Source organism: Trachurus trachurus (genome assembly GCF_905171665.1).
Source record: "Trachurus trachurus genome assembly, chromosome: 22".
NCBI classification, from domain to species: Eukaryota; Metazoa; Chordata; class Actinopteri; order Carangiformes; family Carangidae; genus Trachurus; species Trachurus trachurus.
The window spans coordinates 9,669,050-9,782,897 of record NC_139907.1 but is presented as its reverse complement, the minus strand read 5'-3'; the positions used below and the strand labels follow the sequence as shown (position 1 = coordinate 9,782,897).

General features: G+C 41.6%; 8 protein-coding genes across 9 annotated transcripts; 4 read left to right on the top strand and 4 right to left on the bottom strand.

Moving 5' to 3' along the window:
* Window positions 1-4,083: 4,083 nt before the first annotated feature.
* stxbp5b (syntaxin binding protein 5b (tomosyn)) lies at window positions 4,084-30,659 on the bottom strand. 2 transcript variants are annotated; one of them, XM_083998859.1, is made up of 29 exons: window positions 30,019-30,659; window positions 27,230-27,327; window positions 22,843-22,924; window positions 22,423-22,523; window positions 20,740-20,874; window positions 19,000-19,063; window positions 18,013-18,096; window positions 16,847-16,970; window positions 16,543-16,621; window positions 15,813-15,967; window positions 15,623-15,695; window positions 14,738-14,885; window positions 14,493-14,560; window positions 14,347-14,387; window positions 13,744-13,964; window positions 13,020-13,204; window positions 12,537-12,662; window positions 11,366-11,517; window positions 9,953-10,015; window positions 9,806-9,862; window positions 9,661-9,708; window positions 8,067-8,117; window positions 7,694-7,825; window positions 6,573-6,812; window positions 5,407-5,764; window positions 4,949-5,114; window positions 4,703-4,814; window positions 4,373-4,593; window positions 4,084-4,279 (listed from the first exon to the last, which is right to left on the bottom strand). In XM_083998859.1, the coding sequence occupies exons 1-29, from the start codon at window positions 30,163-30,165 to the stop codon at window positions 4,238-4,240; spliced, it is 3,573 nt and encodes a 1,190-aa protein (XP_083854985.1). In that variant the 5' UTR covers window positions 30,166-30,659; the 3' UTR covers window positions 4,084-4,237. The 2 variants fall into 2 exon arrangements, with proteins under 2 accessions (XP_083854985.1, XP_083854986.1); XM_083998860.1 differs by lacking the exon at window positions 7,694-7,825 and having other exon boundaries at window positions 4,085-4,279.
* A 754-nt stretch (window positions 30,660-31,413) lies between these two features.
* rab32b (RAB32b, member RAS oncogene family) lies at window positions 31,414-37,933 on the bottom strand (the record flags this gene model as incomplete). Its single annotated transcript, XM_083998548.1, has 5 exons — window positions 31,414-31,631; window positions 34,216-34,241; window positions 35,795-35,934; window positions 36,940-37,217; window positions 37,720-37,933. 5 exons carry the CDS (start codon window positions 37,931-37,933, stop codon window positions 31,414-31,416), a joined length of 876 nt encoding a protein of 291 aa, XP_083854674.1.
* A 1,796-nt stretch (window positions 37,934-39,729) lies between these two features.
* Window positions 39,730-58,739, bottom strand: grm1b (glutamate receptor, metabotropic 1b; the record flags this gene model as incomplete). The annotated part of the gene is made up of 9 exons (XM_083998864.1): window positions 39,730-40,585; window positions 41,505-42,432; window positions 43,937-44,063; window positions 44,417-44,585; window positions 45,977-46,223; window positions 49,280-49,294; window positions 49,570-49,805; window positions 55,241-55,490; window positions 58,040-58,739. 9 exons carry the CDS (start codon window positions 58,737-58,739, stop codon window positions 39,730-39,732), a joined length of 3,528 nt encoding a protein of 1,175 aa, XP_083854990.1.
* A 2,479-nt stretch (window positions 58,740-61,218) lies between these two features.
* Window positions 61,219-76,730, top strand: shprh (SNF2 histone linker PHD RING helicase). Its single transcript, XM_083998858.1, has 30 exons — window positions 61,219-61,332; window positions 62,576-63,174; window positions 63,704-63,833; window positions 63,997-64,215; window positions 64,457-64,535; window positions 65,595-65,745; window positions 65,975-66,077; window positions 66,165-66,424; window positions 66,518-67,174; window positions 68,554-68,805; window positions 68,975-69,053; window positions 69,230-69,393; window positions 69,977-70,233; window positions 70,478-70,599; window positions 70,823-70,911; window positions 71,112-71,204; window positions 71,326-71,433; window positions 71,607-71,749; window positions 71,841-72,014; window positions 72,184-72,246; window positions 72,338-72,563; window positions 73,090-73,227; window positions 73,574-73,675; window positions 73,754-73,825; window positions 73,910-74,098; window positions 74,241-74,333; window positions 74,429-74,515; window positions 75,246-75,424; window positions 76,057-76,137; window positions 76,232-76,730. Exons 2-30 carry the CDS (start codon window positions 62,578-62,580, stop codon window positions 76,326-76,328), a joined length of 5,004 nt encoding a protein of 1,667 aa, XP_083854984.1. The 5' UTR covers window positions 61,219-61,332; window positions 62,576-62,577; the 3' UTR covers window positions 76,329-76,730.
* A 4,116-nt stretch (window positions 76,731-80,846) lies between these two features.
* Window positions 80,847-83,207, top strand: LOC311006160 (pancreatic secretory granule membrane major glycoprotein GP2). The gene is made up of 6 exons (XM_083998872.1): window positions 80,847-80,994; window positions 81,081-81,216; window positions 81,628-81,722; window positions 82,312-82,480; window positions 82,715-82,829; window positions 82,956-83,207. Exons 1-6 carry the CDS (start codon window positions 80,855-80,857, stop codon window positions 83,123-83,125), a joined length of 825 nt encoding a protein of 274 aa, XP_083854998.1. The 5' UTR covers window positions 80,847-80,854; the 3' UTR covers window positions 83,126-83,207.
* A 574-nt stretch (window positions 83,208-83,781) lies between these two features.
* On the top strand, window positions 83,782-90,141 carry fbxo30a (F-box protein 30a). Its single transcript, XM_083998865.1, has 3 exons — window positions 83,782-84,019; window positions 84,961-87,021; window positions 87,838-90,141. The coding sequence occupies exons 2-3, from the start codon at window positions 85,006-85,008 to the stop codon at window positions 88,039-88,041; spliced, it is 2,220 nt and encodes a 739-aa protein (XP_083854991.1). The 5' UTR covers window positions 83,782-84,019; window positions 84,961-85,005; the 3' UTR covers window positions 88,042-90,141.
* A 2,509-nt stretch (window positions 90,142-92,650) lies between these two features.
* stx11a (syntaxin 11a) lies at window positions 92,651-97,982 on the bottom strand (the record flags this gene model as incomplete). Its single annotated transcript, XM_083998547.1, has 2 exons — window positions 92,651-94,078; window positions 97,076-97,982. 2 exons carry the CDS (start codon window positions 97,980-97,982, stop codon window positions 93,183-93,185), a joined length of 1,803 nt encoding a protein of 600 aa, XP_083854673.1. The 3' UTR covers window positions 92,651-93,182.
* Window positions 97,983-107,024: 9,042 nt separating this feature from the next.
* On the top strand, window positions 107,025-112,906 carry akap12a (A kinase (PRKA) anchor protein 12a; the record flags this gene model as incomplete). The annotated part of the gene is made up of 4 exons (XM_083998546.1): window positions 107,025-107,132; window positions 108,891-108,990; window positions 109,160-112,626; window positions 112,784-112,906. 4 exons carry the CDS (start codon window positions 107,025-107,027, stop codon window positions 112,904-112,906), a joined length of 3,798 nt encoding a protein of 1,265 aa, XP_083854672.1.
* Between the last annotated feature and the right edge of the window lie 942 nt (window positions 112,907-113,848).

The window sequence follows — 113,848 nt, the reverse complement described above, 5'->3', positions numbered from 1 at the left end:
AAGAAAACAACCTCTTCTTTTGCAGATTTCTGGGATTCACACCCGAGCCTCCCAATCTTAAGTCATTACCATTTCCCACAGAGCTGAACTAAGATCTTTATCAACATTTTAGACCGCCTCTCATTGGCAGTGATTTTCCCACATTGTCCTACATGAAACTGTCTTTGTCCCAGATTTTTAAACTAACTAAACTAACAATGGATTGACATTAATACATTCATTGATACACATAATATTAAAAGTTATAGTAAAAGATTGAATGATGTACATTCAGTGTGTGTAAATCTTAGAGGTGACCATGATACTTTTTTAAGGATGTCTTCCAGAGATTGATGTGTTGCTGTAAAAAAAATAATCGCATGACTGACCATGTCAAATGGGACAAAAAAAAAATCTGCCACTTTGTTAAGATAAATAGCGTCTTCATCTTAATAATTTTGCACAAACTACCATAAATCAAGGAGGCACCAGACTGTCCCTCAGGATGATCAAGGAGGTGTTGAACAATACTCCAGGGTCCTTGAGCAAGACACATTAATCTATAGCTGACGCTGACCTCTGACCTTTGGAGGGGCATGCCCAAAAAGAATTAGCATATTGGAAACGGTGAAGCTTTTAATTTTACATGAGGCCGATGAGTAAACAGGAAAACATGAAACACAAAACACATGTTATGATTGGTTTTACATTTATTTTTCCATTGCACAATAATATCTATATATACTGTATCTACAGTCTAAATTGTTTGTGGCAGCAGATTAAGTCAGACATCCATGTGAAATTTATTTTAATAAAACTGTACAAAAATTGCCTACTATGAGAAAATACTGCAACTCCACAGATATTCATCCCAGGAGACAGATGGATGGAAGTATGGCGACTGACTGTGAAACCCTTGAGCTCTCCTGCACGGTGCTGTGAGCCTATAGCTTCGGTTTCGATGCATTTTTACAGCGCAGGGGAAGCAAGAGTTTTCATGAAGCAACAGAACAGTAACATAAAACAGATGTACCAACAAAATAAATATAATCTCTCACACTTATACAATTGGCATGATCGAACGAAAAAAATGGGACACGCGTCTGATGTGGTTGGTGAGAACTTCAGTTTTGTTCAACATGGTGGTAAATACAAAGCCAGAACAGACAATCTCTAAGAGGGATAATATATGGTTGTTTCAAGTTTGTAAACACTTAATATCATGCATCCTTCAATGTGCAATAAGAGACCATTTAGGACATATATGTTGCAAACTGAAGCACTTTAAAGTCGAGGCCACACTTCGTAGAAAGACTCAGCGGCCCACCGAGAGGAGATCGGCCTCCTCCTGCATTAGCAAAGCTCAAATCTGAAATGAGCATGTTCAATATATAACCAGAAATGTTTATTGTCATGTCTGGACGGTGGATAATTATGCACAACCATTGTTAATGTGAGTTCATCTATCCCAAAATGACATTAAAGGTATTCATTTTTAATAATTCTTGAAATTAAAAGTATATATATATTTGTTTTCAAATATATAAATATATCATAATATCATTAACCTGACATTGAAAACAAATCTGAGAGTGAAGCAATCAGCATAGTTGGCAAATGACATAGATAAGCATAGGTTCTGTCATGTTTTGGTCCTTTCAAAAATAAGAAAAGCGGGACACAAAAGAATAAACACATTAAAAATCATACTAACAAAATTAATTTAAGTACAAAAAATAGTGCAAAACCCATATAACTGCTCTTTCAAATGGGTTTATCTCAGTAGTATATAGCAGATTAAAATCAGCCAGCTAAAAGAGAAGGGTTTTATTCCAAAATGCTGCATATCCATCTTGGAGGAAACTTATTATTTTGGTGTAACCGATAACTCAACGTCTTCTAACTATACATGATTTAATACTTCATTAAAACTAAGAAAACTTCTCACAGTATCTCTTAAGTTTAACTTCACGCCGCCTGCAACTATTTTCCATGAGTCTGTGTTACATCATTTTCTTTGGTGGATATCTCATTTTGGAACCAAACTCTTCATTTGCCTGTCGTCTGAACTCTTGCACAGCAGTTTGGGGACAGTAATAAGGATGTCATGCCCATAAGAAGAAGCTAAAGTCGATCTACCTTCACTCGCTACTCACACACACACACACACAAACACACACACACAACAGACTTCCTGACTCGTGCTGTCTAAAGTATCTGGACTGACTCTTTCGATTTTTGGGAGAAAAAAAAAAGAAAAAATCAAGACAACTCTGTGAACTTAAGCAACTCTTTGGTGTCGGAAAAGAACATGGCCGCAAGCGTACAGTATGTCACGTTGCCTGAACCTGCACTGTCAGATTTGTGTCCAGCTGTCCCGTTATTTACAACATTTGGCAGCAATCAGGACTGACAAAAACCTTGTCTCTCTTTTCAAAATAAAAGACCGACAGATAATGCTCCTACATTGACACAAATAGCAGCATATCCTTGCACCTCATGAAAAAGAAATCTAATTACAATAGAATTCTAGTTAATCACATTGAAAAACACTGTCAAGCAAAAACAAAAACCTCAAAAGACCTATTGTAATACACTGTATCTATGTAGTATTATAAATATTGGCGCCCATACACATATTCCTGAATATATGTATGTTCACAAACACACAGATATACACATAGGTAGAGGTTAGCATATATGCGTCATGAGGCAAAGGCAGAAGAGAAACAGTTTTTAAGTGAATGGTTCTGAGAGACATGACCAGTGGTGCTTGGTCATTTCTACTGGCAGCTACAAATACAAAGACAGCATAACTATTTCCATTGTGCTGTAAGAGACACATGCTTTTTTTTCCTCTACACATTGCGAAACAAGACAAAAAAAGGAAAGAAATCAACTTCAGCTATGACTGAATAAAAAAAAAAAAAATCTGAATAATCATGTATAGATAGAATTTTTTATCACAAAAAATTTAAACTGTAACCAAAATATACATTTTTCTAATTATACTAAGGACAATCTTTGTCATGCCCTTCAACACGTCATCCTCCTCCTCTTCATATGGGACTTAGCTACAGCCCCTTGAAAGCTAGAATATAAAGACCTTCAGGAATTTTCCAGTGTATCAACTCTTCATTTTTCTGATAGATCAATGTAAACTCTTCATTAGGGGTAAACACTTTCAGCATTTTTTTTTTGCTCATTTAATTGACAAAGGAAAGAAAAAATAAAATTCAATGCCATAGATATAAACTCCCTTAATTTCTATCTATTATATTCTTTCAATAAATAATCTAATTTAAAATAAAACCAAAGTGACTCTCAGAAAAAACGCCATTTATCGTTCTCACCTAAAATAATATGGTTGGAAAATGCTCTTTTTAAAAAAAAAGGAAGTGGTTGGTGATGAACTAGTGTACTACCAGCCCTTACTCAGTGAGAGGCAATAGATTCATCAGCTCCCTGTCCATTTTTTTTTTTTTCACGGTTCTAAGTGCTTGGCAGGCCCTTTCTGGACAAAAACGACGTAAAACAGACGAAAAAAAAAACGTTTAAAATAATTTAGACGAGAAGAACAAAAAGACACAAAGTCCTTCACTGATTCAATCATTCCTACACAGACTTATACATCTTCATTGACTTGATTAGACTTGAATTACAAGGGGTCGTCAGACTTTTCTCCTCATTTAAAGTCCACTGTGTTTGGCAGACATCATAAAGGGCAGAGAAAGGAAAAAAAGAACAATTGCAATCAGGCCACCACAAGTACATGTTTTGCAGAATTGTCTTTCCTCTTTCAGAACAAAACAGCAGGGTGTGTGTAGATATATATATATATTTATGAGATATATATATATGTGTATATATATGAGTGCAGGACTGATGGATATGAAAGGTCCTCTCTCTCCTGTTCTGCAGACTGATGCCGTGAACATCAGCGCTCTCTGGTGAAATGGAGAGAGAGAGTCCAGTGAGCTTCTCTTCTTCCATTTCTTTCCGTTCTCATTACGCCGGCTCCTCGACCAGTGTCCACTCCGCAGCAGTCCCCCCGGTGACTGAGGTAATGCAGAGTGTATGATATTGTGCTGAGAATAAAAGCATGAGTCTGTTGAGCAGAAACCCTGCCGCCTGCCCCCCCACCACCACCACTACCGCCCCGTGGAGAGAAATAGAGAAGAGAAGAAGAGGGACCTGCAGGCTCCTCAGAGATACTGATGTGCGTGATTACAGAGTCCGATTGCTCCACACGCTGCCATCAGAGCTGGTACCACTTCTTATCTTTGTACTTCAGCATCATCTGAGGGCAAGAAACGGAAAAATAAAAGGGAGTCAGAGATAAAGAAACAGTAAAGAATGGTTTATATAGTGAAAGAAAATGTACGGTGCATACATCATGAGCGTGTTTGGAGAAGGAATCTGCGCTGGCCATCATGGCTGCCGTTCTTTCCTCCAGCTCTCCCAGTTTCTGCCCCCTCTCGTCCAGGGCTATCCGGGCACGAGCCAGATCTCCCACCACGCCGGACGCTGCGCCCTTCATGCCCTCCATGCCGCCTGGGCCGGGGATGTGTTGGGCCAGGCTACGGGAAGCCTTACCAGCAGTCGTCTCACCAACTATCAAAGATGGAAAACAGAAATACATTGAAGTCCAAATGGGAAGTCTGTGTGTACATTGAAAAAGCAGAGGGATTCATAATGTGATACTGGGCTGCTGTGTACTCACAGAGATCCTCTCTGTCCAGAGACTGAGCTCCTCCACCAAAAAGGCCCTTGAAAAACCCTCTGTTAGGAGCCTCTGGTGTCTCCACAGGGGTAAATAACTCACTGAGCATCTCCTGGAGAAGACACACATCAGTATGATTCATCACAAGCACTCACATGCCTCAGGACTTTTTCATCAAAAACCCAAATGTAGAGTCTGTTCTGCACATATCTGTATTTCATGTGTCACTGATTAAGAGGGTCTGACCTGCAGGTTGTCGCAGGTCTCCTGACTGTAGGTGATCCTCTGGATCTCAGTGGGAGAGGTAAGGTACAGGGCTTGACCCAGGTTAGAGAAGCAGAACGTTCTGGCTATCCGCATGTCGGTCAGCGGCAGGTAGTTCACGTCCAGCAGAGGCCGCAGACTGGGCAAACTGAGACAACATAAAGATACACATTTTTATTTTAAAAAAGCTTCTATTGTGTGATGTCTTTTTGCATTTTTACTTTGATTTGTTTCAATGTTTTCTACTTGACTCATATGAAACTCTTTATTTCTATTGAAAATAGCTGTACTAATAGACTCTTATTATTTATTATTAGAGATTTGACAGTTATTTAAAGCTGCCTCAGTCTTCCCTCAGTCTGAGTTGTATCTCTGCTATGAACTGAGCTGCACAAACTAGACACTAATACCAGTGGAAAGCCCCAGTGAGGATACTGTACCTCAGAGTCATGATGTGCCCATTAGCGCAGAAACAGGCGATGCAGTTCGCTCCGGCCATTTGCACAACATCCGCCCTGAGCACGAAGGACGTCTCTGTGATGTTGTGTTTGTAGACGCGGGTCTGAGAGGGCATCGCCACCACCTTGGCCTGTTTCTCCGAGCACACCACGGCGAACTGGGACTCTTGACCCTCTTGTGATGAGGGAGGGGAGGCTGGTCTGCGCCTCCGGCTCTTCTCCTTCTCCTCATCTGAGGCATTCGGGTCATACCATGGCTCGTAGGAAGGGGGCAGCAGAGCTCCAGAGGAGTCCAGCAGGGCCATTGTCAAAATGCCTCCTTTGAGTCTGACTAAAGTGCCTGGAAAAACAGGAATTATTGAGGAAGTGTTTCAATTTGGATTCATATTACTACAAAATGTTAAGTACATTCTTGTTCTCCAGTCCTCAACTACTGTGACAAAAGCAGAGCGAGGTCAGTGGGATATTTTCACTCATACTTATATATACACTCAAACTTATGTGTATGCTGACTGAAATGCGAAATAATGAATAATAAATAAATAAAACTTCTCCCTAAAGGAATCACATTTTAAATGATCCTAAATCCTGACCTTTTACCTTATGTAATATAGAAATACCAAACTGGTTTCAGCAATGTATGTCTGACATTTAACGACGCAAAGTTGCTGTGAGCATTTTCAGAAGACACAGCGCATGATGAGTACATTAGAAAATCGGATCTGTGTCTGTGGATGTGTATTGTGTCCCCATGTTGTCATTGTGATATTAACTAGCTTTTGAATTGTTTTCTATAAAAATGGAAGTATCACCGAGGTCCGACTTTCAAAACACTACCTGTGGGGCTTTGATAATGAATAAACAGGAAGTTCGCACGGAGATTACAAGTAGCAGAATTTCCCTCTATCCTGCTCCTGCACCACTTCCTCAGGTCTGTTAGAGAAGTGTGATCTTAAGAAGCTTAGAGACTTGCGCAAGGATTTAAAGTCCTGGGTCTGTTGTTTCAGTTTCAAGTGCAAGTCAAGAGAGGTCATCAAGCATTGTGGATGGATGGATGAAAGAATGAATGAACTAACTAATTAATTAATGCACTTTTCTTTGTCGCTATAGGGACACCTGATGAGATTAAGTTCAGTTGAGCTTCTTACCACAGGACGAGATGCCGACCGGCTGCTGCAGCCTCTGGTCTCCGCCGGGCGGCAGGTTGACGGCCACCATCATGACGCAGCCCTGCGTGGTTCCCACCAGCAGACAGGGGCTGATCGCACTGTCCGTCTTCCTGGGGAAACTCTCACAGAAGTGAAAGGAGGAGATGGCCTCTCGAGATTCTCTTTCTATGCTGGTTACACTTGAACTACGCGAGCGGGTGAATATGTTATCCTTGGCATCTGGACATTAGACATGAGCACAAAAGAAAATAAGCCAATGAGAAAATCATTTATGTGAAGTGAAATGAGTAAGAGAAGACTTCTTGATGCAAACAGGAGAAGGAGATGTTAATAACCAAAAAAATCCACCAATTCAAGACCCACTCAAAAGGTTAGAGCTGTGTTCTGCTACCATGTTTATAGTGGAAGATGCCTTTGATCATATTCATGTCTTTCATGGAAAATGACCCAGTGCAGAGAAAATATGAGCAAAACAAACACACCCTTCATCTAGTGAACACCAAAAAGCTTTTTGACATTGAAATGCTCTTACAGTTTACATCCAAGCATGCTGGGTTTTCTTTAAATGGCTCCCAATTTAGTTTTTTTTTGGGCAAGCAAACTTTGACAACAACAAACATTCTCTATGTGAAAAAATGTAAAAGATATGCACGTAGTAGCTACTACAGTGAGTCCCAGGGAAGGGCTGGTATCAAAAGCAGCCAGAATTATTCAGGTCTCATTACTGTGCTCATGGAGGCTGACACACAAGCTTTTTACCCTCTTTAAAAAGCTAATGAGCGATCCCAACAGAAACACAAAAACATCTGTGGCACAGAGGGGAAGGTTAAAACACACCGCCCGTCATGTGTGTCCCTCACAAGGAAAAACTGTAAACAAGAAAAGCAAGATTTTTATCAGCGAGAGCAGGCAAGCCGGTGGAACTTCCTCAAAAAGAAAAAAAAGAAAAGAAAGAAAAAAAAAAAAAGGAGAAAGCGATTATTATGAGAGGATTAGTGTCACACAGGTAAACCAACTCCAAGTAAAAGCCCCAGCAGTGGTGGGGGTTAGTACCAGTTATCCCACTTCAGTCCAAGCTAGACCATCGCTGGTACACTCACGGGCATTGGGGGCGGATATAGTTCTACATACGACCGGCCTCTGGCTCATCCTGGCTGCTCGCTTGCCTTTGTTCATATCATTTAAGCGCCCCTTACATGTGAGAGAGCGCCATCTTGGGTGTCTTTTCTCTGCTCACAGTGCACAGAGACACAATGTTTCGTCTCAGCTTACAGCGATAAAAAGGTTAACAGAGGTCTCACATTCACACACAAAAAAAACAAAAAAACATGCCGTTAGGGAATAAGCAGTTTTCTCACAGAGGTATTTTACAGCTGCGAACTAAGCAGAAGATTCAAATGACAAAATAGACGGAGCGCCTGCAAGAGAATAGAAAGATTCTTGGAAAACTAGAAGTCATTAGTTTTGGCTTACCCATGTCTGCCTTTTGCTCACTAGACGAGCTAATTTTCCGTGACATCCTGGCTGCAACACAAACAAATACCCTGATTTTTATGAGGAGAGAGCAACGTCTTAAAATTGACTGTTCATTTTGAAGAATCAAAGGTTTACTGAAACAAATTACAATCCACTACTAAGTAATCATTAGTTAAGTCATTTGTGAGATAATTTTTACTGTGCAATCAATCATATAAAGTCAGGATTTTAAATCGTGTTTAAGAGTGGTGATGGACAAAAACAGTATGTTGTACATAGGACAGGAAACATTTGAGTTGTTTGTTTATGGCGACTATTGCTGCTTCTAATTTTCCTTGTTTGCTACCAGGAGCCAATTTCTCCAGTTATAAAACCCCCAAAAAGTTGTCTGTTGTAGTCTATTACCACCCTGAGAGAGAGAGAGAGACCCTGAGAATACAAATGAGGCTGAGAAGCATCACAGACAACCAAAGGGCCTGTAATGTCAAACAAAGCAAGAGGCAGTCAAGAAATAAGGTAATTATAATTCAGTGAACATATTTCAAAGGAGGTTAAATCGAAAGCAACTGGACTTAGTTATTTGTCTAGGAAGACGTTTCACCTCTCATCCAAGAGGCTTCATCAGTTCATGTACGCAGCTGACCAGGCTGGGACTGGTCCAACTATCTGGTGTGGAGACTCACTATTTAACCTCTTGTGTGGGCGTTTCACAAGGGTGATGATGTCACTGGTTCCCTTTTGTGCTCCAAATGCCAACGACAAAGCACAAAAGGGAACCAGTGACATCATCACCCTTGTGAAACGCCCACACAAGAGGTTAAATAGTGAGTCTCCACACCAGATAGTTGGACCAGTCCCAGCCTGGTCAGCTGCGTACATGAACTGATGAAGCCTCTTGGATGAGAGGTGAAACGTCTTCCTAGACAAATAACTAAGTCCAGTTGCTTTCGATTTAACCTCCTTTGAAATACTATGACCTGGACAAATGAGAATATTCACCGGCTTATTTCAGTGAACATAGTTATGCAAAGAGAGTGGGAGGAAGAGGGAAGAGAAGAAAAAGAAAAAAATCTGTGAGCAGCCAAACAGTTAACACTGAATTGAAGCCCCTGGAATCAGAAACACGCACACAGCAAGTGTCTACAATCAAAGAGAAATAATCCACTTAACACGTGGTTAGACATTAGTATGATAAAGATGGTGGCATGAAGCAGATTTTCTATGCTTTTTGAATCCATAAAAAAATAGTTAGTATCAAGTAACATCTGCCAATTTGTGTGTTTTGCATCTTCAGTTATTGTGCATAGAAAATCTGAGGCCTGGAGATTTAAAAGATGTCCTGTCATGCATTTGATAAAAAAAAAAAATCTTGATTAATATCACATATCAACAATGCGACCCCCAGAACCATGTGATTAGTAAAAAACAAACAAACAAACACACATTTCACTTGAATGCACTTCTTTCTTTCATTGGCACGAGAAGCACAGATTGATGTTGTAGGATCAAGGCACAGTGTGGTTAGAGCGCCGTCATTCAGAGAGGAAAGAGTGAGTGATCAGAGCAAACACATTTTGGGATGATACAGTACCAAAGTCATTGGCAACCGTCTTGGAAAAGCGTCTGCTTTTGAACTTCACTGGAAATAAGGTTCAAAAAGGGACAAATCAGAAAACTGCGGACGTCTTTTAAGTGCGTGAATTTAAAGGGCAGTGCAGCTTTGGACAGTACAGTACCCTTATCTATGAACTTCTGTTTTCGTTCATCATCTGAATTGCATGGTGAGGTAGATCCTGATGAAAAATAATGGCAGTTGATGGTAGATGTATTTGAAGATAATAAAAGAAAGATACCTTTTTTTTAAAAATTTGAAGCAGGCTTACCTGAAGTAGGTGATTTGCAGCGGTCCTCTGAGGCGTTAGATCCATCGTTGGAATCGCAAAGTGCTGTGGGAGCCACACAGGTTGTAATTAAACATGGTAGAGTTGCTCCTACTCTTACTGAAGCTATATCAACTCCTACAGGACAGTACTTATGGTGGAAATAGTAAAGGGTCACCTAGTTGCACAAAGGCAGGGATAGCTAGCTACCTGTACGGTGTAGTAAATAAGTTCACAAATCCAGCACAAATCTCTTGACTCAACGTGTCATTGTTTGTGTTTGTCTAGTAAATCAGGAGGCAGGGTTGAAACAAACACCGCCTCATTTTGTTACAGAGCCCCTCAGGTCTTAAAACCTCCCGCCAGCTCACCGCTAGTGGTTTAAGAAAATGTCAATAGTGAGGTTTGGGGATTTGGGGGTCGCTGTAGCAAAATCAGGGAGTATATCATTGTGAGCAAAAGGAAAAGGCTTAGAGGGAAGAAAATGATACTGGGAGGGGTAAACAGACACAACAGGACTTACTGAAGTGAGGTGAGCGTAGTTTTTTCACAGACTCAGTATACAAGTTAGAAAGTCTGGACATGCAAGACGTCACATTTGGTTTGTCTTTGTCAAAATCACAGAGAGAGACCAACAGTAAAAAAAAACAAGTGAGACAGAGAAATGACAGGAAGTTATAAGTGCAACAGAGAAGGAAGTCTCAGAGGCTTGTTGTTGGATTTGTCATTGAAAAACAAACGGTTATTGTAGATTCTTTGTATACAGCGTTCTTCTTACAATCCACATCAACAACACTTTGCTTTTTGTAGCGGAGAACCCAAATAAAAGTCTTGAACCCAGCATCAGGCCACTGAGACTGAAAAGAATGAATGCAAAAAGTGATCGACAGGATGATTAGATACCAGAGAAAAACAAGAAACAAGAAATGACATGACAGAAACGACTAGGTTAGTACAAGCAAGTAAACAAGGCTCATGTACTGTTGCATCCTTCATACAAATCGATAGATCATTACATTAACAGCAGAGCAGCCATGATGCAGCATCCGCTCCGGCTGCACAGATCACTAACATACTCGCTCCACTGTTTTTTTTTTTGCACCGTCCAAATGAACAGATGGAGAATCTGTCAGTGGTGCCCCCTGTTGAGGGAGAGGAGCTACTGCAGGAGGCGGCCGTCACGGTGCGACGCAACGGCGGCTGCCAAGTGCCTCCGCAACCCACCCCCTGACAGTCAGACTGAGTCTAGCAACACAATGGAATATAAAAATGAAAGCAGCTAATGAATAAAGCATTAATTTCAGGGAGATTAATGTTAGTGAGGGCAGCCAGCGCAGACGCTGAGCAGTGCTTAGAGAGCGACCACTGGGAGGAAAAAAAACGAGACGGAGGTGTAATTGTCGATGAGCAGCTCACCTCCAGAGGGCTGTCGCGCTTTGCGTGGGGAGCAAGGCTGCCTCTGGTGGGGGTCGGAGGGGCTGTAGAGCTCTGTTGTGCCCATGTTGAGGAGCAGAGTTTTCTGGAGGTAGTCCACCACGGCCAGCCCGTTGCTGTTTCCAAACACCACGCTGAAACACAGGGGGAGGGTGATGAGGAACAGAGGGACATTAGGATTCAGATGCTATTTTCGCTCCTAACTCCAGACCACAGTGCAGGCAGGCTTGCACCGTGTGTTGCATTAAACTGGCTGGTTCAGAATTTTAAGTTCCTTCTTGTAAATTTCCCAGCTGAAGTATTTTCGACCAGGAAAGTCCAAGATGGCTGCTCTACATCCCAACAGAAGTGAAAGTTGATGTATATAGTTCATTATTTGTGTCTCATAACTAGCCTGGCTAACACCAGACCTCATCTCAACGTAGATTGCGATTCGGTCTTGGAACCACCCGTTCATTTTTTCATATTTAAGGCGTGGTTTACGAAAGCCCAGAGCTGTTTATTGGGCGCTACGAATGTCTATCAAATGCGTCTGTACGTAGCTTATAGCCAAACGTATCAATCATACCCGATGACGTATGTAGAGCGACAGAAATCTGATGAGGAAAAAAAATAAACTTGCGGTCTAACTACTTAAAATATTTTCTAACGCTGCATTGAAAGGTAAAGCATCTGCTGCCATGTTGGATCGACAAGCTATCAACAAAGTGGCTTCGGTGTGTCGTCATCGCCTTGCTGTCCCCTCCCCCGTTCTGTGATTGGTCCATGGTTTCCAGGCTGACTTGCAGCGAATAAAATCATGTGCAAAGCAGCATGGGTATACCCAGGCTATCCCATAACATCTTCTATCTGGAAATGTTGCTATGGGTTTTTATATGTGCAATATAAATGCAAAAGCAACAAGAGAAAGAAGCTTCAGACTTGTTTTGCTGCCGTTCAACTCAGCCAGCTCTGAAATCTGACTCCTGAGATAAACGGAGCGCACACAGTTGTTACTTACAGTTGCACTATATAAATGTTTGGTTGCTGCCTCTGGTGTGACAGGATGCAATTAAAATTTCTTGATACACTTCAAATTTTGCAAAAAAAAAGAAAAGAAAAAGTGATGTGATCTCCTGCCAAAATACCAAGTGTGTGGGCCGTAGATACTCACAGGCCGTAGGAGGAGTTGATAGCCAGGCTGGTGATCGGCTGAGGTGGCTCCCCGCTCACCCACACCAGCTGGATCACCAGCTCCACCTGGTAGCCCGGAGACTGCTTCAGTGGGGAGCTCCGCACCCTGCATCAAACATACAGCAGGATGAGACGGCAGGATACACTTGGAATGAATTATCGCCCTTAGGGTAAGCCGCACTGACAACATCATCATTTTTTATTATTGTTATCCCCCCCCTTCCACCATTTTGCTGTCAAAACATTTTCCATTTTTAATATTTTTATAAAGACGAGCATTTTCCCCTGGTGAGCCGATGTGAAAGTTTTGTGAAGTATCGAGCAGATAACTGAAGGCAGTGAATGGATGACTACATCGCTTTAATGACCTTTTTCTTTCAGTTTCTGGTTCTGTTTGATGACTAGCTGCTTCACATCGGCATCGATAAGAGCGAAAAGAACAAGAAAGTGTAATGGTCCGTACTGCAGGCATGCGATATTGTCCCGCGGTCCGTCAGAGGAGTTGCTGCCCGTGGACGGCTGAGCGGGCGGTTCAGTCTCCTGAGGGCTAGAGGAAGCTCCTGGGGTCGACGGGGTCGGCGTCTGCTCCCCGCCCGGGTCAGGGGAGTCCACTTCGCTAAACTCACACTGCATCCGCACCTCCAGAAGCTTAACAAAAAGAGATGATCTGTCAGAAAAAAGGCTTGGCCTCTAAAAACACTTGTACAAGCATCTTTCTATTATGACCTTGGATGAAAACTGTAGGACTGACTAAAGTTGCACCTCAGTAAAGTAGAACAGCATGGAAAAGTTAAATGTCAGTAATTCAATTCAAAAAGTGAAACAAATACATTATATAGATCCATTACGCACAGAATGAAACATTTCATGTCTTTATTCATTTCATTTCTTTTAATTGTAATGATTATGGCTTACATTTAATGAAGACCTAAAATTCAGTATCTCAAAAAAAATTGAATATTACAAAAGACCAATTAAAAAAAGCATTTTTAATATGGAAATGTTGGCTTTCTGAGAAGTTTGTCCATCTATATAATTTGAAATACAGGAAATTGACTTTTCCATGATAATCTAATTTATTGAGATGCACCTGTATTTAAGTGTCCCACAAAAAAAACTGTGGTAATTCTGTTTCTTTCTGAATGTTTCTGATGACACCGCTAGACCAGACAATGGTGTTTACCCACCTGCACGTCTTCAGTGGTGACTTCTTGCTTGCTGAACCTATAGACGATGACGTGGGCAGACACGCCGGCCACACAGAGCATCCTGCTCTCGGGGCACCAGGACAGAGTCTGGATGGCGTACGGGTCCTCGTCTACGATATCTGTACTTGGCTTCTCCTCCTTACCACGAGCCCTCTCAAACACCTTGGCAGTCTTCAGCTTGTACAGCACTTGAAGCATGACTGCGGAGAAAAAAAGAAAGATGCGATGACCATTGACCTACCTCTATAGCAAATATAGTTCCAGTGAAATGCAAAGTGCACTATAGCAGTGCCAACAAGATGACTTGTGTAAATTTGGCTAAGCATTAACAGTCTCCTCGAAATAGCACTGGAGTGTGTACATGTGCTAAAAAAGCCAGCTGAAGAAGAGTGACAAATATTTAGGAAACAGATTAACAGAGATAATGGAAGACGACTTGGTGCCAAAAACATTTGCGTGACATATTTCTTTCTTTTGGAATGAGAAACACTGTCAGTGATGGCTCCTTTAACTAAATCTTTTTTTTTTTGGTGCAATAAATATTAAAGTTCCTGTTTAACACATACACAAAACAAAACTCACATGCAGAAGCGTCCCAAAACTTAATCGTCCCATCAGCATGTCTGTTAACACAGCAGAGATTCAACATTAAAAACATGTAAATGCACTGAGGTGATAAAACATGGTTGATGAACACAGATTAATTAATATATTCATTCATGACTGACCCTGTGATTATGATCTCAGGATAACTCTGTGTGCCTTGGCCCCAGTTTCCCCCACTAATGGGCCATTCCTGTGAAAATAAGAGCAACACTTTAATCATAAAAAGTGATTATATTGCCCCCGTGGGGATTCATTTATTCATTTATATCCAATAAAAACAATGCTTCTCCCTGCAGCAGGGCATGGATCAGGCCAGGGGTGTAAAACCATTTGAGTGTTGCCAGGATTTTAATTCACAGTAATTTACCTTCTTGCTGTAACCTTGTCTCTTTTGCCGACTGCCAATGGAGTAAAGTGCAGGAATAAGTTCGGCAGGACAGTCGGCAAAGTATTCACAGCAGGTGACCGGTGACTCATGGATCGTCAGAGGATATGGATTCTCAAATATTGGGTACCTGAAGGGAAAATGTGACATTGGTTAAGATTTGAAAATCTGATTTCTTAATCATTCAATAACAGCTAATAATCTAAAGTCAATTGGAAACCAACCAAAATACCAACTATAACCTACTGTGTTTGTTGCTTTAATGTTACTTGTCTGGCTTTAAAACAACAACAGTGCACTTGGAGGAAACCTGTGGATGTGGGGGCACAACAAGGTGCTATAACCAAACTAAGGAGCGCAGCTTCAGCCTTTATAATGGCTGAGCCGCCCTCTACAATTACTGTATTTACTGGGCGAAATATTTATATACACCCACGACCAGTACAAGATGTAACAGCATTTCAAATGTTAATGCTTTCCAGGAAGAGAAGAGGCTGAGATTTGAATGTGAAATACCACTTTCAGAATATATTTGCTATAATAAGGTAGAAAGCCGCCTCATGCACCTGAGATGGAAATGTATGAAACATTAAAATCAAAGCAAAAAGAACACAATAAAGATTAATTCAGACATTTTACTGTTCATGGGACCTTTAAAGAACAGAAATAGGTCAAATATAGACATGAGTGACTGTGACAGCTTTATCATAACAACAGAAGAGATGGATTAGTAATTAGTTAAATATTTTGCAGCATTTCTGGCATACTGTTAATATATATGGTATGATGGCTGCCAGACAAAACCAATATTCTTCAATGAATACCCAAAATATTCAACCCAAACTATATTTAGAGTCCAATAATTACCCAATCTGTCCAAGGTCTATTACAACTAAATCCTTCTCGAGCAGGACCACCACAGCATAAGGCTCCTGAAAGTCTGGCAAACAGAAGAGCACAAAATGAGCAGGGATGATGATGTAATCATTACATCAGCTAATACGGATTCTCAGACAAAGGAACGAAAACCTGTCCAGAGCAGACTGCTAAAGCTCACCGTTCGGATACGGAGTTTCACACAGCGTTAAGAAATCTACGATGGGGTAGTCCATCTCCAGGACGGCAGTGCTCTTCCCGTGCATGACAGTCAGACAGGCTCTCCTCCCCACCGTGTCGTAAGACAGACCTCCAGACAGCACCATGAACGGGTCCCTGAGTCCAGCAGCAGACACACACAAAAACATTTTAATAGTTTATTCAATACAGTCCAGTTAGTTTGTCATGAGGGTGAAAAGTCCTAAGTCTTTATCAGTGGTAAATGTGTGAGGAGGAAGAAGGAAATGTGTGAGGAGGGACACCAAAATTTTACGGTTGAACTTCCTCTGGAGATCATTTGGCCCAATTTCAAGAGTATCTATGATGGAAGGAGGCTGCTGTTTAATTATAATGACAACTATATTAATCTCTGTCCTCTAATACCTGAGGAAAAAAAATGTGAGGGATAATTAGATCAGTTTTAGTGAAACTGTAAATTCTTTTGACATGTTCTTAGAGGAAGTTTGCTCTTTTTTACTTCGTGTCCTTGACGGAACAAAACTCTACAAGAACATATAAAAAGTAATTAGACAGGGACTGGCAGGCTCAACAGGACCGGCCTGTAAGATGTACTATATATGCTTCTGTGAGCGAAAAAAACAGGAAAGGCCACTTTCAGAACAGGATATGAATCCAAACCAGAGTCAGTTAAGACACAGGATGGGTGGGGGAGTTGCTACCAACACACTTACCCAGCCCTCGTTGTTTTGTACTCCACCTTCAGGATAGGCTTGCATGGTTCTGGCTTTTTTCCATCTTTTGGCTGCTTTCCTAGTGGAGGTCAAATGGCAAAAATGCGGCGTTGAGTCGTTGTATACACAAACACTGCCACCACCCATTTCTCTTGTCAAGCACTTTCACCTCTAAGAGTATATAGAGGGCCTTCAGGTTGTAATCTGACACATAGGTGGCTTCTGTTCAACATGCCTCAATGTGTTGGTGTGTGTGTATAGATGAACAACACCACTGTGTGTATATATAAACAACAGTGCTTACCATGTGGTGTGATGATCTGTGCAGCCTTGGCTGGAGCTCGTACATTCCATGTGGTCAGAGTGCCATCCGAGTGGCTGCAGAGAAACTGTTTACCCTCGTGGTGCCAGGCCACCGAGTGGATCGCCTGAAACGCACACAGCGGCACATCATTACAGCGTGATACATTAAGCGTACGCAAACTAGACAGCTGATGAATGAGACAATTTGCAGCAGCTCTGTGTGTAACATATGTAAAGGTTAAGACTGGTTTGGTTTTCATATTTCCTTGTCAAAAAGAAAAGCGCTACTCAGCGGCCTGTCCAACTCAAACAGGACTAAACTGTATTATTCTTGGGGACTATTTTCAGATGTGGATTAATACTCATTTATCGCTCTACTGAATACCTATGGCAGTAGATTTTATGGGATATATGAGACCAACTCCAAATTAACTACAGTGCCAAGATTCATGGTAATGAAGACACACGTCACCCAGTTTTAATAGACTTGGATGGAACAAAGAGAATAAAGTATGATAATTTGTTAAAGGGATAGTTCAACATTTTGGCAAATTTGCCCATTGCCATAATCCCTATAGTTTTAGGAGAAGGTTCGTTACCTTTATTTGTTGGTGCAAGCTATTTTTGAACGGCGGAGCAGAGCCGCAAGCTACGGTCAGAGCTACGCTACGGAGGATCATGGGATTTCTTGGTTTCCCTCATCGAACTCATCAAAAACAAAAATGTTGAACTATCCCTTTAATAGGATGAATTGCTCGTTGTTGTCTTTTTATGGGATTTCTTGACAGTAAGGATAATGTCATTATCATCTTCTCCTCTTAGAGCAGAACAAAAATACATCAAATTTTAATTTAACCAAATCTTGTATTGTTTCACTTTATTATGTCATTAACTCACAAATCTACAATATTGTTTTATTTCATTTCATGAGATCCATGTGGTCATGCAATCTCATCTGACAACTGCGGTTATCCAAAACAGAATCTGAATGGGGTTGTGGTTGGAAATACTAATTCTGGTTTCAGGAGAAAGTATACATACAGTACAGTACAGTATAGTGAAGGAAGTGGTAGACAAGACCAAGGATGCTGTTGAGACAACCATGACCAGACTACAGTAACAAGCTTCCCCACATGAACCGAGTGGAGAGAAAAATAAATGTCTTACCTCATCATAATTATAGCGGTAGTCAGCTTTTTTGCACTTCAAGTCCCACAACACAACTATTCCACACTCGAATCCAATCAGAAGCTGCAATAACAAGAGAAGCAAAGCAAAGTTCATGTGACTGCTGTGAAACGACACTCTGCCCATCGCACACCCAAGTCTGGAGTTGACACATGGATTTTTTTCCAATAGTTTTATACTTTTAATTATTGTGTTTTTACTTCTTTCCGTACCAATTTATCCCCGTCTCTTTTTTCCACCTCTTTGCTGATACTTGTAAATTACCCCATGGTGGATGAATAAAGTCTTCCGTCATCTCATCTTATTCTGTCTTATCTTATATGCTTTGTCTTGACCTTATTCTGTAAAGTTCCTTGTAATAATATATCTGATGTTTTTGTTCAGCGCCATACAAATGAAACTGAACTGTGCCCATTTTTAGATCTCCAGAAGTATTTCCTTGAAAGAGCAGCTTCATTGTTCATGACTCTAAGTATGTCACAAATGTTGTACAAAGTTGAGTTGTAGAGTAAGCCTGTCTGTAATGCACAACTTTTTCATCTCCTTTAACCATGGCCACTTCCCTTGCTTTGAAGACCTAACATGTGCAATAAATTGTGGCTTTTATATGTGAAAATAAATAAATAACTGCATCTTCCACCGCTCAGTCGTGATTTCCTCTGTAAGGATCATTGCGGGAGGTCGACTTCTGCAAGGGATTAGTTGAGGCGGAAAAAAAAAACTTCTCCCTTTGATTCTGCCACCAAAATCTGCAGTTTAGCATTGACATTTTAATTAGCTGAAAATGTTCTGCTATCAGTCTCCATTGTAGCTGCACGAGCCATATTGACATTGTGTCGTCTGCATTGAAACAGTTATCCACAGAACAGAGAGAAGATACAGGATAAAAATTGTTTTTGGGGTAGAATTACATCTCTTCTACAGTATACAGACTACAATGTATGCAGTGTTTAATTATGAGTTTACCTTTCCCTCATCCATGGGGTTATCACTGATGTGCACGACAGGCCCTGGGTGTGTCTTGGTGGATCTGTGCAGGTTTAAAAAAGAGGAAACAGAAGTAAAAAAAGAGTGAGTGTGTGATTTAAATACAATAAAAAATACGATGAAGTAAAATGCATCTGATACATGTTGTTGAGCATTTAATTTCAGCTTTTAGAGAGAGAGGAAGGGGGGATTAGGATGAAATTAGGGAAGAGATACGACAACAACAAAAAATCCTTTGGTTATAGGATGAAAATGTGCATCGTCGGACCAGCAAGAGAGCCATGACATATGAGAGAGACGAACAGAGAGGGAGGACAGGGTCACACGAGGGTCTGTGAGAGATTATAGTTTGTGGAGACAGCATCACCGTGGCAACAGAGCAAAAGGGGGCATGGAGGAAGTGAAGGTCTGGCCTAAAGAAAGTGTTGCTGCCTCCGAATGTGGTCTGGCTCCAGTAGCTAATGATCTCATTGCTGCTGATGAGTCGATGCAGTCGCAGATGCAGAAGTGATTAAAACTCAGGGATGGACTAGGACGTGAACTCCAGCCGGTAACCACCATGAGGATCAATATAAATTCATGTGGACAGCTTGTTCTCTTGTCCTAATGTTTGATTTCAATGGATTTTTTTAACAACTAAAAAAAGAAGATAAACCCCTTTGTTTTACTCGAACAATACTGATCATTAAAACCGGCATGTCCACTGCAGGAGACCTCGGATGTGGGTCCATGCAAATTCACAAGTTTGCCGAAACTACAAACTAAGCAGCAGAAAAGACATTTCTATCAAAGAACGGATGACTCTGCTACAAAGAAAAGACAGAATATTATATTTTAAACTCCACACTACAGCCAAGAGCTTTTTTTTTTTCTCCCGCCCCCTTTTACTCATTTTCACAGTCAGACAGGCAAAAATCATTTCCCATCTCCACTGTCTGTTTCTCAGACATTTATCAGAGATGATGGCATACTTTGCTGCTCTGACACTTTCAACTCCCTGACCTAAAACAGCAATTTATCAGATTTCACCAGCAGCCTCACGCACAAACAGCTTTATGCTCCACTTCCAATTTTAGCTGCCAGTCACTCGCTCGAATTATTTTCTATAGTTCACTGGCAGCTGCACTGAAGACATCACTCACAAAGAGCAACTTCTACTGGTTTAAAATGTTTAAAATGTACATCACAATATCTGTACTCTGCTCCATTGGATGTACGGGAACACGTGCTACCGTATGTACAGCTATAACCATGACATCTGGAATATACTTTTACTTGTACTGCACAGTTTTATCCGAACATTGCAGGAAATGCAGTGCAACATTTTCAGATGCAAAAGGTGTGATGTAAAAATTCCTCGTGATCCCTCACAGTGGGCGTTTACGTGCAGGGGAGTGGGTGAGACAGCAGGAGTCACTGGGGTTATGAAGTGGGCACTTCCTATCACAGATGTTCCTGGTTGAATCAGGCAGCAGCAAACACCTCCGGTAAGTTCTGGCAATGCCACAATCGACACTTCCACACCACCACGCTCAGGCTGATCAGAGCTACAGTAGCTCAGCTCAGCTCAGCTCAGCTCGCACGACAAACTGCATCTGCAAACTCCACATTCCTGTGAGTTTCAGAGTTTCCTGGTGTCACAGGGATCGTATTGTATGTAAATGGGCAGTGAGCAGCAGAGAGAGAGAGAGGGACAGTTGTTGTGAAACAGAGACTCACAGTTCGATGGCTTTGTTCCACATGATGACGTAGCCTGAGAGCGTGAAGGACTCCACGTTGACGATGTGGATGTTTCCTCTTTCTGTGCCGATGTAAAGCCATTTGCTCTGGAAGGGCAGGTGGCAGTATGTGATCCTGCAGGAGGAGACCGGGACGCATCACAACACAGGCTTTTCATTATCTCATGACTCAGGCCCATCAAAGAGCCATGCTCGTCCCTAATCACGCCAGTCCAACTGGAAGGAGCAGCGAGTGACTAAGATTTAATTAGAAAGGCCTTGCTCTGTGTCACTCTAATGAAGCCAGACTATATATAGAGCACTGAGGGGGAACAGCAGAGTAAATACTGCTGTCTTTTCTCAAGTGGTGGAGCATGAAACATGAAGTCATTCACAGAGTCAAATGGGCACGGAGGATGTGACCCGTTTTATTACGTTCATTCATCCGTCCGTACACTATACAGTATGTGATCCGTCAGGTGACGTCTCATGTGATCTTGATTGGGTGTGTGGGCATGATGACTAATCTGCCCTTGCCTTTTTTCTTTATCACAAAATACAACTGCATGAGTTGACGTTATTGACCACACAGGGTCAAAGAGACAAACTGAAAATCATAAAATGGGAGATATGACCTCAATTCAATATCATAATTATTTTAATCCTGATAAGATTCCTAGGATAATAATGGAACGTTACGAGATGGAGTTGTTTTCAAGGCAAGTGCAGAGACTGCTTGCCGAAGCAGTTTTGCATGAATTTACCTCTAAAACAACTCTGTCTCGTAACGTTCAGTTATTATCTCATAGCGTGGTGAATGTGCAGGTCACAAGTTGTCCACCAGAGCGTTTTGGAGTTGTTGGATTGTGTATTTGATGAGTTTGATGAGGGAAACCAAGAAATCCCATTAGCCTCCGTAGTGTAGCTCTGAGCAGCTCGCGGCTCTGCTCCGCCGTTCTAAAAATAGCTTGCACCGACAATTAAAGGTAACAAACCTACTGCTATGACTATAGGGATTATGGCAATGGGCCAATTTGCCAAAATGTTGAACTATCCCTTTAACCTCAATTGTGATTAAACAGTAAATGTTATGTCTGTACATATTTATCACAAGTGGAGAATCAAAAAAATGTTAGTGATATTCCTACATGGGGAATATGAGACAATTAATCAAGAGACATAATTTCATTACCCAAAAATCCCACATTGGTCGGTCCAACAATGAGCTAAAAGATGCTAAAAGCTCTGAAGAAGTGCAGTGTTGTGCTGCAGTGTTGTGTGATAATTCTTTGCGGGGGGATCCCTTTCATGTTAGACAGCCATTTTATCCACTGTCAATAACAACAAGATCTAGCAGCTACAGATTAAAAGAAATAGTCATATTAGATCCAGTTAGAAGGCTCTACAGTATATTTCACACTAACCTCAGGAACTCACATTTCCTATTTGGTTTAAGCCAAAAAGAAAAAGGGAAACCCAGGTGTTGCAAGATCACAAGAGAACCCTGGTGCATAATTTCCAGAGCTCTGACGACAACAGAACGGCTAATTATACGGTGCGAAGCATGTGGCCAGCTGTGAGGGGCCGTTTCCAAGTTGGCGACGGCGCTTCAGAGAAACAGATGCAGCATCAGTGCGAAACAGAGACACAGGAAAGAAGAAGAAGAAGAACTGGTTAGCCGTACCTCTCCCTGTTGAACTTGAGTGAATGCAGGATAGCTGGGATTTTTTGCCTTAGGTTCCACAGGTGGATGCTGTCATCAGCTAAGGCACTCACCAGCGCCCCCTGTGGGGAGGGTCAGAGGCAGATGGGTTATTATCAGCATGCACACGACATCTGCTGTCTTTATATGAGCTGTATTCATGGCTGTATAATAAGAACATAACTATGCAGGCATTTCAAAAGGCATGCGGGTCCCAAAGCTAGCATTACTGTTTAATCAATGTGTTCGCTAAGAGCACAGCTTGTGGTGATTGATGACCTATAAACATCGAATAAGCACCGACGTCGTCTGTGCGGGAGACTGACAGGGAGGGAGCGGGTGAGGAGGAGGAAGGAGAGACAACTTCACGAGTAAAAAGTAGTGGTAGTGACAACAACAAACCTCATTGATCAGGAACTGGAGCTGGATGACAGCAGCGCCGCTCTCATGCTGACAGTAGCACTCCACGCCGGCTCGGCCAAAGCTAAAAGGAGACTCAGTCAAGGAAAACTGGGCAGCTGCCAGCGAATGTTGTGCAGAAACACAAAAGGGAAAAACCCATTGAAACATTCTGCAGATTCTCTGATAATGATCTGTTTGATTTCCTTTTTCCACGTCTATTTCCTACTGTTCCTACCTCATTACCCGATCTGCCTACAATCTTTTGCAGGAGGGTAAACTCTAAGGCTCAGGGCATCAGACAGTGTCCTGATCATCCTTGTCCATGCCGAGTTTGGGCTCCTACCCTTTGGCAGGAGATTCAGATTGCCAAAGGTTAAATCAAACAGATTGAAAAACTCATTTATAACATGAGCCATTACTCAACTTAATTTAAATTTTAGAAAATTAACAGTTATGACACACTTCAGTTGCCCTCTGGGGTATTTGTGTACGTACCCATTTCAGTGTTGCATCAAAACTTGTGTGAATCTGCTTCATATGTTTTATGTTTTCACCTGCCTGCAAAGCAAATTTCCCTCTGGGGACAATAAAGTCGAAGTTGAAGTTGAGTTGAGATGTTTTCACTTCAAAAACATACAGATTCTACGTTTGAACTGAATTACGATGAGATGTAGCTCGACATTTTCTAGTTTGTGTCGCTAACTAACCGGGCGCCGGCGAGAATGTGAAACGAATCAAACCAGTGAGTTATAAATAAAACCAGTGGGCCCCGTCTGCCTTATTTATTCACATGCGTCAGCCGGTATGACGGCAGCATGATTAACATAACTCTAACCTCCCTCTATTAGACTGTTAAGTTCAGGTCAGAGTTTACCCCGCCACCACCACCACCACCACCATCCCCTCGTCGCTTCCTGCCAAATCTATCCATTCAAAAACAGGCAGATCACCCACTCATCCACCAGTAGGTGTCGTGCTTCAATATATGACCCAAAGAAAATGCTGCATGAGCGGCGAACACCAAGACCACGGTGGATCACCGCCACGTAGGCAACGGGACTGTAATGTATCCCACGGAAACCTCCAAAATACTTTCACAAGCTGCACACAGACACAGAGAGCACAGCCCCGATGAAGAAATGGTTGTGGCTGTTTCAACCAGCACTGTAATTACTTTCACAGAGAGTACAGTCAGTGTGCACACGGAGCGGAGGAAGGAGGAAGCAGCCTCGAGATCTAATCACCGAGGCGATCTTTAGAAAGGCAGACGGGCCACAGGGACAGAAACATGCACTGCCTTCTCAAAGCCTCATTGTGATCATGGTGGAGTTAAGCTAACAAAGGCAGACAGCTGTGCTCCGCTACCTGTGTCCGTTTTTGAGCTGACACAGCATTATGTCTCAACAGGATTACACCAAGCTGTGATCAAACAATCCCTCAGCGTCTTGAACAAACTAAGGTGGGGCCGCGGGAGTCCGTTTCAGGACGGACACCAGCGGCGGACACATCACTTCTGCAGAGGGATGGAGGAGCAAGCAAACACACAGACTTTAAGACTTTTTAAGCCGGCGCCAGTTGGAAGCTGTCGGCAACTGAACTCACATTCACCTATGACCTTTTCTGTCTAGTTCCTAGTTCCTGGCCAGTTCTGGACGACATTTGTCAGAATTATTAATGGGTATCATGTCTCTACAGATCCAGGATGGAGAAGGAACAGTCATTAAATCTGTTTCATAGCCTCTGGTTGTACATAAATAAGAAAGAGCAAAAATGTTGCTATCTGACATGAATGGGATTCTTCGACAGCCTTGTTACCAATAAAGCAACGCGCCGTTACAGCCTGGTTAGTTTTCTGAGAGCATTCACTCAGGATTGTGAGTAACTATAATGGCTTCTTGGGTATGAACAATGTGGGTTAATAGTGTTGCTGAGATGAGCTACTTTCTAGGCTAACAGGAAATTACTCAGATGTATATCAAAACAACTGTGACAAGCACATCGAGCGTTCTGCAGAAACTTCCTTCTACGCTTCACCAGAAAAACCTTTGCTGCCGTCACATGAGCCGCTGGTAGAAACTACACCCGTCTGTCTGTGACCTGACACTGTCCAACAACAATTCATCTTCATTTTATTGGTAAAATAAAAACAGATACACACTCACTCAGTCACACACACACACACACTCACTTCTGGGATGGTGTGAGCACAGGAAGCTGAGTCACACCACTCAACTGTGACTCTTGTTTATCTTGCGGTGAGGGAAACTACAAGTCGAAAAAATTTCTATCATGTCAACATCTGCTGGTCGTATGATTAGAGCTGAAGCAGCGAGTCGATCAGCTGATCACATTCACTGGCCAAAGCAGAAACCTCCAAATGTTACATTTACTCCACTTTTTAAAGCTTTTTTTTGTTGTTGCTGTTGTTTATTTTCAACAATTGCAATCTGAATATCTTTAGACAGAACAAAACAAGCCATTAGAATAAATCATTAGGGAAATGCAAAAAATCAATTTCATATCAGTAACCAAGTGTTGAACATGTCGCCCTTTCACGCATTTCCACTTTGCTCCAAAGAGTCTGAAACATCACGCGAAACTTCACACACACACTTCAGTCACACACCTTTAACAGCGACACTTCCCCATTCGGTAAACCGCTGCGGTTCACCACAGCGTTTCAACATCAGCAAGGCTTCATGTGAAGTCAAGTGATAATCACCCGGGCAGGAAATTGTCTTAATCATGTAACCTACCAAATGACAGACAGAAAAAAATGTTCTCTGCAGCCACTCACTCACACAAAGTCTACGACGTTAAGAGCTGTGTGAGCCAGAAGGAGGAAATACTTCAGACTTGTGACTTTCAGCATGAGATGTAGGAAGTTACCAACATAAAACTTGTGTAGTATTTTTACATTTTATGCAAACTTTGTGCATTTAATTTCAACAAATTAAATTATTTTTAATAAATTATTTCTAATAAGTCTACAGGGAAGAAACTAGTTTTAAAAAATAAAATCCCTGGTCATGTTTAGGTTTGCTTTGTAATGGCCGAACTCTAAAGGCACGTGCAGGAGAGCAGGAGAGCGTACCACACAGTGTCTACAGTAACACACTGATTAAAACACTGTAGAGACAGATCTTGTAAAAGCAGACATTTATTGCTTGTAGACACCTCATTGAGCTTATGTCTACTGAGCTGTGGCAGCGTTTCCAAACTCCAGGGGCAATGAGGTGGATCGATACAGCCTGTCTTTTGATAAATGGACCAATTGCCTGAATGACAGTAATCCCATCAGCTCCACCTTGCACATTAGGACAACATGGAAGCCGTGTGTGTGTGTGTGTGTGTGTGTTCTCTGGGAGTCGCCCTGTAAACACAGCGCTCTCTTAATCTGGAGACTGGATAAAGACGAGGACGGAGCCACTTCTAATGAAAACCTAAATAAAGCAGATGGGCCTCTCAGGCAGGATATTAGCACAAAGGGGAAACCCTGTGTGTTTATGCACAAATAGGCCGACCCCAGAAGACAAGTTGTAAACACTAACAGCACAACCCCGGCTACGCTACGACCACGCTACGACCACCACGCCATCACATGCAGCATTTAACAGCGGAGAATCCAGGGGGCACTTTTGTTGCCGTGACTCACTCACTGTAGCTGCTTGGTTGTGCTGTAAAAACAAAATGTTACTGTATGAACACAAACAAATACAAAGCTGACTCCCAACTGCCCAAGGCGGCGGCGGCGGAATCAGCGGCGGCGGAGGAGAAGGGGGGGGGGGGTTGCACAGAGCACAGTAGCAGCTTGATTGTGAGCGTGATGTTTACAGCACATATGAAGCGGCATCCTGGCACACACTGGGCAGCACAGTTGATGAGGTTGGCTCGGCGGCATATGGCAGAGGAGCTGCTCATGCTACTGCAGAGATACCGCTAATGAGCCCGGCTGCTCCAGGAGGAACGAGGCTGCCGGCTGCACAGAAAACACATCCTAGTGTAGCTGCTAGTGCCTACACTACACTACACCACCCCCTCCCCACTACCCCTCCTCCTCTCCCATCCGCCGCTCCACTTCCACTCTGTGTAGTGTGGGTTTCTTTTTTTTTTGCTGTCGAGCTGGACGACAGGAAGCAAAGACGGGTCACTTACTGTGTGAATTCCCCAGATTTTGTGGAATGCTGAAAGGCGGCCTGGTCACATGACATGTGTGAAGGGACAGGATGCCAGGAAGTTAGACATGGGTCCGGTGTGTGCTGTGCTGTTATGTTTGAGTAGTGTGTGTGTGTGTGTGTGTTTGTGCACGAGGCAAAGGGAAGATGCTTTGCTTGCCCTGTGTGGATTCCCTCAATTTCATTTTTCCAGAGAAAAAGAAAAAGGATACAGCCTCATCGCTCCGGTCTGGGTCCCGATGGCCAGGATTTTCTGCACGGGGTCAAATGCCATGGAGGACGGTTGATATGGGAAGCCATGACGCACGGTCTGCAGGAAAGAGCAGAATTTATATTAGACCTCCAGCCGGCTAATCAATCATCTGCTGCACAGTAAAACTGGCATTAGCGGAGAAAAAAAAAAAAAAGATTATCATAATCTCCTTGAAATGTAATCCATCAATGTGGAAAATTAGTCTCATTATCAAAATAAATTAGATAAAAGCATAAACATTAGTGCAAATGGGGACTGGAATATTTTTCCCTGATATCCGCCTTGTGTGTGTTTGTGTGTGTATATGTGTGTCGGCTCAATCCTGTAAAACATCAGTGGTAAATTCATTTTCTCCATCCAAAGCCCTTACATTTGCTGCCTTGGAGTGCACTTCATTGCCTGGATCTTACAGCCACCAAAATATTATCATCATCATCTTCATAATCAACATCATCATCAGGCATCTATAACTCAATTGTTCTGGATTGGAAACGTTGCCCAGCCGTCCGTGAGCCTGGCCGCCTGTGTAACAGCTTACAGCAGGATTATGTAACAGGTAATGCCGTGGCCCTGTGACCTGGGGGACCTGACCTGTTCTGATCCCAGCGGGGGCCGGAGCAGGTGGGCGGGCCCTCCAAGATGCTCAACACATTTCACACATCATGACATAGCAGCAAAAGCTTTTCCATGCTCCAGCTCCAATGCAAGACTATGACTAAAATAATAAAAATAAAATAAATACTGGTTTTAATGTCAGTGATAGGAGACAAAAATCCACCGTCCTTGTTGTATGCAAGTTCATCTTAAGCCAATACAAGGCTTCAGTCGTCAGAGCTGGACAGGCAAAGTGGATAATATTGCCCAAATTTCCAGACCTTTTGCTGCCAAGCACAAGCAGGATTTTTTTGGGGACTGTGACTTGAAAAAACTTGGAGAAAAAAAAACCTTTTGGTTTGTCTAACTCATAGATTAGTCTCGTGTAATAGCTGCAGCTGCACTAATGCATTTTACACACAGTGGAAGAAGTATTTAGGGCTTTCACTTGAGTAAAAGCACTAATACATCAATGTGAGTGCGTAAGGAAGGAGAGTCTGCTGGTTGAGCAAGAGATGACCGACGTGGAGCTAGTTTCACCTACTTCCTATATTAGTTAGTTTAGTCTGGTTTAGTAGGTGGGTGAGGATAGGGAGAGGAAAGAGGAAGCTCTGATGCACAAATTTCTGTTTTACTCATCTGGATTTTGAAGACAAGTTTTGCTTTCCTTTGTGAAATAATGGATTGTCTTACACATTTGGGGGCAACAAAGAGATATTTCAATGAAACCAGCTGAGACATTTTTCAAATTCTCCACTGGGTGAAACTGCTGACAGCGCATTAAAACCATGTTTGTAATGTCACAGGGCCCAGATTACAACTCAACAAAAAAGGTCAGATACCAGAGGGTTAATCTTCACCAATGTGCTGTATGTTTAACTAAGCTTATTATACTTGTCTTATTGTTAAACAAAAAAAAACAACTGTAAAATGTAACAAGTTACTTATTACTATCGGTAAATGTGTGGCGGATTAGAGTGGATCATGTGAACTATTTCTTGTGCCGTCAAACTTGCTAATGTTTGTGTTATGTTCATTCAGTTTGTGGTTCTCTCATTCATAAAGGTTCAACCCACAAAACACTGTTGACCTGACGTCTGCCTGCGCTAATAAAGTGTGTGATTATTCATTGGAGGCTTTTGCCCTTTTTTCTAGTTATCTTTATTTATCTTATTTACATTTTCCAAGCGTTTACCACAGTGCTGAACTGAGGCCTTTTTGTGAGTAAACAGTAAAATGTTGAGCCTCCAATTCATATTCGTCACAAGTGTTAGAAAGATATTTATAGAATGATTGCAAAAGAAATTGAATATTTATGAAAACCATGTTAGTAGTGGAGCTCCTGGAGGCCAGACTTGAGCAGACTGAGTATTAGAGCAAACAAAAACTCCTCTAATGTGGGTGTTGTATTCAGGTACTATAGACCCGAGGGCACGTGAATCTCTGTATCCTGTAACTCCATATCTGCTCAGTGACAAAGTGCAGAGAGCTGATTAGGTCACACTGATGATGATGATGATAATGATGATGATGAGAAAACTGTGACTTGAGGCGGAGGATTCAGTGCAATGCAAACAGCCAGGGACAGTCACACTCATCACACACAAACCCATTTAATGTCACTAAATGTACTAATCTGTAGTGATCTGAATTTCCCTCCTAGGGATTAATAAAGTATTTTCTATTCTATTCTATTCTATTCTATTCTATTCTATTCTATTCTATTCTATTCTACAGCTGGAAGAACTACTTTTATCTAATATCTGGGTGATTAGCTGCTGCATGCCCCCTCCAATGAGAGGGGAGGGCAGACGGGGAAACATGAAATCTGGTTATGCCTATTTGGTGCTGTCCCTTTCATTTATTTATTTATAAACTAAAAGCCTTTCTTTAACCAATTATCTATTTACATGACTTGTCTTCTGCCTCTCATTTTAACTGCCGCTGCTGCTTTGGACACCTGGATTTCCCTACGGGCATAAATAAAGGCTTCATCCCATCCATCAATCAATCAATGACTCAATCAATCAATCAGTCAAAACAACGCCAGCCCGTTTGGTTACCAGGTCATCTGACTGTCAGTGAGCGGAAAGCAGTAACAGTGTAAACGCTACCGGCTGTTAAAACGGTATAAAAAAATAAAAAAACACCCACCTTGCAAAGCTGGAAATGCTCCGACTGGACAGTCTCTTGGACAGCATCGTTTTCCCTGGGAGTCCCCGGCTGAGCGGCGGAGGAAGAGGAGGACGAAGACGCCGCTGTCAAACCGTCCAACACCTTCCTAATGTTGAACTTCTTCATTTTCCTCCGGTACGGTTACAACAAAACAAAAAAAAGAAAAGAAAAAAAAAAGAAAACGACAAGTCAAGCCTGGCAGCTACCATAAATTGGATAGAGGGAGGGTAGCTGCTATGCTACGTTACGTTACGTTAGCTAGCTGGTGGTTGGTTCGTTAGCAACCGCCGCCGCCGCCGTTGATATAAACGCACAGTTAAAATCTTTCTGGACACATCTCACATGTTACGGAGGGTGTTGCCAGCGCACTCTCCAAACGCACCCTTGTCACGAACATGGATTCAACTAACGAGTGTCCTTTTCTCTCGGTGCTGAAGTGGTGTTAATCCGCCATTTATGTTGCCAGCTTTGGCGTTATTCGATCGGGATCAATCGTTTCCGTGAGCTGTTTCTCTCTCTCTCTGCTTCTTCCCTCCTCCTCCTCCTCCTCCTCCAGCAGCCAGGCAGCCAGGCAGCAGGCAGGCAGGCAGGGCTCAGCGGGTAGCAGCAGCAGCAGCAGCAGGCGGCTACGCTACGGAAACGCAGTGAACTGCAGCGGGGATTGAGTCTGCGCCGCGCCGTCACCCGGATGCAGCAGCAGCAGCGCCGGTGTTTTACTGTGTTAATTTATTATCACCCCGTCACATTATGTGAGTGACCTCCAGATGGAAAATGTTTTAACCGCAGCATGATGATGGCATATCATATCATATTTTTTTTTATTGTGTCACATTAAAACCAGAATAATTGATTCTTAATGATAAAAAGAAATCATAGATTCACTGGTGCAGCTTTTGAAACTGGAATATTTAGCCTAAAACAAATAGATCATTCAAAAACAAACAAAGAATGCAATAAGAAATACAGTTTACAGTTTTAAAACTAGACTTTGATACAAAAAAACATCTTCACAATGTTTTAACCACAACATGATGTGGTCACATGGCATAGCCAGATTACTGTAATGATGAAAAAAAGAGGGGATTTTTGTTTGTTTTGTTTTAATTTTAAATATATTACAGTCCTATAATGGAAAAATATAGCAGATTGCATTTTGAAATCATATACAAAAAAAACAAACATTGATGATGATATTGTGTTTAGTGGACCCAGAGGCAGTATCAGGTGACCTGTAGCCTACGTAGTTGTAGCTGTGGCAGGTGAAGGTGAAAGCTGGGAGATGAGTGAATGGCAGGCGTCTGACGGGAGAGATTAATGAGAAATGGGCAGGCGATGAGTGGCAGAGTGGGGGGGAAACTGATTAGGGAAGTGGGTCTAGGCTGCAGATGAACAGACAGACTGACGGACAGGAGAGGTGTGATCCTGGTGCTCAGGTGGACTGAACAACCTGGGGGAAAGAGTGACATGGGTGTGCTGCAAAGCTGATGAGCTGATGAGCAGCAGGTACTCTGGGCTCATGCAATCAGGGGGCCGGGCCGGGGGCTGAGCGATGCAGCCGGTGAGGTGCACACACAGGGCATCACCACCACACCCTGAGACAGACAAACAACACAGACACACTGGATGAGAGAGACAACACAGAAAACTCATGGGGAGGAGAAATGGGAATCACACAAAGCTACACATCACACACTTACAGGTTTGTTTTGGGGCCCCCTGCTGGCTGAGAGGTCCTGAACACTGGACAGGCCAATGCCTCATGCAGTCACAGACATTCATATTCTCATACATAGCCCTCTCTTCTTGAAAGATCTTCCCCACAGAAATTTGATAGCAGGGAAGACCTTTTGTAAAGTTCACAATTCAGATTCCAATCTATTGTGTGTGCATAGAAAATAGGCCGTATTTCCTCCTTCCTCCTGCTCCCGAAGGAGGAAAATCGAGGTTATTTTACCTCCGCAGAGGATTATAAAACTAGAATATCCGGTTTGATAAAAACCAGAAAACCTGGTTAAAGGATAACCTTTATGGTCTGTCATTTATAGGAAGCCCTCTTCATAGGAAGCTTTAATCTGTCAGACATTTCTTTACTGCTCAAGGATTGTCAGGAATCAAGTAGCACGCCTTCAATAATACATCTGAAGCACTGATATGAAGCAGATGTCGGATATGTAGTTAATCCCAGCTGTGTTTCATAATGAAGTAAAGCACATTGATTAATGCATATTATTTGATCTGTGACAGTTTTTGTGTCACATAAATTAAAGATGTTAGAAAAAGAAGTGTAGCTACAAATACAAATTTTTTTTAATTTGTAAATCCAACACCACAACTGACATCATGAAATCAAACAACATACATCAAATATCAATATAACAACTTGTATACTGTGACAAGAACATAAAGTGTCTATGAAGTTGAACTTTGAGAGCTTGGTACTGTATTTTTTATGGGATAATATCAGGATGTCTGTCCAGCAGTTGAATCTCAAGGCCTTCTGATGCACACACTTCTAAATTCATTCTTTTGGGTTTTAGGAGACAAATTTAGCTTTCCTTTGAGAAATATGAATTATATCACCTGTTTAGGCATGACATATGTATTTAAATGAAACCATTTGAAACATTTTCCAATTCACTACTCAGTCAAAATCCAAATGTCAATTCAGGAATGCTGTGGAAGGGTGTGAAGAAATGTGCTCACATCAGACATTTCTGAACTGAAGCAGCTATTTTCCAAAGTTCCCCCCCGATCGGCAGCTGCTGGAAGAACCTGTTTAACGTGATTGCTGCTCAACGATGTTTGACCAGTTATCAAATCCAAAGGTTCACTTAGTTTTGATAAAGACAGAGCAGAATATAAATAGTTATGTGACCTTCAACACATAGTTTTGTCTACTCTTGTGAGTTATATGAAGATCAGATCACAGAAGAAAACCAGGTAATTTCAGAGTGTTCACTTGCTATATTGAGAAATATTTATGTACAATTGCCAATAAACAAAGTTCAGGATTCTCATGATCGCAGCACAAGGATAACAAATTTATAAGGGAAAAAAAAAAAAAAAATCAATGACAGCTGTAAATTAAACAAATCAAACTTTTTCCCATCTCTAAATTCCCTATAGGCTTCAGATTTTGTCATGTTGCACCCTGGGGTTTTCGATTGTCATTGCACCTTTATGCTTTGTGCACTAGATGGCACTGTCCACCAAACATCCTACCACCCTGCAATCTGGGCATTTAGCAGTGTTGGAGGGCTCATGGCTAAAACTCAGCACCATGGACAGCAACATATGGATTCCAGCCCCTGATTGGTTTCTTTGATGGAACAGGATATGATCTGTTTTTAATAATGAGGCTCATTCACAGTCTGGCAGTTTCACACACTCTCATAATTTGCCATTTCAGTGCAGGAGGGACTCAGACGTGTGTCAGCAGGGTCGGTGAAACACACTGAGTGTCTGTGCCGTGAAATACCAGTCTGGTATTTATGTCTGCCTTTCACAGACAGTGAATACTTAGTTAACACAGTCCATCATAAAATGGGTCAGCGAGAGGCCAAAAGAAGCACAGCGAGGGGGAACATACACCGCTTTACTCTTTCTCAACCCATTCACACGTTTGCCCAAATTGAAATTTTCATGCAATCATGAATATATGAACAAATCTGTCAGAGAAAATGCACACTGGAGGGCAGATAAAATAGGCCAATATCAATAATGCACAAAGTGAGGGGATCTGTTGTGGAGAGTGCAGCTCCCTTTCACACTGTCACATTTATAAACAACAAGTTAAGAGGTGGAGCTTTTGTGTCCAATGTGAAAAAGTATTGGGGCCAGCATCCCTGTTTGACTCCTGAATTTAGGTCTCCAGTATCTGGGACATATATCCATAATTAGCAGTAGAGTGTTACTTCTTCCCACTTTCCCTCAGGCACCAATTGCCACACAAGGTAAACTACCTTCTTTGCTTTTATGTTGCAACTCACTTGATCAGCAAAGTGTAGGAATGCTGGCATAACAAAGCAGTATAATGTCGTTGTTGTTTTTTTCCTTTTTTGTTTTTGCACACAGTCTATTCCAAGGTTAAGTAAAAACATTAAGTTGCATACCACACACCTATGTGGATAGAGTCTGAATTTGGACAATGCTACAGTGTCAGTGTATTATAGGTACCTGGCGGCAAGATGTAGAGCAGTTCCCTAGATGCAGAGCAAGGACACCGGAAAGTAAAACGACAGGACAGCAAAGAACAGATCGGTGTGCAAAAATAACCTAAGTAATACACAACATGTCAGTGAACTATAAGGACGAGGTCTCACTCTTCCCTATGAGACGGTGCACTGGATTATCTCAGACTTAGCGATGAGCAACTTAATTGCACCTTATATAACATTACTTGCATACTAATTACTTTCATCCAAATGTAGTGCAAACAGTTTGGTTAAAAAAACAACAACCATATTCATCATGTCCAGGTATGTGGTTGCTCTACTGTCAGCGTTAGTGAATCTTAGTGAATCAAAATACATATTAATGTGAACACGTTATAATAATCTAACACTATTAGGCATAAGCATTATTAAATACCTAATTCATCATTTAAAAAGCAATATTCCTACAAGTATATTGTTGATAAACGTAGTTATACATGTTCAATAAGCTCATCTATAATGTGTTTAATGATTGTATTTTCATACTTTATAAACTAAGTATTGTATTATTAGTTACCAACTGGTTATTGAGATGTCAGTCATTCATAAGATCATTTATAAAGTGTCAGTAAATTAATAATAAACTATTTAGAACTGTATTTCTGCTGCAATTATGGTTTACTAATGGTTAGTGAGTGTCTTTTGTTATATAGTAGCTTATTAATTAACAGTCACACGTTTCCTACTGTGTTTATAAATCACAAACTTTCAGAGTTGAAAGGCAGATGTTTTACTTTACTTCTCTGCTTTACTGCACAGCTATTATGGCTAATATACTAAACCATCTTCTCAACACTATTTAAATAATAAATTAAAATGCTGAATGCTCAGACACTAAATCCCTAACACATCCTGTAATGACATGATACACAATGATGTAGCTCACTCTCTGACACAGTCCTCTCTGGGTGGTGAACATGTACCCTCCTCACACATTTCCTCCCTCCACTAAAATCAGGTCATGCTGATAGTTTGTCTCTGCTATTGGCCATATCAAGGCAGGCTGCGATGCTTATGCATGGGTCTTAGCTCATCTCGCTGTGAAGTGATTAACAGATAATTATATGCATGGGTTGCATAACAGACAAGTAACACTCGGAGCTGGGATTGAAAAGATTGTCATTCAATAGGAATATTTGTGATTTGTTGGAATATAAAACTGTTTTTTTTTCTCTATGCTTGCTGTTTATGTGGTTTAAGAAAAATGGCAGTTGTCCCTGCTTCACAGTTTCTGGTCCTCTCATTATAGGAGGTCAAATCAGCAGCAAGTCTTTGGTTGCATGGGGAGTGTCACAGACTTTTCCCTGCAGGATGTGCATCATGCCGATCTGTTTATTAGCTTGACTGTATCAGCGGATTATCGGAGAAATGAGCTCAGTCGTCTCCACAGAGGTGTTTATGAGGCAGCCCACACAATATTGAGCAAACTGGGGGAGCAGAAATATGAATATGAAATTGCTGGCAATGGGACACAGACTCACAGGCTTCTGTTTGGAGGCTTTTGGTGTCTGGATCAGGTCTTGTCAGGTCTCTAGCAGCACCTCTTCTGGCTCCGGTTCTCCACAGGAGCCGGGCTCACTTTGATCCTGTCGCTGTGGTCCTCTTGAATGGATGGCACAGTGTCGCACAGCGTCATTTGTTTGACAAGGAAGGCACCTGCCTCATCAATATTAATATTTTCCTATAAATATTGAGGGAGAATGATTAAAAGCATTGGTTTTGCATCTGTTAAGTTAAATGTTTTTGAACCATATCTGTGAGTGCATGTTGACATTTAAACAAATAAAAAACATTTTTCATTAAAATAATATTTAGGCAGTTCTCATGTACACAATAGTAATATGCATGCATTTCTAAATCCACTGACAAGTATAAGCTGAGTACAGTATTTTTTTTTTTTTTTTTTTTTTTTTTTTTACAAGTGTGCATTTTTATCTTGTCACTCATTGACCAACTGATTTTAAAATCAGTTGGTCAATGAGTGGCAGATTTAGATCTAAGAGAAGGACAAGACAGTATTACATTCATATTATTAACTGGACTGCTTTACTGGGGAAATGCTGTGAATATCAACAGCTTCCAGTTTCAAAAGAGCCAAACAGGAACACAACTTCACAAACATGCAAGTTTTTTCTCCTGTGCATTAAATTCCTTATACGCATGACACTATACACCTCATGTTCAATAAACTGAAAGATCAATTGTGCTTTTATGGGTTAAGAAAATTCCACCACTTCTTCAGGGTAAATAAACCATTAAACAACCATGCATTGGATTCACCTACTGAGAAATTAAAAAGCTGACACCTTGGAATTAAGGTTATAAAATATAGATAAACTATAAACAGTAGCACGTGCAGAGACAGGTCATAAAGTGACTCAGTTATTACGGCAGTATCTAATGCAATATCTGAGTAATCAAGATAGGCAATAAATTTTACTTTTCATTTTCAAGATCGTGAAATAGTGCAAATTCTCATATAAATTTGTAATCAGATTACAGCCACAAAAGTGAACTAGAAGATTTAGAGTGCCCCTTCGGTCTGGGATCAAAGGGCAGTTTCCAGTGCTGAGTCTATGTTGTAATTCATTTATTGAAATGCATTGGAAAAAGTATTTGTCTCATCGCAATCAGACCGATATTGTTGTGTAAATCATCTCATGATGCCTGTAATGCAACAACACACCTTTGCAGAGGTCTTAAACCAGCCCGCGAAGCTGTTGTCTTCACAGAAGCTGTCCAGGGAGATCACCAAGTCCCTGTCCATCCTTGTCGTGTCACATTTATTGGCCAGCAGCACAGCAGGGATCGGCCGTCCAGTGTCAAGACGGAACTTTCTGTCCAGGTCTCGTTTCCACTCTGAGGCCGTCTCCAAGGTGGATCTGTTTGCAATGTCAAAGACTACAATGGCTCCCATCGCCCCTCTGTAGTACACCCTGGGCATATCCTTATTCTTCTCCCCGCCTTTAAAGAAGAGGAAATAAATGTGTAATTTATGTTTCCCTGGAGCTTGTGCTTAGATCTGGATTAACTCACTTCACTATGAGACGGGCTGTTATTATTTGGCAGAGGGTTCACAGCTCTTGGATTAAAATTCAAAGTTGCCCGAGACACACACAGCAAGTAATGCTTCAGTTTGTTTATCATGTGTGATTTGAATTAACACATCAAAACTGCACTGTTGCTTTGCAGTTATGTAACAAGTGAGAGACTAACAATAATAGTTTTATGACATTAAATAGTATGTTTCCATGGACACTGGTTAGGATTAAAATTAGACGTGAGAAAACACTGGGTAACAAAACACAGTAGTTCTATTTTGCTGCAGTTTACAGGCATGAAAACACTCAATATAGCTACCGTAAACTAATTCAACAGTTACGGTCAAATTGCAGCAGGATGTGTTAAGAGTTTGAAGGTCATTTTTGAATGTTTGATCTCAGATTAACACACTGACTACACTCACCTCCAATATCCCACAGTTGCAGTCTCACCACTGTTCCTTCATTCCATTCAATGGTTTTCATCGTAAAGTCAACTCCAATAGTTGTTCTGTATTTTTCATCAAAGCGTTTTTTACAATATTGTAAAATAACGCTGCTTTTCCCGACACCTAAATCTCCTATGACTAAAACTTTATACAGCTTCTCTGCACGTTCTGTTGCTGAGCCTCCTGCCATGTTGTGGTGGTAGATATAGTGACACAGCTACTGAGAGTAACTGAGAGCACTGAGTGTTGACATCTTTCCAAATCAAAAGCAAAACCATATAAACCTCCAGTTTTCCAGTAAACATAAATTTTATAGTCTCTATCCTCTTTATTCCTCATGTGACATCTTCCGCGTTCTTTTAGTTTCTTCCTTCAGACAAAAGCCATAAATCTCTGACCTTTGATTGAACACAACTGTTGTCGTGGAGCTACTTAACATCCCACCATGAAAAACAGGAGACAAAAGCATAAAAAATATTTAATTTACTCCAATCAAACAGGTGCCCTTTAAATGCTCTACAGCAATTTTTTTTGTTTAAAATGGCAGACTTAATTTATACTGTGTAGGTATATATCAGGCTGCAAATAGCTTATTCAGAATATTACTTATAACAGTAGCGCTTTTTACGGTTTCAATAAAGTCTTAATATGTACTGTAGGAATCTGATTGTAGTACACAGCCAGTCACACAATATAAGCATACACATCTAATGACTTCTCTCTAATACTGTAATGGATATAGATATCATCTGAATACCAAAATATGATACACAATTCATACATTCACAAAACATGTGTATATCATTTATCTTATACATAAATTTATACAATTATGAAATCGGATGTCTAATTATAAAAGATACAAACTTGAAACTAGTTTAACTTGCATTTCAAGACCATAGAAATGAGATAAATGTACAAAAGAAAACAAAAATCTTAATGAAAATGTGGCACTTGAAAGTCCTCTGCTACATTCGTGATACAGTCAGTGCACTTGCTTGGCAGTACTGTATCAGTCAGAAATTCACAGATAATAGTTTTTTTTTTTTTTTGGTGTTTGTTTGTTTTTTAAACTAGAAATTGAAATCCCTTTAATGGAGGACCGTATTCTTCTGAACGCCTACCTAAAAAACAAACGGTTCAATATTTGGAGAAATACTTGAAAGAGAGAAGATAGATGTCGCTCTTATGTTTGTTCTGTAAATATGAAGCTACAGTCAGCAGCGTGTAGCTTACTCCTACTGTAGCTAACAGGATAAACAGATAACTAGGCTCTGTCCAAAATCCAGCACCTCAGCATCTAACACTTTATTATTTCTTGTTTGTTTCATACAAATATCATGGTGTATGAACGGCAATTTGTGATTGTGCTGATCTCAGCGAATGGCTGCTAGCTGTAACTTAATATTTGTCAAAGAGTGTCACCAATCTTCTCATCTAATGCTCTGCAAGAAAGTGCAGACTTCCAAAAAATTGTCAAATTATTTCTTTAATCCTCCTCATCCCTTTCTTTTCCTGATAAAACACACAAACACATTTTCTTAAAATACTGTCAGATTGATGAAATATTTTGCGTCACAAACAAACTATATTCACCATAAAGTTGCCCAGCTTAAAAATCAGCATCATCTTGCTTGTTACATCACCTACTGTACGCTGGTCAAATAAATCTATTTAAATGACATAGTAATTCATAAAAGTACACACATAGACAATCTTAGTTATTGGTCACATAAGAAGATAGTCTATTTTATCCTAAAAGCTTTGTTTGTAATAGGCAAATTCTTCCATCTAACATCTAAAAGAATTTAAAAATGTGGCGCCTTGTTGTTCACCCTAATCATGAAAAAGCTATTGATTTAGCTATATAATGAAAAATCACTTGTTTGAGACCACAGAATGACCTTTTCCTTATATATCATCACATAGCCTACAGCACAAGTCATTATAAACTGGAAAATATAGTACAATGTTTAGTGTGAGCCCTCACAGAGTTGAGGAGCTTTGCTTGAAGTCTTTGAGGATGACGGAGGCGTACGTCACATTTGGAGGGGTGCACAAAATCGACTCGGACACCGGTGAGCTGGGGAAGGGGCTCACTGGCGGAGCAGCACAATCTCGGAAGGGGGAGGGGGGCATCAGAGCCAGAGAGTCCCCGATAGCTAATTTCACCTCGACCAGGTCCTCCTCGTCGTGAATCTGCGCGTTGTTGTACATGTAGCCGTGGAGAAGGCCGAACTGCTCGTTCTCCATCTCGTCGTCCTCCTCCAAAGGGGAGGCGGGCTCCTCGTCGAACGGGTCGAGATGCAGGGGCAGGACCGGTTCCTGCTGGATGAGGTGGGCCTGGTGGTACACGGGCATGCCGCCGCTGACGGCCTCTGGCATGCTGATCATGTCGTTGAGCTGAGGGATGTCGCTGTTGAACTGGCTCACCATCACCTCCTCCTGCAGGTGGTCCGTGATGACGCGTTGGGGGATAACGATATTTTTCTGCAGACGCTCGGGCGAATAGAGCTCCATCTCCTCCTCGCCCACGTCTTTCATCAGCCCACAAGGAAGCATTTGCCCGTGGGTCATCATCATGGGGGGAGTGATGGGGGGGTTGTATGTGACAGGCTCGCTCTCGTCCTCCTCAGCCACATTGTACAAAGTCTTAGTGCTGAGGTCTGAGAACTCCAGTGCTGTGTTTTGGTAGGTATTAGTTAAGGGTTTGATGACAGCCATCTGATTGGAACCTGCTTCCTGTCTCTTCACATGCACTGACAGTCTGTGCCACATGTGATCCCCTTTTGGAGGATGTCTTGCACCTGGTTCAGACCATGACACAGACTTTCCATTAGAACTATGAACAAAATAAAGACGACTGTTACTTCACAGGAGCCCAGAAAAGTGGAGACAAAAGACAGCATTTCTGCTTCATTTAAAAGACATTGTTTCATAGTGTTGCTGTAAGATATTCTAAGAAATATCTCCTATTGTGAGCAAAATCCCAGGGTATCTGCAGGTTTTAAAGTGCACTGGATTCAGTTTCCTCTACAATAGGCCTCTGAAGGTGAGATAAGAAGTCTTGAATATTTCCATGTCTGGCTGCAGGAGATGTTACACACTGATAAACTAAGGGTCAGATGTTGACGGTGAATTGTGCACACAGGATGTTCAAAGACAAGACACTTCAGGACAACAGGATATTAACTTCACATACTTCAACAGACAAGTGCTTAACAAAGGTTTATGTAAATTTAGATGAATCTATATTGGTTAATCTATTTATCTGTTTGATCCTGCTTACATATAATCTAAATGACAAAATCATTAGTTTTTATTGCAATATACAGCTGTGAAGTTCTGAAAAAAGAAAAAGTGATACTGTAATTATAAATAATTCTAGGCCATAAAGTCCCTACAGGTTTTTCATGATTTCATACTGTAGAAAAGTGAATTATATACCAATTTTAAAATGTCTCAGAACGTCTTGATTTTAATTTGGTGAACTCTGCAGAAACCCTGTGTTTTGTATTTGTGATTTAACTTGTCATCCCTTAGCACACAGAGATGCTTGTTTTGATATCACCAACAAATCAAAGGTTGAAATGGCTGTGTGAATTGAGTACTGACCTATATCCGTCACACTGTACAACAGGTGATCCTATGAAAGTGAATACAGTCAGACATCAGGTTCCCTTTGAGAGGGAATTACAGTAAAACCAGCATCCCTGAGGTGCCTCAGGAGCAGGACTCACAGACTCAATTAATGAACCCACCTGCCGTTCCCAGCGTTCTTCTTCCTCTTGAACATGTTGAGCAGGCTGTTGCTTCGGCAGGCTATTTTGCCGTCGCCGACGTGCATGCGCACGGCGTCGGAGGTGGTGAAGGCGCTGCGCACATTTCGCTCTGGTTTGGCGATGATGATGTACATCTTTGGTGTGAACATGCAGCCCAGAGCCACAGTCACGCTGAGGCTCACAGAGAAGGACGTCGTGATGATCTTGTAGTTGCTGCCAAAGTAGATGGGCACAAACGCCAGCCAGATGATGCACGTGGTGTACATGGTGAAGGCGATGTACTTGGCTTCGTTGAAATTCGCGGGGACGTTGCGGGTCTTGAAGGCGTAGTAGGTGCAGCTCATGATGAGCAAACCGTTGTAGCCCAGAGGGGCGACGACACCGACGTTGCTGGTGTTGCAGATCAGGAAGACTTCTCTGATGCTGGGGTAGGACTTGACGGGCTCGGGCGGCTCCATGATGATGAGGGTGACCTCCAAGGTGAGCTGGACGCTGATCAGGATGGAGGCGATGACCACCTGAGCCCAAGCGCTCATGAACCTCGGCTTCCTGGTGCAAATCTTCTTCTTGCTGCCTGCCAGGATGCGGGCGATGCGGTTGGTTTTGGTCACCAGGGCGGAGTAGCACATGGCGGCCGAGAGTCCGACGAGAAGCCTCTGGAGGTAGCAGGAGGCCACGGTGGGGCGGGCGATGAGGGTGAAGGGACACAAATAGCCCAGGAAAATGCCCGCTAGGATGATGTAGCAGAGCTCCCGGCTGGAGGATTTGACCACAGGCGTGTCTCGGTACAAGACAAAGATAAAGGCAACAAATGAGGTGATCAGGATGCCGACGCAGGCGAAGACCACCTGGATAATGGACTCTGGGTTGCTCCACTCCAGGTAGCGCAGGGGGATTGACTCGCAGCCTGAAAGGGAAACAAACACGGGGAATGAATGCACAGCTATTATACACTGAAAGCAGCTCATAAAATTTTCATCTCTAGTGTGACCTTGTTGGTTTTCAAATATAAAAGTGCACATTGTCTAAATCTAAATCAGTTTTGTGAAGAAAGAATTTAAAAAAAAAGGAAAAAATATTCCACGGTTTTATTATATGGAGACTTTTAAAATTAGAACATACATTTTAGCCTGAGAAAATACAGTAAGTCGCAAAGTAGGTTTTTAGCTCAACTATAAATAAACCCCTTTCTACTGAGCCATGGCCAGGCTGGGCTGCAGCCAGCAGAGGAGGGGGGCCAATGCAGCAGGACAAAGTACATCACTGCGTTTTTCATGGATCCAAATGAGATTTTCTCTCTGCTTCATGTGGAGGACACACTTTAGATATCAAATTTATGTTGTTTATTAATTCATTGTATAAAGGGGAGGAGGGTGAGGTTCAGAAAAATGCAACTTTAATGTCAGCACTGTGCTCCACATCTCCACAAAGGACTAAGGTGAAAGAAAGGGGGGGGAGTGGATACGGGATGGTCCTCTTCACAAAGTGTCTTGTCTTTGAACAGCAGAGAAGGCCTTTGAAAGTGGGCCAGAAGAGTGGTAAGTGAAGTAGGGCTGCTGTTGGATCGTGAAGATGATGAATGGCTCTCAGGTGTCATGGGAAGGCAATGAAAATAGGACAGAATTGGTTTATGAAATAGCGCTGCAAAAAATCTCAGCAGGACAAACTGTACAGAGCGCAGGTGGTGGGAGGGTTCGGAGAAAAGCTCGGAGGAACTTAACTTTTTACAGAGCGTCTGACAAAACCGAAGAATCTCCTCTAAAAGCATCAGTCATGCAACAGGAACTCAGCCTGTGGCCACTAATGCAACCTACATTTTGCAGAACAAGCCTGATCCTCCAGTATAAACAGGTGAGACTTCTGTTGTTGCAATACATTTAGCAAAGACACTAATTTTTGGTGATCAATGCAACAGTTGATGATGAGAAGGTCAAATCACTGTTGCATATTCCTGATAATAAACAATGAAGGTGCAGCCAGGAATTGATTAGCATAGCTTAGCATAAAGACTAGACTTCACTAGGGTGAATCAATGAGTTTGGCTCAGCCCAAAGACAACACATTTACACCCTGCAGTAAAAGACAATTTGTTGTTATCTGTGGCTTTAAATGTTGGATTATTTAGCTCTAACTTCCAGGAGGTGTATAAGAACTCCCCATAAAAACAATTACTTTTGTATGAATTAAACAAACAAAATCACGCTATTTGGTGAGGTGTATTAAAGGTATTACACGTATTGATCCTCTCACCTTCATCTCTCAGCAAGGACGAGAATAAGCATTTTTTCAAATTTCAAACCAAGAGAACCAGTAGGCCTCCTTTCAGCTCTCATGCAGTATAAAAAAAGTTTTCCAAACAGATTAGAATAAAAATAAAAGCTAAGATAAGATAAGTAAAAGAGCCAGCCTACCTTCCAGTTCTTCATCGGGCCACCAGCCCAGCTCACAGGCCTTGCACGTGAACTCATCCTGGACGTATTCATTGTCTTTGCAGGCTGTGCAGATCCAGCAGCAGCTCACCTCTCCCTTCCTGATCACCTGGTTGACAAAACACACACGTTTCTCTTATCTACCATTGTAAAAAGTGATATGGGGCAGTAATGGATGCAACTTTCTAACTTATTAATACTTCTTTGCTCCCAGGTTGTGAAAACTTTTCCTCCCAAATGAATCCATCAGCATCTTAATAATGCACACTGGAGCCGATAATGACATATTGACATTTTTAACTAGACTTGATGACTTATGGTATTATATATAAATCCAAATGCTATTATTACCAAATAGAAAATGATAAGCACCACCCAAAAGGTTTTTTTCACAACCTGGCAACCCAAATTGTGTTTGTGTGGTCACATCATATTGTATGAGGGATTGTGTGTGTCTCTTGCCTTGATCTCTCCTTTGGAGCAGGGCTCGCTGCAGACAGAGCGGACCATGTCACTCTGGTTCATCTTGAACATGTCATCATCCAGACTGAGGATGCCTTCGTGCCAGGAGCCCGTGTTGATGTAGTCATAAACACCGGGCTCCACACGCTGGAAGTTCATAATCTCATATCTGAAGACGAAAAGAAAGCCATGAGTTAAAGAGGTTTCACCGCTGCTGAATTAATTCTTAAGTAACTCTTAAATAAAAGGACTTTTACTGGCACTTGGAGCAACAGACGAGGGATATTTTCTCAGCGGGGGCCTGTCAGGTTCATGATCAATACTCCACTGTAGTGACTCTGGGATTATTTTTCCAGGTGCTGGTATTTCTGGCTTTCATCTCACTTGCTCTCTTGTTTCCAATAAAACATTCCCACTGGAGTTTCAAGACACTGATCCAACCTCACCTGATGATGCAATCTCAGTTCTTCACAGATGAAAGGCGATGCCAGAAATACAATAATATTTATTTATTAAAGATAAAAAAGGCTAGTTCCAAACAGTGTGAATAACAAAGATGCTTTGTTTATTGCTATGTATGATTAACAATATAGTCATGATTTTACTGGACTGTTGCACTCGATGAGTGGGAAGTTCTCGGTGTATTTATAGGAGTGTGTGTCTCAGTGTATTTATTTATATATAGGAGTAACTTTTCTCATTATTTTCCAGATTTAAATATCCCCCTCATATGACTGACTGGTTATAGCATTTCTAAAATTAAATGAACTAATAGATACGGTCATTTGTAATGTAAACATGGTTTTAGAAATTGACCTCTCTCATCGACCTAATTCAACATCATCATATATTTTATATTTGGCTTGTTTATCATACATTATTTTTACACAAAGTACCTACTGAACAAACTAATTATAACTTAATGATTCACATTTTTAATTTCTACAGATTTTCATACCAAAACTTTACAGATTCTTTTGAAAAAGGAAAATGTTTTAACTAATGAGATTCCTGCAACAAGAACATAGTCATCACAGGTCATAGGAAAAATAGGCTACGGTCCAGGAACACAAAAGCCCAAAGTTTTTGATAAATGTAATTTGGGTATTCATAATTTGATTAATTACAAAATTCATCACCTATGATATGTTCTCCATTCTCCATGAGGCCTTGGTCTTAACTGGAAATCCAGTTTTAGGACCTGAACTGTTTTATTTTATATTCTAATCTTATATCATAAAGTTTCTGTTATAATCATCACAGAAGAACCGGCAGGCTGAAACCAACAGCTTCAATACTAATATTGGTATGCATTTTCTTTAATTAGTTATTATATGTATATAATTAGAAGACATTAAAAAACCTTATAATGACATAAATTATATTTCGGACTTGCCCAGTTGGTTTTTACTCAGAGGACTGAGCCAGAAACATGAAATAGAGGAGATAAAACTGGATGTTGCTCCAGTTTAAAACAGTTTCTAATGGAGGTTGGTGATTTAAATTTTTTAAAATCGCTATCCAGTAATTTAAGAAGAGAGAAAACAAAGTGTGTTGTACCTCCCGGGAGAGTCTCCATTCTCGTCGAACCATATGTCCTCTCCAGAAACACCCATGAAGGTCGTCTTGAGAAGAAAGTCCAGTAAGTGGCTGCCATCAATGGGACTCATGGCGTCACAGAGCCCCACGTCGCCGGGGCAGAGGTGAGTGTGCATGTCGTGCAGCCCGTGGGCCATGGCGTAGATGGCGTTGATGACGAAGCCCATCTTGCTGTCCTGAACATAGTTGTCCTCCAGATTCTCATAACCTGTCCACACATGAGACAACGATGAGGATTCATCTCCAGGAGGGGAAACAGTACTGCGGGTTGCTTCATTGCTGCAAGCGGTATACTGTAGCATGTTATGTGATTCTGGTCGTTTCTAAAAAAAAATCAGGTGTTGTGTACAGGTGTGTCTAGCATGATGTCACATATTACAAAGGAGTGATAGGGTGCTCGCAGATGCATTCGTGCTATTACTCTGTGAGTACAGGCAGGAAGCCACACACCTCTTTGCCTCTGTGGGAGATGGCCTTAAAAGAACTGGAAGCCTCAGAAAGCGGTTTCAAAGAAACCTCGTTACCATGGCAAGACTATCCATTTCTGTATTCATGAGTCAGGATTCAATTAGAGTTGGTGTAAAGCACAGTGATTGTGCCTCCTCAAGCAGAAACAAACCAACTATTCTCATTTGTGTCTGTTGTGTTCAGTGCGTATTGTTTTTCCTGTGAGTGAATGGCACAAAGCAAGAGTCATATACTTGGATACAAGCAAGTGTGTGATAGTCAAACACACCCTATCAGTTCAGTGTAATGCAAGCTAGAAGCAGGATAAGCAGGGTTTTTTTTAGTTGCTCTGTGTAAAAGTAAAACTTCAGTGTCAATACAAAGAGTTTAACCATGCATTCAATCCATTTTGCTGAAAAGAGTGGACGTATATTTGGTAGCTTGTGGAGTTGAAGATGATATTTCCCTGTAGGTAGAGTTATTGTTTAATTAATAACAGCCTACATATACAATTGAAATTCTGCATCATTGTGGGGCAGTGCAGTGCAGCAGCTCTCACTGTAATTCACACATACATTTTGGAAGCACAGTAAAAATTAGCACTGTCTGCTTGTAAGCGATCAAAGCTTATGAATTTTAATCTAGCTCATGGACTGTTACTGCCAAAAGGAGTGAAAACGATGTGATACAGTCTTTCCCCTCCGCCGTATCTGCCACCTGAATCAGTTCCAAAAATTTCCTTTTTAATATTTTATGCAAAATAAGTGGAACACGATGGAGCAACTGATAATGTAATACCGCTGGGAAATGACACAGCTTGTGAAAAAATGAGCATTCCCCCGAGAGGGAATACATAACGTTAGCTGACCATTATTAATCAGTGGAGAGGGATTCAAAAGAGTGAAACTCCAGATTTTGCTAATATCAAGAAATATAATGTTGCATCGTCAGTTAAATGTGCCATTTTATACTGTTAATGCTCATGCTGGCTAATGCAAACTCGCAAATTACAAACAGATGGCTTAATGACAATTCCTGTCCTATTCTATTATCTACAAAAATGTTTGATTTGATACTGATCCAGATTCAGATTTAAGGTCTGTTGTGAGGATTTTGCCAACATGGTCTCTGTGTTTCCATGTGCACAACTTAAGTGTTTGAGTGTGTAGATATACACTGTTGTTGTAGAGCGCTTTGGCACAGTCCTGGTTTGTCTTTTGGAGCGATTCATGAGTAATTCTGACCTCGACTTTGTTGCATAATTTGTCAGTAACATTTTCAGTTGCTGCATACATTGTTATTTGTTTTTGTTTTTTCTAACTGTAAATCAGATTTCACCTGCTGCACCCAGCAACATTCAACTGTATGATTCATGAGGCTGAGATCTTTATGAGTGTTGTTCGCTGCAGTTGGGGTTTTTGCGGCACTGGTGTTAAATCAAGTAGCTAACGGTTGTTAAAAAATGACGGCAAACAAACACGTAAACAGTAAAGTCGGTTGGGCAGCAGCTGGGGGAGTGTCCGATGGGAGCTGCTGGTGATGACCTAGTTTAACAGCTCCTTGGTGTTGACGCTCGCCTCGCTCCCTGAGCTCCAGTCATGATGCAATGATGTCATGGTGTCAGCATGCAAGCAGAGGACCTACTGCTCCACGTCAGGATTAGTCGGCCGAATGATAACTGAACCTTCCCCTGTTTATTGCATGAGTTAAACTGTGTAGTGAAAGAATAGAAATGGAACTGGATATTACTTCCAATGCAAATCCAAGGCGTCACTATTTCCATGGCTACATGCAAGTTAAGCCAGATCAGCCAGTTACCATCTCACTCAAATGTTATTGGGCTGTTTTATACGTCTGTCTCAAAGCCATGAAAAGGTGTGAGAGCAGATAGGAACCAATTATTGGGCTCTCGCTGCAGTGTAACAAACAAACAAAAAGAAAACATCCCAATAGCTTCATATATTAGAGGTCAACTGAGATTAATAGTACATTTTTAGAGGGGAAAAACCATTATCAAGAGCAGACTTGAATTAATCCAACATGTGTTAAACCTTAATATCAGTCAACCTCTATGTATATTGCCAAAGTGAGGAGCATTATGATCCATTCAGAGGGATTCACTCACCGTCTTGGAGTTCTACACCAAAAAAATGAATACAAATATGAATAATAAATGAAAAAAAAAAAAATATATAGAACAGGATAGCAACAGTATCTCTATCTCCACTTATTAGACACAAATAAATATTTGTAATAACCACTACTTAAATATGATGCCTGTAGAAATAATTAAAAGCTTGAGGTGTGTGCACAAACAAGAAGAAGGGAGGCTCTGTTCTCAGTATGATATAAATAATGTGCAAATGCTGCAAAGGAAAGGAGATTAAATCAAGTGCACAAAGGAAGATGCAATGGCAAAAAGAAATTCACAAAAAGATCTCGAGAAAGAAAGGTTTTAAAAAAGGATGGTGTTTTTTTTTGTCTTTTCTTTTCTTTTTTTGTCGTTATTGTTGATTTTTGCTGCATGCATCATTTTATATTTACGTTTGTCAACACACTGACATTAAAAACGTTTGTAGATATAAATGGTACTTGGGAAAGTGGAAGAAATTCTTCTCATCATCCTAATCACTTGAGATAATGATTGAAAACGTAAATATATATATAGGCTTGTATTTTTTTTTTTAAAGAAATATGTATGAGTATGTAAAAAAATATGTTTTAGAAACATGCTTGTTGAGCATTGTTTCCAGAAACCAAGAACGTAAGCTAATGCATTGACTTTGTTCCTTTGTAAAAGAAAAGGATTTAATTTACCTAGATCATCATCCTCTGTAAAGCCGAGAGTCACAGACATGAACAATATGGAAAAATATGTGTTATTGGTTTGACTTAGAGAGAAATCTACCCTGTGGCAGTCTAATTCATTATTGAAGAGTGTGTTCCAGTTTACGGGGCCTTTTGGCATCGTCCTCTGGGCATTGCACACATCAGAACAGTTCAACAAGACAAGCTGATGTGCACACCGGCGTAAAAAAAAAAAAAAAAGAAGTAAACCAGAGATACTGCAGAAAACGTCATAATTGCCTGTTGAGTTGTTCAGCTACCTGAGCAGTTTCGTGCATAATTCAGGTTCTCTAGCGGGTGTCCGGGAAGGCGGCACTGGAACCGGTACTGCCAGAACTCGGGGAACCACGGGTTGCGGGTGTTGGTGCTGAGCTTGAGCTTCAGGAAGTAGTCGTCGAAGGAGGAGACCTCTTCAGACTGCAGCTTCACCGTGATGCCGCCCACAGCTTCCTGTTCGTAGCCCTCCACCACCTCCACTCGGTCTGCCCAGCCGTCGCTGCAGAGAGGGACACAAACACCCATTGACCTTTGAAATAAATTAAAGGTCATTTTTAATGATAACCCTTTTTTTTCTGAACACATTTTCCACAATCCTGAAACAAACCATCTGATACTTGACAATAGATTAGAGTGGCCAGATGCAGAAACTCTAATTCGCACAATGTCAATTTGTTTGTTTCTGTGATCTCATTCTTTTGGTTGGTTGCAACCCAAAGCTGAAGACCACAGGTGAAGGTCATTACGAAGATCATCATCTATCTGACCTAGAGATTCTCTGGGCTTTTTTTGTTTTTGATTGACCTTCCTCCACTGCAACCCAACCTCAAATAGGCAGAAAAAAAGAGGATGAAAACAGAAGCTGAAAAATAGTCAACGAATTTGCTCCCCCTCTATTTCTTTCCTGGAGAAAGTCCATATGAATTCTTAATGACAATCCTCACCCATCTTTGATGTTGTGTGGCTCGGGTCCTATCTGTCATCTGCACTTGGAAGTTGCTGGACAACTGCCCAGATTTTTATTCTTCAATTATATTCACATTCTCTACTGTCCGTGATGTAAATCTACAATGGTGCTCTATTGTACACACAGAATATCTATTGAATGTCCTGAAAGAGGGAATGGAGACGAGGGAAAGGCTGGGTTTGGGTTCAGGAAGACTTTTCAAATCCATTTAAATGAACAGGTACAAGGCTGGATCAAAACCTGTAAAAAAAAAAAAAAAAAAAAAAAAAGCTGTGCTCCATAACATTTGCATTCTGCCTAGTGTTAACTAGTGTCAGTCCTGTATCTGTTTGCTTCTCTCCTACTCTCTGTGCTCTCATACACTGTGTTTTAATAGCAGCAGAATGCCCTTTAAAGCTGTTCTCATTTACATGTTTTCCTGTTTATGTTGTCAGACAACAGAGGGAGTTTGAAATAGTGACTGAAACACTGACCTATTAAAACTACATATTAACTTCCAAGATGCTGCTTTGCACTGCTAAAATCCTGATTTTATAATGTCACCTGAATGACAAAGACTTTTGCTGTGATCTTGAAAGACCAGGAGCACATTCATGTCAGCCTGGTCAGCATGAAAAGTGGTGTCTGCTGAGGGAAAGCCCAACGTCCATGTGGCAAAGCTGACAACTATTCTACAGGAAGTAGCTGTGGATTGTCCAAGAAACACTACATTTCATTGTAAATGTAGCAACAAAGGTGCTAACATCGCTTGTTTGCACCAAATCATGTTGAAAGAGCAACGACCAATGGGGAAAAACTCCAACACCCATTCGACTGTGTGACTGTAACTTCATCACTCAGTCGGTCAGCGACATTCACATTATGGTCCAGCCAAAATAACACTGCATATTCTTAGACTTTAACAGTTCCTAAGCAGATAGACATGGACAGATTTTTACTGTAACAGTCATGTAAAAAGTCTAATAAGATGAAAAATCAGCATCCTGCAAAAGGAAATTGACACGTTCTTGTTTTATTATGTTTATGATGTGGCACCAATTGTCTGTTTTGAAGCCACATGCAGCCTCATGAGTCAGGCTCAGACTGAAATCCTGCAGGAACCTTCTCCCTTTTGTTTCCCTGACTTTGTTTCGCTCTCAGCCTCCCTGCTGAGGGGCGTGGAGAGCTCTCTGTACTTGCCAAAAGGAAAAAAAAAAAAAGAAAATGTCCACAGACACAATCACAAGTCCAGTGAGAATTCACAGATCAGTGCTGCAGCAGACAATCTGCCCTGGAGAGAAACGAGCTCCCACCCTCACCCACAGACTCTGAATCTCTAGCATGGTTTTTTTGTCGACACTGGTCATACTTTAGTTTACATGCTCGGCTATTTTAAAGTCGGTTTTGCATTTAACAAAAAAAACACACAAAACATCACACTGATGAGACAAAAGCTTTTGTCTGATGCTTCAGATTTGAATCATGCCCCCACCATGAATACAACCACCCTTCATTTGAGTTGCAAATGCTTCTTGAGTATTTTTAAATCAACATTATGCAGTGTGGGATCAAATCTGTGATGCATGTATGTGATAACCTACAGTACTGTACTTCTATGGGTGAGAAATGAAGGAGGAGAGCAAAGGGGGGCCGTAAATAGCATCATTCCAGGGCTGATTCGACATTGAAAGTAGCTCCACAGAATACAACAACGCTCTGAATAAAATTAAACCTCACAAAAAAAGGCTTAAAGTTGATCTTCGGTCCTCTCTGTCTCTGAAAACCAAAAAATCGAGGAACCAGCGACGTTAAACCAATTACAAAATCTGCTTTCTATACCATCTTAAAGGCAGGACTCTTACGTCTCCCCCAAACAGACGACTTTAGCTCATTTGGAAAACTCATTAGACTCTTTAACCTTATGAACACCCTTAGCCTCTCAGCGCACTATTTTAAAGGCTGCAAAATGTTTCCTGAGTGCAAACTTAAATGTAGCAGCATTTAGAGCTGGGACAAACCTCCTGAGGATATGAGCCCTGATCTGACTTTGAGCACCTTTAAACCAGGCTAAAAACTTTGACATTGACTGAGCCTCAAATACTCGTCATGAACCATCTTGACCTACTCTGTATTTATGCCTCTGCTCTTTGCTTTTAAATTTACTTTGTAAAGGTTTCTGTTTATTCTCATTTATCCAATATTATTAAATTAAGTTTCTATCTTTTTTTTCAGGCTAGGATTTTAGCTCCAGCTCTACAGGTCAGTAGATCATTTTGTTCCAGACTACAATAGTTCAACCACCAAAAAGGCCATTTGTGACATTTTAGTAAAATGTCTCTTGTAATAACTCAGTATTGTGTCGACTATTTTTGTTAAAGACTAAATACAAAACCAATGGCATTCCCATCAGACTCAGCTGAGCTTTCACTTCATTACTAGTTAATTATGCAAACATGATGAACAAAGATGGAGAATATGGTAAATATTGCACCAACTAACTTTTTTTTTGTATAGGAACAAGTATAGCACATATCACATCTGAATGTCTGTTGTGTGAGTATTTAGTCTCTTAAGCACAAAGAGAGACATACTAAATCTGGAGGAATGAATCTTTACATTCAAAAAGGGAATAATTCAGATATTTTCAATAGCTTTATTACTATAACTCACCAGCAGGACAAACATACCAGTTCCCAGCCTTAGTGAGTGAAGCTAGCAGCATGCAGATTGACTTGGCTGGCACCGCAAGAATGAACTGACAATGAGTGTCCAGTGTGACAGTATCAACAGTACCTGGCCATCTGCTTCTCAGCATCACACTCCCCCCAGTCCAACACCCCGAGTGCCAAAACCCTACAGCTCTGACGTCAACGCACGCACCTACTGTACAGTTTTAGAGATGTATCACACAAATCTGATACCACTCACTTATGAATCATCTCATAGAGGCATTATTGAAACAGATTACAGGGAATCCAAGCACAGAATAAATCTTAAAAATCAGAATTATGTTTTTTTTAAAGGAATAATTAACCTCAGGGGAGGAGATTTGAAAGCAACACAGACCAGGAGTCAGATATTTGCAGGCTTCCTGTCAAGCAGAAACTCATAAAACTGACATATCGCCAATGTGATGGGGGCTTCACTTGAGAGCTGATCAAATGAGTTGTCTGTTTTTTGAGATGTGTGGGCTCTGTAGTGTGAGAACAGACATTTCTTTCATCCTCCACTAAGCAGAAGACTGATGGCTAATGACCAGCACCTCAGGTGTTTCGACTGGCCCGTTGCACACACCCAGCCAGGGCCGTTGCATAGGGGAGAAAGTCCAGGGGCCCACAGCCCAGTAGGGACCACAAAAACCCCCAGTAGCTATGACTAAATTGTTCTCCATATAACCAATGACTAGTACTTGTACTATGAGACATAGTGGAGAAGTTTTCAATCAGAATGACAGGCAAGTTGTCTGTTACTGTCACTCACCATCATCGTTGCCCTGGTTGAAACAAATAAAAAGTGATAATACATAGGGGGCCCGCTTCAGTATTCTTTCAAGGGGCCCAGAATTACTAGCAACGGCCCTGCACGTGTTCACTTGCTGCATTGCTCTAAAAAACATTTTCTTTTTTCTGTAGTCTCCTTGACCCAGAAACACACACACACACACATGACTATACCACACTCGAGCCCTCCTTATCTTCAGTGGAGATTTTAGCAGCAGCGCATTTTTTAAGTGGAAAGGGTAAGAGCAAGTTTAGGCTTTAAGATGCCCTATTTTTTTTCCATACATGTATTTCATCATGTTGGGTTTCAGAGAGGGGTCTCGGGTCTTTCTCATCAGCCTTTGTGAATAAAGCAGCCACGCATTAGTGAAGTGATTCTCGGCAAATTAACCGTGGCGAGCTTTTATCGTAGCCTCGTTTCAGGTGCTGCGACTCCTCCTAACAGGACCTGAGATGAGCTGAGTCTCCATAAAGAGGGAATGTCTGGTATAAGTGCTGATATGAGCTTTGATGTTCACTACGCCACATTCCCCAGCTAATGCTGGAGGTGCTGTCCCATATTAGCCCATCCTGCCTGTGATCTGACAGGGAGAGGGAGAGCTCGCTGCATGGATGCATTATTCATTACTGAGCCCGACTCAAAGCATCGTCTGCTTTCAGAGGAACTCTACTCCCAGTAGGGAAAAAAAATGTTTCGGTTCCATATGAACTTTATGTATAGCCTACCATCCATCCTGAGTGTAACTAAATATTATAACAGGGAATTCAGCCCTAGTACTTTCCTCACAGAATTAGGGTGTCATTTGTATTATCTATTTATAATCCCATTTTGTGTTATAATTATTTATATTTCTATCCTGCTTAATTTATTTATTAGGCAATTTGTAAAGCACTCTTACCTTCATTTCAATGATATATTCATTAAAGTAAGGTAAGAGTGCTTTAGTAGCTGTTCTGGAGCTTAAATCCACAGAGCAGCTACTAAATGGACCTTGCGGTGAAATCGTATTGTCAACTTTTATCAAGGTCAAATTTAATCCAAGCTTTAAAACCACCACAGAGGAAACATTGACTACAACTACACCTGCATTCAAGCAACATTATCAAAAGCTCCAGCTCATCAACTACTTTTATCTCCGTTATCATTGCCACAAAAATCAAGGTCAAGAACAAGGAAGAAAAGTATTTCAAGAAAGAGACATTTGAATGTGTACAATTTCATCCATCCTCCTAAATGGAGCTTGTCCATGGTCTTCATTTTCAATAGTGCCACAAATGTGAATATGGAACAAAAAGTTGAGAGAAAAGAGAAAAGTGTTCCCTCTTAAAACCTTTTAAAAGCCAACTGCGGTACAGACAGAATGAACACTTTTCATCATTCTTACCAAAAAAAACAAAAAAAACCTTTGAGAACTTTGAGTGCTTTTCATCCAAAAAACATGACAGACAAAACTGAACCTCCTTGTGGGAAAACAACCTCTAACAAACCTGCCAATTAGGAGGAACTCTCCAGCTACTCCGAGCCGCCTCATGGCCATGAGCAGCCCGCGGACTGTCATGCCTTCACAGAAGCAGACAACAACTCGGGCCTTAGGCAGACGCTCCCGCAGCTTCCTCAGCAGCCTGTCGAAGTGCTTCTCGCCGGCGTTGCTGTAGATCTTGTCAGAATGGGCGATGCAGATGCCTTCCTGCGAGGCGAGCTCTTTGAACACTTCCATCCCGCTCTCGCCGTAGTTACCTGAGGAAGACAAGACAAGAGGAGCTGTCAGGGGAGTTTCACTCACAGGAGAAAGGGAAGAATCAGTGGGTTTTGATTTATAAGTTCACACTGGATTCAGTTTTAATGTCAAACATGTTTTTTTTTTTTTTTTTTTGCTAAAATGATCCAGGGAAAGTTTTGCTGAGAACACACATCTCTTCCTTCCTTCAGCATTTAAGTGGTTCGTCACGTCCCAGGAGCTCTTTTTATGGAATCAAGAGCAGCACAACTGGAGCAAACAGGCTGAAGGTGACCTCAGCTGCTGCAGCTTCTGAGGACGAGAGGAGCACTCGTCACTTTCAGGGTTGCCTGTCTGTCCAGATGTCCACAATCAGCGCCCGTATCGATTCATAAGAGCCAACAAATGACTTCAAATAACTTTGCAAACTCTGCCAATGTACTCGCTGTGCCTTTGAAACCTCCGATACGTACAGCTCTTATTTTGTTGCCAAAACAATATACGGATTATCAGCAGAGTAAACAGAGAAAGCTTGCCAGGCTTTGATTTGATTTTTATCAGCTTGTCGTAAAAACTCATATTCCCTTGGTGGAAAAACAAAAACAAAAACACACACACACACAAAAAAAAACAAGATGAGAGATCTGTGACGGCTGCTTGATGAGAAATTTCAGTTATGTATATCACGTCTGACTCTTGCTCATGTGGGAGGAATCTCAATTATTGATAACTTTGTTCAATTTAATATATCCTCTTACATGGTTATGAAATGTATTCAGATAAGTTCAGCTGGCACGTAACGCAAATGTTTTTCAAATGAGATAAATAGGATGTGTGGGGAAAACTGTAAATTGAATAAACAGATTAAAAAGATACAAATTAGTTCATCTTGCCACAGTTTTCTGTCTTGTTTTGTACAACTTATATCTTTCTATCATATAAAACAGAGAAAATCTTTTTAGAAATCTTTATCATTTATCTTTATCAGCTAAAATAGAGAATATTTGGCATTTTTGCTTGAAAAATGATTAATATGACTGAGAGTGTAGCTGCCAATTGGTTTTCTGTAGATCAACTGATCAATCAAATGAGTAACTGTTTCAGCAACTGTATCAGCAGGGGCAACAAATTAAGACTCTAGCTGTGTAATGTGTGTGTGTGTATTGGGTGGAGGGGGGGGGGATCTTTTTATGGTCTTTGATTCATGAAAGGGAACTCTAAATCCTCCTCAGAAATGTGACTTCACAAATGTGGATGAGCCTCACAAAGAGAGCACAACTGTCTGCAGCCACCTGCTGTTAGAAAGGCTGTCTGGTGTTTTTTATTATTGCAGGAAAAAAAAGCAACAATACAGATTAAATCAGTGCTTTTAAGAGCCCCTGTCTCTAAGATGAACCCTCTGTGTCTTTAATTTCCTGTTTGTCCTCCTTCTGCATCAAAAGAGAAGAAAAAACTGAGACGACAGGACAGCTGATTCATTAAAAGGGCACTCCATCGATTTTGCACATAAATTCAATTTTTCTCTTGTCAAGAAGAGTCTATGTCAGGCCATGATGACGTTTGCATTTTTTTCTCTTTCTTTTTTTTTTTGAAGGGGGGGGGGGTCTAGATGAAATCTTCAAGAGTCAAACAAAAAACCTAGTATAAATTCAAAAAACACAATCATGCTATTTTCAACACTGTTGGCACAGCAGTGGTGTGAACCGTGGGCTCAGGGCTACGCCTCTTGTTACGGGCAGTCGCCCAGCTGCCCCGGCTTCCTGGCTGCTTGGGAGGTGCTGGGAAGTGGAGCAACATTTCCAATTCACTGAGCTTTACGTCCATCACAGCAATACATTTATGACACACTATTAAAGGAGACAGAGGAATAATGAAACATAAGACACGCAATGCAATAGAAAGCAGGAGGATGTGAGGAGAGAGAAAAGTCATAAAAGCAGGTAAATCACCAGCAACCAGTCACTGCTCCCTGATCACTATTTGAAGAAACACAGTAACTGCAGACTGTCATGGATCCACTTCTTAACATCCTCTGATGAAATCATAGAAACAGTTTGTGCCAATTACTTTTGAAAAGGCACCAACCAGTCCAATTAAAGTGAGGTTTCATCACTCACTTAATTTTATCACTCAGTCAGTCAGTCACAGACAGTTGGCCCATAGCTTGTCATCAGGGTAAATGTTTAAAAGGTGAGAAACACTGTTTTACTCATGTGAAGAACCCCATGAATGAAAACAGAGTGTTAACTTTGTGATTTTTGAGAAAAGATCCTGTGACTTAAATCCTGTTAGTCTCATGGGTTTGGGTTTGGATTTGACTGATCTCTTATCTCTCAGGGCATAAGGCTTGATCCAGATATCTCAGTAAGTGTGGATGTGCTTACAGCCCCAGTGTTTGACTTTCTTTTCACTATTTTGTGGGGAAACCAAGATAAGCAAAGACTGCAAATCGATGAATAACAGCAGTATTTTTTTTACATGTCTGGAGAGGAAGTGTCTTCAGTTTTGAAGATCTGTCTCCTGTGAGCTCCTCAACTTAAGCGTTACTGAACAAAGAGATGTTTCTTACCCTCTGTGTGCACTGCAGACACGTAGGTCCAGTTGTATCGTTTGATAATGTCCAAAAGGGCCCGGGCTTGAAGCGTGTCTGAGGGCACCACCCGGAGGAAGTACTTGAACAAAGTCTTGTCACTGAGGTCAATACTGGTTGCAGAATAGGCAATCTGAGGGATGTTGAACAGCTGCAGAAGGTTTTGAACTTGAATAGCGACAGAGCTGGAGCCGGGTCCGATGACCCCTGCGATGGGCTTCTTGGTTGGCGGAGGCTGACTGGAAGGAACCCCCTCGATGCACCACCTGGAGCCGTCCTTGTCGTCCCGGATGGAGATGAGCGAGTCCCTAATGAACTCGATGCTCTGCTCCAGAGCCACAGAGGAATGCCAACAGGAGTCCCTGATCTCACAGCCCAGGGTGATGTTGGGTAACAGGTTTGGGTCCGAGTTAATTCGATCCAAGGCGTGGAACATGGCCTCCACTCTTTGGATGCCGTACTGCTCGCGGACCTCCCCACATTTTCTGTCTGCCACCCTCTCAGCTGATGGTTGGTGGTGAACAGAGAAGAGGGCGCCGATTATAACATCCCCGTCCATCCTCGCAACCAGGCGAGAGACAGAACTCGGCACCACCGCCCTCTCATACTTGCCTTTGCACAACACAAATGCCCCGAACAGTAAAACAGGCAAGTAGAAAATGGCCGTCAGGTAAATCATACTCGACATTGTGCCACAGGAGCTGAAGGTAGAATCATGTCCACTTGTCCATAATGGAGGTCCATCAATCCTCTTTGGGATGAAATGGCAATTAACTCATCTGCTTCTTCTTCAGTGTTGTCACCCTGGATGTGAAACAAGGGGTATTAATTCCTATTTTTCAGGCTTGTGTCTCGACCAATGCAATGATTTGTTAATCAGTTAGTTGATCAACTACTTTGAAAATCTTTGATTCACTGGTCCCAGATACTCCAGATTACCATATCATTTTGATTATTGATTGGAGTAGCCTAAGTAATTTAGAAATGTCCTATTGTTTGACCATCTCTGACAACAGGATTAATTGATTAATCAATAGAAACAGCAGATTAATTGATTGTGAACTTGTTGGTAATTGCAGTCATGGCCTATTAACCCTCTAAGGGCCCAAGGGTAAAGCTTTTTTTGTTGGGCTCACAGTGACCCAAGCACCCAGAAAGAAAGAGCTGAAATGATTTTCAGTGACTGCAGGACAATCAATAGGCTGTTTGATAAGTGATTTGTTAAAGTTCATAAAATGTCAACAATTAATAAAAAAAATAACTTGTACTTATTTGCTGCAGCCTTGCAGTTCTCCAGTGATGCAATAACATGACCTTGCTCAAGGTTTCTCACAATTTAAGAACCAAAACATGACAACGACAAATTTAAATGTTATGTATATGTATGCACCAGGCTTTTGGGGCCCAAGGGAGAGTGCATGGGGCTGTTTCTCTGACAATCCAGCCATGACTGCAGCCCTACATGTCTCATGGATTTGATTTATATGTTTTATCACTGAGCCAGTCTCATTATAACTTTGTAAAGTGTTGAAAGATTGAATATTTGTCTCATGGTGGACATGTAAAACACAGACTCACACAAAATTAAATGTGTATCAAAGCAGGCAAAAAAGGTAAATAGCCCATGTGATTACATTTATATATAGCTAAGTAAAGCCCCACAGACTGGAACCAAATCCTAATTCTGGGGAATAGAAAGTTGTTTCTTTTCAGCAGAGAAATCCTCTGAGTTTCAGCACCACGGACAGCTGTCTCTGTTATGCTGATTCCCTAACCTGCGACTGTTCCTTCAACTTTTACCCCTCAGATACCACATACACATACAAACACACACACACATACACATACATACACATTAGACTGTGGTGTGCTCTGACTGGATCATCTCCTCCTGCTGACTGACTACTGCTCCTTATTCTCAGCTCTATACATCCAGTGTCATCTACATTTGCCACAGCGTCGTCATGCACCTACACTCGCATGCATCCTAATTAGAGCGTGAAGCTTAATTGACTGAAGTGACCGAATGCACGAGCGACGTGTTAAGTCGCCGAGTCTTTGTCTGCAAAGCACCGCGTCTAAAAAAAAACAAAAAACAAATGACATGACTTTACCTACCTGCAGCAGGCAGCCCGGGACATAGCGGCTCTGTGTCTCCTCTGAAGCAAAGCAGCCAGACTGGACTCCAGCTCTTCTCTTCCGCTGCGAAAACACGGTGGAACCGAGTCTCTCTCTCTCTCTCTCTCTCTCTCTCTCTCTCTCTCTCTCTCTCTCTCTCTCTAATGTGTCTCCCCCGTGTCTCTCTCTCTGCACTGATCATGAGATGCCCCCTTCTTCTCCTCTTCCTCACTGCATCTTGAAAGCGGGTCACACTCACTGCAGTGCCCCTGATTTGAAGCCACAGTTCACACAGACGTTGAGTGAGATGTTTTCAGTCAATGTTTCAGTCACGGCGACAATGAATGACGTTTTTACTGGGGAGAATATACTAGATAGGCTATATCAATACAGAGAAGATACAGGCGAGGCATTGGAGGAGAAAGGCTGCTACAGTAACTTGCAGAGCCCCAGTAAGTGCACCCGGTGTTAAGTAGCGAAAAAATGTTTATGCTCTTATTGAGAAGTGTAAAAACACAGTTCAAACTTCACATGAATTAGTCCTGCGGCGTCGAGACAGACACTGACAGATGTGATGCACCTTCAATTCGCCGCTGCAGCCCTGAAGACGTCGTGCACTGCTGCCACCCTGCGGCAAACACCCGCTACTACATCTGCAGCCGCAAACCTGCAATAATTATGATTATTTATTTATTTATTTATTTATTTGCTCATGTGACAATTTTTGTTTATATGACCATAGTGACCATGCTATTCTGTAATTATATGTGACTCATTTTATGTTGACCCTTTATTCCAGATCACTCTTGACTCTCAAATGACATAATGCATTTAAAAACACTTTTTGGTCAGATGGTTTATTTTTATTTTATTTTTTATTTTTTTAAATGATCAATCCCAGATTTCATTGTAATCTGGTCAAATAACACATAAACAAGAGGATGAATACGATGAATAAAATAAAATAAATTAAAATAAAAATGCTTTTATTGTGAAACATATCCTCCTGCTCTGACCTCACTTCCTGTATTTAAAAATGGCGAACACCTACATGGTAGCCGCTAACTGAAGTGTGTTTTGGTTCCTTTCTGCTCAAAAATGCGGAGCCTCAGACTCATAAAGCGTCTCCTGCTGCAGCGATAGAAACCACAGAGGTTAGTAGGAGACTCGGAAAGTAAATGTTGTCGTTTTTATCTCGTTTTTTTTGCGGTGAGACGTTAAAAAAATACGCAGCGACAGAGACATCAGTGTTTTCATTGTGTAACAGTGTTTGTGCATCACAGCTCTGTTGCCTGTTTCCCGTCTCATTAACCCAAGTAGAAAAAGTAAATGTTATTATGAAAGAGTAGAGTTAAAATGTAAATTATCGACATTGTTCTGCCTGGCTAGCGGCTGTTTATTATTGTGAGCTGTAATAATAGTCGCTAACGGACACACTGCAGGGGAAGTGTGCAGTGGCAGAAGTTATGTGTTTGTGTTGATCGTAATAACGCGAGATTATGGTTTATTACCAGTAAATCTACATGCGTGACTTGATTAGACCAAAGATACTCTATTACTATCATGTTCACACTGACAGCACAACACTTACATTACATTGATTAATTGATGACATTAGGGTCTTGAAAGTGACAAACCAGACCATTGGAAATCCATAACTAAATTGGGCTTAAACGAACTGATCCAATTTACCACACTGATGATTCCACACACTACATACTACCCAACTAAAACTGAATTATTTTGAGTGGTTTGTCTAAAGTAGTATGCAATAAGTGCATTAAAAAGCAAGATAACAGATGTCTTCACTCTCAAATATAAAGATAAAGATGGATTACCATCAGTTACAAAGCAAGTGATTATAGGCTATTAGATGAATAACACATCAAAGCACATACCATTTATATTGATAATAATAACTTAAATTGTAGAGCATGGTTACAAAATAAACCTGCACTGTCTATCAAATTTAGAGATATATTATATGCTAAAGTGGAAGTATTTTTGTATTTTTTTGGCCATTTTATACCAGCCCTGATGAAGGCCTGTGGCCGCAACGCGTTGGCTTGGTTTTAATTTGTTTGGCCATGCTGCAGTAAAGGCTTTTTAAAATCACCTTCCTACTCTGAGTGCCTCAGTTCCTGCTACCACCTAGATCCTCACACTGAAGAGCACCAGAGGTAGAGACAAGAGACAAAGACAACTGATACCCATGCAGCACTGCATGCATGTTTTTTGATTGAACACATACCATTTATATTGATAATAATAACTGGAATTGTAGAGCATGGTTACAAAATAAACACTGCACTGTCTATCAAATTTAGAGATATATTATATGCTACCAAGTGGAAATATTTTTGTAATCGAGACTCATTTTGCTGTTGTTTTGTTTAGTCATGAGTGGCCGAAGGAAGAGGGCCCCTCCTGTGAGGGTCGATGAGGAGGCCAAGAAGAAGCTGGACTGGAACATGCTGGATGATCGTAAGAGCGAGCCGGTCCAGGTGGATGAGGACCCGACACCAGCCTGCTGCTCCCTTCTCCCTGCGGACCCCACTCCCAGCAGCTCCTTCCTCTCAGCCACAGAGGACGTCACGGTCACGGAGGCGACCTCTACCCGCTCTGTCCGCTTCACAGAGGAACTCCCTGGGACGTCGTCAGAGGGAACCGTTCCCTCAGCCTCCCTGGCACTGACTGTCCTGCCGGCTGCAAAGCTCGGCCACATCTGGAAGGCGCTCATCGGGGAGTTTGGCGTTCGTCCTGCTTGGCTGCCGTGCGACTGTGAAGAGAAAGCGTTCACGCTCCACAGGATAGGGGACCAGCTCTGCCTCAGTTACAGCAGCTGTGACGAGAGCTCGGCACTGCAGTGGAAGCCTGATGAGGACACTTGCACGGCGGAGTGCAGCCTCCGTCGCATCCCGCTGGAGGAGCTCGACTGGCTGCAGAAGAGGAGGGTGATACAGCTCTGCCACCAGACAAAAGAGGAGTCACTTAAAGTAAGAATGCAACAAGGTGCTCCTTATTACAATACATTATAAACTGCATCTTAGCTCTTATCTTTATTCTTCCATATCCACAGTATAAGCCCTGTCTTCAATAATATGTTTGGGTAAATTCTGCTTTTAAAATGGCTGCATTTTGCTGAGGTGGTCAGTGATTTTACCTAACTTTCATTTGCTTTTTAAGTAGGACATTTATAAACGTTGACAGTGGGGAACTGACTAAAGAACAATGGGAAGAGAGATGGTGCTACATCTGGACATAAAACAATGACCATGATGAATTGACATGACTAAAACTCCTCTCAGTCTCACCAGGGTTTCCCAAGACTCCTCAGGGTTTCAGCAGCTTATTTTCTGCTGACTACATAGTTGTTTTCACCATCACCAAAACATACTATCAGAGTCTCTGTTTCTCCTGAGGCTGGGATACCAAACAGCTCTGTTCTCTGGTTCACTGTGTTTAAAAGAATCAACATCTCTAACTAACCCTAACCCTAACTATTATTTGTTTTGCGTGTGGCAGGTCGGGATTTACTTGTTGGAAACGGGGCTCGGGAAGCCGGACTTCCTCGGTGAGGGAAATGCTCGGCTGAAGAAAGCAAATCAATTAATGCAGAAGTTGATGGAGTATTTCTACGATTTCATTATCCCTGGTAAGTGCTTGGTCCTAATGTTGAATGCCTACTGTGAGCTCTGTTATCTTTTAATGCAAAGCAATGTGAGATTTAAATCAAGCATGACTCTGTTTGTCTCGTAATCATAATAGTATACAAACATTTAGAAAAGTGTTATTTCTTTGCTGGGTTTTCCATCTAGAAGTTGTAGAAAACGATGAGGAGGAGTGTGACACCGACCTGGAGAGGCAAAATGTGGAGGAGCTCTATGATTACGTCAGACATCTGCACCAAAGTGAGAGTCAGGAGGTGACCTATGACGTCCAGCACAAGGCTCTCATTCCTGTGCTCAGACGCTATCAGAGCCAGGCCGTCAACTGGATGCTGAGGAGAGAAAAATACAAGAACACGTCACACAAAGGTACCGAACGACTGTGCCCTGATTTCTGATTCCTGATTCCTGATTAGAGAAAGGGGATCAAAGAACATACTATTAGTTTTCCCATGAGTGTTTGTACAAAGCTTGTATGAACTTTAACTTTAATTGTATAAGTTTTCTATGCTGTTACATGCATTTTTAATCGATTGATACCCATTAAAATAGATGTTATAATTAGAGTTATTGGAGCAAAGCTAATTACATATCTAAAATCTCATTGCAGAACAATCTCTGCATTTCCTGTGGCGTGAGTCGGTCACTTTGTGTGGAAAGAAGTTGTTCTACAACCCGTTTACTGGCTGGTAAGAACCTACTTCCCGTCACGTTTGAGGATTCATTCAGATTGTGCTGAAATGTTTATATCTGTTATTTTCAGGGATGCAAACAGCGCGCCGAAAAGCGAAACTCGCTTTTTTCATGACCAATTAGGTGACTTGTGTGAATCGTTCAGATCCGAAGAGTTTTTGTTTTTGAGTTGGGGGGGGGGTCTCAGCGTCTCAGCTGGGGTCAGTAAAATGTTTTTCTAACAGGCTGACAGTGACAATCACGTGAAACTGAGGCAAACTCATTCATGGTCTCTGATTATACTGGTAACAGCCTTCCTATTCACCTCCAATGTAGACGCGACGTGCGCGCTCGTTACCCAAAGCGGCGCGTATCCGCGTGCAGTCGGTGCGACGGCGCCGCCGTTTTCCCCCCGTGCATGTCCGTTGCTGTGTCAGGCAGGTGTCTCCCACGGAGATCTGCCCCGTTTCAGAGATGAAGGGGAGACGTCGCCTCTGCGATGTAGGATGTGTTCAATTAAAGTGAAACTAACACATTATATAGGCCTATATGTCCATTATACACTGAATGGGATGTTAAATCCCATGTCTTTATTTATTCAGTTTATTTTAATAGTAATAATTATGACTAACATTCAGTGAAGACCTAAAATTCACTATCTCCAAAATTGAAATATTGCAATGGTTTTTATTTTTTTAAAGCATTTTTAATATAGAAATGTTGGCCTTCTGAAAACTATGTCCATCTACTGTATATGCACTCAATACTTGGTTGGGGTTGAACTACTGGAAATTGACTTTTCTGTGATATTGTTAATGGTGAGCCAGACAATTCCTCTCTTTTTTGGTCCTGACCCGTTTGCATCCCTGTATTTTATGCTGCTTCACCATTCTCAATATAAATGATTAGAATTAAGTTTCTGCCTCTTACGTTTGAAAAACTAAACAGCAATGTGTCTTTCCTGAGATTTTATAAACAGGATTCTGTATAATCTTTTAGATCAGACTATTCCTGGACATTTCCAGTGACTCTTGAAGGTATTTTTGGTTTTTTACCGGTGTTTATTTTTCTCACAGCATAATTCGAGAATTTCCTCTGGCTGGCATCGAGTGGCCAGGTGGGATCCTGGCTGATGAGATGGGGCTCGGGAAAACGGTGGAAGTTCTGGCTCTCATCCTGTTTCACACTCGGCAAGACCTGGAGCAGGAGGCTCTAACGCTGCCAGTGGTGAGGATCTGTAGGCAGCTCGAGTTAAAAATATAGAGTTTATTAAAAGAATTTCACCTTTTCTTCCTCTCTTTTTCTCTCTATTGACTGTCACATATGATTATTTACAGTCATTGAAATATCTATATGAATTTTATCCACTTGTCACTGTTATTTTAAAGCATTCTGTATATGACGCATCAACCTAATGTTCTGTATTTTCATGATAATGTATTCTTTGGTTTTGCAGGGAAAATCTGTGAATTACTTTGTTCCTCCTCCTCCAATAGAAAGAAAGAAAGTAACCCACTGCAAGACTGAATATCAGCCGAAAATGAAAATATCTTACCCGAGTACGTCACTCACATTCCTCTCAGACACTTCAGCTTTTATTTATCTTTGCAGTCTGTACCTTCAACATGTTGTGTATTTTTCTGCAGCCGTGCGCGTGATGCTGCTCACGGCCATAAAGGAAATGAGATCTGGCAAAGGAGCCTCAGTCAACGCTATCTTCACCTATATCCGAGCCACTTATGGTTATGACCTCCTGAAGAACCGCAACCACATCAAGAAGACGCTGGCTAAGCTGATAGATGAGGGCCTGGTCGACCGGGTCAAAGGTCGTGGTTTGGCAGGGTCGTTTAAGCTCGGGAAGAACTACAAAGAAACAAAGAAGATGTTAGCAGGAGCATCCAAATCTGTAAGAATTAACAGCTTCCAAAACGAATCTTTGATCCCACTAATTAGACTTTGTTGTAACATCTAACTCTGATCTGTGTTGTTTTCTTTTAAGGTTACAAAAAGCACAGAGGGCACGCCGAGGAGGATGTTTCAGAGACGAGCCAAAGAGAAGGCAGAAGCAGCTCTGCATAACTCTCTCGCAGAAGATCAAAGAGATCTGAGCCCTCCGGCGTCTGTCTGTCCTCTGCCGGAGGAAACAGAAACGAGGAAGGAGTGGGATGAAAGTCTCAGTAGCGAGAAAGCTGATCAGTCAGACGACACGCTGGATACGTCCACGGCGTCCTTGCAGATGTCGCAGGATAAAAGTGAGTCAGACACACAGGACACGGCCAGAGCGGACGAGCCACCTGAAGAAAGGGGAGAAGCTCCTCCGCTCGACCCACAGGAGGAGACAGAACCCCCCACCAGGGCGTCTGTGGTCCCCTTCAACACCCCGGACTACCGCTTCGAGTGCATCTGTGGAGAACTGGGCATCATTGACTACAAGGCCCGTGTGCAGTGTATGAACTGTCAGCTGTGGCAGCATGCGGACTGTGTGAACTACAAAGAGGAAAGCCTTGAAACGACTCCTTTCTACTGTCCTCACTGCCTGGTCGCCATGAAGCCCGTCTCCACCGGCGCCACCCTCATCATCTCCCCCAGCTCCATCTGCCACCAGTGGGTGGAGGAGATCAACCGACACATCAGGTCCTCCTCACTCCGAGTGCTGGTGAGACAACATGGATACACATAAAAAATACCAAAATAGACACATGTTAACAAAGCTTGAGATGTTTACTCGAACTATTCCAGATGTTATTGTTTTACCTGTTGGTGGTTTACTATTGAACCAGAAATACAGTATATACAGCAGGGAAAATAAGTATTGAACGCATCAACATTTTTCTCAGAAAATATATTTCCAATCGAGCTATTGACATGAAATTTTCACCAGATGTCGGCAACAACCCAAGTAACGCACACATGCAAAGAAATCCAAACATTTATGTCCATAAATAAAGTAATGTATAATCAAGTGAAATGACACAGGGAATAAGTATTGAACACATGAAGAAAAGGAGATGCAAAAAGCAGCTGGAGCCTGGAGTCGGTCAGTATTTAGAAAGTAATTCTGTCCCCTATCAGTGCAAAGTAATATCAACTGGTTTAGTCCAAATTGATGCCTATAAAAAGGTTTCTCATCACCAAGGTGTCACACAAGAGGCGTCTCATGATGGAGAAAAGCAAAGAGCTTCTCAAGACCTTCAGAAACTTATGTTGCAGACCATACTGATGGCATCGGTTACAGACGTGTGTGAATGCACCATTTTATCCGTTAGTGCCGTTATCCAGTTCTAAAAAAATAAAAAATAAAAATAACAATGAGTAATGCACTCAAACGCCATGGCCTCTATGCTCTATTGACGTGTTCAATACTTATTTTCCCCGCTGTATGTATCTATATATTTTTTATTTTTTATTTTTGAAGTTTAGTTTCTCTAGTGTTATTCATACAAAATATGTATATAATCTCACTTGAATGGCACAAAGTTAGGTTTTTTTCTTTTGTACTTATCAGGCCGAACATCTGGCTCATGTTGCATGGGATTTAAGGACACGGCACGTTCAAATACATCCCCAAAATAGTCTATATACAGTATAAAGAGCAGTGAACTTAGCTTAAACACTTGACTACACTCTTTAAAAACTCTGTGTTTGGTTTATGTTAGTCGACATAACATCTGCTTAATAATCGTGACTAATGTGTGTGTTTTGTGAAGCCCAATTGGAGCTGACAAGTCACATTACACCACAGTAAAAGATAACATGATCTAACGTGTGGGCATTTTTCTAAAATATTAGTTCTACATGATTAAGGCTGATGAGTGATGATGTGTTTTCTGCAGCAGATGCTGTGGTCATGACCCATTTGTTACAGCTGTTAAACTTTTACACATGATTCAGATTTAATTACAAAACAGTAACATTTGTACATAAACTGTGTCTAAATACATTTATATTTCTTTCTTAGTTTTAGCGTCTTGCATTTTAATCACTATTTCTCTGCACTTCTGAAAAGCTAAGTTGTTGTGTGTTCTTTCCTCTCAGGTTTATCAGGGTGTGAAGAAACACGGCTTCATCCAGCCACATATGCTGGCGGAGCAGGACGTGGTCATCACCACCTACGACGTGCTGCGGTCGGAGCTCAACTACGTCGACATTCCCCACAGCAACAGCAAGGACGGGCGCCGCTTCCGCAACCAGAAGCGCTACATGGCCGTTCCCAGTCCTCTGGTGGCGGTGGAGTGGTGGCGCATCTGTCTGGACGAGGCTCAGATGGTCGAATGTCCAACTGCGAAGGTATCATCATAACCTGTGGTTACTGGATTAGATGACAAGTTTGATGGGATAGTTTTTGTAGCGTTAGAATATCATCTGAATCTTAGATCTAAAACTTTGTTATAGACAGTATTTTATTTGAGTTTGTCTATTGATAAATTGTAAATACTCCCTGTTACTTTCCTGTCAGGCTGCAGAAATGGCTCTACGTCTCGCATCTGTGAACCGCTGGTGTGTCAGTGGCACTCCCGTCCAGAGAGGCTTAGAAGGTAAGACCAAGAAAATCTTCACAATGGAAAAAATGTATCTCCTTGTAACAAATGCAAAACAAATGCCCTGCATAAAAGCTTCTTTGCTGATGCTGTCTATCAAAGTTGTTTTTGGCCGTAATTTGTTGAAAAGAGACAGAAAACAATTTAAAAAGCTGATTTTGTTCTGTGTCCAGATCTGTATGGCCTTGTCCTTTTTTTGGGAGTGGACCCATACTGGGTGAAACACTGGTGGTACCAGCTGCTTTATCGCCCTTATCGACGTGGAAACACAGAGCCTCTGTACAATGTAATCGCTCAGTTGCTATGGAGATCTGCTAAAAAAGACGTCATTGATCAGGTGGGTGTCCAAAAGGTCTTTATTTCTTTTTTTTTTAAATTATTATAACCTTTATTTAAAGCCGAGACAAAACACAAAACATTTGAGGACAAGACATAACACAACATGTTGAAACATACTAGCATATCCGAAATACGAAATACCAAAAAATAAAGTGACAAAGATGAATTGAAAACAGAGAAGTCTAGTTAAAAACAGGAGCAGTTGGAGGTAAAATAAGATGCAGTTATGGATTTAAATTCCTAATGATAAAAGTGTGGTAAGTTTCAGATGGTTTTGCAGATTGTTCCAGGTTGCAGGTGCACAGTAAGAAAAACTGGACTTTCCAAATTCAGTGTTAACAGAGGGAACCTGCAGTGTGAGCCAGTCCTTTGACCGTGTATGTTAGAGACTTGCATTTAAAGATACTAAAGAGTTAATTTAGGATGGTAAGAGGCCAGTGAGAGCTTTAAAAATAAATAAAATCCAGTTTCACGCCTGTTGGATAGCGAGGGCCATTCAACTTTAGAATACAGGTCTTATTTCAGATAATTTAGAAACAAGTGCTTATGAACTGATTTTTGTGTGTGTGTGTGTTTTCCAGATCCAGATCCCCCCTCAGACAGAGGAGGTGCACTGGCTGCGCTTTTCTCCCGTTGAAGGTCACTTCTACCACCGTCAGCACGAGGTCTGCTCCCAGGACGCTCTGGTTAAACTCAGGAAGATCTCCGACTGGAGCCTGAAGCTCGGCAGCCTGGACCGCCGCACCGTCAACACCATCCTGTACCCGCTGCTGAGGCTGCGTCAGGCCTGCTGCCATCCACAGGCTGTGAGGGGGGAGTTCCTGCCTCTGCAGAAAAGGTAGACGACCCTTGATGTTGTGTTGACAAGGCACTCGTTGTAGAAGAGAGGTCTTTTTCTAAAGGCAGCTGCACCAGTTAATTAACAATTTGCTGGACTAATTAGAGTCTCACAGCCGGTAAAAGACCTGACCAGCCTGTTTTATCATATACACACTGTGCAGTTGTGTTTATTTAGAACCGACCCATTCTGTGTAATTTGCGTCCAAGGGTTTGTTAAGTGGGTTTGTCTGTCTCCTCCCCAGCACCATGACGATGGAGGAGCTCCTGAAGTCCCTGCAGAAGAAATGTCGAGTGGAGTGTGAAGAAGCTCACAGACAATTGGTGTGCGCCCTCAATGGCCTGGCAGGAATTCACATCATCAGAGGTATAAAACCCCACTTCTGCATTTGTGCTCCCAGTTTCCCATGGGAATCAGTTCAAACAAAACACAAGCCATGATCTCAACAACACTTTCTGTAGCAACATGCTTTGTTTAAGTTAAAACTCGGGGAGGCGATATGTATAATGTGTCTCGGTCTCTTTCACTCCACATGTGGCGGACACGTTGAGTGTCACTAACAATGGCGTTTCCTTTTTCCCGCCTGCAGATGAGTTCATAGATGCCGTGGAGATGTATAGAGAAGTGCTTCGTTCATCAGAGGAGCACAAAGACCGGCTGAAAACGGATTCATTACAGGTGCGTGGCCTCATCCTTTTCACATCTTTTACACGTGTGTGTGGTTAATCTGTGAAGGATCTCGTTACTGACCAGCCATCTGCTCATATAGGATGAATAATACGATTTCTGAAAACAGATACAGCATTTATTTAAGCTCTATGTATGAACACAAACAGCTCTAATTACTTTGCCATTTTGTTTTATTACCATGAAAATAGAGGCTTCATGCTACCCATAATTTGATGGAACTGCTGAATGCAAAGCATCCTGGGATACCGCCAACGCTGAGAGATGATCGACTGAGTGAGGAGGTGATGTGTTAACATTTCTAATTAACACTGGGAACAAGTTGTTGCATGCTAATGTTAGCTGTACCTGTCACGCTTGTTTAGATGAACGCAACTGAGCCTCTCGCCCTCTGTGTCTCTGCAGGCTGAGCAGCTGCGACAGCACTACATGACCAAATACGACTCTGAGGTGGCAGACGCCTACCAGGGCCTGCAGCCGGTGCTACAGAACATCAAAGAGCTCAAACGCAAAGTGAGGAGCTTCTTTCTTCTTCTTGTGATACACAGAATAATAAGCAATCCACCAAATGACACAACGTTTAGACCCAGTGAAGTTAAATCGATCTTTTGTTTTTTTGGTTTGTGTGTATTCCGGTAATCTGGAGTTTACATGCAAAAAAAATTAACACAACCGTCCTCGTCCAGGTCAGTCTGAACTCTCCCTGGTGGCTGGATGTTATTCAGAAGGCAACCCGCAGCTCCTACGACGACGACCTGGTGTCCCGCATCAAGAACGAGCTGACGTCCAGCTACAAGCAACAAGCCAGCAAGCTCTCCATGGCTGACAAGTACGGAAGTCGCATTTGACTGAATATGTTAATAATCAATATTTGTCTTTAGACAAACGCGTACTGAAAAAGCAAATGTGTCGTCCTGCAGGTTTCGTGACGCCTGTGGTTTGCAGTTCCTCCTCACCACACAAATGCAGGATCTGATGAAATCCCAGAAGACTGTGCAAGACGCAGTGAAGAGTCTCGAAGGGCCAGCTTCACAGAAGGTGATTGACGAGGCCACCATCTGTCACCTCAGGCCCATGAGGCTGCCGCTCAACAAGTAAGACCTCAACAGGAATTTACACACAAATTCTAAGGTTTCTCACAGCTTTAAATATTTTCATGAATAGGAAATCATTGAGAAACATTGTTTTTTAATATTTTGATAGTTCTGTTTATTACACTGAATTTCAACTGTAACTTATGTTCCTCTCTCGTCATATTTTCAGCTGTGTCTTTTGCAAAGCAGATGAACTTTTCACAGATTATGAGTCCAAGTTGTTTGCTCACACGTAAGTCCAACCAGATTTTACAGACCCTGTTAGTTGCACTGCGTGGAAACATACAGTGGTTTTGTAATTGGAAAAAAAAATCCCCTCACAGGGTGAAGGGTCAGACGGCCATCTTTGAAGAGATGATTGAGGACGAAGAGGGTCTGGTGGACGACCGTCTCCCCACCACCAGCCGAGGCCTCTGGGCGGCCAGCGAGACCGAGCGCACGCTGAAGGCCATCCTGTCTTTTGCCAAAGCGAAACGCATGGATCCAGAGCTGGTGGAGGAGGGGAACACTTTCATGGAGCTGTTTGAGAACTGGAAGAAAGAGTACAAGGTTTGTGAATGACACTCGATGTCTGTTTCTTCATTTTCAAGCAAGTTCAACCTGTTTAAAAACCCAAAGTGCAAGTCATGCAAGATCCTCTCACAACAATTAAAAAAGCTGCACACCTCCTCTCTGCACACGACTGTTGGACAAAACAATGTCTCTTTGATACAAATTGTTAGGATTAGGAGCGACTTTGAGTTTAAAAATTAGCTTAAGATTCATTATGTAGTGTGTCCTTTGGAAAGTCAATTTGCTGTTGAATACACAGTTAAACAAAGCACCATGAGACATCTTGTAAATGTTAAAAAACAAAACAAATAATATTATAATAACAGAGAAAACCTTATTTCAGACACTACTCTTTTGGTAAATATGTTAAATTGTACTTAAATGTACAACATCTCCTAATGATTCTTCTGGATATTTTCATAGATAAAATCAGTAAAAGAGTGAATTTTTAACCTGAGTTTGGAGGGAGTTCTCCTTCAGCAGTGTGAGCAGAGGAAACAACACTGTCTCTGTCTCTGCTCAGGTGCTGCACGAGTACTGGATGGTTCTGCGAAATCACGTGTCAGCCATTGATGAGCTGGGTATGGCCACAGAGAGACTGAGAGTACGACTCCCCGACGAGCCGAAGCCCAAACTGCTGCACATCATTGAACCGCATGAGGTGAGCGAAAGACAACAACACACCTCTGTTATTACAACTGAATGATGTCACCCATTCATTTAAATGGTTTTATTTATATCACCCTAAACAATAAAGTCCACTCCACTGTTTTCACACTTATGGTTGATTTGCTACTATAAGTGCAGTCTTTTCCTGTAGCCAACATAACTAGCTTCCACTAATGTAAACTCTGGCTCTTTGCTGATGTGAGGTCTGAAAGATTTGATAAAAAACAGAAACTTTACTTCAAAATGTTGTACTCAACTAAAGCTGCTGAAAGTTTTTTGAAAGGTCCTAACTACTTAACTGCATTCCTGACCTCTGTCCTCGGCTGCTTTGCCTCCAGGTGGAGCAGAACAGAGTGAAGCTTCTGAACGACCACGCAGTCGCCAAGTCTCAGCTTCAGAAGAAGCTCGGCCAGTTTCTGTATCTCACAAATCTGGAGAAGGTAATTTAACTTCCTTGGTGACTAGAAAGAAAATATATTTTTCAATGCCTCCAAATAACCTGAATCCCATTGTTCCAGTCTCAGGACAAATCCACTGGAGGACTGAACCCAGAGCCGTGTCCCATCTGTGCTCGGCCCCTGGGACAGGAGGTGAGTGTAGTAGCGAGGAGTGTCGTATGTCAGTAAGTCAGTGTTTCTTTGCCGGCTAACACTTGTCTCCTCTCTCCTCTCCAGTGGGCCGTGCTGATTTGCGGCCACTGCTTCTGTAACGAGTGCATCGCCATCATCGTGGAGCAGTACAGCGTGGGCTCGAGGCGGCGTGCCATCAAGTGCGCCATTTGTAGGCAGACCACGTCCCACGCGGAGATCTCCTACGTGTTCACCACGCAGTCGTCCAGCCAGGACCAGGACATCCCAGTCAAGGTCAGGACGCAGCTCTTAGATCCATTTGTATTGATCGTTCAGATTGATTCCATGTGGTTTAATATAAATAAATGTATTTTGTATCCACCTAAATGATCCAGATGTGGTTCATGCTCACCTTTTGTCTTCCTGTGTCTATCAGGGGAGTCACTCAACCAAAGTGGAGGCACTGGTGAGAACGCTGAAGAAGATTCAAGTGACCGACCCCGGGGCCAAGTGTCTCGTCTTCTCCACGGTAACAGTGAGCCGTCCCTGCTCTGTCAGAGGGAGATTTAGTGTTATGATTCAGTTCAATGACACAGTTTGTTTTGTTTTTTCTGTCCTTCACAGTGGCAGAGCGTCCTCGACATCATTGCGAAGGCCTTGTTTGACAACAACATGGAGTTCTCACAAATCAATGGGATTCACAAATTTCAGGTTCAAACTATTCTCTGCATAATAATAAACACCACTTTTAACGACACAGCTGCTTTTTACCACTTTGCTTTACTACGCACTGTCCACCACATTCACTTACCACACCCTACTACACTTTGTAAAGTTTCTAGCAAGTTGTCAGAAATATTTCCTCCACACCCAAACAGATTATTCCTATCACTTCACCTTTAGGTTGGATTTATTTCCTGACTTGCAGACATTTCTTTTGGGGGTATTAAAGAAACCATAATCCTGTAATGGTGAAAATCCAAGGTCCAGATTACCACCAAAATCTAATCATATGTCCTTTTCCTTAAGATCTTATCTTCAGAGCATGTGAATGAACTCCATTTCCCAGTTTGTGAGATAGCCTGCTGACAGACACACAAATATCTGCCATTCATACTGACCTCAGCTTCTTATTATCAACAGTTCCTCTTTGTAAAACTATCATTTATTTTACTATCAACAAAAAACGTCTATTAAATCTGTTCATTTAGTTTTTATTTAAACCCAGTAAATACTCTGTAGTTTCAGTGTGTTAACCTGAAAGCTATTTAAAAGAGTTGGGTCAGTGCAGGCAATATATTGCCTAATATATGTAGGCAATATTTTTTTTGCATGCATGCATGCATGCAAAAAAAAAAAGACATGACAGAAAATGTATTTGCAGTTGTGCCATCATCCAGGTCTGATTATAACAGTCACTTTATTGACTTCAATGTTCCAGGAGAATCTGTGCTCCTTTAAATACGAAGAGAAAATGAACATCCTGCTCCTTCCTCTCCACACGGGCTCCAACGGTCTCAACATCATCGAAGCCACTCACGTGCTGCTGGTGGAGCCCATCCTCAACCCAGCTCATGAGCTCCAGGCCATTGGCAGGGTGCACCGCATCGGCCAAACCAAGTAAGAAGCAGAGGGATGAGTGTGTCAGTAAAGTGCAGGTGCAAAAAAAATAATTGCAAACATTTTGTGCAGCCTTTTTTTCCCCCCACTGCTGCTGTTTTCACTGTGTGTGTGTTAGAGGTTTTATATTTTAACACTTGCACCACATCCACTGCTGAAGCTGCTACTTCCTTGGCCTGCAAATGTCACCTGTTGGTAAAAATAAAAAAGCTAAAAGCAGAACAGATTAAAATGACAAGTTGTGGTTTTACAGGTGGCTGCCAGAGTTTAGCCATAGCTCCATAACAACAACATGTGACAGTATCTCAGTAAAAAGCACCTAAGCAGCACATGTCTCAAACAAGGCTGCACATTTCTTAGAGTTTTTATTTTTATATTATTTATTTAAATATTTACCAAGGAAACTGAACATCTGCATCTAGATTCGGATTTGCAGTAATGAATGTAAAGACATCAACTCTAATGTCTCATGATTTTAAAAGTTAGTGGGTCAGATGAAATCCACTCTCACCTTCTCCTTTATGACTGTCCAGAAGCGATCGCAGCTGTTAACTGGATTTACTTCGCTAGTGTACTTCATTACAAGTGCCCCTCCTTCTTTGCACACTCAAATTTGTTTTTCTTTCCTCCAGGCCGACGTTTGTTCACAGATTCCTCATCAAGTCCACTATTGAAGAGCGAATGCAGGCGATGCTGAAGACAGCAGAGAAAAGGTAAGAGTTCGAAATGCGTAGGAAACTGAGGTTGGATTTAAAATTTTGACATATGTGGGGTCTGATAAATGCTTTTTTTTATTTTTAACTCCAGTCACACCAGCACAACCATGAAGCACTCGGAGGCTGCGGTCCTGACAGTAGCTGACCTCGCAGATCTGTTTACGGAAGATACTGAACCTCTGGAGTGAAGCTGAGCGGAGAGACCTGCTGAGGATACAAAGGCAAAGACTTCTCACTCTTTTCACAGTGGAGATATACACACTCTGATTTTGCACATTCCACTTTTTTATATAAGCGTCCTGAAGTTATCAAATGCATTTCCCAAAAAAATGAAGATATTTTAGCAAATCACTGACAGACTACTACATGTGTCTTATTTGTATTCAGGATCAACTTTTAAATCTCTTGTGCATCTGGGTCTCTTATCATCGTTGTAACTTAACGGATCAAGTAACCACTTCAGCTGTCCGGGTACATATTTGACAGTCACGTTTGACTGGACTGTACAGAGTTGTTGTTTGTGTTAATCTAATATAACTGTGCATTTATATGGAATATCACTGTATGACAAGACATATGAACACGGAGGAATTCAGATAATGAAATCACATCAGTGATTTGATTTATTCTCACAACATTCAGGAAATAAAAACCTGTCAATCTGAGTGTCTGACAGACTGTCACTGTGTTATGACTCTTTTTTGTCCTGTGCTTTTATTGTGGTTTCTTCCTTTGCAGTAAAAAAAATGGCGGCAGGAAAGAAGCCATTGACCTTGTCGTCCTTTACTCACTTATGACCTTAACTCACTTTTACGTCTTTACAAAAGTCAGTAGAAGTGAGAGATTATAGCAGGACTCTCTTCTTCTGGACAATCTTCTTAAAGCTATTTGTCTGTTAAAACAATGCCGGACAGTTTGGCCTAACACTTGAGCCTGTCGTATTTGCAAGACAAAAAAAGGTGAAGATCCAGTGTCTTGGAAACTTATCTTGTAAATTAAACTCATAAAAGTCAGAAAACATTGAGAATTTTCTGCCTCGTTATCTCACTTACAAATTGTTTCGGGCAAGTTTCATACATACTCAGCTGTTTCTTTTATACGCCTTGTTTTTCAAACTAAAAAAAATATTCATTGTTTTCTTGTATTTGCCAGCCCAAGTATTTTATAGTCTGACCCACCACACACATACACTCACAGGTCCTTGGCATCATCCCTGAATTGTCCTTGACTCGTAATCACTTTCTCTATGCCTGACTGACTGGGATTCCCGCACCAGTAAAGATTTTAAAATGTCCAGACAAAGGATGTAGACAACAAAGAGTGCCAACCCGGTGCTGTTGTTTCACTTTGCATGGTTACCAGACTTTCTTGTTGCCCCCTGTAGTAAGAAACAGTTGTAAGATGTTTACTAAGAGGACATGGGCGCAGTAGGCGGTAACATACGTGTTACCTTGGACTCCCCTCAGTTCCCCCTATTCATGTGCGGAATCTCATTGTTGGTGGGGACATCATTCAAGCTGGTGTTTTAAGGCCAGAGGGAGGCTCCCAGTTCATTAGAGCCGTGTTTCGAGGGTTGGAGTAAGAGGAGGGGTACTGCGTCTTGTTGGTGACAGAGAGTCCCCAGAAGATTCACAGACTTTTGAGGGGAAAGTCCCAAAGGGCGGCAGAGAGGCTGAGCTAAGAGACAAACCAGAGGGAGAGTCCTGAGGAAGATGGCACCTGCCAGTTTGGTTATTATCTGGTTGCTGTTCACCATGAGGATGGTCATCTCAGCGGTCTATCTGGAGCCTCAGGAGGAAGGTGAGCTCACACCTCACATCACACAACCAAAGACGAAACATCACAAAAATCAAACAAACTGTAAATATTGATGATGGCAGGAGCTTTGAAATGTATTCAGATGGTTTAATTAGGTAAAAGTATTAATAATAGTGTCATCAGCAAAATTTACTTCCAAGTATGATGACTAAAAGTTCTCATCATGCAGCATTATGAGTTATATTATACTTCACATACTGTGCTGTTATATTTTTTGTCATAAATATTGCTGCACAGAACATTTTGCATGTTATTGGTTTGTTTAATGTCGAATATTGCATCCTATCTAAAGGATTCATTTTGTGTCTGTGAAATCTTCATTTCAGGTAAATCTGGTATAGTAAAAGTATAAAAAATGAGAAAATGGAAATACTATAGTAGCTGAGTTAATGTAAGACAGATATGAATATTGATATCAAAAATAATAAATGTATTTTTACATTATCTGAATTATGTGTAATATTTTTGTGTGAGATTATATCTGTTTTTTGTATCTTCTTTCTATCAGAGCTCAATGAAACGGTCATCTGTACCAACGATCATATGGAGGTCGTTATTCCCAGTGCTTTCTTCCTCAACAAAGTGCCTCCAGTTTACGTAAGTCAGCACTAACTAAAGCATTTGCCCTCAAAGTAATGCAATGTGACTTTTGCCTCATAGTTGTATTTTTGTGTGTGTGTGTGTGTTTTTCTCTCTGTTTAGGTTTGGGATTTGCATTTAAATGATCCAGAGTGCCGTGGCACTGAGGTGGGAGATCACTATGTTTTCGGCATAAAGACAAACCTCTCCGACTGCGGGACTATAATGGTATGACCTTCAGTCTTTCGTTAAACATTTGCTTTAAAGCCTGTGAGAGTTTCTCAGACGGGCCGTGTCTGCAGGATTTAAGAGTTTAGGGGGGAAAAAAAGAAAAAGAAAAACGTATAAAATAAAATATTGCACGTGAACTCAGACATTTAGAAGAACCACTGACAAAGGAAGAAGACACCACTATGAAGACAAACTACACTTGTGATCTCCATTATTGACAACATAAAATCCCCATCATAATAAATTATCTATTTTACGACGCCTCACCGTTGTTGTGGGAACTGGAGAAGGAGCAGCGCCTTTTTTTTTTTTTTTCTTTCTGCAGTGATGTCAATGTGGACTGAGACTCTCTGTGTTCAGATGGACACTTTGGAATTAGCTCATAGCATGTATAATAAGATGGACAGAGAAAGGCACATACCCTGAGCCCAGACAGAGAGGGGTGAAGAGAAAAGAAGTGGGGGTGGCATGTATGTCAAGAAAGAAGGGTGACGTTGTTCTTTTTTCCCTATAACAGCACAGGGCCTTATTCAACGCAGAACTGGGACCATGAATGGCCTTGTTGCCCTAAATTATCAGAATTGACATGGAAATGATGATTATTTGTTGAAGCTCGCTGAATAGGAAGGCCATAAATCACCGGCCAACAAGCCCTCTGATTATTTTAATCCAGCCACTCCCATGGATTCAGTCTTTGGAGAGGTTTCAATCCCTACTTCACCACACAAGTGTCCTTGAATTTCCTGCTTGGAATGCATGAAGGTTTTTCTTGTAAAGCAAGCAACAGTTTAACACAGGGAGGAAATCTCCCAGTGGTTTTACAAGGTTTTTTTGCACAGAGGCTGAGGGAAGGTCTCGCCCCGCTCTGGATTAGATGACTGTTGCTAAAGTGGAGGAATGCCATAGGTGTCAATCTCCCGTTCACCTTGACCTTAGAACCTTTTGAAACTCCACCGTCGGAGAAGAAATGACTGAATTGTTGGGGTTTAAAGGTCAGACGTTGCCATTCAAACGTGACCGCGCCCTCGTTCGTGTTTCAGTGGCTGGTTCTGTGTTTGTGGGACACAGAGCCGTCGTATTACCGACTGATAAGTGCAAGTGTCACAAGACCTGCTGCTTGCTGTACTGTAGAAACCTGTCAGCAGTGCTCATAGTGGGGGGTCGTGTGTTTACAAAGAGGTAGTAAAAGATGTCTCAACCGTTAGAGCTCGGGGGCAATTCATCCCGCTCAGTGACCACAGAAGCTCAGTGCTCCATCTGCACCCAGCAGGGGCCCACACAAACCCTGGACACAACCTTTTCACCCGTCTCCATTTTATGGTTTCACCAACGTCACTTGCCAGCGTAAGAATATTGAACAGTATCTCTCGCATTTACAGCGTGTCAAAGGACGGTGGCTGTTGAAGCTATAGCTTGGGAAAGTGGTTACATAAAGTGACCTCTGTGGCTCCATCTGTTACTTTTTATGTGATCCTTACAACTGGAAATGCTGCAGCCACGGCCGGCCCACACAGCTCACATGAGGCGTTACGTCTTCAAACAAACACTGACGTCTAGAGCCATCAGGAATCTGTTATGTGAACAGTGACTGTCATTCACATCAATCAAAAAAATAATAACAATCTAAAATTATTTTTGATATTTCATAATCTTTTGACAATTGAACCTAATTTGATGTTTCTAATTTCATAATAAATTGAATGTTTTGGGTGTTTGGACTGTTGAAGCATGCAATTTTCCTGCATTTTTCACTGTATTCTGGTGTTTTATGGACCAAACTTACCAATTGATTAAAAAAAAAATCAGCCGATTACTCACCAATAATGAAAAGGATTAGTTGGTGTCAAGCACTGCTCTCCTTTAACTAGTCAGTACTGTAAAATGGCTAATTTCTAACCAGATACACAAGCTGTCTCCTGTAGCCTGTGGATTAATTATTAAGTCGATTAACATTATTAGGAAACAATTTCTCATATTTGTTTTGAGCAATAATGCTAAATGTTCTGTAATGTAATATCTTAGTTTTGGACTGAGATGACAGATGTGTTTGCTGTTCTCTCCTCAGGCGTCAGATGATACACACATCATGTTCATAAACACCATACACAACAACGATTCGGACATCATCACGAGAAACTACATCAACATAACGTTTGTGTGCCGCTACCCCATCAACTACATGGTCCAGCAACCAAACGGTGAAAACATGATCAGAGTGGACGTCAGGTATGTGTTTTTGTGTGTGTTTTAAACTATATAATCACATTATAAGTTTTCTACATGTGACTATAAAATCTTGTTAAACATCACAGGACAATAACTCTGAACACAGAGGATGGAAACTTCTCCGTGTCAATGCTGTTGTACAAAGACGAAGCCTTTGAGGACAGGTGGACCACTGTGCCATCTCTGACGCTGGATGACGACATCTTTGTCAAAGTTTTCATGGTAAATCAAATCACAAACTCCATTATTGTTTATTTTCCTCTGTTTGACACTGATATCTCATATTAATGTGAATATTGTGGGAATGACATGGGAGTAAAATGCCTGTCGGAGATATTGTGCTTTCTAAGCATTGACTTTTAGAGGAAAACACATGAAAGCAATTGAGGTATTCTTACTATTGACAGCTATTTTTGGACTGGGTTAAGCATGTTGTTAGTGTTACACCACGTTAAGCAACATGTTGTGTGGCGCGGTCTTCTATGCAACGCTGGAAATCTAACACTCCACCCGTGACCAGATCAGTCATCTGAGTGCGGCTCTTCCTCTCCTCCGTGTTGTTTTAACCTCCCAGTACAGCTGTTGTTTACTGTGAATCAGCATTTTCATGCTTTACTACCGTCTGCCCCACAGATACCGGCTCACCTGGAGCTGCGTATGGAGAGATGCTGGGCTACGCCGACCAGCGATCCATACAGCAATATACAGTACACCTTCATCAGAGACAGGTCTGCATATGAGACTGTTTGAACAAAAGCAGTTTGTTTGTGTGTGTGTGCGTGTGTGTGAGTGTAATCTGAGCTAACAGGGGGAAAAAGGGAACTCATAATCAAGATACGGATTGGCAAAGGTTATTAGTTTCCGTTTGCCATCCTGCAGCTGAAGGAGCGAGAAGAAGTAGGTTAGGATTTACATATCCACACTAGATACTTTAACGACAGTGTGTTGAAACCTGCTTATTATGGCTGTGCTCTTTCACCACACAGCTCTAAGTCCTCTTACGTGGGCGCTGTTGAAATCTGAAATAAGAGAATTTGTTGCTTAGAGAGCTGGCCAGACAACAACTCTCAGAGCCTGATCATGTGACCCCTGTCTGAGAGGCCACATGCGTTTCAGTTCAACAGCTGTGCACGTCCTTGACAACCAGGCACTATTTGGTACTGTTAGCAACAGTGGGAGCAGTGAAACGCACAATGATTTCACAACGCAGGGGGCACAGAGAGAAAATACTCAAACAAATCTGTCTTGTTTTTTAAAACCAGCTCAGCACAAATTAAAATCTGCTCCTTCCCTCTTTCTCCGTCTTCCTTTTCCCAGCTGCCCCGTGGTGTCAAACGAACAGACCCTGAGTGTCCTGAAGAACGGCCAGGGTCCAGAGGCCACGTTCAGGATACAAATGTTCAAATTTGTCGGCGGCTCTTACACTAACGTCTTCCTGCACTGCAACGTCCAGATCTGCCACAACGCCCCAGGGCTATGCCAGCCTGTGAGTGAGCTCATGCAACACCCATTCCTCAGACCGGGAGTCAGAGGCCGGTTCAGACAAGTAGCCTGCTATATGTGCAGCTTATGTCCTTAATATAGACCCATCAGGCTGGAATTTATATTTCAGCTACATGAGCTACCAGTGAAGCTGCCCTGATTTCAATATGCACTGGTTGACCCTGAAACTAAGAGCATCTCTGCTCTTTTTATGTTTTACTCATGTCTGTCCAAACAGAACTGCTCTGGTGAGGAGGGATTAACGCGGATGCGAAGAGACATCCCACTGTCCCATACAGTGTCTTATGGACCAATCAGACGCCTACTAAACGACAGTAAAGAGCCAAATATAAGTATGTTTTTACCTTTATAATATGATCTCTACAATTTACAGCTTCAGTAGGTGCCAGACAGTGGTAGGCCTAACTATTTATATGCAATGTGTGGTTCCACCTGTTTAATTCTCTCTGTACGTGCAGGTGCAATCCCCTCTGTGGAGACGTTTGTCCTCGGAGGGCTGCTGGTCGTCCTGCTGCTGATCACAGGGGTGTTTGGGAGGCTGTGGCTCCGCTCCAGACGTTTCTACCCAGCCCAAGAGGCGCAGCTCACTCTGTCCAACATCCACCACATCTCAGAGGTGGCCTCATGAATCAGGGGATCTGATTTGACAAACAGACACGTACAGTTGCAAAACACACATGCACAGGTTTGATTTCAGATATGAATGAAAGTCTTGCAAATGTTTCTCTTTATAAAATATTGTCATTTTGTAGGAAATTGACTCAATAAAGATGTTCTTGGAGCGTTGTGTCTGTTTTATTTCTTCGCAAGTCAAGTAGACCTAGGCCTATTTCATAAAACTCAGTCTGAACAGGAGAGTGGGATTTTATAGACGGGTATATGTGAGGTAATAATTTACTTTGTGCAGATTTGGTCATAATCAGACATAGATTGAATAGAGAACTTCCAAAATATATATATTAATTGCTGTCTTATTCAGTGTAATATAAGAGGGTGATGAAAGATAAATGTCATGAACAGCCCTAATATTTTATCCACTTACCCATTATAAATAGGCCTAATTTAGGTAATGTATTAGTCTACAACCATTAAAATCCAAAAACGCCACAGTCATTTCATGACTGCTAACATACAAAACTGTCCTCAGGGTTTTCCCCCTCCGTCTATTTCTGTGCTCTCCCTCTCTCTCGCTCGGTCCATCTCTCAGCTCTGCGTCCATAAACCTAAATATGACTCGGCAGCTGTACGTGATGACGTAGCGCTTGTTACGTCGCGGTCGTCCCCCCACCGCACCACGACCAACACAAACGCCGACCGACAGAAACAGCGAAGCGAAGGTCTCACTCAGTCACAGCAGGACCGACCAGCTGCAGCCAGTTCATGTCAGCGTAAGAAGATAATTTGGGACACATTTTATACTCTGAGATGATTGTGTGGTTGTTAATGCTGAAGTCGACGGAGCTGATTTGAGTGAATTTTTACATCGATAAGAGACAAAAACCTGGAGAGCCCCGTAACTCGGGTAAGCGGTTTCCAGAAGCGACGCGCTGCTAATGCTAATGCTAACAGGCTGGCCATGTTGTTGATGTTCTTTTGTTTAACTTTTACAAACTTTTATAAATTGCCAGTTCACACTATCGCTTGTGCATTTATCGTTTATAAAACTTTATGTGTTTAAATAGACTATAAAAGTGATATTGGAAAAAGGTCTAAATCGGTCAGACTCGTATGAGCCGGTTGTCCCTGTGTTGTTTGTGTTTTTAGCTGTTTGCTAACCTGCCAGTTATGCTTGCGTAATTTAGCCAGCTAGCTGCTGCTGCTGCTGCTGCTGCTGGCAATAGCTGTAAAGGCTTGAACAATGGCTCTCCTGTGTAGCGTGGGCTGAGTGGACTTGCAGCATTGTTGTGCGTCTTTAAATTATTGTTTGGTGTCCTCTTGAGCCAGCTCTCATTATCCCCTTTCACATATGCAACACTACCAAAAATAAGCCCGAGGCTCAGGATTCAGAGGTATTTACCGCGGCCGGGAGGCAAACAGTTTGAGTTAACAGGCAGAAATCCCTCAGGGTTTGTCTGACTTGTCACCACCAAAGTCCACGAATGAATGGCAGAGATCCTAAAGGTGAGGTGTCAGGTTTGCACTGAAGTCTTGGAGGAACATGTGTCGCCATGAAACCTAAGAAAGGTGTTGTGAAATATAAGTGGACAGCCTAAAGATTTAGTAAACATGCACAGACCATGACCAGGTTACAGAAAACCCTGAACTGGCATAGGAGCTCACATGTGGTGTGTTAGGGTGTGTTGTGTTGTTCATTAATTACAATGGGATAATGTAACACAGGCATGCTCTGGCCCAGCTGACGACTCCACGTGCTTGGCTTGGAAAACATTTGTTATTATCATGTCATGTTTGAGATTTCTCAAGAGGCGTGAATCAAATACTGTTTTGTTGACTTTGTTTCAGGGTTGAACGCTTCACACCTTTTCCCCACGGAGTAAGAAAGTAAAAATGGAGAACCTGCACCCCCACTGCCTCAAGTGCATCAACAGAAGATGCATGGTAAGACCAGAAACGGGTGTTTCCTGCGACCTCATCGGCTGCCCTCTTGTGTGCGGGGCGGTTTTTCACTCGTGCAAACTAGAGGAGCATCGACTACTGTGTCCATATGAGCGTCTGCCATGCTTAAATATCGGCTTTGGCTGCCCCTTCACTATCGCCAGGATCAAGATGGCACAACATCTTGAGATTTGTCCAGCAAGTATAGTGTGTTGTACTATGGAGTGGAACCGCTGGCCCGTGAGCTACGCTGATCGCAAGTCCTACGAAAACTTGAGCAAAGACTTTGATGAGGTGGAGCAGTTAGACATGGCCCTGGCCCTGCAGGATCAGAGGATGTTGTTAGAGTCCCTGAAGGTCACGACCAATGTGTCAAAGAATGGAGATAAAGAAGCCGATGAAAGTGAAAAGATGGCCACAGCGTCAAGTTTACCAGAGACAGTGTTGGGTAATGGATCAGTGGAAATGGAAGATGAGCCCTACACCGAGTTATACAGTCCCTCGGATGAGACTAGCAGAAGTTTTGCAGCAGCCCTGGATATCCTCTCTAGTTCCAAGGACATAGATGTAATCGTTGGAAATCTAAACGGGGAAAAGACTGATAAGAACGGCACGCTCCACAACGGAGAAAACGGTGATAGCCATAATGTTTATGTCGCTGAAGGAGGAAAGAATGTAGATATGCAAGAGAGTGACTCTGATTCGGAGTGCGAGCTCGGAGCAGTGGGTGGAGTGGATTGCGCAGTGGGAACAACAGACAGAGAAGAAGATGGTATCGGCTGGGTGGAGGAAAATGATTTTGTGGAGTTGTTCTTCGAGGAAAAGGAAGACATTATCGAGGAGCCAATAAATGATTCCAACCTCGTCTGGCCAGAGATGCCGCGGGATTATATGCCCGTTGTAGCTCTGGGGCCTCCGGTGCCTCAACAAGCGCCACTCGCAGCTCCGATGCCATTCCTGCTGTCTGATCACGTGAGAAACAACTTCTTGCAACACTTACCCAGTGAACTCAGGTATAGGTGCTTGGAGCGTAAACTGCAGAATGTGGAAGTCCTGAGAGGTATAAGTATGTTTACATTTAACGGACGCAGGGCTCTGCTGTCGGACCCCTACTTGTTTCGAGCAAAGATGGAGGACAAGGCGGTGGACACCTCTGACCTGGAGGTGGCCGACGACCCCATGGGCCTCCACGGCATCGACCTCATCACTGCAGCGTTGCTCTTCTGCCTCGGCGACTCTCCAGGAGGCAGAGGGATCTCAGACAGCAGGTTTGTGGATGGCTACCACATTGACTTTGGTACTCAGACGTTCTCCTTCCCGTCCGCCATCCTCGCCACCAACACCATGGTCGGGGACATCGGATCGGCCTCGGCCTGCGATCACGCCAGCCCACAGCTCTCCAACCCCAGCCCCTTCCACACTCTCAGACTGGACCTGGTCCTCGAATGCGTGGCTCGGTACCAAACCAAACAGCGCTCCATGTTCACGTTTGTGTGCGGGCAGCTGTTCCGGCGGGACGAGTTTTCGTCTCACTTCAAAAATGTCCACGGCGACATCCACGCCGGGCTCAACGGCTGGATGGAGCAACGCTGCCCCTTGGCCTACTACGGCTGCACCTACTCCCAAAGACGCTTCTGCCCGTCCGTACAGGGCTTCAGGATCATCCACGACCGGCACCTCGGCTCCTTCGGGGTTCAGCCTGGTCTACCCTTAAAAAATGGAGGCAGCCTCCCGAGATGCGCACGCCACTTTGGCTCTCAGTGCGACGGATTCAGCAGTCTTCCATTCGAGGTGTTGCAACATGTAGCGAGCTTCCTGGACAGCTTCAGCTTGTGCCAACTATCCAGAGTGTCCCGCACCATGAGGGACGTGTGTGCCAGTCTGCTGCAGATGCGCGGCATGGTCGTCCTGCTGTGGGGGAAGAAACGGCGTGCAGATGGATCTCCTTCATGGCAGATCACAGATAAGGTTGGTGTGTTTTTTGAAATTGCCATTTCAATACATTAAAAAGTTAGGGATAGAGTAGAATATCCCTATAAAAAGTTCATGTTACAGTGATATTCTATCATGAAAGCATTTTAAGAAGAAGGATGCAATGGTCATTTCTTTACTGTATACAAATTGTCATTGAACCAGAACATTTTACTATTTCTATCTAACACTAAATCAGACGGTGCTTGTGATTTTTGTGGTTAATCACCTTGTTAGAGAACAGCATGTTACTCAATAAGTACTGAAACATTGAACAACTGGACATGTGCATTCAAAAGTTTAGAGAAGGTTACATTAAGTTCACCTGTACAGTAAAGGTTATAGTGCATTTTAGGTGCATTCTGACATTTAATCCAAAAGCCAAACATCCCCAACTTTTTGTGAGTAGTGTATTATTATTTGTAACTTTATTTTGCTTTATTTTTTATTAACAAACATACAACTTACAGACACAAAAAGAAATGTATACCCGCACCCCCAAGAACAAATGCAAAAATAGTCGGATAGGAACTTCTCATCATGTGTTGGGTGAATTTATGTTTTGAGCATGTTATAAAGTAGTTGTCACTATCCAATATAACTAGTGTTAAATTGTCTAATTGAAAGGGAAAACCTTCTACAAATTCTATAATGGGACTCAAGGTCAGGGTGAAGTTTTTGCAGTCTATACATATCTTGTATCTCAGTTTTTACTATTTCTGTCTAATCACAGTGTCACTTACCTGCTGTGTGGAAATGAGGAATAATTAAGTGCTCTGTAATAGTAACAAATCGATCCTGTGTGTCACTCAGGTCTGGAGATTCAGCACAGCTTTCGGTACAGTCAATGAGTGGAAATTCGCCAACATCGCCAGCATGGCCGACCACCTCAAGAAGTGCAAGTTCAACACGATCGCTCGTCGGGAGGAGGCCATCCCCCTGCCGTGCATGTGTTTCACCAGAGAGCTCACGAAGGAGGGGAGGTGTTTACGTTCAGTTCTCAAACCAGTAGCATAAAAGATGAAGTCACTTTTGGACATTTCTGAGACCATCAGAACTCAAATACATGTGTATTTCTCCTCCAGTGTTTACAGACATTAGTCTCCTCCAGCGTAAAAAAAAAACGTAGAAAACTCCAGGTTGGATGTTATAAACTGTTGTTCTTTTGCTCCACAGTGGAAAACAAAAATCTTCACTCCCATATATAAGACAAAGCCATTTTGTAGGCTGACATACTCCAATCACAGATCGGGATTGTAACAAGCAAATTTGATTGCTAGCCTTGTATCCTGCACTCTGGTGGTTTTATTAATACCATTGTACTGTTCTACCATTATCTACTCTGACATTGTGTAAATAATCAGATGTTTTGATGTAGAATTTTTTTTATTTTTATATCAAAAAGTCAGTACTGTGCTACATTGGAGGTAAGAGTAGAGCCTTAACTTGTGATACACTTGATTTTTCTGGTCTCGAGGTTGTTCAGAACATCTCAGTGAGATTTTCTCAACTGCTTCCAGCTGTAACAGTTTACTGGTGTCTTGCACGGTTTTATATCTTATCTTGATACCTGGAGTGACCACGCGTGTACCGCTTAGAGCTCATAGATTTCACGGCTTTAATTCTACACTTTCTGACTGACCAAACATCTGTGGTAGCTCTGCACAATGTACGCCGTCGTACAGGGACGATCATCGGACTGTGTCAACTCAACTATCGGTGTTGTTGATTTCTGTTCACCAGCATAAGCGCATCATCACCATCGTTGTGTTTGGTGTTTTTAAATGTGTGTGTTTTTGTAGTTTTGGCAGTTACAAGCGGCGGTCCATCTTCTGTTCCTCTCTCACCTCTGACTAACAGACTGGCGTGTTATGTCAGGATGAGGTACAAGATAACACTACTCACCAGCCACATGGCAGTGCATTTCTTAGCTGTGGGTTGACCTGTGGTTTTATCTTTTCTACCAGCTACTTTGATAAGAAAACCAGCAACCGTGATCGAAATCTAAATGTAGCAAGCGAAATAATGAATGTACCCAGTGACTATGAGAATCCATCAGTGAGTTGCTGCTAGTGAGCAGGAGGCTTCGTCTTCCTCCCTCGGCGTCAGACCTCATTATAAACCCTGCAGGCCGGGTGTTTAGATTTAAAGCAGGCTCACCCTTCCCTCCAGTAACGGCGAGCATCACTAATTATCCTCACATTCATTATTTATCATGTTTGTATGTTTTCGGCACTACACGTCCACTGTGTTTGAATGTTTCAGTGTCTCAGGGCTGCAGCACGAAGAGTTGTCTCGCTGTAGATTTTGTGTGTGTGTGTGTGTGTTTAGACGACAAACTCGCTAAGAACCACACGACAACTTGTCAGCTGCTTGATGGTAGCAGGCGTGTACCACTCAGTATTATTATAATGACATAATAGTGTGTGTGTGTGTGTGTGTTGCAGTGCTGGACTAACAAATTACATGTTTTTGTGTTTGTCCTCCATCGGCGTTGTGCTTATAACTGAGTAACTGAAATAGGCTGTCAGTGAAAATACTGTTTGAATGTTACACTTTTAAAACACGGAGGCTTGTTTGGATTAAGTAATAATATCTAAAAACACATTCAATGTTTTGCTCCATGGTCCATGTGGGATGAAAAAATCTGGTTGAAAATGTCACAAAAGAGTAACTGACTACTGGTAAGAAAAAATAATATTCCTCTGAGAAAATTTTGTGGGTTTTTTTTTTTTTTTTTTTTTTGAAGTTTGATTTAAATCAATTTGTCTTTTTATTCTAGTAAGTCCCAATTCGTGTTTGGTTTATTTGTTGTTTTTTGTACTGGTACTTTTATTTTGAAAGAGAAAAAAAATCTGCCTCTGTAATAGATTTGTATTTGAATTATTGATTTGCACATGAAGGCATGTACTGTAAATTTGAATTGATGATGCTGAGGGAGGGGTTTCTTTGCTGAAGTAGCAGGAATTGTTCTCCTTTGTGTTCTGCATGTGAGTTTGGTGTCTTTGTAAAATGTATCAAGTCCAGTTGAAGACTCATCATTTATACAGTTGATTTCTCAGGCACAGTGCATCAGTTTAGTACATTTTCATACAAGCTGTTACATTTTGTTTTAAACTAGTGAAATGGAGTTCACACAACTTTGAGACAAACGTGTTTAATCTGCCACACACAGCAACGTAGTCAAGTCTTTGCAGGCACCTGGAGTGTGTCAAGATTTTCATCTGAATTTGAAGTTTTGTGTTCACTCCTGCTGAAGTGTGTGTGTGTGCGTGTGTTGTTTTTGTTTTGTTTTACTTTTTTTCACCACAATTTGCCAGCTTCATTTGTTTGACTTTTGAAGCATTTTAATAAAGAGGTTCTCAGTTTTTCAATACTGATACGTTTTGGGTTTTTTTTTTGTTTGTTTTTTACTGCTGCTGGAAAAAGGATGAACAGACACAGACACCTCCCTTGGTTGTTACAATTGGGGGAAAAAAAGTATTGTATGCACATCCTGTCTTGTATTAAGGTCAGGGAGGCGATAACGGATTTACTAAAGGACAAATGGAAAGTCTGGATTAAAATTCTCAAATGTTATTGGACTGAAAACATGTGACATTTAAAGTTTATTGCACCACAGTGACCTGCAAATTAAACCACAGACATCCTGTTTATGTGGCAGGCTTGTAAGCAACAAAAAATATACAACTACACAAATTGAAATGGTTGAAACTGGAATAGTTAAATTCTGTTTGTTTGCAAGATTTAATACAGTTTGTGTTTTTCTCTATTTTATAATAGTACAATATTAATATTGTTTTTTTTTTATTATTTTTTTTTATCTGTCCTGTTATTATAGACAGAGAGGTTTTCGGTCGGTGGATCCTCTGATTTTATTTTAACAAGACTGTTCATCAGGCCCTTTAATGGCAGCAGTGTCCAAACTTTCACCGCTAGATGGCGCCAGACCACCACCAAGAGTTCACCTTTTATAATGGTCCGGACAGAAGGTAACTTGAACTGGACTCATATAACTATATTAACTCTGTGTCCATCCAGTGTGAACTTTATTTTGTAATGTAGGATGTAAACAGCCAAAGTAAAAGGGTCAAAGGTCAAATCAGTTTTTTATTATGAAGGTTTAAAAAGTAACTGAAGAGTGACAGAAAACCTAAATAGGCCATTAACATGTTTCCAGAGGTCTCCTATGCAGTTTAATTAACAAAACCTAACCTTTACTTTTTTTAATACTGATTGACAGATTTTGTTTTTTGCCGGTGATCATATAATAACCACACTTTGCTGTTATATTGTGTTACATCTTGTCTGAGTAAATCAGTCGACACAGGAGGAAAGAAAACATCGACCTTTGTACAGTTGTGGTCGGGGCTCAGCCTCAGATCTGGATCTGACGAGTTACTCTGAAATCTGCCGTCTATATTTACCCCAATACCCCCTCACCCCCTCCTCCCTCCTTCAGTACAAAGGGAAACAAACTAAACACATCATAACCTTCTTCATCACCTGAGTATTTCCCCGTTGCGGTTTCCAGATCTGTGAAGCTTTGTTAATTGTCTGCGGTGTGTTTTGTTTTTTTGTTTAAACTAAAATTAGACTAAACATTTTTCAATCACTGCACATCTGTTGGAGGAGCCAGTCACGAGCCCGACAGCTGTTGTCATCGCTGTGTGACGACGAGAGGTGCTACAATACACGGACAAATCTGCGACTAGACACCAATGTTATGTTCAAATACCAACACTGAACATGACGGCGGGATTTCCCCATCGTCTCCTTTACGTACAAAGTATTGCTTATATATCTATACACACAGGACATGTTTTTATCTTAAAATTTCCGCTTTATACCAGGAGTGGGGTTCGAACCCACGAGGACTATTGTCCATTGGATCTTAAGTCCAACGCCTTAACCACTCGGCCATCCTGGTCGCTACGCATAGTCATTCATGTACAGGGCTCATGTGACGTCATCAGGTGGGTTTACCTGAGTGACGTCATCAGCGCACATCACAGTGGATTTACACAAAAAAAAAAAAAAAAACCCGGCCAGGCTTCGAGTAAATGCCCCCAACAAACCACAGAGCAGCAGCAGTGCTGAGGAAGTGCAATCATTGCACACATGGGTTTCAACACACAGCAGAGACTGTTGCATCCCAGCAGCGTCTCTCTCTCTCTCTCTCTCCTGATCCTGTATCATGGTCTCTCTGCCTCAGCTCCACTAGATGTTTACTGGGATACCCCCTAGTAGCCTATCACGTACAGGGAAAGGAAAGTTCATCTTAATTTGACTGTGGCTGCACAATGACAGGGCAACAGGAAAGAGGCCTGCTGTGCAAACAGAGCATCCCCTGACCTGATTATGGCTTCCCATTGTCTCTGTTGTTGTCGCTGAATGAACAAATATGTACACAACGTGGTGAAAAATCAAAAACCTGCTCTATTATACGAATATGATTGACTCTGGTTGTGTGATTGTGTGTTTGTGTGTGATCAGTATCAGCTGCAGGGGCACGTGGGATTAAAACTCAGTCTCAGTCTTGAGAAACATGAAGGCCTAGCTGGCTTAAAGAGCTGGTAATAACTCTACAGAGGGGGAGGCCGGCATGTCCACACCTATCTGTGTTTCCCCAGCTGACCACAATTCAGAGGCCGCGTGTTGTTGTACTTACTGTATTTCTAAAGAGGTGTTAAGCAAAGGGCTTCAAAAGAAATGGGCCTATTTTCGGTTCCGGTTTCAAATTTACACTTAAAACCAGGGTGTCAAAACAGCATTTAGCCTATTTATTAGTAAATTAAACTCCACATCCTTTAAATATTTCTCAAAACAATTTACAAAGCTGAAGGTACAAGTGCTTGAAGGCTGGGTGGGTGGATGTCTTTATGGTTATCTTGCAACGGCTGGTCTCATTGACAATCAGGAAACATAACACCCATATCACACTGTACACATTTGCATATACATGTGTGGTTTAAAAATACACCACCAGACCCTTTTTCTCAGACGGGCTCCGTGAAGAACATCAGAGTGAAATCTGGATACGTCTGCTGCTTACAGTAAAAACAAACTCACTGCTTCAACAGAGCTCAATAAATACACAAATTAAAACAAAACATTGCATTGGCGCCGATTTGAATCTCATCAAGTCCGATGATGTCTCAATTGCAGCAAGGGAAGCAACAGCAAAAGAGTTTCTTGCATGGGTTGTTTTTTTTGTATACCATAGCCTTCTTGATCTGAGCTGAAGCCTTGAGGACATAGTCCTGAGTTGCGCCGACATTAGCTTGTATGTTATCGAGCATGCAGCCCTGCTCCTCCACCAGCGTGGCCATCTGGAAGAAGAGCTCGTGGATGTCTCTGATGCGGTTCTCCAGCTCCAGGAGCTCCTTGTGCCGGTTCTCGATCTCGTTGAGGGCGGATTTTGCGTGTTTTCCATCCTGGAGGAGATTGTCCGAGAAGACGTTCCACTTGCCCGTCTCGATCATCTCGTCTATCTGCTCCCTGGTCACCTCCTTGCCCATGATCTCCGCTTGCCTCTGGATGCGGGTCTTGCAGTTCTCCCTCTGCAGCATCTCGGCCTCGTTGTACTCGGACATGGCCTCGTGGAAGGCCTTGGTCAGAGACACGTACTGTGAACGCACCATGCGAGCCACGGCCGAGGTAACTCCGTGCTCCTCCTCCTGTTTCTTGCTCTCCCTCCCCATTTCCTCCAGCCGTGCATAAATGGCCTCCCCTCTGGCCTTGATGTCCCGTCCCAGGGCGTTGGAGTCCCGTTTGATGCTGCTTATCCTCCTGACGGACGTGAGGAACCTGGTGTTCTGCTTCCCGAGGCGCTTCACGTCCAATTTGAGCAGCAGCATCTCCTTCCTCATCGCCTGGGCCTTCTTGTAGGTGTCGTCCATCGTGTCCTCTCCCTCAAACACAATGGCGTATTGCTCCACAGGCTGCTCACCCTCGGCATCATTGGGGTCATGGTTCTCCACAAGCCCGCGCTCCTCCTCTGCAGGCTTGGGGGTCAAGGTCTGCAGCTCACACAGTCGGTCTCTCATTTCACCTGCAACAGGAGTCAGGAGCTTTTAACTGACCACTTAAAGAAAATGTGCGACTTAGATAGACAAGAGGAACAAGAGGTATCAGATGAAGCTACAGCTGAAGAATTACAGTATCTTAGCTTAGCACAATGACTTTAAACAGGGAAATGACTACCAGTTATACCAATTAAAGAGAGTAGGTAACTGTTAATTTTAGATGGACAGATGTTGTCACCCTCACACTGAGCCAGCCCAGATGTTTGTGTCTGTCTTTATGTTAAATGACTTAGAGCTGCAGCTTCGCCACAGGAAGTAAAAAGTTCAGTAATTAACAAGACAAATCTCATTTGTTTGATCGGTAATACAACCAGAGTAGAAACAACATGCTGCCTCATTATGACAGGGTGGGGTATAGGGGTTACTTTTTGTTTCTGCTTTGTCACCAGGGCACAAGCAGAGACCATAGGAAGTTCCAAATGAGAAACAATCGAGTCCCTTTATATATACTATTTAATAATCGTAGGCTCTATTCATTTTACTGCAGAATATATTTTCATATCAGGACTTAATTGTGAATGTCATATTCTCATTGCATTTTCTTATTTTAAGTAAAGGCTCAATCCAATTAAATCTATTCCTCTCATGCCATATTAAATAATGCACAGTACATTTACAACTGGAGAAATTCAATAAAATCAGTTTTTAAAGAAAGTAAAGGCACTAATTAAAGCCATAAATAAACACTCAGTGTCCCTGCATACGTTTAGAAATGAGTTTGTAGCACCGGGTAATTATAGTCATTCCTATGGAGTTTACATTTCACATAAATCCATATTAAAGCATATTGAAAATGTATGTTTTGTGAATGTTAGATGTATTTAGTATGTACAAAATATAGAAATATAAAAAGAAGCACTTGTAACTCTCTTAAGGAAGCTGGTGGTTTACTTCCTCAGCGCCCTCATCGCAGATAGAAATTAATAACAGCTAGGGCGTCGACTCACACCCGCTTATTTTCAACTGACAGACTGTAACTTTAAAAGGTCATGGACTTTATGTTCAAACTATGTTTTTATAAAAACTAAGTGAGTCCCACTGAAGAACCTGAAAGCATCATCGGACGAGTGGGGATGATGAGGAAAGAGAGAAACTCAACACAGCCGAGAGACTGAGATCAGGTAAGACCCCCCCACATCCCCACATCCCCACTTTCCCAACAAAATCATTTAGCCAAATCGATTATTTGAACCAATATGTCGACCGAACATCAAAAAACAGAGTTGACATACCTCGTTGTGTCGTCCTCCAGCGGTGCTAAGCTAGAAAACTCAGTAAAGCAGCAGAGGCGAGCTCACACACACTCATTTCCTCTTTTCTCTCCGTTCTCTCTCTAATTTCAACATGTGTCAACACTCAACTGACTCCAGGGTTTGAAGAATCAGTCGCTCTACACTGACAGCGATGCAGCCTGCAGCAGGTAGCAGCCAACGCGGAAGATCACGCCTTCTCCTCCACATCTCACACTTTTCACCGCTACTCCACTTTTTTTTTTTTTTTTTTTTTTTTTTTTTGCATTTGGCAACTTTTACGCATTTGGCTTTTGCGCACAAGGAGTTTAATACTAATTGCTGTATTATATGATCCAGTGTATAGTTAAGATGACACGCGACAGAGAGCTTCTTTATTTTCTTTATTGCCACAAGTCTTTTTTTTTTTTTTAATTAGTGCAAAAACAATAAAACCACATAATTGTCTTACTGTAAGGTCGCACAACAACTCTTTGCAACCGTTTGTTGCAGTGATGTTGTGATAGTTTAATTAGTAAATACCACATTGTAAAAACATAATAATACATGATAATAACTGCTGCTGGATGCATAATGTCAGGTCCAGGGAAGACCGGGAATGGTTGTAGCATGGGTCAGTTGTAACACTTCTGCACTCAGACATAATGTTTAATTGTTCATGTGCGTGCAATGACATTTGCATTTTGTTCCGTTTTATTATGATGTTGTCACTACTGACTGAAATTACCTTTGTTGTCACACAAACACTACACCAAGGGCGTAACCACCATATACTTTGGGGTGGGACATGCCCCCCCCCCCCCCCCCCCCCCCCCCCCCCCCCAATATTAGGGGAACACCAATCTTTCCCCCCCCAATAATATGTAAAAGTATGTGACATACATTCTCCTTTTAAGAACCCCAGCTGTTAACATGTCTGTCTCTTGTTATTTCCAATTTATCTTCCATTTAATTCTATAGTTTAATTCATTTGTTAGGGAAACTGTGTGTGTGACCACCGCCCACCCAGCTGTGTGTTGGTAGCTCCCATACACTACACTAATTGTGTTTGAAGTCAGTAACATTTTGAATATAAAGTTATTGTAGGGTTTGTGTTGCAGAAATAACAGCACCAGTAATATGTGTCTAGTTTGTATAAACGTGTAAATGCACTGACTTAAAATATACAGACATGAATGAGTAATATTACAACCATCCCCAGTCTCCCCTAAAGGTCCATAAGTAACTTCAAAATGTACTATAACTATCAAAGCTAAGTCCTGCATCTAATATATTACTACTTAAGTACAAATGGGGGATGTAACTAAGTACATTTACTCAATACTGTATTTAGTCTTTATTCTACTAGCAGCTTTCAGTCAACTGTGATTTGATCTTCTTCCTTAGATGGAGCATTTCTGGTTGACAAATAAAAATAAAGGTATAGTTTCCCTGTTAAGTGCTATATTTATGCTGATAGGCTGGTCGCTAACTATGCTAATTCCTACTAGTTAAGAATTATATTGTTCTTTTGATCCAGGTAAAACAGACTAACTAACTACATGTTATCCATCATCATCATCATTGAAACTAGTCAATAAACTGTCCACAGTTTCTTCTCACTGTGAAAACCAGTGCAACTCAGTCAAAGTCTCAATGTCTTTCAGGTTTGTTCATGTAGTGTTGTTTTCTTTTTGACCACATGGACCTGATCCAATCCCCTTCAGACCTAACTGTAAAAACATGGGAAGCAGCCACAAAACATTTTCTTGAAGGGGTTGGATTTATCGGATGCAGCGGCTCTCTCCAGTTTGCTGACTCCATCCTGGACGGCCAGTTCAGTATTCTGGACATTTCTCTGGATGTTTTCCACGACGACACCCTGCTCCTCCATGAGCACGGCCACGTCCAGGAACAGATCCTGGATGGACGCGATCCTCTTCTCCAGCTCCACCAGCTCCCTGTGACGGCTCTCGATCTGGAGGAGAGCGGACCGGGCCGTTTTGCCCTGCAGCTGGACGCTGAACACAGTCAACTCCTCGCCCTCCATCATCTCCTCCAGCTCCTTCTCGCTGACCTCCCTGCCCACCACCTCCATCTGCCTCTGGATCTGGCGTTTGCAGGCCTCCCTGTGGTTCATCTCTGTGTCGTTGTAGCTGAACATCACCTCCTGCAGAGCGTTGCTCAGACACTGGTACTGTGTTCGGGCTATACGTGCTGTGGGGTCGGAGTTGCCTCGCTGGGCCTCCAGTTCCCCCCTGACTGCGTTCATGTGGTGCAGCTGCTGGAGCACGCTCTCCGCCCGGTGTTTAACATCTGCACCGATTGAATTAGAGTCCCGCTTCATTGCATTGTCATATGAAGTCTTGTTTAAGGTCTGGTAGTTGACATCTTTAAGCTCACTGATGTCATTCTGGATCTGCTGGATCTCCTGACGTATCTGCTGGGCCTCCTGTAGGACGACATTCATGTCCTGGTCAGATGGTTCTCCTCCTCCTGCTGCTCCTCCTGCTTCTCCTCCTGCTGCTCCTCCTTCTGCTGCTTCTGCCCCTGCATGCCCTGACAGGTCGTCCAGCTCCACTTGGCTGAAACCCTCTGAGTCGATCTGCACCTGTTGTAGGTTGCTCAGTCTGTCCCTCATGTCTGAAAGGGAAATGACACAGAAAAAGGGAAGATTTTAACCCATCTGTGGTGTCTAAAACAGAGCAGTTCAAACACCCACAAAGGATCTGAAAATAATTTAATCTGTTATAACCTGTTTTGCCAGTAGAGCAAAGATCAAATGGCAATCTCCAAAACCATTGGCTCTTATATTCTATAATGTATCTCACCTTTAGAAGACAATGGGCGTTTTTTAGTTAGACATTACATGAGGTGAACATGTTTTTACAGACAGCACAGTTTTGGTCTCGACCAACTCCATCTGTCTGGATCTGTAGCTGCTAAATAAATGCTCCACCATGTTCAGTGGATCTGTAGAGTTTTTAATGTGCAAATATCTGTGAGTGAGCGGTCAGAGTTAGTTATGGGTTGTAAAGACCCAAAACAATTATCTTTAAAGATGCTGTGTAGAACTAAAGAGCCAGTCTGTCACCTTTTTTGACCTTTCTTTAATGTAAAAGCACTCATTAGTGAAGCTTTAACACAACAGGAAATATGCAAAGATATTTCTCTGTTGCATTCACATTTAGTTTTCCTTGTCATCTCTTACACAAGTCACCAAGAGTTTAAAAAGTGAATAAGACTACTAGGTACAATGGCTTATAACCCATATGAATGAAACCTTTAAGGATGAGGCACCAGTTGAGACAGTTTCAGCATTCAAGAGAATTTATGGTTTATAAAAAGAACAACAACAATGAAACTCAAGAAGGTAAATGATATCACAGTCTCAAAGAAAGCACCTGTGCATTAAAACAGGAACAAAAACTCACTAAAGATCAAGACTCATTTGTAATAACAAACCGGCATGTACTTGTTACTGGGTTAAATGTCTCCTGAGCTAAAGGTGTCTATAACAGGCCTTGGATCAGGGAAGTACATACAGATAGCAGGAAAATGTAAAAGCTTCTGTAACCAATATCCACAGCAGGCGTGAGCTTCTACTTCTCGCTCTTCTGTATCGTGTAATCTTAGATGAGCATACTTGAGCTGCCAGGTCATTCAGTCTCATTCATGACTTGGAAAACAAGTTTTTGAGTAGTTGTTGATGGGTTTCAGCTGGTTTGAAGAATGGGGATGTACAGTACTTTAAGGGATTAAACAGAAAACAGCAGAGGAAACATGAGTAATTCTGACAAAAAGCCAAAGGCCGTCACCAAACAGCGACACAAGGAAGTTTGGCTATAAATTAGTCCATGTTTACAGAGCAAATCAGTCATTATTTATGGCATATTTTTCTATGAGAGTGAAAGTGTAAAGAGGCCTCGTCCCTGCTGTACTCAAAGTGAGGAGGTAAATCAATAATCATAATGACAGATTTATAATACTTATAATACTTACTCGTATGGCTGTTGGTTTCTTATTATAGTAGGTTTCTTCTTCTTTTTCTGTAGCACAAGCCGATCATATAGAAATCCAAGAAATCGATGGATCCACAGTGACAGCTGGAGAAGGAGCGAGAGCTCTTTTGGAAATGTTAACCATCATCACTGATGCACCTGTTTAAAAGGAAATAGATAGAAACAAAACTTTCTACATTCCTCTTGTGTCACATGGGCGCACAAGGAGTGACGTACAGTAAGGTGAAGACATATGTCTACACGTGTTTACATTTTTCTCCATGTCAGCTGTGTCTCAGGTATTTGGTAACACTTTGTAATAACTACACTTTATTAGGCATAAGATGAGCATTATTAAAGACTTAGTTAATCATTTATAAAGCATTCTTCTTACACTATTCAAAAAATGGCATGTCATTTATAAACACACTTATAAATATTTGATAAGTGTAGATCAATAAACTCATCTATAATGTGTTTTAATGATTGTAATTTTATACTTTATTCATTCAGGATTCATAAATCAAGTATTACAACAATTACAAACCAGTTATTAAGAGATGTCAGAGGTTCATAAGATCATTTATGGCTGGATATTTATGCTGCACAATGATCTAGACATGTACTAAAGTTTAGTGAGTGGGTTAATAGACATTTTATCATAGATGAGCTTATTAATAAAAGAGTTAAATACTTATAAGTGTGGTTATAAATTACAAGTTGAGCATGTAAGGAATAGGTTTGTGAACAGGAAATCATGTTAGCTGAGCTTGAAAGAGAAAACAGTAAAAATGTTGATAACATCAAAGACAGAAGTCACAGTGGAGGTCGAAAGCATGACAAAAATATAGAGGAAGTATTTCAGATAGGCTATCTTTAAAGAAAAAAAAGAAAGAAAGAAAGAAAGAAAGGGGGTGGGACCGAAGCATTAAGTTGTGATGAGAAATGTTGAAGTCTTGCAGATGCTTTTCTACTTTTACAAATCACCTTTGCCATTGCTTTGCCATGTGTGATGTAAACTAGTCGGACTGAGGCCCGTTCTCACACAACCACACGCAGGGAAACCACCAACTGTCAAGTGACGACCAGTCATGCTGCCAGAAGTAGCTCGTCTATATTTGAACGAGCCGTGTGGATGATGGATGTTTGAGGTGATGTGTAGGAAGCTGTGTGACACACTCATTTCCACAGTCAGCAGTGGCTCATATGTGATTTGTAATTTCCATCAGCCTCCGTAGCTCTGAGTCATGTAGTGGCTTGAAGGTTTTTTTTTTAGCTGAGTTCATCTGTAGACACACACACACTCCTCCAGTGCTAAGCTCTGACTCCTGACTCTGAAGAAGAGAGGCATGAATGAAACCACCTGAGGCAGACAGGTTCTCTACTAAACCACAGTTCAAGTCAGGCAGTTTCTCCTCCTCGTCGTCCTCACCTGGTTTGTACTTGACTCTAGAGGAGGAAAGAAGAAAAGTTTAAATTATGAATGTTTGTTGTTTCACTCTCAGTTAATAAAATGAAGCCAAACAGCACAAAGCTAAAGTGCTGACTTTTAAAATATGTATTAAAAGTAATTTAAAATTTACATTTCTAAACACCATGTGAAATAGCTGAGCAGAAAACATCAACAAGATGTAAGGTTTCGAAATCGGAAGTTGCTTCAACCCTCATCTCAAATTGAAATCTGACCCCTGGATTTCCTGTGGTGGAAAGTAAAGCATATTCACTTCAAGCTCTGCTACTGCTACCTCAGCACAGTCTGATTATGTTGGAGGTTTCATCTTGATAAATGTGAGTTTATTCTCCCCATGGTTGCCAAGTGGGTCTCAAAAATAACGTATTGTCTTAGTTAAACACCTTTAGATAATGTATGCTATTATTTTTTCACTGTAACAATGAATTATTTCCAGATGCTACTTTACAGTTTTAATGCTGGACAATCAATTGTACTTTTTACTTCACTACATGCATTTGGTCACTGAATCAAATTCACTATACTTCTGATTAAACCAAGATTTAGATTGTGACCCTTTGCATAAAATAACTGTCTACAGACACTGTTTTCAGATGTCCAGAGTTTTTGTCTGCTCCACCAAAGAGACTTTTCCTCTGTTTTCATTTCAGCAACTTTCATTTCAGCAACTATTCCCAGCAAAAAACGGGCAAAACGTTACAGTACAACTTTGTTTTTTCGTTGTTTACTTCCTCATGAATCATCTGACGACTCCTCAGATGTGTCTTGTGACTCTGTGAAAGGTGCTCAGCTCCGATAGGTCGGGAATAAGGACCAGTAGTTAAAAGCAGCTCCACCTCCACCTCCTCCACCAGCTGTAACTTTAAAATGCTAATAATAAAAAAAATATAATGTCATACACAAGAATATATCAGTCTGCATCCTGAGTGCTTTTTAAACATCAGCCAGTGTACATTTGGCTGATGATACTTTTGCAAACTTTACTTACTGTATCATAGTTTCTGAGTTTCAAATATTTTGAATGCAGGGATTTTACTTATTTGTAAACTGTTGTATTTTTGTAAGTTAGATAAAACCTTTTCTATCACTGTGTAACCTTAACTGAGCTCTGTGCATTTTATTTTGGTGGAGTGTCAACTTTGCCCAGCAGGTGTCAGCAGCACCTTTACATGTATCTGTTGTACTGTCTCTATTCTATGTGGTTTGCATTAACACAGAGAAGCAGTTTTATTTAGGGTGAAATGCAATTAGTTCTGGTTGTATTGATGTAACTCTGACCAGTGTTAGTGTGTGACTCACAGCAATAAAAATCTGACGGCCATTACCATTACATTGGGCACAGCTTTATATATCCTTGAAAGAGCAATTATCATGCAACAGCTATACCAGTCTTGTACACAGCACAGGAGAGAAGAAAAACACAATTAATCAAATAACACTGTTAAAGTTTCTGTGTTAAAAGTAACTCAGTTTAGGTTATTTTGGTGTTAAGGTGCTTGGGTCAAAAAGGGAGCGACTCAGCCGGTGTTTAAATCCCATCAGGTTAAAAAATAATCTAAAGTTGATCAAAATGAGCACACTGTTAAATCAAAATCACCGAAACGTGATTGAAAAATAAAAATTATAAAATTTTACTGCTGCTGGGATTTTAACGACTTATTTTATGTCGGTCAGCTTCAGCAGTCACTGTTACAATTGAATTAAATTTAAAAGTTATGAAATTATGAAACAGCCACATGATGTCTCAGCCCTTCTTTCATTGCTACAACCAAGAGATATTGAGTTCAATATGTTTAAAATTGATGAAATTGTGCAAAAATGTATAAAATTCATGTTTCTCGCACCAGTTTTCCATTAGAGGCCAAAATTGCATAATGGATGATTTCAGGGGTGCACCATCAGCCTGTTGTGCTGAGTCATTAAATTTAGCCTTTTCATATGTAATCAAAGCCGTTAAATTATCAATTTAATTGGTGTTTCGTTGATAATACCAACCATTTCATATATATGAACTGACCACTTGATTTATAGACATATTTTTCACATGTGGATATTGGTCCAAGTGTCACATTAGATTAATCGATGTTTAGGATCAAACCTGGCTCAAGTTGAGTTGAAAGTCTGGGTTTAAATCTAATTATTTCTCTTCGGTCACCTGGTTCTGATTTGAGCAGCATGTTTTTTTATCAATACTCTGTGTTGCATGAGTTTCAGATGTCGACTTCCCCGCTCAGAGCATGTGATCAGGTGAAATCTACAAATTGGCCTTGTATACACTCTTGAGTGCTGCTAAGAGGTCACGGCAACCAGACCGAGGTCCAGAAACACTAAGAAATCACTTCATTAATGAATGTGCCAAGAATGTATTCTTAATTAAAGGCCGTAAATCTGCTAAACTCCAGGACAAAGGTCTATTTTGTGCACTTGAAACATTAAAGTAGCACAGCCCCTGCACCCACCCACCATGTCAACATGCCAGCTTTCTGTGGTAGACCCTTTCCTGGAAAAAAAAAAAAGATATCTACAGTATATGTGTCATGACTGAGGGTCACACTGCAGTGGGTCAAGCCACATAATCTCTTTTGTTTTCTCTCTTTTTATTTTTTTGGTTCAACAAATACTCTACAGTCGTAAAAAACATTATTCCAAATCCAGTTGGAGAATTATAAAATCAAGATTTGTGGGTATTCATGGGAAATCTCGGACTTTGACATGCGTATCTCTGTATCACAGCATGTTTCATCTAATTTGTAAATGTTTTGGGACTGAAACAAATTACCATGATGCTATTATTATGATGTGAAGTCGGGTGCAAAAGCAAAAACTGCAGTATCAAAACTCGACTGAAGCTTCGTGATCTTTAATCCAGTTTAATGTGCAGCAGCACCAGAGGCTTCAACTCAGCATAAAAAAGGACACATTCATCAGGTTTAAATTTTAGCCGTAAACTTAGTTTTGATGCCCTGAAATGCCCAGGAAAAGAAAAAGCACACACATGCAGACTGGCTCTCTGAGAACCCCTGCGTTTTATTTCATTATATTGCATCAGGCCTCTGGAGTTAGGTTGCTGTAATCGGTGGAGAAAACATCAGCTGTTTCCAGTTATCCAAAGCTGTGACTCTAATTAATTAAACTTATTAGCGTCCTACCAAGGTTCACATAACAGCACCAGTGTCTCAGAGCATCTGATCTAATTAACATGAATGTCTGTCATGGGTTCGGAGATGTTTCCCCCTCTCTGAGATTTCCCAAGGTCTCACTTTGTACAGCTGTGGTGACACATCACAGTTTGTTTTAGGTAAACCTGTCCTCAGCTTGGGTGAACATCTGTATACCACTGCAGGGAAACAGCTGTGAAGGGGTTTCATATGCAGGCCGCAAGTGCTTCTCAGTGTAAAGTTATTCAAAATATTTTCAATGGTTAAACAAAATGAACAAATTTAAATAATAAATTGACATTACAAATGCAGGCAATATGAAGATGGATTATCAGTAAAATGATAATGCGCTGTCACTGATATGGATGTTTATAGTAAACTTAAGGAAGCAATTTGAGTGACACTATGACATTGTTGGAATGATGTTTGCTTTAAGGGCCTCTGGGTAATTACTGGTTTAGTTCCTCTGACCATGACAATAGTTAATGTCATGGTTGTAAAATGCACATTAACTCATGAAAAACACAAGAAACTGCGGCAGCAATGGAAGATTTTAAAGGACCTATTGGCACAATATTACCTGACAAAATGGACTTTTGTGAATATCCGATCAATATCAATGTAATGCAACAACCATGAGACACCAAAACACGATCTTTCAAACTGCACCACTGTATTCCTCAAAAGTTTCTAACACCCAGACACAAACATAGATAGTTTATCAATACCTCCTTATCCCCTTCTGTTTTATTTAAAGTTCGAGCTTCTCTTGTAGACCGGACAACCTGTCAGTCTAGTTCATTTGTCCGGCCCTGCTCATGATAATCTGCCCACATGTCTCCCTTTAATTTCCAAATGATGTTAAGTCTGTTTTGCTGCACAGATACATTTGACCAGTCAGTTGTTTTGCCGTTTCAAGGAAGCATCCTGCTTGATTTTAGGATCTCTGTCATTTTCACAAGCTTTCATTCTGTTGATGTAATTACACTGTAATTACACTGTCTCATTGCCTAATCAGCAAATACACCTCAGAAGCTGTTAATCCATTAAGATAAGATAGATGAACAGACCAAAATGTTAATCATTTCGGTATGACTTACTGCAGGCGTATCATGCATATGAGATCTCCTGATGTCTTGTGCATCACGTGTTCTGATGTTTTCTGAAATCAAATCAGCAGCATATTTTTCACAACTTGTTTTGCGCTGACATGACATGACATGCAAATATGTAAAACATCAAACCCAGAGTGTTTCCCTGACACAAACACATTCACAACGCATCCCAGAGAAGCTACACCTTCATCCCCATAATGATGCAGAAGATGAGAGCGATACACGACAATAATATAATTTATGAATAACATTAATGATGAACAAACGTTTTATAGATCCCTTAAAAACAATTAACGAGAGAATGAGGAATTAGCCACGATGATTATAAATGTTGATTATCCATTAATGGATGTTCATTGTCTTTGTAAGGTGCCTGGTCTTCAGTTACAAATCTTCAGGGTTTGTTAATAAGTTTTTATCAAATGGGGAAGTTAATTTCATATTATATTTTGAGCTATTAAGTCAACCATTTAAATATAAACCCTGTAAAAAGGTTTTCTTATTATAACCTAGAACCTTTTTAACAAATATGCAAACATGTTTATTTCTCATTGCAGATTTTATAAGGGTTGCATAAATTATTTACACTATACATTACTTCTCTGTAACATGTAATATAGTGTTGGCTCTTTTCAAAATGTTTTTAAATTCTGCAGCACAATCTGTTCGCTCTACTGTTTACAACGTGGACGTCGGATGTCCCAGTTACATAAACCTATTAATTCAAGAGGTGGTGACTTTCTTCTCGTGAGGCTGATGGACCAAAACTTAGCAGCATCATCAGCAGTCACTTGCCACAGTCATGAGCTGACATGACAGACCTCATAATGAGATTTGCTCCCCAGACTGAATGTGCAGCTCCACAGAGGTCAAGGCCAAGTTACCCTTTTTGTATTGATTAGACAAACATTATGTAACAAGTCAATTAATGAGGAAGTGAGTTTGTTATTTTCTCCTAATTCAGAAATAAATAGTGAAATTCATAAGAACACAGTGGACATCATCATGTGATGAATAACATAACAAGCTGGCCCAAAACAAAACAGTAGTTGGGTAATACATGGAAGATAAATAGATAAAGATATGAGAGGCTTATCTGTTTGAGCTCTGTTTTATTTAAAGGTCAAAGCTTCTCCTGCCTCTTTGTACCTCATGTTCAAAGTCTGGAGTCTGGACAACAGGTCACAATGTGCTATTGTCCTGTCCTGTCATATTCTTTAAGCTCGCTAAAGCAGTCTCCGATAGTGATGAAAAATATGTGCACTAAACTAAAGCAACAAAAAGAGATGTCATGTTCATGCTTTAGATGTTTTCTTTCCTCCTTCTTCATTATGCGGGTTGTTTTTGCACCTTCGACCACTTCGGCAGAAACTTGTGGGTGCCATTTTGCCAAAGCACAACTGTATTTTGTAGAAAAATAATAATTAGGCACCTCTTTAAATAAATGGTTTGGGTTAGTGAGCAGATGTTCCCAGCGAGAATATTTAACATACTTCTTTGTGCAGTGTAACTTCTGTGCATCTGCACCTTCAGGGCAGTAGCATGTGTGTGTGTGTGTGTCTGTGTTTTAGGGTGTGTGTGTGTGTGTGTGTGTGTGTTGTGGAGCAGGTCCAGGCTTGTTGCTCGGACATTTGCTCCAGTCATCTGACTACAGTCTATGTTTTCTCTGCAGTTTTTTTTCTCCCCTTCATTTTGATGCAGCGGGAGGCGTGCCGGGCCGGGCCGGGCCAGGCTCGGCTCATAAGCTTCATGTGATCGCGCAGGGAGGTGTTTGGCTAAAAAAGAGTTTTTCAACATCCAGGCTGCAGCATTTGAGAGCTGATCGGTGTCTCTCTCCCTCTCACGGAGCTACCAACCTGGCTCGTTGTTTTTATTGGGGATATTTACATCACTTGTGCGGCGGCTTGTTCCGGATAGTGACGCGCTGCAGTTCCGAGAATGGGAGACGCTCAGTCTGCGCAACGGGAGAACAAGAAGGACGCAGCGGCTGAGGAGGAGAGCGGACAAGTGGATGATGCTCGGGCTGAGCAGAATACTGAGGACAAGGTATCAGCTTGTTTCCCGCAGAGCGTGGTGCACGGGCTGCATGCAATAATTCCTGTATTAATACACAAACTTTGTAGCAATGGTTTTTGATTTAATTTTGCTTTTCAGTGGCTTTTTATTGCAGTGACAAATTCATTCGTCAAAGATTTCCTAAAGCAGTGAGGGGATGCTGTGTGTTATAGAAATGCTGAGGCTGGATTTTGTTGTTGTCAGGGCAGTGCAGCTGCTGCCAAGACGTCCATTAACCCCATGATAAATAAAAAAGTCCTTGTCTCTTTTGAGAGAAGTGCATCTAGCACATTGAGCTATTCTAGGACTCTGATAATGGCTTTTATTAATTGAAAAATTTAACATTTATGCTTTTTCAGCTTCTTTTGTGACCATTTATCAATTCCTCCCTGGTGAGTGCAGGTGACAAATGAAGCCACCAATCTTTTCCTAGTGAGACATTAAAGTTGTTGACGATTTGTTTCACTCAAATCCCTTGGCTGCTGACTCTTGGTTTGGTAGTTTTATGGTCATTAGTCCCTGTTTTCACAGTTTCCTTGGTGTTGCAATGGTTTGCATTTACTGTAGATGACAAAGGAAGTAGCGTGGGGGAATAATGACCTTTCATTCCTCGAGGAACCCAAGTAAAGCTCATGGGAGAGATGGAATTTCCCCTCTGCTGCACTCAGCAGAAGTCAACATTGATTATTTGTGTACAACATGATCACTGGATCATACTGAGCAGGAAGTCAATTAGACAGTAGTGCAATGAGAGACTGAAAATAGCCACTAATGTCTCTATGAGCTGGAGTTATGATGTTGTTTTGATGTAATGGCTCTCTTGAACTTTGTGACTTTTTGGCTTCAGGCTGACTAAAGTTTTGAAAAGGTTGTGCAAAAAGAAACCACAAGTGCATAAATTCAAGGCCACTGAGTGTTGACACCATATTAGTCTTACATTAATGTGGAACCATAATGTTTTTCCCCCCTTAAATACCCAAACAACTGATGATCTCCTGTATCTCCCATGTTACACTTGCACTTACACTGGTGCTTCTGTTTGCAAAGCCACTCCTCAGAAGTTGGGCTGTATGTTTCTAAAATAAATGGAGTTTATAGTTACACCATTCAGTGTCACTTAACTAATCTGGCTGTGAATGACTGAAGACAAAGAAAAGTGTGTTCACGGATCTTAATATAGGAGGCGCGCCGTGTATGTAAAAAAAAGTGAATAGCATTTGACTAGAATAAAATAGCTCACAGTCAACCATAATTGTATTATGGCCTATGATCTTTTGGCCTACGATAATGTTTCAATTTAGTTTTTGAAAACATCTCTTATTTAAAGGTGTTTCTTGGTTTACTGTAGTTGAGGGACGTGTGTTTCTTATTTCCCTCTTGTCTGCTTAGACTTTTCTGACTAATCTGGCTCAGGGATTTGAAATTGGGACAATAAGAGTTGTTACACTTTAAGGTTTCCATAACCCCCAACCAACAATAACTCAGTGTGTTGTTTACAAATTGGGAAAAAGCTTGCAATTAAATGCTCTGTTTGTTTTCATGGCAGTACAAATTAAGATTCTATTTCTGTGTCTCTGGGACTGGTCCCTGCTGTGTTTTTCTTTTAAATGAAGTAGTATTTCTATGATTACTCAGACATGTTTGAAAAGGACTGCTGAATAATTGATTATTATTTGAGCTTTCATAACATCTAATCTTCACCACAAGAGTAAAGGTATTTTGTACATTCTGTTTTGTGCTTTGTTTCAGCCTCTCAAAAATAATGGGCAAATCTCTGAGATCAATGGGAAAGCAGACAGCACTATAGCAGAAGTTAATGGTCACTGTGAGGATGAGATCGCTGCAGAGGGTGGGTACTCACAATCTATGTGTTATAGCTCACTGTCAGACAGTCAGCATAAATTTAACAGACGCATAACTTGTTGAATTGAAGCAGATTGAGTTTCACCTGTGTCATCAGTCTTTTACAGTTCTTGAATTTCAAGTAGTCTAATATGTTGATGTATTTTCTGGTTCAGCTACCCTTTCTCCAGAAGATGATGTTTCGCAAACAGCAAAGGCACTTAAAGAAGAAGAGACACCAGTAGAAACAGTTGAAATCAACCAAAAGGAATCACCTAATGAAGTTGAAGAAAACGAAGAAGGACCCCTGGAAATAACTGAAATGGATGCAAAGCAGAATGACATCAATGAAGGTTTCAAGAAATTTTTCAGTAACATCGGTTTGAAGCTCACAGTAAAAAGAGGCTCGGCTGAAAAAGCTGATTCAGCAGAAGATGCGCCTGGTGAGACTAATGAGGAAGAGACAGACAGACCAGAATACATTGAGGGTACCACAAATGAAAACAAAAGTGAGAATACTGAAGAGAATATTGATCTGATCACAGCAAAGGAGACTTATGACAATGATTCAACAACATGTCCTACCATAACAGATGCTACATCAGATGATGTTCTTGAAAATGCAGAGGAGAAAACAACAGAGGCCCAAGAAGAAGTTGAATCTGATCATATAGATGCAGAAACAACTTCACCTGAACATGAAGAAGCACAACAGGATACCACACTTGAAGAAGACCTACATCCAACATCCCCGTCTAGCCCAGAGACAGAGGTGGTATCTCCAATCAAAAGGTTTTTTACAACTGGAATCTTTTCTGGTCTAAGGAAGAAAAAGAAGCCCACAGAGGACGAGACAACTGATAAAGAGCTTGTGGAGATGGGAAAGGAGACAGTAGAGACAGCAGAAAAAACTTCTGAAACAGAACAGGACAAAGAAGAGGTTAGTGTAGCTGCTGAGGCAGAAACAGTTGAAATGAATGATGGGAAATCACCTTCTACAGATGCAACTGCCAATGAGCCTGAAATTACGAGTTCTCAAGAAAAAGTTCAAGCCAGCCCTCTGAAAAGGCTCCTATCGGGGTCTAAGAAACGTTCAAAAAAGCAGCGAGGTAGGAAATCAGGTGACGCAAAGCTGTCAGACTCTGGAGAACACTTTTCAGATCAGGTTCTATCATCTACTGAATCAGCCGGGCATCAGAAGGTAGAAAGTCCTGCACCACCTTTAGCAGAGGCCGCAGGAGAGGAGGATAGTGCATGGTCTTCTTTCAAAAAACTTGTGACTCCCAAAAAGCGCATCAAGACCAACGAGGAGACACAAATCCATGTTACAGCAGAGGAAGCAAAACCAAGTGAAGAAGAGCACATATCAGACCGCAGCACCGAAGAAGGAAAAAAGAGAAAAGATTCATCTGTGTCGTGGGAAGCTGTTCTCTGTGGATCTGGGAGGAGGAGAAGCCGAAGTCGAAAAACATCAGACTCTGAGGATGAAACACCCCAAGCTGAAAACAAGAAGCCAGAGTCACCAATAGAAAGTTCAAACGAGGCCGATGAAATTCTAGCCTCTTCACCTCAACAGGAAGGAAGTCCTTCAGAGGGAGATGGAGGATCAACATGGAAATCACTGAAAAAACTTGTCACCCCAAAAAGGAAGGCCAAGGATGAGGAAGAAACCAAAGATAATATACAGTCTGACAGTGAGGTTACTCAGGATGATTCCTCTTTTTCAATAAAGAAACTCATCCCAGGTCGAAAAAAGAGGAAATCTGCAGAAAAGCAGGACCAAGTGTCTTCAGATGAAGCTGACAGGGAAGTAGCTTCAGGTGATGAAGACTCTGAGACGCCAGCTGTGGTTCCATTGTCTGAGTTTGATTCAACTGAAACAGATGTTCCAATAAAAACACAGACTGACATAGAAAGCCACGTATCCAAGGACGCAGATGATGAAGTTCAGCAGGATGTCCTTGATCAAATGGCTGAAGCAGTCCCACCTTGTGACAGTCTGCAAACAGAAGCAAAGAAAGCCCAAGACAATGAGGATACTGTAGAAAATGAGGCAGTTCCCATTGCCGCTTCAGATGAAGAACCCGAGGACCTTACAGATTCAATCAGTAAACATCAACAACTCAGTGATATTCCAGAGGAGGGTGTAATTACAGACACCATGGTCACTCCAGCTTCAGCCGCTGAAGAGGCTGCTAGAGATGACACTATAGCAGATGATCTGATAGAGATCACATCTGAAGCCATAACTGCTCCAGAACCTGTAGACATTACTGCTAGAGATGACACTATAGCAGAGGATCTGATAGAGATCACATCTGAAGCCATAACTGCTCCAGAACCTGTAGACATTACCATTACAGATGAAACTGAGATGATCTCTGCAGTCTCTCAACTGTCAGAATCTTCAAAAACATCTGGGAACACAACACCAGTCCCAGTAGAATATGATGTCAAACATACAGATGACCTCCTGCATCAGGTTGTTGAAACCATCTCCGTAACTCCAAAAGAAGCACCACTGTGTTCAGAGGATGTTAGCTCAGAAAGAATAGCCGGATCTGTCTCACATCAAATACTAGAATCATTTGTAAAAGAGCAGCCAGCAGTCCTGGAAATACACAGAAAATCAGATGCAACTGCCATAACCATAGGTTTAAATGTTGAAGAACTGGAGGTAATTGATGAACTTGCAGCAATAGCCCAAACAGAGAGCTTATCTGAAGTCAACGAAGGTGTTTCCACAGAAATTGTATCTGAAGTCCCAACGGTGCAGGTTGACACTGCTGAGACTGGAGTAGATGAAGTTCACGAGGTCAATGTTTCACATCCAGAAGAAAGCATACAAGAATTACAAAGACCAAATGAGAGCCAGCATCAGGTGGAAAGCCAGTCAGAGGTAAATGAAGATGTGTCAACAGAAACAGTAACTGAAGGTGAAGAGACTGTTGCAGATGAAGATTCTCTAGTTGGGGTCCATCAAGATGAAAAAGAACCCATACAAGTGGACTCTGAAGAAGCAGAACCAGCTGCTACTCTAGCTGAAGAAAGTGAGGATGGAGATGTGGAGCAGGGAGTTGAACCTCAAGTTCAAACTGAGGATAAAGATCAAGCACCAGTAGAGATGGGAGAGATAGCAGCTGTACAAGCTCCAAGTGAAGAGGAAGTAATACCAGAAGATATTACTGCAACAGAAATAGTAACAACTGAAGAGGAAATAGAGCCTGTCACTCAAGATAATGTTGAAGTAGAGAAGGACGATGAACTACAAGTAGATGCTGCCAAAACTGAGCCCTCTGATGTACCAGAGGTGTTAGAAGAAGTTGTACAAACGACCACAGATTCAGAGGACGATAGGGTGCAATCACCTCAGGGGGAAGCACTATCAGAAGATATTCCCACAGTAGAAAGTGTCATCGATGAAACAGATACTACAGTTCAATCACCTGAAAAAGACATTATTTCAGAGGTCACACCAGAGGCAGAAACTGTGACAGAACTCAAAGAAGCTACAGAGCCTCTGGTTGAAGACAACGAGCCAGTTGAGGCAAAGTTAGATTCAGAAGAGGGTAGTGCCACATCACCTGAAAAAGAAATAATCTCAGAGGAAATTCTACCCAAAGAGACAGTTGAAGTAACGCAGGTACCAGAAAGCAGCGTAGAGCTCGAGGGTGAACCATCAGTAGAGGATGCCAAATCGGACCATGTCCAAGAATCAGAAGTAATAACATCTGATGGCAGCATTGCACCTGAACCAGAAGCTGAGGTTGAGGTTGAGGCATCTATGCCTGCTGATGTAGTTACAGAAAGTGTTGAGGAGGATAGTGCTCAAGAGGGGCAAATATTGTCCGAAGATGTTTCCCAACAAGAAACAGTTACAACTGAAACTGATAGTCAAGTTGAGGAAACTGATCAAGCTCTAGAGATAAATGATCAGAAAGCAGAGAGAACACCACAAGATGCTCAGGTTGGGCAAGAGGACCAAGTTGCTGAAGTTGTAGATGAGTTACAAACATTAAGTGCAGTCCATGTATCCTCCGTCAACGAGGGAGAATGTATTGTTCAGGTGGGAGAAAAAACTGTAATTTCCGAGGTAACGCCAGATACTTCTGTAGACAATGCTGAAGTTACACATGAACCAGAGCACGAGGTACATGTCAGTGCAGTTGTTGCTAGTATTGAGGGAGACAAGGAAGGTAAACTTCCAGCGGCTGAGATACAGACTGCTCCAGTTGAGCATGCCCTTGTGACACAAGTGATCACATGTTATCTAAAAGATGTCTCATCTGCATTACCCGACGTCTTGATAGAAAAACCATCAGACAGCCATGAACCATTGATAGATGCAATAGCAAATGGGCAAGAGCTTGAGGAGACAGTCATGACCACTACGCCATTAGTGAAAGAAGAAGTGATTAAGAAAGCAGAGGAAGGCAGTGTGGTTATGATGATGAATGTACCATCGGTACAGTTCGAGGACAATCATAGAATTCAAGTGCAGGTGGTTGATGTAGATATTAAGTCAGCTAAGACGATTGTTGACACGGTGCTAGAGGTAGGGGTAACAGAAACCAAAGAAGTTACAGATGTTTGCCATGAAACACTTAAAGAAGTAGACACGCTGGATGCCACTTCAAAGACTGAGGAACTGATCAATCAGGAAAGCAAGGTGACCATTGAAGAACCTGTGCAACTTGTAAAGGAGAAATTACCAGAGCCAATATCTGAAGATGTGAGTCAGATAGCTGAACAGCAAGTGTCCGAGGATCTCAAGCAAACACCTGGTGTGTCAGGAAGTGTAGATGCCTCTGCCCAGGAACACAAAGTGGATTCGGAGGAACATAAAGTTGAATTGGAAAAATCTG

Excerpts from the sequence above, each read along its gene's own strand:
- stxbp5b (XM_083998859.1), bottom strand. The coding sequence starts at position 30,165 with ATGAAGAAGTTCAACATTAGGAAGGTGTTGGACGGTTTGACAGCGGCG. Across the intron at positions 22,925-27,229 it reads CAGACCGGAGCGATGAGGCT|CTTTGGCCGAGCCGGCGTGG; the intron begins GTATCCTTTTTC and ends GTCTCCTTTTAG. Across the intron at positions 4,594-4,702 it reads TCTGGACAGAGAGGATCTCT|TTGGTGAGACGACTGCTGGT; the intron begins GTGAGTACACAG and ends CATCTTTGATAG.
- LOC311006160 (XM_083998872.1), top strand. The coding sequence starts at position 80,855 with ATGTTCATAAACACCATACACAACAACGATTCGGACATCATCACGAGA. Across the intron at positions 81,217-81,627 it reads TCTTTGTCAAAGTTTTCATG|ATACCGGCTCACCTGGAGCT; the intron begins GTAAATCAAATC and ends TCTGCCCCACAG. Across the intron at positions 82,830-82,955 it reads CAGTAAAGAGCCAAATATAA|GTGCAATCCCCTCTGTGGAG; the intron begins GTATGTTTTTAC and ends CTGTACGTGCAG.
- fbxo30a (XM_083998865.1), top strand. The coding sequence starts at position 85,006 with ATGGAGAACCTGCACCCCCACTGCCTCAAGTGCATCAACAGAAGATGC. Across the intron at positions 87,022-87,837 it reads CATGGCAGATCACAGATAAG|GTCTGGAGATTCAGCACAGC; the intron begins GTTGGTGTGTTT and ends TGTGTCACTCAG.
- shprh (XM_083998858.1), top strand. The coding sequence starts at position 62,578 with ATGAGTGGCCGAAGGAAGAGGGCCCCTCCTGTGAGGGTCGATGAGGAG. Across the intron at positions 70,234-70,477 it reads TTCCTGCCTCTGCAGAAAAG|CACCATGACGATGGAGGAGC; the intron begins GTAGACGACCCT and ends TCTCCTCCCCAG. Across the intron at positions 73,676-73,753 it reads ATCTCACAAATCTGGAGAAG|TCTCAGGACAAATCCACTGG; the intron begins GTAATTTAACTT and ends CCATTGTTCCAG.